Source organism: Palaemon carinicauda, chromosome 22 (assembly GCF_036898095.1).
Source record: "Palaemon carinicauda isolate YSFRI2023 chromosome 22, ASM3689809v2, whole genome shotgun sequence".
NCBI classification, from domain to species: Eukaryota; Metazoa; Arthropoda; class Malacostraca; order Decapoda; family Palaemonidae; genus Palaemon; species Palaemon carinicauda.
The window spans coordinates 79,447,252-79,577,710 of record NC_090746.1 but is presented as its reverse complement, the minus strand read 5'-3'; the positions used below and the strand labels follow the sequence as shown (position 1 = coordinate 79,577,710).

The window sequence follows — 130,459 nt, the reverse complement described above, 5'->3', positions numbered from 1 at the left end:
TTGCTAAACCTGGGGTTATTTTCTAAACCAACTGGGGGAGCTTCGGTGGCCTTGCCAACTGCCCGATAATATTTGGACTTCAGAATTGTCAGTATTCTCATGTTAATATGTGGATCTATCTCTGGCCTGATTTTAGATATAGGATTCTTGGCATTTTGTCCGATTTGCCTAACACTATGATTAGAGTTGAGATGACTGTATTATTGCAATACTCTCAGTTCCATTAAGTAGGTTTGATCATGATGGTATCATCCCTTCAGGGTGGGGTAGGGAGTAGACATTTTGGTAGTCAGCTCACACTGGTGTCATCGCTATAGTAGTTAAATTTCCTGAAAGGCTACTTCTGTTGCTACTATTACTACTACTAGACGGCTACTGGAGCATATTAACAGATGCAGAAATGTGGCCAGTGTCTTGAAGAATAGACTACAAGAAAATCATGTTGTTTCATAGCATCATAAACTCATGAAAAGAGATTGATCATAGAGACAACAATAGATCAATTGCAGAACCCCCTGTGGAAAGTGGTGGAGCAGCAACATTGAATAGATTTGTTGTAGATACAGAATGGAAATAGACAAAAAAAAAAATTGAGGAAAAGGACCCTGATAAAAGACATTAAGAAAAGAATTGTGGAAATGATAGAGGAATCACTGAAAAAAAATAAGAAAGAAATGAAAAGAATGAGATTCATAGAAGGGATGGGCCCACACGGTCATTGGATGTGAAATTCCTGAGGCAGTCTTCATCCAGTATAATGGAGTCCTGTCCCCAGGCGCCATGGTTGCACATGTTACAGCCACTTGAATGATGACCTCCAAGTCAACGTCATATGCTTCGTGGGAAAATCTCATGGTTGGGTGTCTTGAGAGAAAATCTGTTGCAATATTCCTTTTCAGAGCAAGTATTTTATGCGGAACTTGAATTGAAGTGTCTTCTTTTTCTAGGTTGAACAACCTTTGGTTGAAAATGTCCTTAAGGGCTTTATCACCCAGCAGTCTTAACAAATGGGTGGTGGTCTATATTGGGGCATTAGGGCACCCAAGTACTGTAGAAGCAACTTGGCTGTCTGTAAGCACCTGGTTATTGCAAGGACTTTTCCTCTTAAAGGGGGGGGGGGGAGTTAGATACCCTGCTGTAATGGGTGTAAGGTGTCAACTGCCGCATATGGTGAGACACCAGCTCCCCTTTCAACAATAGGGCTGTCAGTTGACTGAGAAACACAATATTGCTGGGGGATGACAAAACAATTCCCTCCTTGCTCCAGTCAATCATGATTATCATAGGGACTGTCTTAACAATATGCCAAACCGTCCCTGGATAGTTGAAGGATGACCTACTGTGCCTGATGGAGTTTGCTGAGTAATTGACGATCCTAATATACGATTTTTTTCATGGGTTTCCTGAAGAGGTCCCTTAAGGGCTCCATAATGGGTGCTGTTGCAAGAAATGGGGCTAGCTGCGATATAGAAGTTATGGGAGGATCTAGACCTTCTGCAGACTTAAATATCTCCCATCCCAGGTGATATCTGACAAAGGTAACCTCTCTTGCAAAATTTTAAGTTCTTTGGGTTGAGTCTAATCTCTGCAGAACCAAAAGTTAACAGGAATTTATATACATGCCAAAACGCCTCTTCAATGCCGTATCATATATCAATGAGCCATTGGTGCATTTATGATTTCTGGGTATGACTTTCAGGGCATCGTCAAACCATTTCTTGTAGAAATAAAAAGCTGAACAATGTTCCAAGGGTGTCCTGAGGGTAACACTTCTGCTCCCATAGGAGAATAAAGGTTGTGAGTGTGGGGTTCTCTTCGTTCAGCTCCACTAGATGGAAACTCCAACGGGCATCCTCTGTAGTCTTACTGTATATAAGTGTATAGGAATGCTCGAAACCACGTCAAAGGGTACCAGTGTAAGATGAGTCTCACGAAGACAGTGGTCATTGAGGCATTGAAAGTCCACTGCGTGGTGAGTCTAGTCTCTCTTCTTTGCTACCACGACCATACTCACACGCCACACCGTTGCATTCCTTATCGCAACTGGTTCTATCACACCCTTTTGTACGTTTTTGTCAATCTGGACCTTGACTTCCTTTTCCTAATGTTTAAGAATTGCTGCTGGCATATGACAGACATGAGGTACAGCATGTATATGGTGCTGCTTGTCCATCATTACAGGTAAAGGATCCCTGATTGTGTTGATGACCCTAGACGAAAAACGACATAACAGCCATTCTTCCAGTCTTAGAATGTTCTCCTCTACGGGTTGAATCGTTATTGTGACACTTCGTTGTCTGAATAGGGTGGTGCTGTGAGATTGCTTCACTAGTTGTGTCAGCTGATGCAATGAGGGGCTAAAGGTGAAGAAAATACTATGGTACTAATTCCAGCTTCTTACAGACATTCAGTGACATAAAAGCTATTGGTCGTTGGCTTGAAGTAAACCTCCTACTTTGTGCATCCCACTCAAAAATTACCTAAATCCATCAGACCAATTTGAGGTTGCAATTCCATAGATTTAATGTACTGGGCGAAAACATTGTGGGTCTGGCAACATAGATCTAAGCTCCCGTGGCAGCTACAAAGAATGTGAACACCGACCTCCCCCTCCCAAAGGAGGCACAAACATAGGGTAGAGAGAGAGACGTGTCTCGGTAATGATTCACCCACTGAAGGCAAAACGTGCCTTCTTCATGCTCCTGTAGCATTTCTGAGAGTACTCTACCATTTGGCATTCGTAATATGTCATATCTATTGCTGGACAGGATGTTTGACCAAGGGAATGCCGTCCCCTGAAGTTCCTGCATTTTTATGCATTCCAATTACCTTGCAGCACAGCCACATCTGGTTCTATGTCATCAGTGTCTGAGTCGTCATCATTTGAAGTTCCTAACGACACCTGGGACACTTTCAACATCTTGGTCTAGCCTCAAATGTACAATACTGAAACTAGGGCATCTAAACTCTTAAATGTGTCACACTCTTAAAATACATGCTTTTATAACACATGATCACAAAGACCTACTATTATTTAATGTCATTGCATATATTAAACTAAGCACTCCCTACATTTAGGGCACTGAAAATCAAAATTGGTGGCATTTTGAACCCATCTTGTGAAATAATCTTTTAAAATCTCCTTGTGACCTTGGGTTAGAGCAAAAAATTCTGACCATTACTACTGCATGATTTGAAGACTAATCTGATGTTTGTGATAGCCATGCCTTCCATACGGGCATTCCGTTTGGTATCCAAGTGCCAAACGTCCAGTGCATGAGGTTGTGTAGAATTTCAGTTCGGCTAAATCTAATGTGGAGGACAATATCCTGAGGTGAAAACTTTTTGTAGCAGATTCAACATGTCATCAAACATATCCATGACCTGAACGTCGCTGAGGACATGACATCATTCCATTTTTCTTGGGCAACAGAGCGTGGGACTTAGACAGCACATGGTCTGGAACTGAGAAGGCCCCCCGTAAGAGAATGGATGGCACACTGTTGGTCCAAAATTAATACTTATGTCTGCATCACAGCCCACGACAGGGTTCTTAGCATTGCAGGAAAGGCTGGACCTTGTGTGGTCTGTGGCCTAGGATGGTCAACATATCTGGGGTATGACTTGGCTCAAAAAGTCTTTGTGCCATGTTGGGTTTGCAATGAGACGAGAGAACCTACAATGTAGTTTATTGTAAGATACCAGAGGACCAAATTAACCTCAACCAAATTTCTCCACAATAATAACTATAATGCTTTATCAGCTGGCAGTATATTATCAAAACATATTGTACAAAAACTAAACTTAAATATTGATATTAGGATCTTCATAGTAAAGAGAAATCAGTGCATTAAGAACAGAAGGTAGGTCGTCCTATATTCGAGAATACGAAAACAAAAAACGCAACCTTATGAGATGTATCATGGAAGACAACGTTTGAAAAGCAGTATAAGAGATGGACAAAAGCAATTAAACAATATCTTCAAGTTTTGAGCTTGAATATGCAGGGTCTACTTAATATAAAATATCCAAATAAAGCAATGAAAGCATTGGAATAAAAATATGGGATGAAGATATGCAAAAGAAAAGCACGCTGCAACTTTACCATAGATGGGAACTACTTACATATAAACGAAGAAGAAATGAATTGTGGAAATGGAAAAGATTCAACTCTACCTTTGAGAGCAAGCGTTATCTTTAGATACTATCACTGAAAAGTTATTGAGTCATATGACTGGCCAGACAGTACTACATTGGACCCCACTCTCTGGTTACGATTCATTTTGTCTTTGCCTACGCATACAACGAATAGTCTGGCCTATTCTTTTCATATTCTCATCTGTCCTCATACACCTGACAACACTTGAGATTAACAAACAATTTTTTTCTTCGCTCAAAGGATTAACCACTGCACTGTAACTGTTCAGTGGCTACTTTCCTCTTGATAAGGGTAGAAGAGACTCTTCAGCTAGGGTAAGCAGCTCTTTTAGGAGGACACTCCAAAATCAAACCAGTGTTCTCTATTTTTGGGTAGTTCCATAGGCTCTGTACCATGGCCTTCCACTTTCTTGGATTAGAATTCTCTTGCTTGAGGGTACACTTGGGCACATTTTTCTATCCTATTTTTCTTGTTTTTTTTTTTATTTTTTTTTATAGTTTATATAGTATATTAAATATTCAATTAAATGTTGCTACTGTTCTTAAGATATATTATTTTGGTTGTCTACTAATTGATTTCCTTGTTTCCTTTCCTCACTGGACTATACTTCCCTGTTGGAGCCCTTGGGCTTATAGCATCACGCTTTTCCAACCAGGATTACAGCTTAGCTTGTAATAATAATAATAATAATAATAATAATAATAATAATAATAATAATAATAATAATAATAATAATAATAATAATAATAATAATAATAATTTTCTGGGGAGAATATATGGGAAAGTACAGGTTCAAAATGCAAATCATAGATGAGTAAGAAGAACATCTGATATAATTCTTGTTGTGAAACCAGACCCAGAAAAGACTGAAGATATAAAAAAAAAAATCTTGCCATTGTTCAAGATAGATAATGAAGAAAATATATTTGAATATAGAAATATACATTACAAATTATGCAATGCCACATAGATTATGCAAAACCAGCATTAGAAAATGTGAATCCTTAACTATGAAAAACCAGACGTGATCGCCATTACTAAGCCTATGACCCCGCACAATTCTGGGCTGGACCAACGCTCACCCAAAGAGGTAAATATATATATATATATATATATATATATATATATATATACATATATATATATATATATATATATATATATATATATACATACATACATACATATATATATATATATATATATATATATATATATATATATATATATATATATATGGAATGAAGGAGTGAAGGTAAAAGTGGAAGAGAAAAAGAGGGCTTTTGAAGAATGGCTGCAGAGTAATAGTATAGAGAAGTATGAAAAATATAGAGAGCAAAAGGTGGAAGTAAAGCGCAAGGTACGTGAGGCAAAGAGGGCAGCTGACCTGAGGTGGGGTCAGGGACTGGGTCAGTCATATGAAGAGAATAAGAAGAAGTTTTGGAAAGAAGTGAAGAGAGTAAGAAAGGCCGGCACAAGAATTGAAGAGACAGTGAAAGATGGAAATGGAAGGTTGTTAAAAGGAGAGGAGGCAAGGAAAAGGTGGGCGGAATATTTTGAAAGTTTGCTGAATGTTGAGGATGATAGGGAGGCAGATATAATTGCGGTTCCAGGTGTTGAGGTGCCAGTGATGGGAGATGAGAATGAGAGAGAGATTACAATAGAGGAAGTGAGGAGAGCACTAGATGAAACGAGAGTAGGAAAAGCATCGGGTATGGATGGTGTGAAAGCTGAGATGTTGAAGGAAGGGGGTGTGACTGTACTTGAATGGTTGGTGAGATTGTTTAATGTGTGTTTTGTGTTGTCAATGGTACCAGTAGATTGGGTCTGTGCATGTATTGTACCACTATATAAGGGTAAGGGAGATGTGCATGAGTGTTGTAATTCAAGAGGTATTAGTTTGTTTGAGTGTAGTTGGAAAAGTGTATGGTAGAATACTGATTAATAGGATTAAGGATAAAACAGAGAATGCAATCTTGGAAGTACAGGGTGGTTTTAGAAGAGGTAGGGGTTGTATGAATCAGATTTTTACAGTTAGGCAGATATGCGAGAAATATTTAGCAAAAGGTAAGGAGGTGTATGTTGCGTTTATGGATCTGGAGAAAGCATATGATAGAGTTGATAGGGAAGCAATGTGGAATGTGATGAGGTTATATGGAGTTGGTGGAAGGTTGTTGCAAGCAGTGAAAAGTTTCTACACAGGTAGTAAAGCATGTGTTAGAATAGGAAATGAGGTGAGCGATTGGTTTCCGGTGAGAGTGGGGCTGAGACAGGGATGTGTGATGTCGCCGTGGTTGTTTAACTTGTATGTTGATGGAGTGGTGAGAGAGGTGAATGCTAGAGTGCTTGGACGAGGATTAAAACTGGTAGGCGAGAATGATCATGAATGGGAGGTAAATCAGTTGTTGTTTGCGGATGATACTGTACTGGTAGCAGACACAGAAGAGAAGCTTGACCGACTAGTGATAGAATTTGGAAGGGTGTGTGAGAGAAGGAAGTTGAGAGTTAATGTGGGTAAGAGTAAGGTTATGAGATGTACGAGAAGGGAAGGTGGTGCAAGGTTGAATGTCATGTTGAATGGAGAGTTACTTGAGGAGGTGGATCAGTTTAAGTACTTGGGGTCTGTTGTTGCAGCAAATGGTGGAGTGGAAGCAGATGTACGTCAGAGAGTGAATGAAGGTTGCAAAGTGTTGGGGGCAGTTAAGGGAGTAGTAAAAAATAGAGGATTGGGCATGAATGTAAAGAGAGTTCTATATGAGAAAGTGATTGTACCAACTGTGATGTATGGATCGGAGTTGTGGGGAATGAAAGTGATGGAGAGACAGAAATTGAATGTGTTTGAGATGAAGTGTCTGAGGAGTATGGCTGGTGTATCTCGAGTAGATAGGGTTAGGAACGAAGTGGTGAGGGTGAGAACGGGTGTAAGAAATGAGTTAGCGGCTAGAGTGGATATGAATGTGTTGAGGTGGTTTGGCCATGTTGAGAGAATGGAAAATGGCTGTCTGCTAAAGAAGGTGATGAATGCAAGAGTTGATGGGAGAAGTACAAGAGGAAGGCCAAGGTTTGGGTGGATGGATGGTGTGAAGAAAGCTCTGGGTGATAGGAGGATAGATGTGAGAGAGGCAAGAGAGCGTGCTAGAAATAGGAATGAATGGCGAGCGATTGTGACGCAGTTCCGGTAGGCCCTGCTGCTTCCTCCGGTGCCTTAGATGACCGCGGAGGTAGCAGCAGTAGGGGACTCAGCAGTATGAAGCTTCATCTGTGGTGGAAATGTGGGAGGTTGGGCTGTGGCACCCTAGCAGTACCAGCTGAACTCGGCTGAGTCCCTGGTTAGGCTGGAGGAACGTAGAGAGTAGAGGTTCCCTTTTTGTTTTGTTTCTTGTTGTTGTCGGCTACCCCCCAAAATTGGGGGAAGTGCCTTTGGTATATGTATGTGATGTATATATATATATATATATATATATATATATATATATATATATATATATATATATATATATATATATATATATATATATATATATATATCATCGCAAAAAAATATGATATTGAAACTGAAGAAGTAAGAAAAAGCAAGAGCCCAAGTAAGAAATGAAAAGTATAGTGGCAAATGGAATTAAAAGAAACATAATATTAAAGTAGACATGACCAAACTGAGGCTTATAAATAGTAGGCTAATGGCAGAAGTGATTACATAGGAAAACTTAACACCAAGGAAACAGTGATGGTTATGAAAAAAGGATTTAATATGTTATTATTAAAAGAAGTTTATCGGAACATGAATAAAAAAGATAGGCTTTGAGTGTTGTGTAGTGAGGCAGATGATACAAATAAGCATATATTTAGCAGTAATGAATAAGAAAATTTAGAAGCAATGGCATAGAATTAGGGAATTTAGAAACACCCCACTCTCCCGTAGAGAGTGGGGTTCCCCTGCTGTATGGGACCGGAAAAGCAGCCATCAAAGCCATCAGCCATCAATTAAAGATGTTGCTCGATATATTAGACAGGCACTGGGAGTTAAAAGCAAAAGTATGCAAGCTGTGCTGTCTGTTTAGGAGGTAACTAATGACAATTAATTTTCTGCAGATTGCAGAGCTTTGCACCTACTACGCTTCTTCTGTACTATTTGTGTACTAAAGAGGTATCCCGGTATATTAAAAAGGCCCTTGAAGTTAGAAGTAAAAGTATGCAAGCTGTGCTGTCTGTGAAGGAGGTAACTAATGATAATGAATTTCCTGCAGATTGCAGCGCTTTGCACCTACTACGCTTCTTCTAGTAGTGTGCCCACAACCACAGTTTTGTTGAGAGAGCAACGAGGAACCTGAACCCTGACCACAATCATTATTATAATTGTTTTGCTGAGAGAGCAACGAGAAATCTGGACACTGAATATAAGAAAATGAGGAAGACGATTTGATACATTTTTTTGTTGTTGTTTTGCCAGGAATATAGAAAAGAAAGGTATGAAATAATTGAGCTACAACAACCATATGAGGAAGACCTAAAGAAAATAGTAGGATTATTTTTATTTAGTGAAATAAATATAGAAAAGAAAACAAAGAATTATTAAACCTGATGTGGAGGAAAAGACAAAACAGGATAAGAAGATAAACTTTGGAGGCCCCGTTGCAAACGCTACGATGTCCCGCACCTGAACCAGAACTTGAACCAGAAACAAGTGCATTTTACTAGTGAAACCACAGCGATAATCACAAGAAGATATAATACCAAAAAATTACATATTATGGAAAGGTAGAGAAGAAATATTATACGAACCCACTCTCTAAACAACATTGGAAGAAGTAACGCCAAGGCAAAGAAAAACCTTACCGGGTCGCCGTTACAAAGACTACGACCCAACGCACTACTCGAATAGTTTCGCCTCGATTGTTTTTTATTTCTTTATTAGGAAATAAGGATTATAATTTATAATTATAAGGATAAGATTATCAATTTCGATTTGCCATTCACCAACACAAGAGCTATCCCGTGTTGCAACTTCCACGCAAGTTCCAGCAAATCTGGAAGGAATTGAAGTATAGATACTGCACGGGTTCAAAGTTGTCTACTCTTCAAGTACTACTGACTAACAGGTAAAAGAAAAGAAAAAAATATTAAAAACAGCTTGCTTGGGAAGACCTAATAAAGAATGCCACCATAAGTTAGACCTATAACTCTGCTCAGGGTATGTAGTTGGTTAGGACTAACGAAGGTGTGAAATTTCGGTTTTATTATAGTTACGGACGGGGACAACTCTTGCTGAAAAATAGCTCTCGTTTCCTTTGCTAATTGACACTTATTTTCACCGCAAATAAATACTTCGAAATATAGGTAGGTAGATAGGTTTTATTATACTTACGGACGGGGAAAACTTTACCATTTAAAAACAACCTTTCCCTGTAAAAAAAATGGCCGTTTCCTTCGAAAATGACACATTTTCAAATAAATACTTTGCAATATATATATATATATATATATATTATATATATATATATGTATATTGGTTTATTATACTTACGGACGGAAAATTTTCCTACTGAAAAATAACTTTCCTATTATAGAAAAATGCCCGTTTCCTTCTAAGAGGACACTTATTTTCACCGCAAATAAATACTTGGTGAAATATATGCATGTTGTATCTATATCCGTCGATAATGAGGGACCCCCCCAGTGGGAGCCTGGGGTTTTGGGTGTGGAAAATATACTGGGAAAACAGTTTATAATGGTAAAACAAACATTTTCTTCTCTACACAATTTTTTCTTGGACGTATAATAAATCCATGGAAAACTGCACAAGTTATCTATATCCTATACTACTGGTATAAAAATATTTTTTATTTGTTAGTTGACAATCTATGAAGCTTTTGTATTCGCTCCTGTTTGTTCGTGGGTACATACGTGTTAATCAATTTTAGAACTTATGCGCATAAACCCCGCCCCCCTTTAATTTGACCAATAGGATTACTCATTTTGTTATAAGCCCTCACCATTTTTACCCACGAGATTTAAGTATTTGACCCTTTTAATACCGTTTGTATGTATCCGTTTATGCAATACAGTACCCTCGTGTATATTTCTCATTTTATCAAGTTTAAAGTAGTCGCACTGGTTGTTCTGTTTGGTTGAGGTTGAAATTAAGCTCAAATTCAGTCAAATCACGTTATTTACTAAAGGAAAACTTATATTTTTTGTTTGAAATGTTGCCCCGCCCATAACTATAATTTTACCGAAGCCGTATCCTAACTTACTTATCTACCTGGAGATGGGCTAACCCCTCCTTCACCTCCCCCTTATACTGCCATATCCATAGCAGTAGGGTCTAAAACAAGAGAGTTGTGGGGCATGGTCGTCGTCATACATACATCCCCTTGTCAATTGCTTTGCTTTATTGACAAAATATATCTTTATCTAAAATATGATATGCAGCTAGTTCTATGATTTAAGAAATGTGATTTAGTGTTACTTTGCTAGTAGTGAAGCCAGTTGGGAAGCAAACACAGGGGTTGAGACTTAGTCTTGGAGTAAGATAGAGATACCGTGTTGTAAGGCAGGTTCGCAGGGTTGCCATAGCCCCCACGGGTAAGTAAGGATACGGCTCCTAGGTTAGGATAGGTTGTGTTTTTTGTTTTGTTTCCCAGGGCCTTTGTGTATCAAATGGGCCAAGCCTCTTTCATGCACAGAAAATGGTAATTTCCCTCTCATTTTCTAGTTCTTAGCCGTGGCCATCCTACTGAAAAACATGTATATTGGTCAATTGAATTAACATTATTAAATCTCACTGGTTTTTGCTAGAAATTTATAATTTTTACCCCGCTCCTCTGTTATAGCAAGTGGTACAGGGATGTGGCGCGTACACCATCTGAATGGGCAATTATTTGGACGTTAATTTCTTTATCAAAATCTCTCCTTTTGATATGATATATTTTAAAAGAATCAAATATAGCTGTACTTATTATTCAAAGTCACTGAAGTTGGAACCGATTGGATGTCTCATTCGTCTTCTTATTAATGTACAACTTACTATTTCTTTTTGTGGCTGACAGGACGGAACAGGATCAGCGTTGCCAAAATGCAGTTGTTCCGTAACTGGAATACAAACCTACGCTATTTAATAGGGGTATTACTTTCGGCGAAGCTGAAAAGACGAGCCATTAAAATTTAGCGAGGGTTAACTACCCATCCGGAGGGTAAGGGCTACCCCTCCCACTCACACACCTGTGATTGAGCTCACTTTGCTTTTAGCTCGGACGGTGAACGGTCATTGCCGCTCTTCATCCTCGCAAATTTTTGGACTGCCATTAATGCTTTTTTGCCTTTTCTTTACAGTGTGTTGACTTCTGCTGGCTATGCGTACCTGCCCTGGTCCTGAGGCCCGCTTCTGTGGTACCTTCATGTCTGCGGAGGACACTGATCCTCACACCCTTTGCTCTTCCTGCAGAGGTCAATGGTGGGATGTTGATAATAATTGTATTGAATGTTGAGAGTGGTGTGCTTCCCAGTGGGAAAGGTTTGGGCGACGGCAAAAGAAGAATCTCCTTTGAAGGTCTCTTCGAAACAGAAGAAACCCAAGGCTTTTTCTTCTGCTTCCTGACCTTCTTTTGAAGCTCTTGCTCGTTCGGCCTCCTACGGGGGACCGTCGAGTAGTAGCGCAGGCCGCTTAACTCCTAGACAACCTTGGTTCTCGAGAAACGGTGCTGCTTACCCTAGCGAAGCGGTCTCGCCTCTCCCCCCCGGTGGTTTCCATGACTCTTTCTCCTATTTTACAGGTTTGGCCATCCTTGGAGTTACTGGGTCCACCCTCCAAGGAGGCCCTGCTGCAGCTTCTTCGCCATAGTGCTAGCACGCAGCGTTCATCGTTGTCGGAGTTAGACCCTCTGGCCCTTTGACAAAATCTTTGCTATTTCACTGTCACTTGCATCAAGATTCTCCTTTTTATTCTTACAGTTGGCTTTCCTTTCATTAATTGACCAAGGCTTATTAACATCGCAATCACTGTGATTAGACTCTTCCTTTTTCTTAATTCTATCTTTCTCTTTGACAAGACTTATCTATTTCCCTGTCATCAAGTCCTCAGTTACTAGAAGATACTCCAAGTCTGGTGTCTCAAAACAACAACTTGGTAATGGAAGGGAAGTTACGTAGACCATCCTCCTTCTCCTCTGTTCACTATTTCTGAAAAAGAAGGCAAAACTATGGGAACAGGCAAACCTAAAAAATAAGGAATTAAGATAGAAATTTGTAGTACCACTACAAGGAGAAGTGGCTTAGTGCTTTCTCCTCGTTGGGACTTTCTATACTCATGAGGAACTTCCAGCAGTCTTGCCCACGTCGATATCTCAGGGCCGGGATTGGGATGGGGATGAGACCAGTATTCAAGGCTCTTAAGCATTACCCATACTAGCCTTTGAGATGAGCGTCCGACAGACATCATATTTGCTATACGGTCTTTTGGCTACCCTTAGCTTCGATGAAGCAAGAAAGGTGAACTTTTGACGAAGCAAGTAGGTGAACTTTTGGCATATACAATATGTCACTAATCATTCCAAAGGATGAAAGGAAGTCTCATTAAAATTTTTCTGAGTTCATGGCCAAGACCCAACTGCTCACAATACCAGATTTGAGTCCTTCTTCATATTTTCTCAGGTGTCCAGAGGACATCAGAAGGACTGGCTTCTCTGTCCTGCAGAGGCTTCATGGTTCTATCTTATAGGGGAATTTGCAGTTTGGGCCTGAGCTCCAAATTTTTTTCCTTGCACTGTCAGGTCTTTTGGTTGCTGCTCAACAGGTTCTGTAGCCAATCTCGCTCTCTCATGATACTAGATCACATCTTGTCCAAGACAGCAGTTTTGATGTAATACTAGATTGAAAGGTAGATTGACTGGCCTTTTACCCTTCTTTCTTTCCCCTCTCTGTGGGGTACAGCAGTCATGGCTGCTATGAGCTAGACCAAATGTCAGATGCAGGTGAGCTTCATAACCGAGCAACCTTTCTGTTTAGACAAGATCTGTTAAAAATCATCTTCATCCTCCCAGACAAGGTAGAGGATAGATAGAATGTATTCAAACCAATTTCTTAGTATGTATACATTCAGAGAACATACCCTATACAATGATACAGGTTCTATGACTGATTACCATTTATTCTTGGTATGAGCCTAACCTAACACCTGTGACATTTCCATGCTCAGACTGTATTGAGATTGATAGGAATCATCACCTTCGCTCCCATACAGTACCAGGTGCTCTGCCATTTTCTGGGAAAGTTAAGCCAGGTAGGTTTTGGTATTAAAGGGCTCAAGGTTGTATAGTTAGTAGAAATACAGATTACAGTATCTAATTTTTTTTTATATATATAGTACAGCAGTGTATTTGTATAAAAGTTGGAATGTGGAGAGTTGGATGATATCGATAATGCAGTCAATCTCATGTATTTTTAAATATTAAACTTAGCCGGTGAATATATAATAGCTGACGTCTCCGACGGCTCGACAGAATTAAAAAACTCGCGAGCGATCGCCATGAAGGTAGCGGGTGTGCCCACCAGTGCCGACTATCGGCCAGATACCGCATATACATGTAAACAGCTCCAGTTCTTCTCTGTCGGTTTCATCGACAAGTCGATTCCACTCGCTATTATGACCTCGAGTTTTCTACCGAATTGGTGAAGTACTTGGTTTTGGTTTTATTGCTTTCGCCGTGTTGGATTATTCAATACTATCCTCAAAAGAAATGCTTTTGAAAGGAGAGTAAAAGTGTTTTGCCCTTGCTTTTATCTCTGGTTTTTTTCCATAGAGTAAAAATGGCCGACCCTTCCCTTAGTGTACGGAAGTATGTTTTAGGCTTTTAGCAATTATCTTATCACGTTATAAATTGTTGTTAATTATAGATTTTCCTCTATATATTTTATATCTCACCCGCCTTTATTAGGCCTCTTCGATTAGCTTTCCATTTATACTAAACATCAATATAAATTTTAATTTGTTCCGTAACCGAAATACAAACCACGCTATTTACAAAGGGTATTACTTTTTAGCGTAGCTGAAATGGCGAGCCATTAGAATTTAACGAGGGTGTATTACCCCCGCGCTAGTTAGCGGGGGGGTAGGGGAGTGGTAGCTAGCTACCCCTCCTCCCCCTCACACACAGGTGAATACTCACTTTCACTTTTGGCTCGGACTGTGACAGACGTCTCTGTCTTGGTCCTCGCTTGGCAGCCATTGTCTGTTTTGTCTTTACTTAATCGCTTACTTTTCATTTACTCAATATATATGTAACATGTTTTCATGTTTGTATATATATTTGAGTATAGAAATAAGTAAGTTTCCTTTTCAGATGTGTGTGTGTAGTGTACGATATCTACGTGGAGGCCTTGGCAGTTAGGCCACCACGGCGTATTTTTATGGGTGGCTATCGAGTTTGACTTATGTCTTTCTCTCTCTCTCTCTCTTGAGGTCATTCACCCTTTTACTACGTGTTACTACGCCCTTGTAGCCTAGCTTCCTTTCCGTGTGGGGGGTTGCTACGCCGTACGTTTGTCTCAATTAGTTATGAATCTAATTGTACTGTAGTTGTTTTTTGTTTTTCAGCTTGTAGAACGATTCCTTTCGGGGTTTTCGTTCTTTCTTTAGTGTTCATTCATTTTTAAATTACATAAATACATAGTTACATAATTATAATTGTTATAATTCTGTTTTGGTTACAGCTCTCCTTCCGCGAGTGTAAGTGGTTGTGAGGGCACGTGCCTGTTGTGTAATTCTTATTCCTTTCCCTCGGGATTCCTCTTCGGAGCCTTCCCGGGGGAATGAATGTGTACTAATATTATTTGTTTTATTTTTTTACAGTTACCGATCTAGTTCGTTTCTGTAATATAGCAACGGTGTGAGCTGTCTGGTTGAGTCCTGGGGATTCGGCTGTTGCTGCCTCCCCCCTTGTATTTTCGTCAGGGGCGTGTCTCCTTCTACTGGTAGTACTCCCGTGACGACGGACAGCTCTCCAGTTCATTTTAGAACACTCAGGAGGCTTGCCTCCTTAGGCGGATAACTTTCCTTCCGAGGGAAGTTTTTCCTGTCCAGGCTTGAGTTTTTCCCCTTTTGGGGGGTTCTTCTCTTGCCTTTTTTTCGTGCGACTATGCTCTTGGTGCTGAGCGGTCGCACCTGCAGTTTCGCTCAAGGGGCTGGGCAACTGCAGGAGCTCCTCTTCGGAGGATTGCTCCTTTTAGGTCACTGGCTGACCAGTCTCTTCCACGAAGTGTTTCTCTTTCGTCCGCGAGAGAGTACACTCATAGAGACTCCTCTTCGGAGGTTTCTTCTATTGCTGTTGCTGTTGGCCTCCCTCGCCGTAAGGCCCTCCGTCCGCCTCGTCGTAAGGCCCTCTCATCTCCCTATAAGGGTGCTTGAGGCGCCTTTTTGGATCTCCGTTTGCAGCCTACAACTTCTTTTTCTCGATCTTCCGCCTTGGTGCAAATGGACAGCAGTCTGATCTCGTCTTCCGACGGGCAACGGTCTTCCCGACGGACAACGGTCTTCCCGACGGACAGCGGTCTTCCCGACGGACAGCGGTCTTCCGACGGACATCAGTCTCCCGGCGGACAACGATCCCTTCGGGGCAAAGGGTTGCCCCCACGGGGGTTCTTCCCTTGCGTGTCAGGGTTTCCCTGCGCGCCCTTCTGCTCATCAGCGCTCTCCTGTTCGTCAGCGCTTTCAAGATGATCTTCCCTGCGGTTCCTGTTGGTTCCTGTTACGCGCCCTGTTCGCCCTCGCGATCTAGAACTTCGGTTCAGGTCAGGGTCAAGGACTCTTCTTCTTTGCGCAGGCTTCCACGCGTAGCCTTCTGCTTGTCAGCGATCATCAGCTCGTCAGCGATCTTCAGCTCGCCAGCGATCATCAGCTCGTCAGCGATTGTCAGCCCGCCAGCGATCTCCGGATCGCCCACGTGTGTTACAGCCGGCACGCCAACGTTCTCCAACACTTCTGAAGGAACATGGTTCGCCAGCTACTAGCTCACCTGCGCATGCTGATCGCCATCGCGCGACCCTCAACTGCGGATGCTGATCGCCATCGCGCAACCCTCAACTGCGGATGCTGATCGCCATCGCACAACCCTCAACTGCGGATGCTGACCGCCATCGCGCGACCCTCAACTGCGGATGCTGATCGCCATCGCGCGACCCTCAACTGCGGATGCTGACCGCCATCACGCGACCCTCAACTGCGGATGCTGACCGCCATCGCGCGACCCTCAACTGCGGATGCTGATCGCCATCGCGCGACCCTCAACTGCGGATGCTGATCGCCATCGCGCGACCCTCACCTGCGGATACTGATCGCCATCGCACGACCCTCAACTGGGGATGCTGATCGCCATCGCGCGACCACACACCTGCGGATGCTGATCACCATCGCTGAACCCTGCGCATGCTGATCACCATCGCGCGACCCTCAACTGCGTATGCTGTTCGCCATCACGCGATCGCCCACCTGCAGATGCTGTTCGCCATCGCGCGACCACCAACCTGCGCATGCTGATCGCCATCGCACGACCCTGGCATGCTGATCACCATCACGCGACCCTGGCATGCTGATCACCATCACGCGACCCTGCGCATACTGATCACCATCGCGCGACCTGGCGCATGCTGACCACTGCTCGCGATCGCTCACCTTCGCATACTGCTCGCCAACGCACGATCGCTCACCTGCGCATACTGCTCGACCATCGCGTCGGCATAACACAACGCGCCATCGCCAACCTGCACGTTAGCGCTCACCCGCTCACCACCGATCGCTTGTTGATCCATATCCCCAGCGGTCCTCCTCGCCCACGCGGCAGCGCGTTTCCTCGCCATCGCGCTAACGCTTGCGTTCGCCGCCTCGGACTCGCTCTCATCCACCTGCCCACCTTCACGACCGTTCGCCTGCGCGCCCGCGCGACCGCTCGCCTGCGCGCCCGCGCGACCGCTCGCCTGCGCGCCCGTGCGACCGCTCGCCTGCGCGACCGCTCGCCTGCGCGACCGCTCGCCTGTGCGACCGCGCGACCGCTCGCCCGTGCGACCGCTCGCCCGCGCGACCGCTCGCCCGCGCGACCGCTCGCCCGTGCAACCGCGCGACCACTCGCCTGCGCGCCCACGTGCCTGCACGTCTACGCTCAAGCTCTCCAATGTTCGCCCACGCGCGAACCAACGGTTTTTTTCCATCGCGCAGACGGATGGTGTTCCGTCGCGCGAACCTACAGTGTTTCTTCGCACAAATGTCGGCTTATTTCTTGCAGTATCCATTGCTCGTCTATGGGTTATCGCTCGCCGACCACCAGGAATTCCCGTCGCGCGAGCTCCAGGGCAATTGCAACCACGATTCCCAATGGGGTTTTCGCAGCATGACCAGCCTGGCGAGTTCTTCTGGAGCGTATTTCCAGAACACTGCCTCACCCCGTAAACACAGAGCATGGCACTTGCATGAATAGGAGAAACTTAAGGGAGATCTGAGCAACACTCCTCTATTCCTGAACCTGGGTTAGCCTTTCCCCGTCATTCCCTGGAAGGATTTTTGGCGGGGGGACTTTCCGTTCGAGATTTCTCCATCGGACAAGGGGTGACTGCTTACCTCTTCCTCTGGGAGCTTACCAGGTTCTTTCCCTCCTCGGTTACGGCCCGAGGTTTGGTTCAAGGAAGCTACAGGAAGATCAAGGGTTACTTTCCTCCTCTCGAGCTCAGGCACCTTGGCCGTTCGTCGTTAAGTATCTAACTTGCGGACAAGCTCGATGTTGTACCATCTGGACGCGCTGACTGAGGGCTTCCTTCTGGTGTCTCATCTGTGGAGGTCGACGACCTCAGACACCCTTCCATCCTTGAGAAGAGTTTGTTTGTGCCCAAGGACAGAGACTTAGACAGCTGCTGTGCGGAGTAAATCGACTTCCGGTTTCACTCCTCCAAGGCGCTTTCTTCCAGACTCTGCAGGGCTCCAGCGCCCTTTTCTTTCAACCACGTCGGCCTAAGTTACCGGCTACGACAACTGGGACAAGGTGTCCAATTGCAGTTTCCTCCTGTTAGAAACAGATGGCACGGGAGACTCCCCCGGGGGGGCATAGTCCTAAAAGGAGTTCACGAACTCTAGGATTGCAGGTTTTTCGCTGGGAGGATGCTTAAGGTTACTCATCCGAATGACAGCTTCCCGATGCCCATTCCCGCACAATCTCTGTGATTAGCCAAGGATATCGCGCCTGCCGTCTCTGTCAGCGAATTCGGTGTCTCTGAACCTCTATGCCATAGCGTCAGCAGAGTTGCCCGGTTGGGCAGAATGATCCATACCTTAGGCGAAGGTCTTCCTTAGGATCATCGACGGCTTCACCCCCAGCCCCCTCAGTCGATCCTTTCTTGTAAGGAAGGATCTGAGAGGGGATGTCCATAGTCGACCTCTCAGCCATGATCAAGTTTGTCGAACAAACTTCGGCCAGCGTAGACCAGCAGAATCGATCAGACTGGTAACGAGGCGACAGGGCTCCCTAAACCCTGGATCGGAAGGACGGGTACTTTCAGTTTCCATTCCATCCGTCTTCCAGGGTGCTCGTCGAATTCAGCCTAGACTGCAAGTATTCCTGCTTATGATGCAGTGTGGCTATCCCGCCGTGGCATAGCAGGTTTGTTTCCCCAGAGAACTCTCCCTGCCTTCCTCTTGGCCGCTCAGGTGCAGGCTTCTGCCTCCTCTGCTGTTTGGAGGGCTGGTCAACTCCGGTAGGCTCGGGTTTCGACCTTCTTCAGCGCCGGGACAAGCTTCCGGATGCTTACCATGAGTGTGGGCTCATGGTATTTTGCTTGGAGCCTTCTCTTCCTCTGCCTCAACATCTGGAGTATCTGGCCATGATATTGAGTCAACCGCCTTACCACACTGGAAACCCCGCTTCTCGTCCGTCCAGCGAGGTTAAGCAACGTCGGTACTTGGATGGGTGACTACCTGGGGACACCAGATTTTGTTACCACATCCTCCGAGCCTTCCTTTCGGTTGACTGTGGCAAGACTGAGGAGAGTCGCAGTACCTGTTCTCAGTCAAGCAGAGTTTTCAGCCCTACCTTGGAACGTTTCCTAGTTCTTCTTTCCTCATTGACCCGTCTATAGTCCGAACGGTCGCCTCAGGATAAGTTCCATGTGGGGCGATCCAAGTTCCGGTGGCTTCAGGCAATGTTTAACCGGACTCCCTGGTCCTATGGGACCAGCGGAACTATTAGACCTGCAATGGGTGTTGACCTATGGAGCCTCTTGATGGTAGTGGATATTCTCGTCCTTTCCCCACATTCTTGATGCGGTTCTCGGACTCAAAGGAAAGGGGGGGCATGTTCCGGTCCAGGCCTATGGTCAAGACCTGAAGGATACCTCTCCATCATTCAGGCAGGCTTAGGGGCCTTAGTCTGGCCCCTCTTCAGATCCTACAGCTCCTGCCGAGTCGCCCCGTTGCGCGTCGACTTCATTCTAACCAGCAGGGGACGCATTTTCACACCTTCACATCTTGCAGTAGAGATATCGGGATGATTGAGATTCTCTCAATACCACCATCGGCTCTCTCATTCCAGGCAGGGGAATGTTTCTCCCTGACTATCCGAGCAGAGCCTCATAGAGAGAGTGTACCTAGGGGTCTTTGACCTTGGGTAACCAGCAAGTCCTGGTCTGGGGGACCTGATCGCGACAGCTTGGAACCTCAAACTTCCGCTAGTCTTCCCCCCCAGTCACAGACCCCGAGACTCTGGCAAGATGCATTCCGGTGATGGTGGGACAACTCCTTTTTGTCTGCGGACAATGGGTCTCAACAAGACCAGGTTGTCTGTTAACCTTTCAATGGGAGAGCTCCACTGGGACTATGCGCAGAACGGTTTCTGGACCCTCTGCTTCCCCTGACGGAACTCCCGGGAGAGCTTCTCCCACGGCGCAGACTACTCAAGCAACCACACTGCGACATCTCTCCCGAACCGGGGCGTCGCTTCGGCTTCATGCCTGGAGACACTACGGTTCCTTCTCAAGAAGAGACAACCCGCTACAGTCGCGGTACGGAGGTCGCGTCATCTGCGATAGTCATCCACAGGGGTCTCCCAGGCAAAGTGAAGAGTCTAAGGTGGTTGGTGCCGTGGGAGATATACCTCTTCCCTTGAGGCCTCTTCTCCAGCAATAACGGTCTTATTGCCTTTCGGCGGGAGGAAACTCCTTTCCGCTCTCGGCAATGAAGCCTGTCGCTCAGCCTTTCCCTGACCTTCAGGCTTAAAGGAATAACTTTTTCCTGCCCGCTGGATCTATCCTCGCTCATGCGAAGCTTGGATCGTCCCTGCCCTAGTCGGAGGAAGACCTCCAACTTGGAGCATGGCTCGGACTTTTAGTCCTTTAAGAGATCTTCTCAAGACCCTTTTACGACAGGCCTCGGATTGTATTCCGCCTTGGGTCTTCTGCTCACTCTGGCCATGGCCAGTGTGTAAGCAATCTTCTTGGTCTCTTACTACTTCCCCCTTTCTAAGGAAGAGGGGAAGGCAACATTCAGGCTCGCTCCTGAGTTGTTGGCTAGACTCAGAATCTGAGGGTCCCGGCCCTTCGGTCCGATTCATTCAAGATTTCGAGTCTCCATTCTGTGTCTGATGTCCCAAGACCTTCTCTTTCTTGCCAGTAAGGAATCGAGAGGTTAGCGCTGGGAACAGCTGCAGTTTGTCCTCAGTTGCAGCCGATTTGGGAGCACAAGGAGGACATTGGGGGAGAGTCACCAGTATACCTCTTCAGCCCGGACTCAAGGACATTCATCTCGACCTGTCTTCAGAACCTCCCCCGTCACGTCGCCCTACAGCACGATGTTGGATACATCGCAACGTCCCTCACCTTCGAGTAATACTACTCTGTGACGCAGGTGCTACAAGCTGGAGTCTGGAAGCGTCTGATGACCTTCGCAGCCCGCTTCCTGCAGGGCGTGACCCACAGGAGTCTCGATACGTTTTCTATCGCTCTGTGGTGGCTACACAACAGCTGGTCTAACCTCAGGCTCCTTTTTGGACAGGTAGCAGAAGGTTGAGGGCATTGTTATCAGGTTTTAGTCTGCATGAACGAAAGAAGTATGTCTGGCCCTTTCTTCTTTCTTCATCATCCCCTCTACGGGGAAGCAGCATCCTGGTCTCTGCATAGCTGACCTCGAACCTCTGCAGGTAAACCATGCTTCCTTGTGTTCCGAGTATTGAGTCAATACTGTCGCGTCCCCCATACCCTGACGAGGTGGTATTGGGAACGTCCTAACCCAGAGTTCCTTCTGGAACTCCAGGTCAACTGCCTAGGACGGGTCACACTTCTTCCTTCACACACAAGCTTACGTAGGCCACATGGTTCCTTGCGGAGCAAGGAACTTGTGAGGTGCAGGGACTCCTTTTCTTGAGTGCGACTCACTCGGATTCTGAGTCCCCGGGTAAAGCCAAAGCCAGTATGGCTGGGGACTTTCCACCCTTCCTAAGGGATAAGTCACCCTTTGTAAATAGCGTGGTTTGTATTTCGGTTACGGAACAAATGACAAATTCGAAGATAATTTGTATTTTTCCTAACCATACAAACCTTAGCTATTTACACATATTTGCCCGCCAGCCCTGTCCCCCAAGACAAGTCCTACCTCTAAGTGAAAGTGAGTATTCACCTGTGTGTGAGGGGGAGGAGGGGTAGCTAGCTACCACTCCCCTACCCCCCCCGCTAACTAGCGCGGGGGTAATACACCCTCGTTAAATTCTAATGGCTCGCCATTTCAGCTACGCTAAAAAGTAATACCCTTTGTAAATAGCTAAGGTTTGTATGGTTAGGAAAAATACAAATTATCTTCGAATTTGTCATGTTTTGTTTATATGCGGCCTTACCTATTCCTCCCCTAGTCCGAGAGTAGGCGGTCCTAACTTGGAAACCGAAGTTAAACAACGTTGAGCCCATTCAACTTTTATTTTCGTTAAGTTTAAATCATTTGCTCTGTAAGAGTTATTAAATGAATATTTTTTAGTAGATATTTTATGAAAGATTTTCTTTGAATAGTCTTCGTGCTGTTTCAAAGATGAACTAACGTTTGGTTTATTTATGCTACGCAGTTTGCGCTCTATCGTTACGATAGAGAAAGAGAGAATCACGGTTTCACTTTGCAGAAAGAGTAAATCGATTTTGACGTTTTGTTCATTCTTCTTTCAAACTGAAATGTTTTAAATACCAATTTAAAGGAACTTGTTAATTTTCAATTTCTTAGTCCTTTCAGTTTTTTCCTTTGGTCAAATAACCTGTTTATTGACGAAAGGTGAGTGGGCTTTTCTCTTCTGGGTAAAATCAAGAGAGAGAGAGAGAGAGAGAGAGAGGAAGAGAGAACGTTCCGATCTTTATTCTCGTCCCAAGCGAGTAACGTTGTTCTCGAGTTACTCTCGTCCCAAGTCTCTGTACGGGGAGAAAGGATAAAACGTTTTTAGTTTTTACTCTCGTCCCAAGGCACTGTACGGTGAGAGATTGAAAACGTAGTTTTTAATGAACTAGTGTTTAGTCTCCTCCCCAGTCACTGATCCTTTTAACTTTATATATTTCCGTTTTATTCGATTTATATGTTTACTGATTTTTGCTTGTATTAGCCTAATGTGCTTACATTATACGACTTATTTCGCAATTATAACCTTTTGATGTAGAGGAGAATTGCGTGCTTCAGGTAGAAATCAGTTTTATTCATGCCTAATGTGAAATTATTGAAAAATACGATTTCAGTGAAGTAAGTGCAAAAACAGAAAATCGTAGTGATAAAGTGATAATTGCGCTAAGTGTTTTTTAGTGTTGCGACCGAGGGTTCATCTGTTCGTGCTTGTCGTTCACCTAGTCCGATACCTCTTTCAGGCTCCCATGCTACCAGGGAGAAGTAATGTCGTAGGACTTATGGGGACGAGAGGCTTTAACCAACGAACAAATGTTCCCTCTATGGTATCGGGCGTGTCTAGCAAGATCGCCCCTACCACAAGACGAGCGAGGCTGTTTTTCTCCTCGTCATCCGGAGGCTTCTCGCAAAAGAAATCTTGGAGCAAAGTTTCTAGACCCTTAAAGCGGAAGTCAGTCCATTCAGGACAGGTCCAGCGTCCTGGCTGTAGCCATGGGGACAGCTCTGACCCTTTGCAGTCTTCGGAAGACGGTTCGCATATTAAACGCAAGCGTAACACGGGGTCCGAGGGTCGCGGTAAAGGCAATGTTTTGCCAACACAGACGTTACCGTCGTCTCGGCCCGTCCCGACTCCTGTTGATCATAAATGGGTTGTCCTGCAGGACATGCAGACTAAGCTTGCCTCCCTTATGGAGAAGTATGACGTTGAGCAGGTTCACGATGAACCTTCGCTTTCGAGTCGCCGTTACACTAAACGAGACTCTGGCTGTCAGCCGCCCAAATGAGCATTTACTCGTCCGTTTGACGTTATGAAACGTGATGTCGGTAGTTTGTCACGTCAGTCACGTGACTTGGATCCTTACTTGCTGCAGTCCCGTGTTGACTTTCAGCCGCTGCCGCAGCCTCGTGTTGACGTTCAGCCGCTGCCGCAGTCTCGTGTTGACGTTCAGGACGTTCGCCAACCAGCTCAGTTGCCTTGTTTTGACGTTGAACGTCAAGCACCGCAGTCAAGAGTTGTTTTAACTGCTCTATCTAGGCAGTCAAGGCAGTCTCGACTTGACGTCGAGCGTCCTCCCGCACCTATTGTTGTTGCTGGTCAGTCCTTTAAGCAGTTACATGACGTAGCGTCCTTGACTGCTACTGATGCTCCTTTGCGTGTGGACTCTGCTTGTCAAGCATTGCCACCACGGCAGGTCTCTCCCTTGCTTGAGACTCGGCAATTGTCGGACGAGGTTCCTTCAGATGAGGAAATCGCTGATCCCCCTCCTACTGATATTCCCTTGGGGACTCTGTCAGACGGAGAGGAGCCTAAAGCTGCTCAGCCCTCTATGGACTTTAAATAAATCATGCTGATTTTTAAGGATCTTTGTCCGGACCATTTTGTAACTGCTGCTCCTCGTTCGCCTAAACGTCAGAGTTTACACTAGGCCTAGCTACTTCGAAGCCGTTGTTTTCTAAGCTAGTGCTCTCTCGCTCTTCTAAGAGAGCTTTACGTTTGCTAGGCGACTGGTTGATCACCAGGAGGAGTTTGGGGGAGACAGCCTTTGCTTTCCCCCCTTTTAAACTGGCTTATAGAGCGAGCGTCTGGTATGACACGGGAGAAGTTCTCGGCTTGGGAGTTCCTGCCTCTGCCCAGATAGACTTCTCAAGCCTCATAGACTCTCCCTGGCGCCTGGCCATGAGACGCTCCAAGATTTTATGGTCGGCTTCAGAGCTAGACCATCTCCTGTTAGGAGTTTTTCGAGCGTTTGAAGTTTTGCTGTACAATTATGTCATGCATAAACAAGGCTATCAGGGATGGCTCCAATGATCTGACAGCCACGTTCTCTGCAGGAACAAGACTATCAGGGATGGCTCCAATGATCTGGCAGCCACGTTCACTGCAGGAGTACGTAAGATGCAAGTGCGCTCTATGTGTTCATTGTCAAGACAAACTTCACGATGAAGTCTACCAAGCTGTCTTGACAGCATTAAGGGAAGGCGACTGGATGGTCTCTCTCGACCTTCAGGATGCATACTTCCACAGCCCGATTCATCCAAACTTTCAACTACATCTGAGATTTGTGGACGGGAAAGTAATGTACCACTGTCGAGCACTGTACTCCGACCTCATTCCTGCTCCTCTTGTTTTCTACAAGGCCCTTGCAAAATGTAGCAAGCTTTCTACATTTTTTGAGGATTCAGAGCCTCCCTTCATTTTGACGACTGGCTAATCAGGGCGTTCGTCATTATATCGCTGTCTGGAGAGCCTCTAATGGACATTAGACCTAACCAAGGAGCTAGGTCTCATAGTGAACGTAGAGAAGTCGTAACTTACAGTATCCCATCCCAGACTATTCTTTTTTTGGGAATGGAGATACAGTGTCTGATTTTTCGACCCTTTTCGTCTCCCGCAAGAATGGAACAAGCTCTGTTAAAAGTCCTTCACTTGCAAGAGAAAAACAGTTGCTCTGTAAGAGTTTGAACTAGCTTCGTGGGAACTCTTTCATCGCTGGAGTAGTTTATCTCTCTGGGGAGACTCAACCTATGCCCTTTCCTATTTTCACCTAAACATTGGAACAAGGAGAAGGGCTTAGTGAGTATCTCTTTCCCAATCTCCAACTCAGTCTTGACATGTCTGACTTGGTGGGACAGCAACATCAGACTTCGAGAAGGTCTTTCTCTTGCGATCAAGAACCCAAACCATGTGTTGTTTTCAGATGCAGCGGATTTGGGTTAGGAGCTCCACTGGACAGTCTGGAAGGCTCGGTTCTTTGATCCACGGATCAGAAGGAACTCCTTTTAAGGCAGTAACATCTCTCCTTTGGCGAGATTTGTGCAGAAATGAATGTCTTGGCGGACGGCCTCAGCAGAAGAGGACAAGTCTTCTCCATGGAGTGGACGTTGCATAAGACTGTGTGCGAGAAGCTATGGATGACATGGGGTCTACCCACCATAGATCTTTTTGCTACTCTCTCTGACAAAGAGGCTCTCGACTTACTGCTTTCCAGTTTCAGATCCAGAGGCAGCTCACATAGACGCTTTCCTGCTGGACTGATCTCACCTGGACGTTTATGCCTTTCCACCTTTCAAGATCCTAGACAAGGTGCTGCAGAAGTTCACCTCTCACGAAGGGACCAGGTTGACATTGGTTGCTCCACTCTGGCCCGCGAGAGAGAGAGTAACAGAGGTACTTCAATGGCTGGTAGACGTTCCAAGGAGTCTACCTTTAAGGATGGATCTCTTACAGCAGCCACGTAAGGAGTCTTCATCAAAGCCTCCCCGCGCTTCGTCTGACTGCCTTCAGACTATCGAAAGACTCTCAAGAGCTAGAGGATTTTCGAAGGGGGCAGCCAGAACGATTGCGAGAGCTAGGAGAGCATCTACCATCAAGGTCTATCAGTCGAAGTGGGAAGTCTTTAGAGACTGGTGCAAGTCATCATCCATTTCCTCTTCCAGTACCTCTGTAGCCCAAATTGCAGATTTTCTCCTACATCTGAGAAATGTTCGCTCCCTCTCAGCCCACTACTAAGGGCTACAGGAGCATGTTGGCGTCTGTGTTCAGACATAGAGGCTTAGATCTGTCCAATAATCAAGATCTCCAAGATCTCCTTAAGTCCTTCGAGACCTCTAAGGAGCGTCGTATGGCAACTCCTGGATGGAACTTAGACGTGGTCCTAAGGTTCCTAATGTCCGACAGGTTTGAGCCATTACATTCAGCCTCCCTGAAGGATCTCACCCTCAAGACGCTTTTCTTAGTGTGCTTGGCTTCGGCTAAAAGGGTCAGTGAGATCCATGCCTTCAGTAGGAACATCGGCTTTTCTACAGATAAAGCCACATGTTCACTTCAGCTTGGTTTTCTTGGCCAAAAATGAACTGCCTTCTCGTCCTTGGCCTAAGTCATTTGATATACCTTGCCTGTCAGAGATCGTAGGCAACGAGCTTGAAAGAGTGCTGTGTCCAGTTAGAGCTCTGAAGTTTTATTTAGCTCGGACTAAATCCTTACGAGGTGGATCTGAGGCTTTGTGGTGCTCAGTTAAGAAGCCTTCATTGCCTATGTCAAAGAATGCTTTGTCATATTTTATTAGATTTTTAATCCGAGAGGCTCATTCTCACTTGAGTGAAAAAGATCGTTGCTTGCTTAAGGTTAAGACGCACGAAGTAAGAACTATAACAACTTCTGTGGCCTTTAAGCAAAACAGATCTCTGCGAAGTATTATGGACGCGACCGTTTGGAGAAGCAAGTCGGTATTCGCGTCATTTTACTTAAAAGATGTCCAGACTCTTTATGAAGACTGCTACACACTGGGTCCATTCGTTGCAGCGAGTGCAGTAGTGGGTACGGGTTCTACCACTACATTCCCTTAATTCCAATATCCTTTTAATCTTCTCTTGAAATGTTTTTAATTGGGTTGTACGGAAGGCTAAGAAGCCTTTTGCATCCTTTTTGATTTGGCGGGTGGTCAAATGTCATTTCTTGAGAGCCCCCAGATTAAGGGTTTTGATGAGGTCATGTTGTATGGGTTGTCGCCCTAGATACTTCAGCTCCTGGGAGTCTTTCAGCATCCTAAGAGGATGGCTGGGCTTCGTGAGGAAAGCGGACTAACAAGGCAGAGTAATCGTTAGAGTCAGCTTCCTTACCAGGTACCTATATTTATTTGGGTTTTGTTATGATATAACTGTCAAAAACTCTAAGCATATACGCCGTAAACTGTATTAATACTGGTCTCTACCCACCACCATGGGTGTGAATCAGCTATTATATATTCACCGGCTAAGTTTAATATTTAAAAATGATATTTTGATTATAAAATAAATTTTTGAATATACTTACCCGGTGAATATATAAATTAAAGGCCCCCCCTTCCTCCCCGATAGAGACCCAGCGGGATGAGAAGAACTGGAGCTGTTTACATGTATATGCGGTATCTGGCCGATAGTCGGCGCTGGTGGGCACACCCGCTACCTTCATGGCGATCGCTCGCGAGTTTTTGAATTCTGTCGAGCCGTCGGAGACGTCAGCTATTATATATTCACCGATTAAGTATATTCAAAAATTTATTTTATAATCAAAATATCATTTTTGTTTTTATTTCAGAATGACTGAAGACACAGTTCGTTGCAGGAAATGTCGTAAAGTACTTCTTGCTGATCCTGAAGGTCTTTTAAATGCCCATGGCCAGAAACACCAAGGAGGTGGGATAATTACAAACACTGTTGTTAAAACTTTATTTGTTCTTTCATGAATACAAACCATCGTCCTTTAATAAGAGTATGACTGCAGCAAATTTGGAACAGCCTTTAGAGTTTTAATGAGTTAGTTATAGCTACTGGCATGGTTGGGTAAGGCCTGCCCACTTGTCAGTCAACTAGGCACTTTGACTTCGGCTGCAAGCTGTAAGGACGTACTCTTACTGCCTCCTCAATCTTGGCCTTCTAAATCTTTTTCTTTTTCTTTTTTCTCTTTTCAATGAAAATTCAAAATGCACTGATACTGTACACGATTGTGTCTGGGTGGCAGTTTTTTGTCATAACCTACTGTTGATCCCAATCATCTGTGTTTTTTTTGCTGAGGGCAGGAATTTTCACATTCATCACCTTGTGACGAGTGCAGGTCATGTCCTCCTCTGCAGTGGATAGAGTTTGCCATGAAGAGGAATAAGAAGGCTAAGAGTAAGAGGAATTCTTCAGTATCAGCTGGCAATACCTAAGCTGATGCTGAGGAATCTCTATAGCTTCTTTTTTCCTTCTTGCAATACTTAGCTTGGTTTGTTTCCCTCATATTCCTCTTGGCTGGGTCCTCTGTAGGAGTTTGTGGAAGGGAAGGAGAAATTGACTTGCTATTGGGGTGTTCCTCAGGGCAAGAAGAAGTATCACTTTACCTTTGTGAAGGTAGTACTGTGCAGTACTCCTTTGCCTTGAGACTTGCTTGTTGATATATGCACTGATGATGACCAGGACCTGAGGAAGATATGGCCTTTCTTGGGCATTACTGTATGTACTAGTGATCTGTTGGTAGGAGAGCTTCTGAAGAATTTAGCTGCCGCCAGGGCTTTTAAGGTTTTTCCCTGTGTCGTCCCCGTCTCTAGTCGAGACAAATTAGGTAAAAGGCCAAAATGGAGGTCCCTCAAGGGTTATATAACAAAGATCTAAAAAGTTCTCTGCTGACAGGCATGTGTTGCCCCCTTTTTATGGGTAAAATCCCCTTTTGAAAGGTACTTCTACCCAACCTATATTTACTGTTTTTTCTCCAAAACAGTGCATTCCACGACTAAGAGTTGTACAGTACTGTATGGGGCAAATAATTAGGCTATTGAATTTTACACTAGTACATTTCTATGTACTTTTGCTTTAAATATTACAAGTTTTGTGCAAATGAGGCCAAAATTAGTAAACCTATTTTCGCTGCTATAAAAAAACGCATTCATTCCGATATGAATACAAACCCTTGTCCTTTTAAATACGGGTTTGTTCCTGTACAAATACAAACCTTCGTTCTTTAAGTAGGAGAGATAATTCTACGTGAGCTGGTTTAGCCATAAAAACTTTAACGTTAGGTTTCAATGAACCTCTGCTAACACACTCACTCAGTAGCTGAGGTCACTTTTGATTTGGCTTTGTTTGAGTGCAGACGTTCACGTCTCTCTCTCCCGGTTTATTCATTTATTATCTAGCCTTGTTAACTTTGATTTCTTTTTCTTTACTGTTGTTTTTAGTCTGAGGAATGCAATCATGCACGTTTGCCCAGCCAGATTGGACCACTCTTACGGTACCTTTATGTTGGTTAAGGAGACAGATTCCCACCAACTTTGCCCTTCGTGCAGACGACACTCCTACACAGAGGCTTTTTCTTGCACTGAGTGTGTAGGGTGGCTATCCTCCCAGTGGGAGAGGTATATTAGATAGAGAATGAGGTCTGAAAGGGTTCCTTCACCTAAGGGTTCTTCCTCAAAGTCGAAGAAATTCCAACTTCTTTCTCTCGCGGCTGCTATTCTCCCAACTGCCTTTTCCTGTTCGGCTTCCTCTGGAGGTCGATCTGATAAGAGCAATGACTGTTTAACCCCTGGACAACCTTCTGGTTAGGAAGCCTCAGCCCTTAGCGAAGTAGTTGCGGCTTCCCTTCAAAGAGAGTCTAGCTCTTTTGACACCTTGCATCAGCTGTGTCCTGCCTTTGGGCTTTCAGGTTCTTCCACTAAGGAATGGCTTCTAGGTGTTGATGCTAGGGGCAAAGCTGGAGTGCACATCTGCCTCTGCTGGGTTCTTCCTCAGTCCTTCCCTGTCCCGAGCCATTGGAGAGGAGTCCCTTTCAACTGGTCTTGTGCCCCTAGCCAAGACTTCCTCTGCAGTTTCTCTTCCACCCGAGGTTCTGCGGGGTAGTTCTCTTCTGAGTTCTAGCATAGTATGCGCACCCCTGAGTTCTAGCCTAGGTGAACATGCACGCTGAGTTCACTTTGCCAGAAGTTCCTTGTGAGCTTCACCCTTACAAGCCTACCATCTCTTCGGTGCCCCTATGGCAGAAGCTCTTGCTACTGTGAAAGGTTGTCATCGCCCGAGAGGTCTACCCCTCGCGTTGCTCGTAAGTATGCGCATGATTCGTTACCGCTACGCATTAGCTCTCTGAAGTTAGGCTCTGGAACCTTTTGGTGATCATCTCTGATGACTCCCCAGAGCCAAAGGCGCTTTCCACCATGCCCCCTGGGTACGATGTGTTTCTGCGAGTTTCGTGCTCATGTAGACCTCTGGGCTTGCGCCTTAGGCGAGAACTCCTTCGGGAGTTCTGCCTGTTTAGTTAGGTGAATTGCAACACCTGCAAGTATTTTCTACCCAAGCAGCCTTGTCTTGCTGGTCACTATCCGAGAGCACTCATTCTTTCAAGTACAAGCACAAGGTACAGTGAGTGACAGAGCCATATGGTTTAAGTGAAGGAGGAACTGTTGCGTCTACACCAAAGAGTCCATATTTAACGGTGGTCCACCATTTATGTTCCTGGGTTGTACCAGAAAAGGTTTCTTTTATGGTTAAATTGTATTCCTTTTCAGTTGAAGCATAAACTCTCTGAGCAAAAGCTCTAAGCTAAGTATAGTTATTCCAAGTCAAATATGATCTGTTACCTTTCCAAAGATGATAGGCCTCCTGCTTCTCCAAATAAGCCTGTCTACAATCATCATTATACAGTACCAGGGTTTGTCTTTCACTCTTTACCTTAGCACAGGAGAAGGGATACGCCTATCAATTATGTTGACCATATTTTCATTCAAAGGAACAACAGGATCAACTATTATACAATTGTGACCAATTCAAGCCCAAAAGGTCACTCATAATGCCATTCTAGTCTGCTTGAGTTCCTATATAAATCTTACATGAGTATCATGGACAGGCTGCTCAGTCTTCACTACTAGTGAAATCAAGGCAAGATCAGATGTCCCAAGTGGAGAACCATCCTTACTTGTTATAACAACAGGGGAGTCGGTGTAAACGAAGTCCAAACAGTCATCAGACCTGTGAGTAGCTTCACTTATGATTTGCTCACAACATGATTCAGAGGTAAAGTCCAAAGCTCTTAAGCCATGGTGATCAGTAGGAGAAACAGAATTTAACCGCTCCCTATGGTGAGCAGCTTTGAAATTACCAACAAAACCAAAAGAGGTCTTTTTATCATCTTGTAAATTAGCCAAAATGGTAAGAAGACAAAGTTAGAATCATCCATGTCTGGATTCCAGTAGATTGAACACAATCTACCAGCAATCTTCTTTTTTTTATAAAGGCATAAATTAAGGGCTAATGGTCTATATGTAACACGAATTGCCATCTATTGAACATGTGTCTGAAATGTCGAATGGCACGGTTGAGTGTCAGTGGTTCGCTGTTGAGGGGAGAGTATTTCTGCTCTGCTGGAGATGGCTTCTTGCTGAAAAAGTGTGAGTGGTCATCATCTGTATCCTGCTATGTTACTTGCATCCGTGGTCAGTGTAAGGGACCTGTTGCAGAGAGGAAATACTAGTGTTGCAGCAAACTAAAGGCATTTTTTGGCTTCTTGAAATGCCATGTCTTGCTTACAGTATATGGTCAGCATAATGTTTGGAGTTCTCCTTTCATGCATTTGTGTAAGGGAGACATGATTCTAACCAGGTTGAGTATGAAATGGTAATAGTAGTTGATCATGCTAGCAAACTCTTGCAATGCTTTGATGTTTCCTGACTTTGGAAATTTGGCAACGGTTTGGACCTTTTTCAGTAGGGGTTTAACACCTTCGGGAATTTTTTGGTGGTTGAATAATTTTATCTTATTTTTGGGACATTTACACTTATCTTATTGGACAATTAACCAGTTTTCTCTGAGCTTCTTGAGGACGTGTTTTACGTCTTTGTTGTGCTGTTTATAGTCGACGCTGAAAATAACATGAGTATTTGATGGGTGATAGATGCCCACCATTCTGTAATGATTGCTTGGTCCCCTTGATTGTTAGGCATATACTGATTGAATGTTCCCGTCTTGGGCATTTAAAGAACAATTCTTCTATGAAGCTTGTGAGGTGGAGGATAGGTACAACCTCACCAGGAATCTTGGAGATGCAGTGTATGAATCCAGTGGTAGTTTCAAGTTCATATCGGAAGTTGGTCTTTTTACTAGTTTTTAAGGATATTTACAATCAAGTGTTTCATTATTAAGTTATTTATTTATTGTTTTTTTTATCAAAGTTACTAATTCATAATTAAACTTAATCCAATTAGCATCAATGACCATTGAAGTTATGATGCTAGATAATTACCAATTGTTAATTCATTCACTGCCATGCCCAGAGTCACTGATCCTCTTAGTTAATAATCTAATCTTTTTATGGATTTTCTTTCTTAACTACTGTAAATGCAAATAATGCAAAAGTGTAGAAGTATGTTGTTAAAGTTTATTTACTTTTACAAATGAACAATAAAAGGGGTCTACTGTTGGGCGGAAGAAAAGACGAACTGTTGGCAAACAACATTCCTCCAAACAATAAAACAAAATACAATTCTGTGGCTGACAAGATTTCACAAAGTCGCAGGAAATACTCTCACTGTCATTTATTGCAATTCCAGAGGAAGACATCCCCTATTAAAACATTGGATAACTTAAAATCATAAAGAAAACGCAATTTGAATTGCAGGTACTAAAACAAAAATTAACACCTGTCACTGGTAAATGTGACAAGAGGACTGAAAGACTAGGGACATATGGCACACGTACGCATAGCTAGTAACCATCAACCTCCAGATTGACACAATTATTATTACACGGAGAAGTATTTTACAAGGAAAGAAAACAGGAAATATCTATTTTGGGGTGCTCATTTACATTTAAACAGCTTTGAGAGAGACGCAATATGAACTTCAGTGGAGTGGATTTAAAATACCGGTAATTGATTAATCTAATATTTTCCCAACCTACTCTTATACTGTACTTACTTTAGACAGCATAGGGAATAAGATTAACTGCCACAGAGGCACAAACATACCTTGATGCACGTGTGGCATGGTGGAATGTTTATATCTTATCAGTGTCTGAATTGAGCTGCTGTTTGCTGTAAAGGGCAAATGTAGACTTGAGTTTGTGTTAAAAAGAATATTTTATTCAATTTCAGACAATTTTTTTTTTTCATAATGACCCTAACTATTACAGTATTCCTATTATTCTGTTGAATTATAAATATCATATCATTTTAAGATTATAATTGTGAGAGGCTTTAATTAAATCTTATTAATAGTTTTTCACCATCCAAACCATTTTTGTTAGATAAGGATTTCCTCAATGTTATCTAATTTTTTTTTCTTTTTTAGGAAGAGATTGTGCTGAGAGCACAGAGTGTACATTAATGAGTGAAAAAAGCTGTCTTTACTTATCGGAGGATTCATACCCACAGTTCATAACAGATGCTCTAGACACGGTTAGTCAACATCAGTATAATGTTTACTGTAGTATATTTCATTTTCATGAAAACAAAGTTGTTCCGTAACTGGAATACAAACCACGCTATTTATTAGGGGTTATACTTTCGGCGGAGCTGAAATGACGAGCTATTAAAATTTAGCAAGGGTTAACTACCTACACCGCTAGTTAGCGGGGGTAGGGGGGGTTAGCTTGCTACCACTCCCATTCACACACCTGTGATTTCGTCACTTTACTTTTGGCTTGGATCGAGAGCGGTTGTTTCCTCTCTCCCTCCTCGCCAATTCTGGACTGCTATTAATTTTTGTCTTTTAACTTACTTTTTCTTATACAGTGGTACCTCTACATACGAATGTCCCAACATACGAATTTTCCAACATACGAATTTTCCAACATACGAAGTAAAATTCGACCAAATTTCTGCCTCGACATCCGAAGTGTTGCTCCAACATACGAAGTAAACATTACGCCATTGAGCGTCGAGTGCTCAGTTCTCTGTTCTTGTGTGTATCGTGTGGTTGTCCTCTGTTTGGTCTGTTATTAACAATGCTTATTTTCTTCCTTTTCTCACATTTCCTTTTTGATTTTACTTATAATCATGGTGCCTAAGAAGCTAAGTTTCAATACAGGAAGAAGGCAATTCTTTCATTAGAATTGAAGCAAGAAATTATAGAAAAACATGAGAGCAGTGTGCATGTGAGTGATACTGTATGGCTAAACAATATGGCCGGAATAGGCCTATGATCTCGACGATCATCAAGCTGAAGGCAGCCATTAAAGCAGATAACCATCGAAGGGGATCACCATTATTACAAGACATCGTAGCAATACCCTGGAAGAGATAGAACACCTTTTGTTGATAGGGATAAAGGACAAAGAGATTGTTGGCAACGATCATTTGTGAGAAGGGCCAGGGTGATGAACAGAAAGAAAGAAAAAAGTGAAGCAAAGAAAACCAAGATAGCATTAACAAGCTCTTTTAAATAAGACTTCTCTCTTTTTCTGTTTCTCTCTAAACATAGCATTAACATGTTCTTTAAATAAAATCTCTCTCTCTCTCTCTCTCTCTCTCTCTCTCTCTCTCTCTCTCTCTCTCTCTCTCGTTCTTCTTCGCTGTTATAGTGTTAGATACGTCTATTATTTTTTTTTCCGAGAGAGAGATTAAACAAAAATGTGTTTAGAGTACATATGATTTTTAACAGCGTCAACGAGTTGAAAAACAATCAAATGTAACTAAGAAAGTAATAACAGCTAATCTGAATTCCTTTATTAACTAAAACAAATATTGATACAAACACACTCGTGTGCGTATGCACAAACACACACACAGGTGCAAGAATTGCTACGCAGTAAGAGCGACGGTCGGGGAGGAGGTAGAGATGGTGATTGCGATAACATACCGTAACTCGTCTCTGAAAGTGATGAAAATAAAAAATCAAAAGAAAAAAAATGTAAAAAATATGAAATATAAAAATAAAAAAAAAATAAATAAGCTAAGTTAGATTAAAATTTCCGTAGTGTAAGTTACGATATGTTATCGCAGTCACCATCTCTACCTCCTCGCCGATCGTGTCTCCTCGTGCGTGTGTGTGTGTTTGCGCATACGCACACGAGTGTGTTTGTATCAATTTTTGTTTTAGTTAATAAAGGAATTCAGATTCGCTGATATTGTTTTTTTAGTTACATTTAACTGTCTTTCAACTCGTTAACGCTGTTAAAAATCATATGTACACAACACATTTTTGTTTAATCTCTCATTTTTGTTTAATCTCTCTCTCTCTCTCTCTCTCTCTCTCTCTCTCTCTCTCTCTCTCTCTCTCTCTCTCTCTCTCTCTCTCTCAGAAAAAATTAATAGACGTCTCTAACACTAACAGTGAAGAAGAACAGAGAGAGAGAGAGAGAGAGAGAGAGAGAGAGAGAGAGAGAGAGAGAGAGAGAGAGAGAGAGAGAAAGAGAGAGAGTATTTATTTAAAGAACAAGTTAACACCATGTCTACCTTCTCGCCGATCGTCCGTCTCCTCATGGCGTAGCAAATCCTACACCTGCGTTGGCCTGTCTCTAAGGTAAAGTGGCAATAAAACATTTTTTATTTATTATTTCTTTATAATTATCTTTTTTACATGCTTCTTTCATATTATGCAGTTATGTTATTGTTATGTGTAATTATGTGTAGCCATTTATTAAGGATTTATTATGGGTTTTTAGGCTGAGGAACGAATTAAATGAATTACCATGTATTCTTATGGGAGAACTCGTTTCTACGTCCGAACATTTTCTACATCCGAAGTCGGTTGTGGAACGAATTAAATTCGTATGTAGAGGTACCACTGTACTTGTTTATATATGAAAACATTCTTAATGTTTATGTATATATATGTGTATAGAAATGTGGTAAGTTTCTTTTTCAGTGTTTGTGACGTGTGTGTGATACATATACAACGACACTTGCGTAGTAGCAAGGCCAGCACAGTTCCACTTCATGGGGAACGACCTCTCCCTCTCTGGTCCATCGGTCTTCTCGTCGGCATATATCCGTTAATTTGGCCGCCGCAGGGGAATTGTCATCGCCTGGACTCTCTTCATTCAACTATGTCTTCGCCTTTAACTTTTTCCTACCAAAAACATGGATTTTTGAGCGAAGGGAATGTGTCCCCTCAAAGTTTGACTACGGCCTATCTCTTCACGAGGTCGTTCACCTTTACAACAATGTACTATTGGGGAAACTCCTTTCCCGTGCGCGGGTTAGGTTGCTCTTCCGATTGTTTGTCTCAATTATTTTTAAGTGAAATTAATATTGTATTCTAACTCTTCAGCTTTTCTCCGTGGGGAACACTTCCCTTCAGAGGATCAGTAGTTCTCACTATTAGTGATTTTTCTTAGCTGATTTAAATAATTTTGATTCTGTTTTATTACAGTTTCTCCGCTCCCCCCCCCCTTCTCCTGTGGATGTCGACTGGGGAAGGAAGGGCGCAATATTTAATTTTTATTTGTTCTGTAACTGAAATACAAACCATGCTATTTAATATGGGTAATTACTTTCGGCGTAGCTGAAATGACGAGCCATTATAATTTTAACAAGGGTTTACTACCCCACCGCTAGTTAGCGAGGGTTAGGGAGGGGTAGTATACTACCCCCCCCTCTTACACACGCCTGTGCTGAGCTCACTTTGCTATCGGCTCGGGTGCTAGACAGACATGTCTCCTATCACCCTCGCCTACACTGACAGCCATTAATCTTTGTTTTCTTTTTCTTTTTGACAGAGTGTTAGGAAGTTGGCCTCTGCGATGCGTTAGTGTCCCGGCTTACCTGACCGCCCTTGTGGGACTTATATGTCGGCGGTCGAAACAGATCCACACACCTTATGTCCTTTTTGTAGGGGCCAACGGTGTGACAGAGATGAAGTATGTGGTGAGTGCAGGGAGTGGTCTACCTCCCAGTGGGAGAGGTTTTCCCGGCGCCGGAAGAAGAAGTCGAAACGGGATATTTCTCCTTCAAGGGGTTCCTTGAAGAGAGAAAACCCCAAGGACTCTTCTTCCGTACCCCAAACCTGCTCCGAAGCTCCCACTCGATCGGCTTCTTCCGAGAGGCCGGCGAGTGGTAGCGTAGGCTGCATTTCTGTTAACCAATCTCGGGGTTTGGGAGAGGGAGTTGCCTCCCATAGCGAGGCAGCTCCTCCTCCTCCCCCGGGGAGGATTTAATTTCTAATGTTGCTAATGATGATTTGTTACAGCTTTGGGCTTCTTTGGGGCTTCAGGGCTCGCCCTCCAAGAAGCCTTGTTTGACATAATCAGGTTAGGGGCAGCTGTCAAACAGTCGCCGACGTTAGCAGAGGTTGATCCTCTGTCTATCGTCAACGTTGTTGTGGCAGAGACTTCTGACGAGTTATCTCAAACCTCTGCTCCTGTTGCTGATGTAGCTGAAGGCTTAGCTCCCCCCTCCGAACATCCTTCGAGGGAGGAACTAAGTCCAACGGTCTCTCCTGCAGGTGATTCTCTCCCTCGGGGGAGTTCACTGACAGAGACTCCTCTTCGGAGGACGGCCGACGGTCTACCTGCTGCCCCCAGAGGGCGTATAAGGCGTAAGGCCTGCCTTCCCCTCCGCCATAGAGGCCTTCCTTCACCTCACAAGGGTGTTAGGAGGCACCTCTTCGGCTCGTCTTCGCCGCAGTCCGCCGCAGAGGAACCTCGTCGCCGTTCACCTGCCCTTCCAGCTACTGTATATCCCTGGACCTGTCCGCTGATTGTTCGTGATCTCCTACTCCTGCCAGACCTGCTGACCTGCCGTCGCCCTTCCTAGCTGCCGATGCGCTGTGGGCGCCCACACATCCTGCGATCAAGCAGGCCACGGTCCCTTCGGGGCAAAAGGGACTTGCTCACATTGCAGCAAAGTCCCTTAAGCGCCAGGTATCACCTACGTGCCAACGTTCTCCTGCGCGCAAGCGCTCTACAATTGCTGACCCGGAGACAACGCACCAGCGAGCACCTGTTCCTGAGACTTCGCACCAGCGCTCACCTGCGCGCCGTTGATCCCCTGTGCGCCAGCACTCTCCTGCTCGCCAGCGCGCGCCCGTATCCTGTTGCGTGCCATGCGCGCCCTAGATCTCTTACGCGCCAGCGCTCACCTACGCGCCAGCGCTCACCTACGCGCCAACGTTCGCCCGTGCGCCCACGATCTTCAGATCTGGGCGCAGGAGGGAAGATACCATCTTCCCCTGCTCGCCAGCGATCTCCTACGCGCCATCAGACCCCTCCGGCTCGCAAGCAATCTCCTACGCGCCAACGCGCGCAGTCACCAACGCGCGCAACGCCCGTTCGCCCATCATAGATGTGCGCCCTCGTGCGCGCCCCGCGCGCAAGGGAAGTTCCCCCTGCGCGCGCGCGCCCAACACTTTCACCCTCACGGGCTGAGAAGGATTCTACGCGTCCACGCGCTCGCGTGCAGTCTTCTCCACGCGCGCGAACGCTTGCTCAACCTGCTGCGCGCCCTCGGCTTTCTCCAGAACGCGCTATCGATCACCTACGCGTCAACGCTCTCCCGCGCCATCGCTTGCCTACGTGCCAACGCGCGCCATCGCTCGCCCGCGCGCTCATGCGCACCCTCGCCATCACTCCCGCGCACCCTCACCCTCGAACCAAATAAGAACCTATCGCGCGAGCGCCAGAGCGACCACCAGCGCGATTCACAGCGGGACTTCCAGCATGATCCCTCGCGCGAGGCTGCAGGACCGCGAGCAACCAGGTCGTCCCCCCCCCCGCGCAAGCGCAGACCAGCGCGCTCGCTGGAGGGCGGAGAACACCGGATAGGTCCAGGAACTTGCGTTCTTCCCCTTCTTCTTTTCAGGAAGACCCTGTTGTGGTTTCTACTCCTAGGGATCGAACGATCCCCTTCCCTCCAGAGAGAGTCTCTGACAGCGCCGCTGTCAGTAAGCAGCCATGGTTTGGGTCCCTTGTCAGAGCTGTCGTACAGTCCTTTAAGCCTGCCTTCTCTGAGTTGGGCCTCAAATCAGCGGCAGTACCGACCCCCCTGAAGAGGAAGAGAGGAGTAGACGGCATGGTGACTTCCCCAAGGGTTAAGCTGGCTCCTCGGAAGTCTTTGAGGAAGGGTCCCTCCCCCCCCCCAGACTTTCTCTGCTTCCCCTTCGGACGAAGATTTCCCGTCCTCGGGATTCTCGTGAGGTGAGGCGTTCTCCCATCGCACCAATGGGAGAAACCCCACCTCGCGTAGAGAAGTCTTCTCGGGTAGGGGTGGAGAAGAGCCTCCCGCCATCGCTGTTGGAGTCCTGTATCCCTCCCAGGAGGGAGTCGAAGGACTCTTAAGACTGTTCATAAGTGGTCCTCGAGGATGAGACCAGAGCCAGCCAAACCCGCGGAGAACGTCCATGAGTCCCCCCAAGAGGAGCCTTTGGGGACAGGAGACTTTGCTGCCAGCCCTACAGGAGGAGAGCTACAGGAGTTGGAACATGCGTTCTGGCAAGTTCTGACTCTGATGAGGAATCTCAACGGGTTCTCGGATCCTGAGATTCCCCCTCGAGAGGGCAAGGACACGGTCCTGGACCGAGTCTTCGGCACTCAGAATCCCCCTAAGGCCAGTGTGGCTTTGCCTTGGTCCCAAGGGGTCAAGAGTGCCAGAGATAAGGTTGAGGGCCAGCTCTCCGAGCTTGCCTCCTCCAGCCGTTCCAGCACCGGCAACAAACTCCTCCCGCCTCCTCGTGTCCATCATAGGAGGTACTTTGAGATCATGGAGGAGTCTTTTTTAGCTCTTCCATTACACCACTCTGTGGAAGAGCTTACCAAGAGAGTCCCTCTAGAGAGACTCACCAGCCGGCAAGTGTCTTTCTCGGCCTCAGAGATCCTCAGTTAGGAGAAGGTAGCGAAGTGTGCCATGCAGGCAACTTTGTGGCTGGATTTCTGGCTGGGGTCTCTCGGCATTCTGCTACGATCCGAGGACCTGTCCAAGGAGAGTACCAGGAAGGCCTTGGAGACCTTCCTTTTATCAGGCACACGTACCATCGAGTTTCTAGCCCACCAAGTCATGAACTTGTGGGCTAATTCCATCTTGAAGCGTCTTGATGCGGTGTCTTAGAGATTTCACGTGAAGGTCCCCAGCACCAAGCTCAGCAGACTTAGACATTCCTCCATCTTGGGGAGGAACTTGTTTGAGCCGAAAGACGTGGAACAGGCAGCTGAGAGGTGGAGGAAGTCCAACTAGGACTCTCTCCTACATAGGGCTCTTACATCGAAGCCCTATAAACCACCTTAGCACCCCGACAACCTCGCCCGTCCAAGACAAAAAAAATGGCAGTGGCAGCAAAGACAACGGTGTCGAAGGCCTTTCCTGTCAAGGACAGGAAAGACAAGAAGTCTTCCAGGGGAGGGAAAAATCCTAGAGGGAGTGGCCGAGGCCGCAAACGCTAGGATTGGCAGTCCCCCCGCATGTCCACCAGTGGGGGGATGCCTACAAAGTTGCGCGATCAGGTGGCAGCAACTCGGGGCCGATGCCTGGACGATTTCTGTAATCAGTCAAGGATATCACGTCCCGTTCACAACATCTCTACCTCCCCTGACAGCGGATCCAGTGTCGTTGAGCTCCCTTGCCATGGGATCGGCAAGGGGGGAAGGCCTTCGGGCAGAAGTCGAGACCATGTTGAAGAAGGGCGCTCTCCAGGAGGTCGTCGACGGCTCCCCCGTCTTCTTCAGTCCACTCTTTCTAGTAAGGAAGGCGTCTGGAGACTGGAGACCAGTCGTCGACCTCTCAGCCCTGAACAGGTTTGTCAAGCAGACCCCGTTCAGTATGGAGACGGCAGACACGGTCAGACTCGCAGTGAGATCCCAAGACTTCGTGTGTACACTGGATCTGAAGGACGCTTACTTCCAGATCCCAGTCCATCCGTCTTCAAAGAAGTACTTAAGATTCAGCCTAGACAACAAGATCTACCAGTTCAAGGTGCTGTGTTTCGGTCTCTCCACAGCACCCCAGGTTTTCACCAAAGTGTTCACTCTGATATCATCGTGGGCACACAGGATCGGCATCCGTCTCCTCCGTTATCTGGACGACTGGCTGATCCTAGCAGACTCGGAGTCGACCCTTCTTCGACACCGAGACAAACTTCTGGGACTTTGCCAAGATCTGGGGATCATGGTAAATCTCGAGAAGTATATCTAGGCATGATCTTAGACACCAATCTCCACAAAGCCTTCCCATCAGACGACAGGATAGCAAGGCTGAGGAGGGTCGCAAGTCCTTTCCTTAGACGAGACGAACTCCCAGCCCAGTCGTGGTTACGTCTTCTCGGTTACCTCTCATCCTTGGCCCGTCTAGTTCCCAATGGTCGCCTCAGAATGAGATCTCTGCAATGGCGACTCAAGTCTTGGTGAAATCAAGGACACGATTCCCTGGACGTCATGGTCCCTATGGGGTCCGCGGAACGGACGGATCTTCAGTGGTGGGTGACAGACGAGAACCTACGAAAGGGGGTGGATCTTCTCATCCTCCCCCTGGATTTGATGCTGTTCTCGGATGCCTCAAAGAAAGGACCTCAGGCCTTTGGTCAGAATCAGAAAAGTACCTCCATATAAACCTGCTAGAAATGAAGGCCGTATTCCTGGCCCTTCAACAGTTCCAACAATACCTGGCGGGTCACTCTGTGGTGGTGATGAGCGACAACACCACAGTAGTGGCTTACATCAACAAGCAGGGAGGCACCTTTTCGGAGCAGCTATCCCATCTTGCAGTAGAGATACTGAGATGGACCGAAGTCCACTCGATTCCACTATCGGCTCGCTTCATTCCAGGCAAAAGGAATGTGCTCGCCAACAGTCTGAGCAGAGCGTCTCAGATAGTGAGTACCGAGTGGTCTTTGGATCGCCTAGTAGCCAACAAAGTCCTGACTTTGTGGGGTTCCCCGACTGTGGATCTGTTCGCTACAGCGTTGAACTTCAAGCTCCCGCTGTACTGCTCCCCAGTCCCGAACCCCAAGGCACTCTGGCAAGATGCCTTCCAACAACGGTGGGACAACATCGACGTTTACGCCTTTCCCCCTTTCTGTCTGATGAGGAGGGTACTCAACAAGACCAGAACATTGGTCAATCTCTTGATGACCCTGATAGCTCTGGTATGGCATCACGCGGAATGGTTTCCAGACCTTCTGCAACTCCTGACGGAGGTCCCAAGAGAACTCCCTCCACGACGCGAGGTACTCAAACAACCACACGGCAACATCTTTCATAAAGCCGTAGCTTCGCTTCGGCTTCATGCCTGGAGACTATCCAGCATCTCCTCGCAGAGAGAGGATTTTCGCAAAAAGTTGCGGAAAGGATGTCTGGACACCTGCGAAGGTCATCCGCAGGGGTCTACCAGGCAAAGTGGAGAGTTTTCTGTGGTTGGTGTCGTGGAAAGGGTATCTCTCCACTCGATGCCACTATTCCAGCAATAGCGGAGTTCTTTGTGTATTTGCGAGAAGAAATGCGCCTGTCAGTCTCGGCAGTGAAAGGCTATCGCTCAGCCTTAAGTCTCGCCTTTAGGCTCAAAGGAGTGGACATTTCTTCTTCGCTGGAACTTTCCTTACTTATACGAAGTTATGAACTTACCTGCCCTCAGTCGGAAGTGAGACCTCCTCCATGGAACGTGGTTCGAGTTCTCAGGTCTCTGAAGAGACCTCCCTTCGAACCATTACGCCAGGCTTCAGATCGCCACCTGACTTGGAAGACGGTGTTCCTACTTGCGTTGGCTTCGGCCAAACGAGTTGGGGAACTGCATGGTCTCTCATATGATATCGCCCATTCAAGGGGATGGGGGGAGGTAACATTCAGATTCGTCCCTGAGATTGTAGCTAAGACTCAGAATCTGGGAGTGCCAGACCCTCGGTTTGACTCTTTCCTGATTTTGAGTCTTTTTTCCGTAACAGATGACCCAGACCATCTCCTACTGTGCCCAGTAAGGAGTCTGAGCAAGGCCGTCTCGAATACAGGCCTGGTCAGTGGGGGTAGAAGTAGGTCGATTGATATGGAGACGGAAAAAGTAGGAGTTAAGTTGTGACAAGACGGATCAGATTAAGTCCTCAGGCTAACGGAAACACCTGGCAAAGCCACCTGGTCATCCACAACCCTTCTTTCTCTCACACAAGCACTGACTATACATACACACTTGTTTCTTTTTTTTTTTTTTTTTTACTGTACAGATGATAACCCTCATGGAAAATTAAGGAATCTTACACACCAAGGGGAGACGGTCTTGATAATCTGGTTGAAATTTAGATGAAAAAAGTAACAACATTATCAAAATGATACTTTCCCGTGGTACTAGCCTAATTAAAAATAAAAAATAAAACACACACACTGTTAGTATGCTACAACTTTTATTATTTTATCATTGTTTTTACAAAGTTGTTTTTCAGCCACTTTGCTGCTTTGGGATATCATCTCTTTCTTAAAAAACTACAGTACACTCTCTGTGGTTTAGTTAAGGCGTAATAAATAAACAATATAATTTTAACAATCTAGTTTTTAAAGAAATACAAAAAAAATATCAAACACTTTTTGCAATTTAAAATACATTATTTTTTAACAGTCACCTGATCTTATTGTACATTTTCTTTACTTGAAGTATTTAACAGATTTTTTTTTATTTTTTGACTCGGTTAATATTTGCAATTTTCTCTTTTTATCCTTACTCAATAGCTTATTTTCAGAGAGGATGTTGTTGTTTTTGGAGCAATAGTTGTTTAAAAGGACATTCGTTACTGTCCGGTACACAGCACATAAAAGGCATTAGCCTGGATACCAAAACAGTAATATTTTCCGTAATAACAGCAGGAAATTGCGAAGAAATAGAGCGCGACCCCTTTACTCACAGCCTGCAGTAGCAGTGTGATAGCACTACTTCGAACACGTGGGACCTTTCTTACCCCCCCACTGACCTGGCCTTCTTTCGAGACGGCCTTGGTCTGAAGCTCTATCTTAAGAGAACAGCTGCAATTCATCCTCAAGTGCAAGCATTGTTTGTAAGCACTGGGAGGACAAAGAGGAGGGTCACCAAGAATACCATCTCAGCTTGGATTCGTAGGGTAATCAATCATTCCCTGAATCCCGACCCTCCCCCGTCACGTCGACCTAGAGCTTATGATGTCAGGGGCATAGCTACGTCCCTGGCCTTCAAAAAGAACTACTCAGTGACGCAGGTTCTACAAGCAGGGGTGTGGAAGCATCAGACGACCTTCACAGCCCACTACCTGCAAGACGTGACCCACAGGAGGCTCGACACGTTCTCTATCGGCCCTGTGGTGGCTGCACAACAGCTGGTTTAAACCTTAGGCTCCTTAATGGACAAGTAGCAGAGGGTTGAGGGCATTGTTACCCGGTTTTAGTCTGCATGAATAAAAAGGTATGTCTGGCCCTTATTCTTTTCTTCATCCTCCCCTCTCTTGGGGAAAGCAGCATCCTGGGTTCTCTGCAGAGCTGACCTCAAACCACTGCAGGTAAACCATGTTCCCTTGTGTTCCTAGTATTAAGCTAATGCTGTCACGTCCCCATGCCCTGACGAGGTGGTATTGGGAGAGTCCTAGCCTTAAGTTCCATCTAAAGAACTTCTGGTCAACCTCCTAGGACGAGTCACACTTCATTCCTCCACACACAGCTTATGTAGGCCGCAGCCCTTGCAGAGCAAGGTGCTAGCGAGGTGCAGGGACTCCTTATCGTTGAGTACCAACACACTCAGATACCGAGTCCCTGGGTAAAAAGCCAAAAGCCAGTAATGGCTGGGACTTACCACCCTACCTAAGGGTTGAGTCACCCATATTAAATAGCGTGGTTTGTATTTCAGTTACGGAACAAATGACAAATTCGTAGGTAATTTGTATTTTTCCTAACTATACAAACCTTAGCTATTTAATCAAACTTGCCCGCCAGCCCTGTCTCCCGTGAAGTCCTACCTCTAAGCAAAGTGAGCTCAGCACAGGTGTGTGTGAGGAGGGGGGGGGTATTACACGCACCAATAGTATTGCACGCGCCAATAGTCTTGCATGCGCGCGGGCGCCTAGGTTCTCCCACGCGCGTGTGTGCCGACTTCTTCCGCGCACGGGCGCCGATGGTCTCCTGCACGCGCGCCAACAGTCTTGCGTGCGCGTGAGCTCACTAACAGTCTACCGCGCGCGCGCCGACGGCCTTCGTGCGCACGCGCTCCAATAATCTTGAGTGCGCGCACGCCAACGGTCTTCTGCGCGTGGGCGCTGATGGCCCTCCGCACGCGCGTGCCAACAGTCTCCACGTAATACTCTTACGCATACGCCAATGCACCCACCCTTGCGCAACCAGTCACACGCTTCGGCGTATTCTAGGGAGAATGCACAAAACTACACAGCCTTACTGCGCGTCAGCGCTCATCCTTACTTTCCTGCGCCCTCCTGCGCAGTTACAGTCCCGGATCCAATACGCTAGCTCTTGCTAAAAAGTCAAGGCTCGCAAATCCAATGCACCAGCGCTTGCCTGCTCTCCAGGCAGATATTAAGCACGAGCATCATCCTGTGTACCATCGCTGCAGTACTCTCCTACACACTCGCGCAATAGTCAGTAAAAAGGAATAAAACATTTTGACAAGTCACCATTGCCCCTTTCCTCCCCGCAAACACATAAACATTGCCACCGGGAAAAGAGGAATAAGGCTTCACAGAAGGATTAAAGATCCCGAAGATTCCATCTTACAAGGGGAATTGAAACGGGGAATCCTTGGTCCCTGTCTTTTCTGAAGTTTCTTTTTCCTTGACAGACCACTGTCAGCAAACAGGAAAGCATCAACAGACTGATCTCTAGATCACTGTTTGCTGATGGCTAGTTCACAGTTTACTGATCGCTAGATCGCCAATTGCTAGCTCAATGCTGATCTTTGACCTCTAGTCCCTACAATGACTAACGATCTCCAATTGCTAGTGTTTCCAATCACCGATTGCTAGTCAATAACCAGTCATCAGCTTACTGATCACTAGATCACCGATGGGCAGCTCATCTTTCTTCAATCATTGAACTCAGCTCACTGGTCTCTGACCAGCCCATCTTCAGCTTGCTCATCTCTGACCAACCGGGGGGGACCATAATCAGCTTGCTGATCTCGAACTCACCATCGGCTCACAGACCACCGATTCATCGGTCATCGGCAATTTGCCAGCAGTTCGTGACTCGAACTTACTAGTCAACCGCTTCCTGTAGTTCCTAGATCAGAAGGTATACAGCATACTTCTTGCTACTGGCCGTTCACCATCACACTAAAGTGATCGGCAAACGTTCGACAACCCTCATCAACGGCTTGCCGACAGGGAACTACTTGCGAGCACTCTCCAACTGCACAGTAACCACGATACTCAACGGTTAACCATTGATTAACATTCGCCAGTTTGATTCTTTTCTAAGGAATAACATCAATCCCATCAGGGCGCATGGTAAGGCTAAGCGTTGCCTTCCAATTCTCTCTCAGAGAAGAATTCTTGCACTGGGTATCGCACCTGATCCTTTACGACACGAGTCAAGACTCCAGCGTCGACAATCTTCCATGCAAAAGGATCAGCAAGGAGCTGTCCCTTTGGGTTGATGTCCACACCATGTTGGATTTCGAACAAGGGCTAAGACCTCAGGTCTTCTTTTGCACATGGACCTAAAGGACACTTACTCCCAGGTCCAAACCATCCATCTAGGAAGGTTGGAAGATTCAGTCTAGACAAACAAGAAACACCAGTTCAGGGCACTGTGCTTCGGTCTTTCCACTACACCCATCCTGGTCTCACAGGATCAGCTTCTGTCTCCTCTCTCTCGGGACGACTGACTGACCTTAGCAGACTCAGTAGCAACCTTACATTAACACTGGAACTTCTGAAGTCTTTTTACCAAGATCCAGTGATCAGGGTAAACCTACGGAAGTCTTCCCTACTTCCCTCCCAGGAGACTGGTGTATCTGGGAATGATTCTAGACACCAATCTCCACAAAACCTTCTCGAAACGAGAACGACTTCCATTCCAAGAGACTTGAGTCTGGAAAAAGAAGAAAGGAGGGACCATAGTGCTGCACCACACAACCTCACCCCTCTGGACAGAGCCAGAAAGTACCTTCACTTAAATCTCTTAAGAGATGAAGTCCAACTTTCTGGTCCTTCAGCAGCCTTATCGGTTCCTAACAGACCACTCAGTGATGTGATGGACAACACACCACACACCACATAGAGACTCACATTGACAAGCTAGAAGGAACTTGCTCGTAGCCTCTTCTCATCTAATAGAATAAACACTAAGATGGGCCAAAGTCCGTTCGGTACCACTATCAGCCCGGTTCATTCCAGACTGGAAGAACGTGCTCGCAGACAATCTGTGCACAGCATCTCGGATAAGGTATACCGAATGGACTTTGGATCGCCATGTAGCCAACAAAGTCCCGACTCTACGAGGTCCTCCAACTAGGGGTCTGTTCGCAACGCTCCTGAATCTCAAGCTGCCGTTGCTCACCAGCCCTAGACCCCAAGGCTCTCTGGCAACAACGGTGGGTACAACAATGACGTTTACGTCTCGTCCCTGTTTTATCTGGAGAAGGGCACTCAAGAAGGCTAGAACATTGGTCAACCTCTCAAGGCCTCTCCTAGCTCCGCTATGGCATTATGCAGAACGGTCTCCAAACCTTTTGCAGCTCTTGATAGAGTCTCCAAGAGAACCCTCTCCACATCACAGACAACCCACTTCGACACCTACCCCAAGCTATAGCTTTACTATGATTGTATGCGTGAAGACTACCCAATACTTCTTTGCGAAAAGGTTGTCTAGATGTCTGAGGAATTCCTCAGCATCAGCCTACCAGGCAGTATAACGTCTTGTGTGGTTGGTGTCATGTGAAAGTGTCTCTCTCCACTCGATACCTCGATTCTAGCAATAGCGGAATCCTCGAGTATATACAAGAGGAAAAGACCCCCTATTCAGTTCCGACAGGTAAAGATGATCACTCAACCTTGATCCTTCACCTTCAAACTGAAAGAAAGGGACACCCTCTCATCGGTAGACTTTTCCTAACTCATACGGACTTACAACTTGCCTTTCCCCAGTCGGAATTGAGACCTTCCTCTTGGAACATGGTTCAAATCTCCGATCCCTAAAGGGACCTCCTTATGTTCCACTTTATCAGGCAACAAATTTTCTCCTGATTTAAGAACACAATGTTCCTACACACTCGGACAGCAAGCATACGAGTCAAGGAACTTCATGGTCTCTCTTTCGACATCGCCCATTATTGGGAAGGGCGAAAGACAATGTTCAGTTTCGTCCCTGAGTATGTCGCCAGACACAGTCTCCAGAGGGGACGGATCCTACACAAGTCTCAACTCTGTAACGGACAATCCAGATCATCCGTTACTGTACCCAGGGTAAGGTATGAGACTTTACCTAAAGAAAACGACAACAGCCTGCCCGGGTCCCTTCTCTTGTCAGCACTGGAAGAGACTAGAGAAGGATCACCGAAACATCATCTTGACATGACGACTCACAGTGTCAGGGGCATAGTTCTTAACAGATTACTCTGTGACGCAGGGTTTACAAGAAAGGATGTGAATGCTCCAGGTGACTTTCACAACGTTTTTCCTGCAAGACGTGACCCACAGGAACTCGATACGATCTCTATCGGTCCGGTGGTGGCTGCACAACAGCTGGTTGTATACCTCAAGCTCCTTATTGGACAAGTAGCAGAAGGTTGAGGGCACTGTTACCCGGTTTTAGTCTGCGTGAATGAAAAGATTTGACTGGCTCTTATTCTTTTCTTCATCCTACCCTCTCGTGGGGAAAGCAGTATCCTGGGTTCTCTGCATAAGCTGACCTCAAACCACTGCAGGTAAACCATGCTCCCTTGTGTACCTAGTATTAAGCTAATACTGTTGCGTCCCCATACCCTGGCTAGGTGGTATTGGGAAGTCTTGGTTACATCAGGTTTTTCCTACATAGACTCGGAATAACTTTACCTAGACAGTCACACTTCTGCACGTCTCAACACACAGCTTGCATAGGCCGCGGACCTTGCGTAGCAAGGTTTAGCGAGAGCAGGGATTCCTTATTTTTGAGTACTAGCATACTTAGATAAGGAGCCCCCGGGCAAAGCCAAAAGCCAGATTGGCAGGGACGTCCACCCTTCCTAATGGGTGAGTCACCCCTAATAAATAGCTTGGTTTGTATTCCATTTACGAAACAAATGACAAATTCGTAGATGATTTGTGTTTTTCCTAACTATACAAACCTTAGCTATTTATGCAAACTTGGCTGCCATCCCTATCCCCCTTGAAGTCCTACCTCCAAACAAAGTGACTAAATCACAGGTGTGTGAATTGAAGTGGTAGCAAGCAAGCTACCCCTCCCCCCCTACCCTCGCTAACTAGCGATGTGAGTAGTTAACCCTCGTTAAATTTTAATGGCTCGTCATTTCAGTTCCGCCGAAAGTATAACCCCTAATAAATAGCTAAGGTTTGTATAGTTAGGAAAAATACAAATTATCTACGAATTTATCATATTTGGTTCCATTATATTTTGAACAAGGCAAATTTTGAGTGATCTGTTTTAATTAAATTTAGTCCAAAGGAGTAGTGCACAACTTGAACTAATATTTTTAACATCATCTTCTTTCCCAGTAAGGAATTAGGGATTAGTGGCCTGATGTGCACTCTCCAATGCCCTCCATCAAAGGCATGCTCTTCCACCAAGTTTTTCTTTTCCATATCATCCTTCACCATATCTCACAATCTAATTCTCTGTCTCCCTCTTGAACTTCTTTCCTTAACAGGTTTCTCTCAAACCCTCCTCACTTCCTCCCCAACATTAATCCTCAACTCTTGCCCACACCATCTCAGTCGTGACACTCTTATTACCTCTGTAATCTTCACTACACCTGCCATTCTTCTTATTTCATGATTTTCCAGTCTTTCAAGTATTAATATTCCCATTATCCACCTCAGCATTCTCACTTCTGTTCTCTCAAGCTTTGCTTCCTCTTTTTGTCTTAACACCCACATTCCCAATCCATTCATTAAATGATAGGCAAACATTACCACTGTACTAGGTTCTGTTGTTGTGAAATGAAGGTTTTAAATATTTAACTTAGCCGGTGAATATATAATAGCTGCAACTCTGTTGCTCGACAGACACATACAGTAAAAAAAACTCGCCAGCGATCGCTATACAGGTTGCGGGTGTGCCCACTAGCGCCAACTGTCGGCCAGATACCACTCTCGATGTAAACAAAGACTCAATTTCTTCTCTGTCGACGTGTCGACAAGACGTACTTTTACTCGCTGTAGAACCTGGAGTTTTCTCAACATATTTGGTGAAGTACTTCATTTTGGTTTGAGCTTTCGCAGTGCAGGTGTTTTATCTTCATCTTAAATCTTGAACTCGTTTTTGGATAGATTTAATTTTTGATGACAAAGAGAGTATGGACTTTCTTTGACTTTTAAATGGTCGACCCTTCCCTTAGACGGAAGTGTGTTTAGGCTTTTAGCAATCATCTTATCACGTTATAAATTAATTTCAGATTTTCCTCTATATATTTTATATCTCACCGCCTTTATTAGGCCTCTTCGATTAACTTTCCATTTATATTAAACAAAAAAAAAAAAAAAATAAATAAATTTTAATGATTTGTTTATATGCGACCTTTCCTGAGAGTAGGCGGTCCTAACTTGGAAACCGAAGTTAAACAACGTTGAGCCCTTTCAATCGTAAATAGCTTTTAAAAAGCTAAGGATTTAAAACTTTTTAAATGAATATTTTTAATAAATATTTCATGAAAGATTTTCTTTGAATAGTCTTCGTATTGTTTTCAAAGATGAACTAACGTTTAGTTTATTTATGCTACACAGTTTGCTCTCTATCGTTACGATAGAGAGAGAGAGTATCACGGTTTCACTTTGCAGAAAGAGTAAATTGATTCTGACGTTTTGTTCATTCTTCTTTCAAAGCTTAAATGTTTTAAATTCTATTTTAAAGGAACTTTTTAATTGAAAAACCTTTCAGTTTTTTCCTTTGGTCAAATAACATGTTTTTTTGACGAAACGTAATTGGGCTCTTCTCTTAGGTGCGAAATCAAGAGAGAGAGAGAGAGAGAGATAGAGACGGAGGGAGAGAGAGGAGAGAAAACGTTCCGTTCAAGCGGGTAACGTTGTTCTCGAGTTACTCTCGTCCCTAGTCTCTGTACGGGGAGAAAGGATAAAACGTTTTTAGTTTTATTCTCGTCCCCAGGCAATGTACGGTGAGAGATTGAAAACGTAGTTTTGAATGAACTAGTGTTTAGTCTCTTCCCCTGCCACTGAATTTTTTATCTTAAAAGATGTTTACTGTTTTTTGCTGGTATTAATGTGCTTGCATTATACGACTGATTTCGCATTTACTACCTTTTGATGAGGGTAGAATTGCGTGCTTCAGGTAGAAATCAGTTAAAGTTTCGATTTCAGTGAAATAAGTGCAAAACAGAAAATCGTAGTGATAAAGTGATATTGCGCAAAGTGTTACAGTGTTGCGTAACCGAGGGTTCGTCTGTTCGTGCCTGTCGTTCACCTAGTCCGGGACCTCTTGCAAGCTCCCAAGCCCAGGGGAGAAGTAATGTCGTACGACTTATGGGTTCGAGAGGCCTTGATCAGCGAACAGACGTTCCCTCTATGGTATCGGGTGTATCTTACCAAGATCTCCCCTACCATAAGGCGAGAGAGACAATTTTCTCCTCGTCATCCGAAGGCTTTTCGCATAAGAAACCTGAAACAAGGTTTCGAGGCCCTTAAGCGAAAGTCAGTCCTTTCAGGACAGGTCCAGCGTCCTGGTTGTAGCCATTAGGACAGCTCTGACCCTATGCAGTCATCGGAAAACTGCTCGCCGCCTAACAAAAGCGTAACACAGACTCCGAGAGTCTTTTTGTTGGCAAGGTTTTGCGGTCACAGACGTTACCCTCGTCTCTTACCGCAACCATTTCCGTTGATCCTAAATGGGTTGTACGGCAAGACATGCAGAATAAGCTTGCCTCCCTTATGGAAGACTATTCTGCCGATTAGTCCGTTGAGCCTAGCCGTTTATCTCATCGAGATCCTGGCTTTCAGCCAACCTAACGTTCCTTTGTGCGTCCTGGTGACGTTGGCGTAGCTAAGTCACGTCAGTCAGGTTGTTTAGAACCACACTCGATGCGGTCTCGTGTGGATTTTCAGCCACATTTGGACGTTAGGCCACTTGCTGATGCTCCTGTTGACGTTCAGGACGTTCGCTAACAATCGGAGTTGACTTGTTTTGACGCTGTGCGTCAACCTCCGCATTCTAGAGTTGTTTTGACTGCTCAATCTAGGCGGTCAAAGCAGTCTCGAGTGGACGCTGTGCGTCCTCACGCACCTGTTGTTGTTGACAGTTCACAGACTGTCAAGCAGTTACATGACGTTGCGTCCTGGTCTCTCGCACCTGTTGTTGTTGACAGTTCACAGACTGTCAAGCAGTTACATGACGTTGCGTCCTGGTCCGCTACTAATGCACCAGTGCGTGTGGACTCTGCTTGTAAAGCATTGCCACCACGGTAGGTCTCTCCCTTGCTTAAGACTCAGCTATTATCGGACAAGGTTCCTTTAGATGAGGAAGTTGCTGTTCCCCCTCCTACTGATATTCCCTTGAGGACTCTGTCAGACGGAGAGGAGCCTAAAGCTGCTTAGCCCTCTATGGACTTTAAATAAATCATGCTGATTTTCAAGGATCTTTGTCCGGATCTTTTTGTAACTGCTGCTCCTCGTTCGCCTAAACGTCAGAGCTTACACTAGGCCTAGCTACTTCGAAGCCGTTGTTTTATAAGCTAGTGCTCTCTCGCTCTCCTAGAGAGCTTTACGTTTGCTAGGCGACTGGTTTATCACCAGGAGGAGTTTGGGAGATACAGCCTTTGCTTTCCCTTCTTTTAAACTGGCTTATAGAGCGAGAGTCTGATATGACACGAGAGAAGTTCTCGGCTTGGGAGTTCCTGCGTCTGCCCAGATAGACTTCTCAAATCTCGTAGACTCTCCCTGGCGCCTGGCCAGGAGACGCTCCAAGATTTTACAGGTCAACTTCACAGCTGTTTTCGAGCCTTTGAAGTTTTGCTGTACAATTATGTCATGCATAAACAAGGCTTTCAGGGATGGCTCCAATGATCTGACAGCCACGTTCTCTGCAGGGACAAGTCCCTCAGGGATGGCTCCATGGTTTGGCAGCCATGTTCACTGCAGGAGTACGTAAGAGGCAAGTGCGCTCAATGTGTTCATTGTCAAGACAAACTTCGCGATGAAGTCTACCAGGCTGTCTTGACAGCATTTATGGAAGGCGACTGGATGGTCTCTCTCGACCTTCTGGAGGCATACTTCCACATTCCTATACACCCGGATTCCCAACCGTTTCTGAGGTTTGTTTACAGGAATGTGGGGTACCAGTTTCGAGCTATCGGAGATCAGAGCCTCCCTGTACTTGGACGACTGGCTTCTCAGAGCCTCTTCCAGTCATCGCTGTCTGAAGGATCTCAATTGGACTCTAGATCTGGCCAAGGAATTGGGACTCCTAGTCAATTTGGAAAAGTCACAGCTGGTCCCATCCCAAACTATTCTGTATTTAGGGATGGAGATTCACAGTCAAGTTTTTCGGGCTTTTCCGTCGGCCCCCAGAATAGATCAAGCCCTGCTCTCCATCCAGAAGATGCTGAAGAAAGAACGCTGCTCAGTCAGGCTGTGGATGAGTCTGGTAGGGACGCTGTCATCCCTGGAGCAATTTGTCTCGCTAGGAAGGCTACACCTCCGTCCTCTTCAATTCCATCTGGCTTTTCACTGGAAAAAGGACAAGACGCTAGAGGCGGTCTCGATCCCGATTTCCGAAAAGATAAAGTCTTGTCTGACTTGGTGAAGGACAATATCAGCCTACGAGAGGGTCTTCCCCTGGCAGTTCAGATACCCAACCACGTTCTCTTCTCGGAAGCATCGGACTTGGGCTGGGGCGCGACGCTGGACGGTCGGGAATGCTCAGGTCTGTGGAACTCGAGTCAGAGGAGCATGCATATCAACAGGAAGGAGCTTTTGGCGGTTCATCTGGCCTTGATAAGCTTCGAGAATCTCCTTCGAGGCAAGGTGGTGGAGGTAAACTCGGACAACACCACGGCCTTGGCGTACATTTCCAAACAGGGAGGTACCCACTCACTGACTTTGTACGAGATCGCAAGGGACCTGCTCATCTGATCAAAAGATCGAGGCATCTCCCTAGTAACGAGGTTCATCCAGGGCGACTTGAACGTCCTAGCAGATTGTCTCAGTCGGAAAGGTCAAGTAATTCCAATCGGATGGACCCTCCACAAGGATGTGTGCAAGAGACTTTGGGCGACTTGGGGTCAACCCACCATAGATCTCTTTGCAACCTCGCTGACCAAGAGGCTTCCAATCTATTGCTCTCCAGTCCCGGACCCAGCAGCAATACATATAGATGCCTTCCTCCTAGATTGGTCACATCTAGATCTTTACGCATTCCCACCATTCAAGATTGTCAACAAGGTACTGCAGAAATTCGCCTCTCACGAAGGGACAAGGTTGACTTTAGTTGCTCCCCTCTGGCCCGCGAGAGAATGGTTCACCGAGGTACTTCGATGGCTAGTAGACGTTCCCAGAAGTCTTCCTCTAAGAGTAGACCTTCTACGTCAACCACACGTAAAGAAGGTACACCAAAGCCTCCACGCTCTTCGTCTGACTGCCTTCAGACTATCGAAAGACTCTCGAGAGCTAGAGGCTTTTCGAAGGAGGCAGCCAGTGCGATTGCTAGAGCAAGGAGAGCGTCTACCATTAGAGTCTACCAATCGAAGTGGGAAGTCTTCTGAGACTGGTGCAAGTCAGTTTCCGTATCCTCGACCAGTACCTCTGTAGCCCAAATAGCTGATTTTCTCTTATACCTGAGAAAAGTACGATCCCTTTCAGCTCCTACTATCAAGGGCTACAGAAGCATGTTGGCTACTCCTGGGTGGAATTTAGACGTGGTCCTAAGATTCCTCATGTCAGACAGGTTTGAGCCTTTGCAGTCAGCCTCTCTGAAAGATCTCACTCTTAAGACACTTTTCCTGGTATGCTTAGCCTCGGCTAAAAGAGTCAGTGAGCTTCATGCCTTCAGCAAGAACATCGGGTTTTTGTCAGAAAAAGCTACTTGTTCTCTGCAACTTGGTTTCCTAGCCAAAAATGAGCTACCTTCTCGTCCTTGGCCTAAATCTTTCGATATTCCTAGATTATCGGAGATCATAGGCAATGAACTAGAAAGAGTCTTATGTCCTGTTAGAGCTCTTAAGTTCCACTTAGCTCGTACTAAACCTTTACGAGGCCAATCTGAAGCGTTATGGTGTTCGGTTAAGAAACCATCCTTGCCTATGTCAAAGAATGCTTTGTCATGTTTTATCAGATTGTTAATACGAGAAGCTCATTCACACTTGAGTGAGGAAGACCGATCTTTGCTTAAGGTTAAGACGCACGAGGTTAGAGCTGTAGCAACTTCCGTGGCCTTTAAGCAAAATAGATCTCTGCAAAGTATCATGGACGCAACCTATTGGAGAAGCAAGTCAGTGTACGCGTCATTTTACTTGAAAGATGTCCAGTCTCTTTACGAGAACTGCTACACACTGGGACCATTCGTAGCAGCGAGTGCAGTAGTGGGTGAGGGCTCAACCACTACAATTCCCTAATTCCATATCCTTTTAATCTTTCTCTTGAAATGTTTTTTAATGTTGTTTTTATGGGTTGTCCGGAAGGCTAAGAAGCCTTTCGCATCCTGGTTGATTTGGCGGGTGGTCAAAGTCATTTCTTGAGAGCGCCCAGATTAGGGGTTTGATGAGGTCCTGTTGTATGGGTTGCAGCCCTTGATACTTCAGCTCCTGGGGGTCTGTCAGCATCCTAAGAGGATCGCTGGGCTCCGTAAGGAAGACGTACTTACAAGGCAGAGTAATTGTCTAAGTCGACTTCCTTACCAGGTACCTATTTATTTTGGTTTTGTTATATTGATAACTGCCAAAATGAAATAAAAAACTCTTAGCTTATACGATGTAAACATATTTAACTCTGGTCTCTACCCACCTCCTTGGGTGTGAATCAGCTACAGTGAACCCTCGTTTATCGCGGTAGATAGGTTCCAGTCGCGGCCGCGATAGGTGAAAATCCGCGAAGTAGTGACACCACATTTACCTATTTATTCAACATGTATATTCAGACTTTTAAAACCTTCCCTTGTACGTAGTTCTGTTAACAAACTACCCTTTAATGTACAGAACACTTAATGCATGTACTACAGTACCCTAAACTAAAACAGGCACAAAGATTAAAGGTGATTTTATATCATGCATTTCCTAAACACGCTAAAAAGCACGATAAAAAATGGCAACCAATGTTTTGTTTACATTTATCTCTGATCATAATGAAGAAACAAACTGGAGGTAGAGCTTTGCTTATTACCCAGACATATTTCCCATACTTTTCCCTTAGAACTACATCACATCTTCCTACTTTAGATATATATATATATATATATATATATATATATATATATATATATATATAAATATATAAATATATAATATATATATATATATATATATATATATATATATATATATATATGTGTGTGTGTGTGTGTATATATATATATATATATATATTTATATGTATACACATATACATACCTACATATATACATAAATACATGCATACATACATACATATATATATATATATATATATATATATATATATATATATATTACTGTATATATACTGTATGGGTTATGGAAAAAATCCGCGAAGTGGTGAATCCGCGATGGTCGAACCGCGAAGTAGCGAGGGTTCACTGTATTATATATTCACCGGCTAAGTTAAATATTTAAAAATGATATTTTAATTATAAAATAAATTTTTGAATATACTTACCCGGTGAATATATAAATTAAACGACCCTCCCTTCCTCCCCAATAGAGACGCAGTGGGATGAGAAGAAATTGAGTATTTGTTTACATCGAGAGTGGTATCTGGCCGACAGTTGGCGCTGGTGGGCACACCCGCAACCTGTATAGCGATCGCTGGCGAGTTTTTTTTACTGTATGTGTCTGTCGAGCAACAGAGTTGCAGCTATTATATATTCACCGGGTAAGTATATTCAAAAATTTATTTTATAATTAAAATATCATATTTATGAAATACCTCTAAATTTTAGTTTACATATTACATTATTTTGATGCATCTATGTCTAGTTCAGTGTTAACAGTATATCAATGAAGTGTAGGCAGCTCCATATGTATCAAAAGAAAAACTTGTACTTACCCTCTCCCCTTTTACTGAAAAAAATTAATTAAAAGTCACTCAACTTCTGCATGGAACTTCATTATTACTATGAATCTCCCCTGATGTTCATGTTGCTTCTTCTCTAGAAGCTCGACTTAATCAACATGTACTGGTAAAATTTATAAAATTGAAGTTAATTTTACCATTTACTTTCTTTTCAATTAACCAATGCCCACATTAAAGAAATAAAATATTCTATCGATAAGTGTAAAGAATCCCAGAACTGATATGCCAGATTGTCTTTGTCCCTTCAGTTTCTCTATCGTCGTGGATCAGACATTCTCCAGATTATTTACCTATTACTTCGTTAAGTGTTCAAGGGAATTGTTTCTGTGAGATTATGATCCTCATTCTCTCCTAGGGTTCCTTCCAGATGAAGTTCTCCCCTTGGATTCTCTAAGGAAACCCAGGACTTTTCGAAGGTTGCTGAGCTCCCTTCATGGGTTAGTGCTTTCTTAACTACCCTGCAGAAGTCTCAAGGGCAATGCTGTGAATGAAATAACTGGTGTGAATAGTGCTCTTGCCTTACATTCTCTCTCAAAGGAAGTATCTTTCAATGGTTGGCGATCAAGTTCAAAGTTCAAAGCACCAAATGGAATTGGTTTTTAGCAGGGGGAAAATCCACGGAAAACTAGGCTAGTTGATTATAATGGGGATGTTGACAATAATGACATACCTCCACCTTTAGATAATTCACATAACCAGCCAATTTTAATAGTGATGAGGTTCAAAATCTCTAGACATTGTTAGCTTCCTTTTTAAAATAAAAATTCCAGCAAATATTTTCTTAAAAGCAGTAATTCTGATCATACCAAACCTAACCTAACATCGTAAGTTAAGTCTAGTATTAATATAACAAATTTGGAAATAATTTGTATTTTTCCTAACATACAAACCTGGAGCTATTTATAGGGTATTACTTTCGGCGACGCTGAAAACCAGCCAAGACAATTTTTGTGAGGGATAATTACCCCATCCGCTAGTTAGCGGGATGGGGTTGGGGTAGACTGGCTACCCCGCTCACTCACACCTGTTGGTTGAGTAACCACTTTTGCTTTCTGGCAGGACTTCTAGGGGGACAGTGTGGCGGGCCAATTTGTATAACTAGCTCCAGGTTTGTGTGTTAGGAAAAATACAAATTATTTCCAAATTTGTTATCTGTTCCGACACAGATACAAACCTTTGCTATCTATAGGGTGACTTACTCTTAGGAGGGAGGAAGTTCTACCAACTGGCTTTGGTCATGACCCGGGGTTCCCTCTAATTGATCTTTGATCTAACTAGTAGGAACCCTACCCTCGCTAAAATCAAAGTAGTTACAAGGTAACTCAATGATAGCGGCCTGCAGAAGTTTTTGTGAGAGAGACTCGTGGCTTGTCTTTACGTAGGAACTCGAGGATAAGCATGAATTCTAAGACATATCCAATACCCTCCCTCACGAGTTATTGTTGACGTAACAAAGTATTTATTCATACTCAGAATGCACAAGGGAAATGAATCTTACCAGCACAGGGGTGAGGTCAGCTATGCTTCGGTCTTGCGGAGCTGTTTCCCCAGGGAGGGAGAAGGAGAAAGAAAGAAGGGAGCCAGACATTCTTTTTATTCACGCCAGACTAACCTGGGTAACCTCAGCCCTCAACCCTCTGCTACTTGTCCATCAAGGTGCCTGAGGCATTAGATCACTTGTTGTGCGGTCACCACAGGATCAATGGAGAAGGTTTCCATGCTCCTGTGGGTTATTTCTTTCAGGTAGTGGGCTGTGAAGGTCGTGTGACGCTTCCACATGCCCGCTTGCAATACCCGTGCCACAGAAAAATTCTTCTTGAACGCCAGAGACGTTGCAAAGCCTCTGACGTCATGAGCTCTGGGTCGGTTGGACAGAGGAGGATCTGGGTATAGAGTGTATTTGATTACTTTCCTTATCCAGGAGGAAATAATATTCCTCTTGACCTTCCCCGTGCTGACAAAAAGTGCTTGTACACGGTGGCAAGCTTTTGCTGTTCTTCTTAAGTAACACCTCAGACTCCTTACTGGACATAGTAACAGTTGGTCTGGATCTTCGGTTACAGAATGAAGACTCTCTATCCGAAATGGGCTGAACCTGGAGTCCGGCACACCCGGATTTTGAGTCTTAGCCACAAACTCAAGGACGTAGTTGAGGATCACATCAGCAGATAGACCATGAAGTTCGCTGACTCTCTTGGCCGAAGCCAGAGCGAGCAGGAGCACCGTCTTCCACGTGAGGTGGCGATCGGAGGCCTGGTGTAGTGGTTCATAGGGGAAGCCCTTCAGAGACCTGAGGACCCGAACCACGTTCCAAGGGGGAGGTCTTAGCTCTGCCTGGGGACAAGTAAGCTCGTAACTACGTATGAGCAAAGAAAGTTCCAACGAGGAGGAAATATCAACTCCTTTCAGTCTAAAGGCGAGACTCGAGGCTGAGCGGTAGTCTTTGACTGCCGAGACCGAGAGAAGCATTTCTTCCCGAAGGTATACAAGAAACTCCGCTATAGTTGGAACAGAGGCATCGAGGGGGGAGATACCCTTCCAGGACATCAACCACAGGAAACTGACCACTTCACCTGGTAGACTGTCTCTGTGGATCTCCTGAGGTGTCCAGCCATTCTTTTCGCAACCGGTTGCAAAAAGCCTCTCTGTGTGAGGAGGTGCTGGATAGTCTCCAGGCATGAAGTCGAAGCGAAGCTATGGCTTTTTGGAAGATGTTGGCATGTGGTTGTTTGAGGAGGTTGTGCTGTGGAGGGAGCTCCCTCGGGATCTCCGTGAGGAGATGCAGAAGATCCGGGAACCATTCTGCGTGATGCCATAGCGGAGCTATTATTATTGTTATTATTACTTACTAAGCTACAACTTTAGTTGGAAAAGCAGGATGCTATAAGCCCAAGGGCTCCAACAGGGAAAATAGCTCAGTGAGGAAAGGAAAATAGGAAAATAAGATATTTTAAGAGTAACAACAATAAATATCTCCTATATAAACTATAAAAACTTTAACAAAACAAGAGGAAGAGAAATAAGATAGATGAGTGTGCTCGAGTGTACCCTCAAGCAAGAGAACTCTAACCCAAGACAGTGGAAGGCCATGGTACAGAGCAGTGATTCTTAAACTGGGGGGCGCGCCCCCCTAGGAGGGTGCCAGGAGCTTCCAAGGGGGGTGCAAGTAGTTAAAATAGTGACAATAAAAATAAAAATTAGTAATTATGATGTGTTTGTATTACAATACTACATAAATATGGATAAATTAATCACTAAGGAGAATGTGTAATATTCTTTTATGTGGTCATGATCCATGAATGATTGTATTAAGAATAAAAATTATGTTCATTTTTGCAGTAATTAGTATTTTTTCTAGTATTTTCTATCAATGTAATGACTGCAATCTGTATAATGCTAAAACAGTTTGAAAAAAAGATTATGATAAAATTTTGTTTTATAATATATTTATTTTACCCTTTTTCTATGAACAATGTTTATTTTATTGAAATATAGTGCAGTGAATTCCTTTAAAAAATCAACAGCAATGAAATAAAAATTTATCATTCATCCATATACTCACATAACCAGTGAAGTATATTAGCATACAAAAAGCAACATATTGTTTATAAAAACAATACATACATACATACGGTACTTTCTAGTTTGGCAAAAATTTCAAGGGTGGGGAGGGTGGGGCCATGGGATCTATGCTTAATGCAGAAGGGGGGCGCAAGGCAAAAAAGTTTAAGAACCACTGGTACAGAGGCTATGGCACTACCCAAGACTAGAGAACAGTGGTTTGATTATGGAGTGTCCTTCTCCTAGAAGAGCTGCTTACCATAGCTAAAGAGTCTCTTCTACCCTTACAAAGAGGAAAGTGGCCAGTGAACAATTACAGTGCAGTAACCCCTTGGGTGATGAAGAATTGTTTGGTAATCTGTGTTGTCAGGTGTATGAGGACAAAGGAGAATATGTAAAGAATAGGCCAGACTATTCAGTGTGTATGTAGGCAAAGGGAAAATGAACCGTAACCAGAGAGAAGGATCCAATGTAGTACTGTCTGGCCAGTCAAAAGACCCCATAACTCTCTAGCGGTAGTATCTCAATGGGTGGCTGGTTCCCTGGCCAACCTACTACCTATGAGGGTCATTTGCAAGTTGTTGCTTGCTCATACCTGGTTGAGGACTTTTCTCATCAGACAGAATGGGGGAAACGCGTAAGCGTCCAGGTTTATCCACCGTTGTTGGAAAGCATCTTGCCAAAGAGCTTGGGGATCCGGGACTGGGGAGCAGTACAACGGGAGCCTGAAATTCAGGGCCGTTGCGAACAGATCCACAGTTGGGGAACCCCACAAAGTCAGGACTTTGTTGGCTATCAGAGGATTCAAAGACCACTCGGTGCCAACTATCTGAGTCGCTCTGCTCAGCTTGTCTGCTGGCACATTCCGCTTGCCCAGAATGAAGCGAGCTGATAGAGTCACCGAGATGTCCTCTGCCCATCTGAGTATCTCTACTGCAAGATGGCACAGCTGCTGCGAAAAGGTACTGCTCTGTTTGCTTAGATAAGCTACTACCGTGGTGTTGTCCCTCATCAACACCATGGAGTGCCCCGCCAGGACCTGGTGGAACTTTTTGAGGGCCAGAAAGGCTGCCCTCATCTCCAAGAGATTTATGTGCTGGTACCTTTCTGATTTGGACCATTGGCCGGAGATGTAATGGTGCAGCACGTGAGCCCCCCACCTTCTTTTGATGCATCCGAAAAAAGCATTAATTCCGGAGGAGAGACGAGAAGATCGACCCCTTTGCAGAGGTTTGGCTCTGCCATTCACCACTCGAGGTCCGACTGTTCCTCTAGCCCTATGCGGACTAGGTGATCCCAGGAATCGGAGTGTTGGTTCTACTGGGATTTTAGTCGCCACTGGAGGAATCTCATCCTGAGGCAACTGTTGGTGACCAGTCGGGTCAGGGAAGAGAGTTGACCGAGAAGACGAAGCCAATACTGCGCCAGGAGCTCTTCCCGACTGAGGAAGACCTGTGCTATCTCCCTCAGTCTCTGGATCCTTTCGTCTGATGGAAACGCTTTGTGCCTTAGGGTGTCTAATCGTATGCCTAGGTATAACAGTTCTTGAGAGGGGAGCAGTTGAGACTTCTCGAGGTTTACCACGATCCCCAGATCCTGGCAAAACCTTAGAAGCTCGTCTCGGTGGCAGAGAAGGGCCGCCTCCGAGTTTGCCAGAATCAGCCAGTCGTCCAAGTATCTTAGGAGACGGATGCTGACTCTGTGTGCCCAAGATGATACTAGGGCGAATATTCTTGTGAATACCCGGGGTGCTGTGGAAAGACCGAAACACAGTACCCTGAACTGGTAATGCTTCCGATTGGACATTAATCTCAGATACTTCCTGGAAGACGGTTGAATTGGGATCTGGAAGTATGCGTCCTTTAGATCTTGTCTGACTGTGTCAGCCGTCTCCATCCTGAAAGGTGTCTGTTCGACAAACCTGTTCAGGGCCGAGAGGTCGATGACTGGTCTCCAGTCTCCAGACGCCTTTTTCACAAGAAAGACTCGACTGTAGAAGCCTGGGGACCCATCGAGGACCTCCTGGAGAGCGTCCTTCTCCAACATGGACTGGACTTCTGCCCTGAGGGCAAACTCCTGTGCGGATCCCTTCGCACAGGAGTTTGATGGAATCAGCACTCGAGTCAGCGGAGGGAGAAAGAGAGTGAATGGGATTCGATACCCTGAACGAATCACCTCGACCGTCCAGGGTTTGGCCCCGTAGCTTTACAGGCAACCCCCCATAGGTGGGAAAATGGGAGGATTGCCTGTCTTATTGGGACCAGCCTCGGCCGGATCCCTTCTTACCCTTTCCTCCATGAAAGGACTTCTTTGCTGCGAAAGGCCTGCTTTGCACCCTTTTTACCCTGCTGTTTTGGGTCTCTAGCCCTTTTCGGTTGCGGGTTTTGCTGTGCTTTACGCTGTGGCTTAGAGGGGTAAGGTCTAGCTGTTAAGACCTTTTGTATGAGGTAGTCCTGATTGGACTTCCTCCACCTCTCTGCCACCCACTTGACATCCTTGGGATGGAACAAAGAATTGCCCTCGAAAGGGGCATTTCTCAGTCTCGCTACTTCGGCCTGAGAGAGATGTCTATGGAACTTGCCTATGACGGCGTCTCTCCTCTTCAGGATAGTGTGGGCCCAAACGTTCACTACCTGATGGGAGAGGAACTCGATGGCCCGAGTGCCAGACAATAGGAAAGTCTCCAAAGACTTCCTGGAGGACTCCCGAGACAGGTCCTTAGACTGCATCAGTTGTCCTAAGGATCCTAACCAGAAATCCAGCCACGAAGTATCCTGCATGGCGTACTTTGCCACCTTCTAGTTCAGGATTTCAGAGGCCGAAAAGGAGACTCGAAGTCCCGTCAGTTTCTCGAAGGGTGTGGCCTTCGAGAGTGCCTCTATAGAGTGGTCGAGAGGCAGCGTTGGAAGAGATTCCCCAAGGATCTTGTAGTACCTCCTCTGAAACACATACGGAGGGGGTAGGAGCTTGGAGGACGAGCTGGAGCGTTGAGAGGAGGTGGACCCAGTTGCCTGGGACACTGCCTTCTGTTTGGCACTCTTTGACCCCTTTGACCAGGGCAAAGCTGCACTGGTCCTTCGAGGTTTCTGAGTGCCGTAGAACTGATCAAGGACCGTTTCTTGTCCATCTAGAGGGGCTGCCGATGGATCTGGAAGTCCATTAATGTAACAGATGTAAGCTAGGACCTGCCAGAAGGCGTGTTCCGACTCCTTCCGCTCATCCTCCGTAAGCTTAGGGCTAGCGGCTGCTGGCAGAGCGTTGTCCTCGAGATTGCTCTTCCCTTCCATGTCCAAGCTCTCATCCATAGGAGCCCGGAGTGGGTCGAAGTCGTCAACTGGATAGACTGGGGATAGGGAGACTGCCGAGGAGGTGCTCGCTTCCGGCTGCGTGGGAGGCAGTGAGGAAGTAAGCCTAGCGGAGAATTTGGTGATGGTGGACAAATCCTTCGGTTCCCTCCCACGAGGCTGGAGGTCCTTTGTTCCCAAGGGCCTAGAGGACTCCGTCGGCTTACAGGTGGAATGTAAGTCCGTTGCCGTACGGGGTGAGTCCCGTCCAGTCGCAGGTCGTGCCTCCTTAGACACTATCTCGACTGGTAAGGGACGGAAGGAATCTCCATAGAAAGTAACACTATTCTTCTTTGGGGGGGGACCAAGGACGAATCCTTTTCCTTTTCCCCTTTGGTCTGGCCTGTGGCGTCTTGAACTGCAGGGGGCTACCCTGAGGATCATGCCTTATCTCCTCCAGAGGTCTTTTGCGAGGGGATGACCGTCTCCCCTTACCAGAAGGACCGACCTTTGCGGAATCTTCCGAACTCCTCCTAGGATCGGAGGGAGGAGAGGACCCTGGGAAGAGAGGAGGCGATAAAGGGATCCTAGGTGTGTCGCCTAAGGACTGGGAGCGGGGAACAACTCCTTTCATGGTTTGGCGCATTACATTGAATAAGGCGCAAAGCCACGGGCAGTCACAGGCTCCCGAGGAACTAAGGGGGAGGTCCTTAGGAAGTCACTGCTCCCTGGGTTTAGGAACCTGGACAGGTTTCCTAACCCTCTTGTCTGAGGGAGGCTTCCTTACAGGCAAGATCAGCACAGGCCTACCCTTAGGGATAGGATCTGGGCTCGGTCGCGCAGGTGACTGTTGTCTCTGTTGAGGCCTAAGGGGCTTGAGAGACTGATTGTGAGCGCCAAGATGGTAGTGCGCTCGTGCGCCGAACTGTTGGTAGGCGGAAGGGAGCTCGTGCATGCGCCCTTCCCGATTGTGCGCACCTTTCTTTGCGCTCGTTGTGCGCATAAGGTTGTTCGCACGCATGGCGCGCAGTATGTTGTTCGCGCGCATGGCGCGCAGTATGTTGTTCGCGCGCATGGCGAGCAGTATATTGTTCACGCGCATGGCGCGCAGTGTGTTATTTGCTCGCATGGCGCGCAGTGTGTTGTTTGCGCGCATGGCGCGCAGTATGTTGTTCGCGTGCATAGCCCGCAGTATGTTGTTCGCACCCATGGCGCGCAGTAGGTTGTTCGCGCACATGGCGCACAGTAGGTTGTTCGTGTGCATGGCGCGCAACAGGTTGTTCGAGTGCATGGCGAGCAGCAGGATGTTTCTGCAAATGGCGCGCCATAGGATGAACCTGCGTGCCATGTTCGCCATTTTTTTTGCGTGCGACAAGTTGGTCGTGCGCGCCAAGTCGGTCGTGCACGCTGATCCGGTCGTGCACGCGAGGACTCTCAGGTTGGTGAGAGAACTCACTGCTATGCTCACCCGAAGGTTCACGATAGCTTGTGTTGTGTGAGCGTGAATGATCAACACAATGAGAGCTTGAAAACTCTCTGTCATAAAAAGAATGACTATGGTGACGAGAACCCGAAAGTTCGGCTTGAACTGTGTTGGGCGAACCCGAAAGTTCGGCGTGAACTGTGTTGGGCGAACCCGAAAGTTCGGCGTGAACTCTGTTGGCCGAACCCGAAAGTTCGGCGTGAACTGTGTTGGGCGAACCCGAAAGTTCGGCGTGAACTGTGTTGGGCGAACCCGAAGGATCATTGCAACGAGAAACCGCAGTTTCTCTGTCACGAAACACCGAAGTGTTAGCGTGACTAAAGTTACAAGAGCCCAAGGGTTCAGCGTAACTCAGGTTACGAGACCCCGACGGGTCACTGTAACGAGGAACCGAGGTTCCTCGGCACAAGACCCCGAAGGATCACTGTGGCTGACGGTACAAGAACCCGGAGGTTCAACGTTACCATCGTAACGAGAGCCCGTAGGTTCAGCCCGACGGAGACCCGAAGGACTTCTGCTGTCATGAGAACCCGCAGGATCAACATGACGAGAGCCCGAAGGCTCACGATCACGCCAGCCCAAAGGGTGATCGTCAAGAGACCCTGAAGGTGAATGTCCGGGGTGGAGAGGGGTTACCCACCCCTCCACTCTACGAACCTCCAGAGAGGAACGTTCAACAGACTCTGCCCGAGGGGGAGACTGATTAAGGTCTACAGATAATTCCTCCGCAGGGGAGGAGAGTTCACCGAAGGAGAACTATGCTTATAACAAGGTTCTCTTTCCCCCCTTGGAGGAAAACCTAAAGCGTAAGGAGATTGCCGATGTACAGAGGCAATCTTCTCTCGTTGGAAGCTTGCCTTGGAGAGAGCCCTGCGACCGCCCCTGGCGAGTTAGCTAACTCCTCGGCGTCGGAACCAGACTTTCGGCCTGACCGACGGGCAACAGCGCCTGCGCCCAGAAGAGGAGGATCAACCTCCGCAGAGGAAGGAGATGACCGCCTTCTCTCTGCTCCCCTTCGGAGGGGTTCGAGGAGAACTTCCTTCGTATTGGGACCATCGATGCCCAGCGATGGCCACAAGACACAAGGTCTGGAAAGGAACAGGCGCTCCCTGGGGAAAGGGAAGTAGACAACTCACTAGGGGAGCTGTCACCCTTGCCTATCCCACAGGGTTGACCTGGAGTTACAAGCCCTGAGCTACTGCCCGACCGTGCCCTGGAAGGGCCTGGTCGAGGATTAGCTTCGGGCAGAGATTTGGGCGTAGAGGAAGCAGAAGCCCGCGATTTCTTCGATTTTGAGGAAGACCCCGAAAGCGAAGATTCGCGTTTAGACTTCTTCTTCTTACGCGCAAACCTCTCCCACTGGGAGGCAGGCCACTGCCTACACTCGCAACAGGTATTATCCCGTGAACACTTGAGTTCCCTGGCAAGCCGGACATAAAAGGTGTGGATCCGTCTCCACGGACGACATGAAGGTACCGCAGCGGCAGCCTTCAATACCTGGACATGTCTGTATAGCGGGACAATAACCAAACACCGATACTGTACACACTAAAGATAAAGGAATAGTAATAAAGTCAAGGCAGTTTGTTTAACGGGAGAGAGACGGCACGTCCGCACTCTACCGAGCCAAAAGCAAAAGTGGTTACTCAACCGACAGGTGTGAGTGAGCAGGGTAGCCAGTCTACCCCAACCCCCTCCCGCTAACTAGTGGATGGGGTAATTTTCCCTCACTAAAATTGTCTTGGCTGGTTTTCAGCATTGCCGAAAGTAATACCCTATAAATAGTGAAAGTTTGTATCTGTGTCGGAACAAAGTGTTTTTGGCAGTAAGTATTCTGAAAGCTTGCTTGGCAGTACAGATTTGATAGTCTCTCACAGAGCCTTGACCTTGAATTCTTCAATTATGTTAGACCCTTCTGTCGCTAAACCCTTCCATTGCCGTAATCTTAGTTGCTTTATTAGACTAAATTGTAATGACAAATTTTGAGATATTTTGTATTTTTCTTAACTATGCAAACCTCAATCCTTTACACATCCTTTCCCTCTATATCACCTATTCCCTAGAAATTCCCGGGTGCAATCAGAATGAGTGTTCGGTGAGCATGTAGGGTGGTAACTATTTGCCACCTGTTTATATCTTGTTATAAAAATTTAATAGCCATGTACTCCAGCTTCGCTGATAATCTATCCTATTTAAAGGACTGGCTTGTATAGTTAGGAAAAACACAAACTTTCTCCAAATTTATAATTTTATATTATTTCTAGAATAATGGAAAGTGCACAAAGTATTTGTTATCTTTTGTTCTTTTAATTTATTTTCAGTCATCTTGGACAAAGGGTAAACTCAACTGCCCTGCTTGTCAAGCTCGAATTGGCTCATTTAACTACGTATCAGGAAGTCACTGTACTTGTGGTAGTCATATTGTTCCTCAAGTTCACTTACTTGTATCCAAGGTAAGTTTGTTCATTATTGCTCAAATACTTTGCAGATCATTATAGTCCTCTTGAATTTTATTTTACTAAAGATATTTGGTTATTAATATTATGTATTTTATTTTTATGAACCTCTCCTGATGTTCATGTTGCTTTTGTCTCTGGGATCTTGGTAATGTTAACATTACCCTTAAATATTGAAAAATTACCCTTTTTTTCCCTCACAATATATTGTACTAATGCTTCTAGTAAACAATGAGATTAACAGTATTTACTGTCAGTAACATGCTGCATAAAGATGCCTTCTCTGGGATTTGTTAGCAATGTAGTTATGGAAAGGAATTCTTTTTGGATGATCATGACCTGCATTCTCTTTGTGTCTTGTGCGGGGTCAGTTTTTTAAATTGTTTGTTCATTTTGAGGATTGTGAAAGCTCCAGTGTTCCTGGTTGGAAAGTACTGTATAGTTCACATTAAAGTGTGAATAAAAGCTTCCCTTTAGTTCAAAGGAAAATCTGGAGAATACTAAGCTTGTTGATTTCAAAGTCGATGATTATGATAATGCCTCTCCAGTCTTTGACTTTACTGCAGTCCTAATGAGTTCAGTTTGGTAGTCATGAGCTTATAAAGCTTCTAAGGCCTTTGGCTGGCTTCTTTTGTGGAGGTTCAGAAGACCAACAAGTCATTGATTAAAGGGGTGTGGATCAGCCCCATTGAAACTATGTTATTTTCAGGTTACTTTAAACTCCTACAGTATTTCTTTTTTTATTTCTTGACAGATTTCTTTCTCTTAAAAAGTATGGGAAAGAGATTATTATGTTTAAAAGTCTAACATGGGAAAGTTTCACGTCCCTTTTTTTTAAATGTATTATTTTATCAATATAGAGTCATCACTTTCAAATGAAGGCGATTTTCCTTATGGAAATTTTCCATTTTTTCATAAAGTGAATGAACAGTTGTTCCCATATTTACAATCCTTACATTAATTATGTGGATTATCTTTCGGCGAAGCTGGAAGGTAGCCATTAGACTAAACGTGCGAGATAGCAACCCTACCTAACCACTTGAGTGGGTAGGCAGGGAATGGCTTAGGTATGTACCCAGCTGCCTATATATACTCTCACAGCTGTGAGGTACGTCACTTTTTTCTTTTGGCTTGTAGAGAGCGGAGGTATCCTCTCTCTCCTCCAAATGCTGTCATTAGAATTTTAATTTTTTGCTTCCTCTTTTCAGGTGTGCTGATGCTTCTTCTGATCGCTTTCATGCGAACATGTCCTGAGTCGCGTGCGGTATCTATATGTCATCAGTAGATATCGACCGGCACTCTCTGTGTCCTTTGTGTAGAGAGCATCAACTCCTTCAGCATGGTGCCAGGAAGGATGCTACTCCAGAGCCCACAGTATCCCTTGCTTTGGAGATCTGTGAAGTCCACTAGTTGCCCTCTCCTGAACCTTCTACGCTCGGATGAGGTGATCTCTCGCGTTCGCCCCTCCAAAGGAGCACATCTTGCCACTGAGGCTCTCTCCTACACCGACTAAGGCTCCTAGGGTTCCTTCTAGATGAAGTTCTCCTCTTGGATTCTCTAGGGAAACCCAGGTCATCTCGAAGATTGCTGAGCTCCCTTTATGGGTTAGTGCTTTCTTAACTACTCTGCAGAAGTCTTTGGGGTGTGGCACCTCCACCGCTACAGCCCCTGACTGGTCCAGTCAGAGCTACTCCTCAGATTCCCATAGAGTCCGAATCGAGTTCGTTGCATTAGAGTTCTAACCCTAGAAGGAGACCTTTGTCAGACAAGGCACGAAGATCCTCCCCATCTCGATCAAGTGACAAGGGGCCTCCAGCTACTGATTTTTCTCTTGATAACCTTCCCTTTACTCCAGTGAAGGCGAGGCAGACCTGGACGAAGGGACAGAATAGGAGGGTGAGCGGCCTAACTCCACCGCACGCCGATCTCATCCATCCTAGGACAAGTAGGGACATTGGCTCGCCCAGGAAGATTTCTGTCCACCCCTTAAATTCTGGGCTACATTGTGCGCTCCCACGATCTTTCGAAGGAGTCCATAAGGAAGTCTTTGGAATCTTTCCTATTGTTGGGTACCCAAACTCTGAGTTTTTATCGCACCACGTCATCAGCTTGTGGGTGAATGCATACTCAAGATGAGGTATACCGTATACCGTCATAGGTAAATTCCCCAAGCAGATGCCGAAGGTGAAAGTCTCACGCTTGAGGAATTCCATCCTTGAAGGTTCATCTCTCTTTATTCTTTAGAAGATTGAGATGGCTACTAAAAGATGGGTTTAAATCGTCGAACGATTCTCTCCTCCATAGGGCCAGGACTTATGGAAGCCCATCCCAGTCTTCACGTGGTCAGCAACCCCTCAACTTACAGGTCCTCTGGACCTTTTAAGTTGTCGAAGTGTCCCTTTCAGTCCAAAGACCAGAGAGGGAGCAAGTCCTTCAGGGGGAAGAAGAGAGCTAAAGGGAGAGGCCTAAGTGGTCAGTCCCGCTAAAAACGGCAATCTTCATCACCGACCACCTGTCGGAGGATGCCTGCAGTCCCTCTGGCAGAAGTGGCAGTATCACTGGGCAGATCCCTGACGATCGAGGTGATTGCCATAGGGCATCGCATCCCGTTCACTCAATCTTTCCCTCCTCTGACTCGGGATATAGTTCTGTTAAGCTTCTATGCAAAGGAGCTGGCCCTCTGGGGTGAAATCCAGACCATCTGCAGAAGAGGGCTCTCCAAGAGGTCATGGACGGGTCTCCAGGCTTTTACAGTCAAGTTTTTTGGTGAAAAAGGTGACTGGAGATTGGAGATCAGTCATCAATCTCTCTCCCCTGAACAAGTTTGTTTAACAGACTCCGTTCAGGATGGAGACGACAGACATGGTCATCCAGGCAGTTCAACCAAGGAACTTCATATGCACACTGGATCTAAAGATGCATACTTCCAGATCCCAATCCATCCATCTTCTAGGAAGTATCTCAGATTCATACACGAGGACAGGATATACCAGTTCAAGGTTCTCTGCTTCGGTCTTGCAACAACACCTTAGGTCTTTACTAGGCTGTTTGCCCTAGTGACATCTTGGGCTCACAAGAAAGGCATTCGTCTCCTCAGGTATCTTGATGACTGGCTGGTTCTGGCAGACTCGAAGACAATCCTTCTTCATCACCGAGACATGCTTCTCGAGTTTTGTCAGGATCTGGGGGTCTTGATAAATCTTGAGAAGTCATCTCTGCTTCCTACGGAGAGACTGGTATACCTCTGTATGATAATAGACACCGTCTAACAAAAATTCTTCCCTTCAGACGAAAGAGTACACAGGCTGAGAGAAGTGGCATTGCCCTTCCTCAGACGGGAAGATCTACTGGCCCATCAATGGTTGAGTCTGTTAGGTCACCAAACCTCTCTCCTCCGTATATTTCCAAACGGCTGCCTCAGGATAAGATCCCCAAGTCTCAGTGAAACCAACGCTCAGATCCGCCGGACACGAGTTCCAATTACTCGGAAATAAGTGACGGACCTGCTTTGGTGGGTGGCAGACGAAAACCTTTCTCGTCCCTCCTCCGGACTTGATGCTCTATACAGATGCATCAAAAGAAGGATGGGGGGTCCCACTTGCTACATCACTCGATCTCCGCCCTTTGGTCAGAGTGCGAAAGGTATCAGCACATAAACCTTCTAGAGATAAGAGCAGCATACCTAGCTCTTCATCAATTCCAACAGTTGCTGGCAGGTCACATCAGTGGTGTTAATGAGAGACATCACCACAGTAGTGGCTTACATAAGCAACCAAGGCGGTACCTTTTCGCAGCCTCTACGCCATTTTGCAGTAAAGATTCTCAAATGGTCAGAAGAACATTCGGTGTCCCTATCGGCTTGCGTCATGCCAGGGAAGAAGAATGTGATTGCAGAAAATCTGAGCAGAGTGACTCAGATAGTAGGCTCCGAATGGTCTTTGAATCCTCTGATAGGCAACAAAGTTCTGACTTTCTGGGGTTCCCGACAGTAGACCTGTTTGCAACATCACTGAACAGCAAGCTTCCCCTGTACTGTTCTCCAGTCCCCGACCCTCAGACTCTATGTTAGGATCCATTTCAACAAAGGTGGAACAACATCGTGTACGCTTTTCTCCCATTCTGTTTGATGAGAAGATTGCTCAACAAGACCAGAGCATCCAAAAATCTAACGATGACCCTTGTAGCTTCGCTATGGCATCACACAGAGTGGTTCCCGGACCTCCTGCATATACTAGTAAATCTACCGAAAGAACCCCTTTCATGACAAGATCCACTCAAACAATCACACGCAAACATTTTCCACAGAACCGTGCAGTCACTTCGACTTCACACCTGGAGACTATCCAGCGTCTCCTCTTTCAGAGAGGCCTTTCACAACAAGTTGCTGAGGGAGTGTCCAGATACTTGCGTAAGTCCTCAGCCTCAGTGTATCAGGTAAAATGGACGATCTTTGGTGGTTGGTGTCGTGGAAGGAATACAGGTATCTCTCCTCTCAATGCCCCTATCCTCGTAATAGCAGAGTTCCTTGTATACATTCGGGAGGAAAAGCTCCTTTCAGTTTCAGCGGTGAAAGGCTATCGCTCAGCCTTAAGCCTCGCCTTTAAGCTGAAAGGAGTTGATATTTTCTCATCATTGGAGCTTTCTTTACTCATGTGGGGTTGTGAGATCACTTTTCCTCAGTCAGAGATTAGGCATTCTCTTTGGAACGTGGTTCGTGTTTTGAGATCCCTAAAAGGACATCCTTACGAACCATTATGCTGTGCAACTGACCGAAATCTCATTTTGAAGACGATGTTCTTGCTCTCTTTAGTCTCGGCAGAGAGAGTCGGTGAACTACATGGCCGCTCGTATGACATCGCCCATTCAAGAAGATGGGAGGAAGTGACACTCAGCTTTGTCTTGGAGTTTATTGCAAAGACTCAAAATCCGGGGGTACTGGACCCTTAATCCGGGCCCTTTCAGATTATGAGTCTACGTTCTGTAAACAATGATTCAGATCAATTGTTACTGTGCCCAGTAAGGAGTTTGAGCTATTATCTGGAACGCACTGCAGCAACACGGTCTTGACTAAAATCGCTTTTTGTTAGCTCTATAAGGGTTAAGAGGAGGATTAAAAAGAATACCATTTCATCTTGGATACGGAAAGTGATTGAAAGAGCTCTAAATCCTGATCCTCCTATGGCTCGAAGACCTAGAGCTCATGATGTCAGGGGTATCAGTTTGTCCCTGGCATTCAAACGCAACTTTTCCGCGTTGCAGGTATTACAAGCGGGCTTGTGGAAACATCAGAATATGTTCACAGTCCACTATCTAAAAGACGTGATCCACAGATCCTGTGGTGGCTGCTCAATTGGTTTAAGAATACCTCGGGCTCCTTGTTGGACAAGTAGCAGAAGGTTGAGTGCATTGGTTACCTGGGTTAAGAATGGGATGAATGAGAGTATGTCTGGCATTTTCCTTTCTTAATCTTCCCCTCCCTTGGGGTACAGTGCTATGGGTCCCTCTGCTAGTTGGCCTTAACTTCTGCAGGTAATTATTACTTCCCTTGTGTAGCCTAGTACAGTCATAAATTTAATGTACTGTCCACGTCCCTGTTGCTTCCCGCGAGATAGGAAATGGGAAATGTCTGTTGATTTCCTATTTATAAACTTTGGAATGTACTTCTATAAAATGTACATATGATATCTCTCATGACAACTGGATTGCTCAGGCCGTTATCATACTCGCTTTGTATTTTTAGCGAGATGTCAAGGTTTTCCTTACGCCACATTCATATACTCTACTAGGTAAACCCAGGTCATTGTCCATGCAAAAATTAAGACTTCCGCTCTCCTAAGAGTGAGTCATCCAAATAAATAATGTAAGGTTTGTTAGTAGGGAAACAAATGACAAATTTGGAGACACTGTAATTTGTATTTTTCCCTAACTAATACAAACCTGGAGTTATTTATGTAAATTGGCCTACCATCACCTGTCCCCTAGTAAGTCCTGCCTGCAATCAAAAAGTGACATAGATCACAGCTGTATGAGTATATATAGGCTGGTGGGTACCCCCCAGCCATCCCCTGCCTACCCACTTACGTGGTGAGGCAGGGTTGCCACCTCGCACTTTTAGTTTGATGGCTACTTTCCAGCTTCGCCGAAAGATAATCCACATAAATAACTATAGGTTTGTATTAGTTAAGGAAAAATACAAATTATCTTGGAATTTTTCATATTGTAAGTTACATAATTTCTAATCTTTTCATGTTAGAATGACATTCAATACTGAATAAAGTGCAATTTTCTTGGAAAATTTAAAGTTTTTAGAAAAATGGCTAAAATGTTTTTTTTAGATTTTGGTTGAATATACCTTAGTATGCATAAGTATGGGCTTATAGGAGTAATTTTTCTCAACAGTGGTGATTACAAGGAGGTAATCATCATATTTCAGGGTTATTTACCTAGCAAGGATGAGCCCCTTCCCTCAAATCCAGAAATATGTTATATGTATAAAATACCCACGCATGAGTAAGAATTTGCTAGTACAATATACTGTATTATATCATTTATTCAATAAACAATTCCTTCAGAGAACCCTCGTACACTGGAAATAAAAAATACAAATCACTTCTGGGAATTAACGACTTAAAATGTGTAAAACACTATGACGTAAATAACAATCTACATTTCCAAAATGTTGCCACATGGCGTTGGTTAATTAAATAATAAAACATGGTAGGAGGTGGTGAATTAGACTATTTTTGCATCGTAAGAGGATTTATTGTATTAAGTTAATTTTTTCAATATTTAACTTAGCCGGTGATTATATAGCTGCAACTCTGTTGCCCGACAGACAACTCTAAGGTAAAAACTTGCCAGCGATCGCTACACAGGTTGCGGGTGTGCCCAACAGCGCCATCTGTCGTCCAGATACCCAGTACTCAATGTAAACAAAGACTCAATTTTCTCTCTGTCGTGCTATCGACAAGACGTACTTACTCGCTGTTGCTAAACTGGAGTTTTTCCACAACTAATTGGTGAAGTACTTTATTCTGGTTTTGAGCTTTCGCTGTGCAGGTTTTCTCTTCATAAATCCTTGAACTCTTTTTGATAACGGATTCTTTGTTGATGACTTTTTGATAGTTTTTTGAATTTCCCTTTGACCAATTCAAAATGGCTGACCCTTCACAAGTCCCAAAATTTAGGAAGTGCAATGCTAGGGACTGTTCAAGGCGTCTTCCGAAGGCTTCTATCGACCCTCACACGGTTTGTTCCAATTGTCGGGATAAAAACTGTCAATTGGAAGATCGGTGTGAGGAGTGCGTTGGGCTTTCGGAATTCGATTTTATCGAATTCCAAAAGTATACACGTAGGCTAGAGAGAGATAGAGTTAGGAGAAGTTCTTCTCGTTCTATTGATTTTTCCTCTCCTCATGCCCCACAACCTATTTCTTCCCCTGTAGTGGTTGCTCCTAATCCCCCTCCTAGCACTCAGGAACCTTCGATGGCTGATATGATGCGTGCCATTCAGGCTCTGGGTGAGAGAGTTGAGTCACTTGCTAGTGACCGTAATCAGCTCATGGCGGATGTGAAGGAGCTCAAGTGCAAAAGTGCAGTGGGAAGTGCTAAAGTGGACGCTGTGCGTCAACCGAGTGATAGTGTTGTGGATAGTGTTGCGCTTGAGGGTTCGTCTGTTCGTGCCTGTCGTCCTCCTAGTCCGGGACCTCTTGCAAGCTCCCAAGTCCAGGGGAGAAGCAATGTCGTACGACAAATGGGTTCGAGAGGCTTTAATCAGCGAACAGACGTTCCCTCCGTGGTATCGGGCGTATCTACCCAAGATCGCCCCTACCCAACTCAGACGAGAGAGCCCATTAATACCTCGTCTGCGGAAGGTGTTTCTCGCAAGAAACCCTGGACCAAGGTCTCACGACCACCTAAACGCAAGTCGGTCCCTTCAGCGCAAGTCCAACGGCCCGGTTGTAGCCACTGGGTCAGTTCGGACTCGCTGCCGTCATCCGATGACTGCACCCCTCCTAAGAGAGGCAAAGCGGTACCGCGTCAGACAGTAACACCGTCTGTCGCTGCACCTGCTCCTGTAGACCCTAAGTGGTCTCTACTGCAAGACATGCAGTCTAAACTGACGTCTTTAATGCAGGACTTTCGTGCGGAGAAGGTTGCTGCCGCACCAGTTAGTGCAGTTCCTAACCTACAACCTTCCCCACCTACGGTTGTGCGTCCTGTGGACGCTGAGGTTACCTTCTCACGCACTCCAGTTGAGAAAGTTCCGCCACCCATGCGTTCCAGTGTGATCTGCCAGCCGCATGTTGACGTTAAGCGACGCACGGAGGTCTCCGTTGACGTTCGGGAGGTACAACAACCGTCAGAGTTGCTGTGTTTTGACGCGGTGCGTCAACCTCCGCTACCCAGTGTGGTTTCCACTGCGCACCCACATCAGTCCAGACAGTCTGGAGTAGACGCTGTGCGTCCCCGCGCTGCCATGGTTGTTGCCAGCTCACAGGCTGGGCAGCAGTTCCATGACGTTGCGTCCGGCTCAGTCACGCATGCACCCGTGCGACCGGACTCAGCGCTCCAGCCGTTACCCACTCCGCTGCCGTTTCCTCATCAGTTATCGGATGAGGGACTTTCTGATGATGATGTTGCTGCACACCTAGATGAACCACAGTCAGAATTGGACGAGCCTAAGTCTTCTCAACCCTCTTTGGACTTTAGGAAAGTTTTAGCCTTCTTCAAAGAGTTTTTTCTGGACCAGTTTGTTTCTGTGGCTCCTCGCTCTCCTCCATCAGAGTTTGTGTTAGGCATGCCGTCTACCACTCCTGCCTTTACTCGACTCGTCCTCGCACGCTCTTCCAAGAGAGCTTTGCGGGTTATAGGAGAATGGCTGCAGTCCAAGAAGAGTTTGGGGAAGACAGCCTTTACGTTTCCCCCTGCTAGACTCTCTTCTAGATCGAGCGTCTGGTATGCCACGGGAGAAGTTCTCGGCTTGGGAGTTCCTGCCTCTGCCCAGGGCGACTTCTCAAGCCTCGTAGACTCTCCCCGCCGCCTTGCCATGAGACGCTCAAAGATATGTTGGTCATCTTCGGACCTGGACCACCTTTTGAAAGGTATCTTTAGGGCCTTCAAAGTTTTTAACTTCTTAGACTGGTGTCTAGGAGCCCTAAGCAGAAAGATCTCTCCGACAGAGAAAGAGTCTTCCTTGCTCATTATGTCCTGCATGGACAAGGCCATACGTGATGGGTCTAATGAGCTTGCTGTATCATTTGTGTCCGGAGTCCTGAAAAAGCGTGAAAACCTATGCTCATTCCTTTCTGCTAGAGTTACGCCGTGCCAGAGATCCGAGCTTCTTTTTGCTCCTCTGTCCAAGTGCCTTTTTCCAGAAGACTTGATTAAGGAAATAGCCGCTTCTTTGATACAGAAGGACACTCACGATCTTGTTGCGTCCTCCGCTCGCAAAGCTACCCCTTTGCCTACCTTGTCAGCTAGACCAAGGATGGACACTCCAGCGTCCCGTTTTATTCCGCCCTTTCGTGGCAGAGCCTCCAGCAGAGGAGGTGCTCGTGCCGAAGGGAAACGAGGAAGGAAGAAAGGAACCAAGTCCTTTAAAGGCAGAGTCTGACTGCCAACTTCTTCAGACAGCAGTGGGAGCCAGACTCAAGAACTTCTGGCAGACCTGGGAAAAGAGAGGCGCAGATGCACAATCTGTGAAGTTGCTCAGAGAGGGGTACAAGATCCCGTTTGTACGGAAACCCCCTCTAGCAACGTCTCCCATCGATCTCTCTCCCAGGTACAGAGAGGAAGACAAGAGACGAGCCTTGAAACAGGAGGTGTCTCTTTTACTAGAGAAGGGAGCGGTAGTCAAAGTCTCGGACCTTCAATCTCCGGGATTCTACAACCGACTCTTCTTGGTGTCAAAGAAGACAGGAGGGTGGAGGCCGGTGCTAGACGTCAGTGCTCTGAATGTCTTTGTCACAAAGCAGACGTTCTCCATGGAGACCACGAAGTCGGTCTTAGCAGCGGTCAGAAAGGAAGACTGGATGGTCTCTTTAGATCTAAGGGACGCCTACTTCCACGTCCCCATCCACCCGGACTCCCAACCTTTTCTGAGATTCGTTTTCGAAAAGGTTGTCTACCAATTTCAAGCCCTGTGCTTTGGCCTAAGCACAGCTCCTCTTGTGTTTACGAGGCTGATGAGGAATGTAGCCAAATTCCCTCTATTTGGACGACTGGCTTCTCAGAGCTTCTTCCAGTCGTCGCTGTCTGAAGGATCTAAAGTGGACTCTAGATCTGACCAAGGAAATGAGTCTCCTTGTCAATATGGAAAAGTCTCAACTGGTCCCATCCCAAACTATTGTGTATTTAGGGATGGAGATTCACAGTCTAGCTTTTCGGGCTTTTCCGTCGGCCCCCAGAACAAGCCAAGCCCAGTTATGCATCCAGAACATGCTGAAGAAGGAACGATGTTCAGTCAGGAAGTGGATGAGTCTGATAGGGACGCTATCATCCCTGGAACAGTTTGTGTCATTAGGAAGACTACACCTCCGTCCTCTTCAATACCACCTAGCATTTCACTGGAAAAAGGACAAGACGCTAGAAGATGAAGTCTTGCCTGACTTGGTGGAAGGACAGTATCAGCCTAAGAGAGGGTCTTCCCCTGGCTGTTCAGACTCCCAACCACGTTCTCTTCTCGGACGCATCGGACGTAGGCTGGGGCGCGACATTAGACGGTCGGGAATGTTCGGGACTATGGAACTCGAGTCAGAAGACAATGCATATCAACTGCAAGGAGCTACTGGCAGTACATCTGGCCTTGAAAAGCTTCAGGTCTCTCCTTCAAGGCAAAGTGGTGGAAGTGAACTCGGACAACACCACTGCCTTGGCGTACATCTCCAAGCAAGGAGGGACCCACTCACTGACGTTGTACGAGATCGCAAGGTACCTGCTCATCTGGTCAAAAGGTCAAAACATATCCCTAGTAACGAGGTTCATCCAAGGCAACTTGAATGTCATGGCAGATTGCCTCAGTCGGAAGGGGCAGGTAATTCCAACAGAATGGACCCTCCACAAGGATGTATGCAAGAGTCTTTGGGCCACTTGGGGCCAACCAACCATAGACCTCTTTGCTACCTCGATGACCAAGAGGCTCCCAATATATTGCTCACCCATTCCAGACCCAGCAGCAATTCACATAGATGCATTTCTCCTAGATTGGTCGCATCTAGATCTGTATGCATTCCCACCGTTCAAGATTGTCAACAAGGTACTGCAGAAGTTCGCCTCTCACGAAGGGACAAGGTTGACGCTAGTTGCTCCCCTCTGGCCCGCGAGAGAATGGTTCACCGAGGTACTTCGATGGCTAGTAGACGTTCCCAGAAGTCTTCCTCTAAGGGTGGACCTTCTACGTCAGCCACACGTAAAGAAGGTACACCAAAACCTCCACGCTCTTCGTCTGACTGCCTTCAGACTATCGAAAGACTCTCGAGAGCTAGAGGCTTTTCGAAGGAGGCAGCCAGGGCGATTGCTAGAGCAAGGAGAACATCCACCCTTAGAGTCTACCAGTCAAAGTGGGAAGTCTACCGAAACTGGTGCAAGTCAGTATCTGTATCCTCGACCAGTACCTCTGTAGCTCAAATAGCTGACTTTCTCTTATACCTGAGAAAAGATCGATCACTTTCAGCTCCCACCATCAAGGGCTACAGAAGCATGTTGGCATCGGTCTTCCGGCATAGAGGCTTAGATCTTTCCAACAATAAAGATCTACAGGACCTCCTTAAGTCTTTTGAGACCACGAAGGAGAGTCGTTTGGTTACACCTGGTTGAAATTTAGACGTGGTACTAAGATTCCTCATGTCAGACAGGTTCGAGCCGCTACATTCAGCCTCCCTGAAAGATCTCACCTTAAAGACTCTTTTCCTGGTATGCTTAGCCACAGTTAAAAGAGTCAGTGAGATTCATGCCTTCAGCAAGAACATCGGATTTTCGTCAGAAAAAGCTACATGTTCCCTACAACTTGGTTTTCTAGCCAAAAATGAGCTACCTTCTCGACCTTGGCCAAAATCGTTCGATATTCCCAGCTTATCGAATATGGTAGGCAATGAACTAGAAAGAGTCTTATGCCCTGTGAGAGCTCTTAAGTTCTATTTAAAACGAACTAAACCTTTACGAGGCCAATCTGAAGCTTTATGGTGTTCAGTTAAGAAACCATCTTTGCCTATGTCAAAGAATGCTTTATCCTATTTTATCAGGCTGTTAATACGAGAAGCTCATTCCCATCTGAGTGGGGAAGACCAAGCATTGCTGAAGGTAAGGACACACGAAGTTAGAGCTGTCGCAACTTCCGTGGCCTTTAAGCAAAATAGATCTCTGCGAAGTATAATGGACGCAACCTATTGGAGAAGCAAGTCAGTGTTTGCGTCTTTTTATCTAAAGGATGTCCAGTCTCTTTACGAGGACTGCTACACACTGGGACCATTCGTAGCAGCGAGTGCAGTAGTGGGTGAGGGCTCAACCACTACAATTCCCTAATTCCATACCCTTTTAATCTTTCTCTTGAAATGTTTTTTATTGTTGTTTTTTGGGTTGTCCGGAAGGCTAAGAAGCCTTTCGCATCCTGGTTGATTTGGCGGGTGGTCAAAGTCATTTCTTGAGAGCGCCTAGATTAGGGGTTTTGATGAGGTCCTGTTGTATGGGTTGCAACCCTTGATACTTCAGATCCTAGGGGTCGTTCAGCATCCTAAGAGGATCGCGAGGCTCCGTAAGGAAGATGTACTTAAAAGGCAGAGTAATTGTTCAAGACGACTTCCTTACCAGGTACCTATTTATTTTGTTTTTGTTATTTTGATAACTTCTAAAATGAAATAAAAACTCTTAGCTCATTAAAGTTTAAACATATATTGCTGGTCTCTACCCACCCCCCTGGGTGTGAATCAGCTATATAATCACCGGCTAAGTTAAATATTGAAAAATGTTATTTTGATAATAAAATAAATTTTTGAATATACTTACCCGGTGATTATAATTAAAGGACCCTCCCTTCCTCCCCAATAGAGACGCAGTGGGACGAGGAGAAAATTGAGTCTTTGTTTACATTGAGTACTGGGTATCTGGACGACAGATGGCGCTGTTGGGCACACCCGCAACCTGTGTAGCGATCGCTGGCGAGTTTTTACCTTAGAGTTGTCTGTCGGGCAACAGAGTTGCAGCTATATAATCACCGGGTAAGTATATTCAAAAATTTATTTTATCATCAAAATAACATTTCACAACAAAAATGAGCATAAGTCTTCAAAGCGAGTGAAATAGAACTTTAAATCTTGAGATTACATAACAGAACAATTATAAGTTTCTCGCTAGCTTTTAAATGATTTCATTAGTCACATACAATGGAATTAACTTTTAACTAATAAAATAATTACACACGGGGAGAGCGGACTCTCAGGGAGACATTTATATGACTATTACAAAAAGAAATTGTTGGACGTCTCATTGCGTATCGACGTCCGCCATGGTTGAGGTAGGCTTACCATGGCAGGTGGGCCTAGTGAGGGTTGCCTACTCACGCGTAGGACTCTAATGTAACTGGTCTTCGACTCAATCTGGGTATTCTTATTTCCCCTACATTGCTTGGGGGTCTGAGGGCTTGTCTCGCCTAAGGGTAGCAGTGGCAGGTAATGTAACCGCACCATGCTGGTTCTCACTCTGTGCCCCCTCTCCCTGGTGTACCTGTTGACATGGAAACAGATTCAGTACACGTGTGCTTTGGTCAGCATATACCAAGCATTGAGGAAAGCAGCTCGAACTGCTTCCCACACTACCCATGGATCGGAGACGAAGTCAAAGGTCGGCAACATCCGCCCTACTTCCTGCGCATTTACTTTCTGTTTTTGGCCTTGTTTAAAATTATCTATTTGTAGATGACAATGTTGAACCCTTCTTGAGACTTCACATGAGAGAAGTTAACATGCCGAGTAAACTAGGTGAACTGAGTGGGAACGGGAAAGAAAGGATGGCAATGATTATTACAAAACCCCACAACACAAAAATATCAAAAAATACAAAATATCTAGCAATTATTAGTACAGGAATCAGAAATATCAAAGAATACAAAATAGATACAAAATATCTATTAATTATAATTACATAAATCAGAAATATCAAAGAATACAAAACAGATACAAAATATCTATTAATTATTATTATACATATGGTACCTGTAGTATTATCCATTTTATTTGAGCACTTTTACATTATGAGGTGTTATATTTCCTACACACTATTGTACCGTATGTAGTGTATTATTTTGAGTTTATTATAACTTTGTTCTAATAACTACTTAATTTATAGGTATTAATAGTTAGTTTAGATATATTGAATGGTTTAAATGTATTTGGCTGTACAGTATTGCATTGTGGTTATGCTGTAGCTTAGTTATAAAATTTAATGTGGTGGTTTTGTAGGGTTTGGAACGAATTAGGCAATTTATATGTTAAATGTGACTCATAACGTGAAATTTTCACGAGAGAGAGAGAGAGAGAGAGAGATATGTTAAATGTGACTCGTAACGTGAAATTTTCACGAGAGAGAGAGAGAGAGAGAGAGAGAGAGAGAGAGAGAGAGAGAGAGAGAGAGTGTGTGTGTGTGTGTGTGTGTGTGTGTGTGTGTGTGTCTATGTTTTATTTGATAATCATATTGCCTTGAAAATACCTACAACATACTTTTCCCCCATTCATAAACTATTGCATCAAGTTGTGACTTGATAATGTAGTTCATAGAGAGAGAGAGAGAGAGAGAGAGAGAGAGAGACTAACCTAACTTAACCTAATATTGTCTTGAAAATACCTTCAACATAATTTTTCCCTATGCATAAAGTATTGCATCAAGTTGAGACATGATAATGTAGTTCATAGCGTCACACTATAACGGAATGACGGAGTTATTGTACATCATTCATCAGTCATTAGTATCCTTTGAAATTTTAATTACCACATGCTTTTAGGGATTTGTTAATTAATGATGAACCCATTCCTGATGTTGATAATGATGATGTTCATCAGAAGAGCCCTAATAATATTGTTCATCAATAAAAAGAAATATCTTTTATAGATTTATGAAACCCCCTAGACTTGGTTGAGGAGTTAAGTGTTAGGTTACCGTATAATAAGATGTCGATGGGCCTGTTGGTTGTACAGAGAGACGTATTGCCACTTCTTGTAAATAGAAAATTAAAGAATAAAAAACTCATGAATTTTAGGTAAGTATTGAAGTAATTTGTGAGTTTAGGAAGGTTTTTAATTTATATATATTTTTAGTTACAAAATACAGTTTACATAAAAGGTAAAAGAATATGATTTTTAAAGAAAGGTTAAGTATCTTTTCTTGTAATTTTTTTCTCTCTTTTTAGGTGGATGTTAGACATGCTACGGAAGTGTTGCCCAACCCCATATCCTATCCTAATTGTCCAGTAGCTCTCACTGAAGCAGACATTAAAACTTTACCAATAATAGAAACATCAGATTGCAATTCCGTCGCCGCCTTGCCATCTCCAGTTCTTCAGCAACTATGTGATGGTATTGAATAAACATGTTTTGTTTTTCTTTCTTATGTATTTTGATTTCTCATGTCCTAACCTGTAGGTTTTAGAAAAGTAAAATTTCTTTTTGTCCTAATTCATGGTTGATGCACTGTGAGATTGTGGATATCATTTGGTGAGGCCAATGTCCAGTTTGCAGGTTGGTAAGACTATTGAGAATCTGTTTTTTAGTTATTTTGTTAAATTTCCAAAATGTATATCTAACTTACATAGCAAAGTATTTTTGAGATATACTTCTAGTATGTATAGGAATAAAAAAAATCATATTTTCTTACCTGAAGTGCCCTTATAGTGGCATTATTGTTTAGAATAATTCATCAAGTACTGTTGGTCTTCATCCTGTACTGTAAACCCTTTTATTTGGTTAACATCATAAAGATAACTTAGGTCAGAGATTTTTTATTGACTTAAAAAGTACAGTATGTAATGCAGTTGATGAATACTGAATCTAGTCCGGGAGTGGGGCAAAGTTTAATTAACAGAAGTTACAAAAGATTTGAGGTGTTTGGGTGTAGTACTAACCACCTGTTAAACAGAGCAGCCTTTCTTACTGTCAGGAAGTGGTGTGTGTGATATGGGGTGCCACCCGAAAACCCTCCAAAATTGGATTCAATTAACATGAAAGGTACAAGTTTCATTTATATGCCAAATGATTATGGATATCACACAATCCAAATATGCAAGGTAAGAATGGTATTTCTGGTGGAGAGATCACTTAAGATCAGTGTTAATTAGCACTAATTAAGGTTTTAATTAACATGAAAGGTATAGGTACAAAATAATGGTATTTGTAGAAATTGAGAAGGGTAGGACACTTGAGAATACATCAAAGGTCTATCACACTCAATGACCCCTAATTAACATGGAAGCAGGTGTACATTTCAAACAACATGGATATTGTTGAGAATGGTGTTATGATTCAGAATCACCAACTTTAGAATGGAAATTGTGGTGGTAATGTTACACAACATCTAGTATTACACCTAATTAACATAGAACATGCACATTTAAGATGATGTAATCATTATTACAATTGGTTTCTCAGTTAGGAATAACCATTCTTAATACTGTAGCTAGCAACTTTTTAGAAGTTTATATATATAAAAAAAGAGTAATGATTGCGCTCAATAAAATTTATTCAACTCATAGAATGCCAGGTTTTTAGTAGAAATTCCAGTGACCAGTTTATTTTTGCAAACAAATTTAACAACTGTGAAAGTATCAAAATGAAGTAAAAATATACTCTGTTTACTAGCTCTGTAGATAGCATGGGTTAATTAGTTATCATCCGACTCCTCATCCTCATCTGACAATGACGATCCTCCTCTTCATCTGAAAAGGACGGCTGGAAGTCATCATGAGATTCCTCTTCGGTAGCTTCCTTGTCTGATACCAATGCATCTGGCAGTTGGGGACCACTGAACAAAGAAATATTGTACGATTTGTCTTGGAGTTCTCAACCATTATCTTCAGGAGGATGTTGCTAGATGTCGTAACGTCTACATTTGCCCAAATTCTTGCAGCAAAAGATATGCAGTATTGGGAAACTTTGGCTTGCAGGGTGGAATCATTATTGTATTGATGCCCCTTAATTTCGTTTAGGGGTCTATACTAGTTGACTCTGGCTTAAAGTGTTTCTCAAACATTTGGTGTCATTGTGCATCCAAGGATAAGGCTGCCCCCTTTGTCTTTGTGCCGTACATCCATGCTGTAATGGATATTACAGCTTGTGTGCATTCTTGCTCAGGTTTCCTTTGACCATTTCTGCAAATACTATTTGCACGTCAAGTGTCCTATTCCAGCTGCTTAAATGGACGTACCTTGCCCTTTTTGAGAAACAAAGTATAATCCAATTACCTGTGAAAAGCAGGTAGGGCATTGGAAAACTTTTTTCCAATTATCTCCCCTATGTCAGTAGGTGTAGGAGGAGGAGATGATGTCAGTTATGCTGATATGCCTTCTGACGTTTCGTACTCTTGTACCAATATTCATCCATACGTTCTCTCGAATGTTGCAGGAATGATGGACTAGTATGACAATATCTGTGTTGGATGTTCTCACAACCACATCCTGAACAGTTCCATCATCCATAGATTTAATGTGAGCACATATTAGTGTGTCTGCTTTGTTTTTTGTCTTAAAGTCTTCAATGACTTCTGTAACTACTATGTTTCCTTGGATATAGAAGTTAAAGTAGGCCTCAAGGTAAGAGAGGTACACATGCTTGCAGTTGATCAATCTTGCATAGTGCTGTGCCGTCCCTTGTTCCACTAAGAATTTCAGTAGTTCCTCCTTGAATGATGTGTAGTGTAGGCAGTTACTAGTGTTCTTAGGACACCCTATATAATATACTTCTGCTTCTTCTCACTATGACCTCTTCCAGCCTGTTCACTCCCCTTGATAGGCGGAATAGGGTGCTCGTTAAAAACTATGTCGAGTTGACTCTGTTTCCTGACATAGAAGTCGCTTGCTGTAGAATACCAGCCGTTAAGCCACCATATGTTCCTGGAAGATATGTGAGGGTCCTCAGGAGGATATTGCCATCCATGGGTGAATCTGATCGTTCGACTCTATCTTTCAGGAGACGTATAAGTACTCTTGTCTGTTTTCACCATCAAGACATCAGAACTGCACATTAAGTGTAGAACTGTCGTTAAGGGGTAGGAGAGCATGTTTCAAGCTCAGATCTTTCTTACAGGTTAGTACAAGCAGTAGTCCCAACAGATCATGTAAACACACCAGAGAGGCTGTTTGTCTTTGCTCTGTTTACTGGACTTGCAGTTCGTGAACGTCAGTAGTCTTTCCTTCTTGATTGATCGTTTGAAGTTGTTTGGGTCTTCGAAGCATGGCCTAATGAAGTCTTCATGGTGCTCTTTCCCCTTTTGTCTTAATCCAAGTAGACATTCCTTGATAGGTCTACTGGTCACTTTCAAATTACTTCAAAAAGGGATTGCAGCATCCTTTTATCTGCATAATGATCTTCTGTAAGTTGTTGGTATCCTTTTGTGTCATGATCTGTGCCATTCCGCAGTTGTATTTTCACAGTTCAACATCCCAGCCAACTCCTGGACAATGGCTGTGATGGCAGCTTGAGCAAACTTGATTATTATTCATCGAAGGCATGTACTGTAAATTTTGGTGGCAGATAACAGACCTGTGTATCTAAAAGCTGTATCTGTGTTCACCGTCTGCTCCAATGTTAGGTCCACTGGACACTTGTTAAAGTACTTGCCTGTTCTATTGATGGTTAAGGCACTATTCTGTAGAAGACCAGGGTGTGCTTTGTTAATATTTACTGAAGTCCAACTGGAACTTCGGTCGAACAATTTCTCATAAACCAAGTCATTACCAAGCAAAAAATGAATTCAATTTATAGGTAACTTACTATTCAAAACTTCATAGAACATATTCATCAATAAGTTTTAACTTTGATCTACCAGCATTGTTGATAGATTTGAATGGAATATCTTAGAAGACCTTCAAAGCATTGACCATTTCCCTATTTTGATAACCACGCTAGGACATACACCAACTCCTATTCAATCAACTGTTTGATACATATGAAGCTGACTGGGAGAACTTCAAGTTGTATACAGGTCAAGTGCCTCCCTTTGATCATTCACAGGATCATGATGAAACAAGTGATTTCTTTGTATATTACATCACTTGACCCACTGATGTATCTATGACTCTGTCTAATACCTGATCAATGAAGCACTATGTCCCTTGGTCGACAGACACACTAACCAAATTGATAAAAGAAAGCATGCAATTAGAACAAAATTATAAACCACATATAAAAGATTTAAAAATATGTGTAACAGGCTCCTATTATCAGGAAGTACAATAAACACTCATTGATATAGCTATAGAAATTAGTGTATTGAAGCTACAGTTTTATAAGATTTCCGTTCTATTTAGAAAAGAAGGTATAGAAAGCAAGGTAATTTGTTGCTGAAATATGTATCTATCATATCAGAAAGTACCCCAATGGAGGTATGGCAGAAATTTAGAAAAAAGTAATCGTTCATATAGCAGACCTGCAAAACAAGTATTGGTGCATAATGGCTCACTATTTCACAATAAGCAGAAATTTTCAAATATTATTGGTTGCATTATTGAAAAAAATAAGCAGGATTAATAATGTAATGCTGCCCACTTTCAATCCACCAAAGGAGAAGAAGTATTTACATTGAGATACTTCTGGTAGAGAGATATGGGGTCCTTTGACTGGCCAGACAGTACTGCATTGGATCCTTCTCTCTTGTTACGGTTCATTTTTCCTTTGCTTACACATACACTGAGTAGTCTGGCCTATGCTTTACATATTCTCCTCTGTCCTCATACACCTGACAACACTGAGATTGCCAAACAATTCATCTTCACCCATGGTGTTAACTACTGCACTGTAATTGGTCAGTGGCCACTTTCATCTTATTAAGGGTAGAAGAGACTCTTTGGCTATGGTAAGCAGCTCTTCCAGGAGAAGGACACTCCAAAATTAAACCATTGTTCTCTAGTCTTGTGTAGTGCCATAGCCTCTGTACGGTGGTCTTCCACTGTCTTTGGTTAGAGTTTTCTTGCTTGAGGGTAAACCCGGGCACACTATTCTATCTTATTTCTCTTCTTCTTGTTGTTGGGTTTGTTCCTGGCAATCCATGCAACTTTTTCTCTGGTATTTTTAGCAGTATTTATACCTTAAAAATGGTGCTATAAGGAGCATTTCACTGGGCGACACAGGTCCCTCGAGAGAAATAGATTTTTCCTTCGTCAAAATCCCTTTATTTTTCCTTGTTTCCTATCCTCACTGGGCTATTTTCCTTGTTGGAGCCCCTGGGCTTATAGCATCTTAATTTTCCAACTAGGGTTGTAGCTTAGCAATTAATAATGATAATGATAATAATCACTGAATTTTGATGTTGTGGAAGATATCTCCTACAATAAAAGATTTACCGAGGATAAGCAGAAATTTGCATTATCGCATTGTAGTTCAACGGTAGCTTTTATGTAGACAAATTTGCAATATCCTATTCTTCAAATAATCTTTGTCACTTGCAAAGAATTTTTGAAAATACCACTTGAAAAATACAAGCTTGGACTGTGTCTCAGGTTCACACTTTTTACAGGAAAAATCTCAAGCAATAATATTTTACTAAATTAGCATATGGAAGTAAAACGAAGACATAAATCTTACTTGAGGATATGATCAAATCCAATTCCAAGAAAAGGTAAAATTTTTGTAGCATTAATACCCACCTCAATTGAGTAGAAAATATATCACTTCAAATCATCGAAATGTAATAATGTTCTCTTATCAACGTAATGATGAAAATATTTCATACAATATTGGGTGCAATGACATCAAATGATGATCAATAAAGCATTAGTAATATTCAGGTTATGAATCATGATCTGAAGCTACTTTAAAGTCGTTATATCCAGTACACACTTGAGGCATGGCATTGTAGCGATACATTGAAATCTCCCCAAAATTGCAGTTTTCTCCGAAAGGGGGGGAGCCACTCTTGTCCTTGCATCAAAATTTTTAAAAAATACGAAGAGATTTGAAGATCTTATCCACCAATTCTGCAACAAAGAAACTTTTTAGCCAAAGTGATGTATTTATAAACAATCATGAACCTCCATTCCCAATTAGAACAAATAGCTGTTAGAATCTAGAAACATCAGGGTGAACTTTATTCCACCATCTTTTTTTTTATCCACCTTTTATCATGAATAAAACAAGAATATGCTTCCATTTTTTTTTATTCCTCAAAGAAATACATCCATACTACAAGTCACCATAAACAACATGCCTTGGAACATATTAAAAAGAAAGCACCTCACTGTGCTATGTGTACTGATGGCTGTATTATCCTCAGACAAAACAAGTGTCCTCATTATCTACTGAAGCATCATTATTTACATCAGAGCTCTCTGCCATTTTGAGAGCAATTAATATTCTTAAAATGATTGAAGATCGTGTGAATCTCAAATTTGTTATACATTCTTATTTGAGAAGTGCCAAAGAAGGCCCCAAAAGTTACACAAAAACAAAAAACAAGCTGGTATCACAAATTAAAAAACTCCATAAATTCTATTCTCAAGGGTTATATTGAAATATGCTGGATTCCTGTCCATGTTGTTGTTGGTAATGAAAATGCAGATGCTGCTGCTAAATCAGCAATCAGTTTAGCACAATCTGGCATTTAACTCCCTATTAAGGATTAAGTGAACACAATAAAGCATTTTATAGTAACAAAATGGAAGTTGACGTTCCTCTCTTCATCCGAGTCACTAAATCAGAGAATAAACCATAGGCCTGTATTACATTGTGTGTAAATTGCTATTAATAGGTGAACTGTGAATATTCTATGATTCTTGTAAAATATTGCAAATAATTAACATTAGTCTTTGATATAGTTATTATAATGTTTGCTGGCTATTATTTTCTTTTGCTGTTACTGTTTTGCAATTTTCATGCTAAATCAACTATAAAGGGAATAGGACATTGAAGTAGATTTAACAGGCCTATGAATTAACTCGCAAAGCTTATAGAATTCACTATCGTCGTCGTCGTCGGCGCCCACTCGTGTCCAAGTATTGGGTTCTGTCGTTAGCCATCAGCCTCCTATCTGCGGGGTGGGTGCTTATGTCTGATGTGGCTGTTAAGTCCTAGTCTGTGGTGGAAGAGTCGCGGACAGTGTTCACAAGGGAGGGTAGGTGGTGGGCGGGGCTGTTCTAATCGCTCTCTCCTTCTTCTCCTCCTAGCCTCCTCATTTTGTCTCCTCCTCTCCTCGAAGTCCACGGTGCCATGGTGTACTGTACTCCTCCAGGTTTTCCTGTCCCTGGCTGTTTCTTCCCATGAGGAAGGATCGATGTCAGTTAGAGCCAGGGTGCGCTTTAGTTGATCTTTATAGCGCATTTTCGGGGCTCCTCGTGGTCTGGTGCCCTGGGTCAGTTCTCCGTAGAATATTTTCTTTGGGAGCCTAGATGGATCCATCCTATGCACGTGTCCTATCCAGCGGAGGCGGTGGTGGATGATGGTGGCCTCCACGCTGGTCAGCGAGGCACGTTCTAAGACTTCAATGTTGGTGGTGTGGCTCTCCCAGGGGATTTTCAAGATCTGCCTCAGTTTCATTTGTTGGAAGCGTTCTAGGTTTTTAATATCGTTTCTATATAGCGTCCATGTTTCACATCCATACAGGAGCGTGGAGAGGACTACTGCCCTGAACACCATTATTTTGGTGGTCATTGTCAGCGCGTGGTTGTTAAATACGCGGCAGTTGAGTCGGCCAAAGGCGGAGTGGGCTGCCCTGATCCTGTTCTCCACGTCCTTTTTGCTTGTGGGAGCTGATGTTAGGATGCTCCCTAGGTAGGAGAACCGGTCCACCTGTTCTAACGGTTGGTCATTCACTGTGGTATTGAAGTTGGGGAGCATCAGTCCTGGTGGATGTTGGACGAGGGTCTTGGTTTTGTCTGTGTTGACTTGCATCCCAAAACGTTCGTAGGCAGAGTTGTGTGCATCAGCTAACGACTGCAGGTCCTCTGCCGTCTGACCTGGGGTGGCATTGTCGTCAGCATACTGCAGTTCTCGCACTGCACACAAGGTGGTCTTGGGCAAAACAAGATAAACAGGCATATGTAGAATTTAGTTGGGAACAATCGGATTGGTTTAATAAATGGTGTAAGGCAGCAGAGGGTAAGGATGACTTTGAGAGATTAAGGGGAATTATTTTGATTGAACTGTTTAAAAATTGTGTGAGTGAGAATATTAAGGATTATTTAAATGAGGAAAAGTTATCCGTTCGTGAAACATCTCTATGTGCATATAATTATGTACTGGCTCACAAGGAGCCAAGGTTTTATGACAAAAAGTTTAATAGCTCAAAATAATATAGGGATACTGATAAGCACTCTAGTATAGATGTTGTACATCAAAGTTCATGTTCTGATTCTCATATCAACCTTAGAGCAACAGATTCAATAGCATGTCAACTAGTAGCAGTTCTATAATGTGTAATTATTGTAAGAAACCTGGTCACCCGGTGTCTGAATATTTTAAACTGAAGAGGAAGGAAAAAGTTGATACTATGGGGTGGGTCTTGCTCTATAAGAGTCTTGCTGTAGAGGGTAACAGTGTATATAACCACGTTTTTTTGAGGGGAAAGCTTGTTAATTTCAGTGTTTATTTCAGATCTGTTGATGTGGTTCTCCATCCATATTCTGCTAAGGGTTTTTTTAGTGTTGATAGTGGTTCACCGCATCCTTTTTTGTATCATGAGTGATACTGGTTGTGCTCAATCACTTATTTTGAAGGGAGTTGTCCCTGTGACTGAGAATTTGTTTACTGGGGAGTATGCTACTGTTCGTGTGGTGGGTGGTGGCCTTTTTAGTGTTCTTGTATAATGCAGATCTTCATTGTAACTGGTTATCAGGTCCTGCTGTTGTTGGTATGGTTTCCGAGTTGCCTATAAGTGCCGTTTAATTTTTGGTTGGTAATGACTTGGTAGATGAGAAAGTTGATGTCCAACCTAAGATGGTTAAAGAGCCAGATCTTGATGAGGAGTTGGAGGTTCTTAGTCCTGATTTGTCTACGTTTTTTTTCGAGGGATGTGACTCATCAAAACTCGTCAGAAGACTTGGAGTTCTACTTGAACGTCTGACAGTGATTGGTTGGTAAAGACAGGGTAAAGGAGGCTCTGTTGCTGTACTACTTCCAGAGGGACTTCATCCTCCTCTGGATACATGAGGCAAGAGGTAGGGAAGATGTTTACAGAGGACAGGCCATATGAATCCTTGAGAGCTTGACCTAGTTCAGTGTTCTACGAGGCCTATCCTGGTCTTGAGGTACCTTTTTGGGATCAGAAAATGTGATTAATTTGTCTGTAGAAGTAGAGGTCTTGTAGGGTGTCTATATAAAATACAGCTCCATGGAAATATACTTCAGTGTAAAATGTAAGTGTCTGGTATATACATACAATAATTAATTTAATGAAAGAAAAATCGGCAAAGACAGTGCATGGAGGAATATAAATTTCTTAGGCAAACAAACTTGAAAGTTATACAGAGAGATGTAAATAAAATACGCATGAATTCTAACGTACAGTATAATTTACAACCTAGATCAGAAAAATAATTTATCTTAGAACATGCTGCTCAAGGGAATATTAACCATTCCATGCAGAAAGCTAGTTACTACTGAAGAAGCCTGCCTGTCGTTATGTCATGAACAGAGATCTCAATAAATCGGATAGAAAACAAAGAGGGTAGCTAAATAAATCAAAACAAGAAAAGAAAATGGAAAAGAGCAACTAAGGTAAATCATGGATGAGTTAAATGAAAGATAAAAAGTGAAGATAATTTTACACACCCTTAAGAAAAAGGGAAGAAGAGAAAGGGGAGAGAGTTAACTTAAGCAAAACATGATAAGAATTGATTGCTATCATCTACAAGACAAATTACATATAGATGCATAAAAATAGGGAGTGAAGGTAATTCTTCACAGAAGGGGTAGTATAAATTAAATATGATTAGAGTTAACAATCATGCTCATGAGGAAATAAAAATAAAGCATGTGGATAATTCTTCACAGGAGTTCATGTTACTTTAAATAAGACATGGTTACATTTATTGAAAGTCAAGGAACATAATAGAGTGATAGCCAATTATGAATTTGTGAAGAATTTTTCATTCGAGACTTATGAAAGGAGCTTATTAGGGAAACTTGATGTTTATAAGAATTTGATGTTGAAAGTTGTAGCCCTATATTTATGGTTGGGGATATTTTTAACTAACTTTATTATTCTAACGAAATTAAATAGAATATGATTTTATAATATATTACAAATCTAATGTGAACTTCATTAAGTTTTCATCTTAGGTTATGATCCAAATAATGTCATTTTCTTTGATCAGATTAGTATCGTTCCTGTTCTCTACCATAGTTCAATATAACATATATTAAGAGTTTTTTTATCAGAGGTAAAGAACTGAATGATAAAGTATTTGTGGATTTGGTATATGTTAAAAGATAGTAGTCAAGTTAAACGAGAACTTTCACTATAATCTGTACTGTATTTTGAAAAGTAATCATGTTTATTTTTATTGTATCACCTTCCTTGTGTCTTGAAAAATTTGATATTCATCATTACTGTAATGGATGTGTTTTTTTTTTTCAGTGTTTTAGAATAAATACTGGGTTATCTATTTTATGATTTGTTTAGTTTTATTGGTGCTATTGTTATTATTATTAAAAACTATTCTATTTCAGTATTCCTATTATTAGCAGTTTGGAATCAGCCTTATCTTACGGCATAGTAACTACTTTATAACTTCTACCTTGCTTTTAACATTGTTAACATTCTTATAGGTACTACTGATTTATCTTAATATTTTTCCTCTGTGATTATTCAAATACAGCATTATAATGGAATCAATGTTTTTATCTTCATACTTTGGAACTTATGTTCAATTAATTGCTTGTTATATAAGTATTAATATTTTTAATACCCTCTTGTTTTAAAAGAATTAGAATATTTTTAACAATCTTTTCTTATGTAAGAATTATAATGTTTTATAACAACCTCTGGTTTTATAAGAATTAAAATGGTTTTAGCAGTCTCAGATTATATAAGAATTAAAATGTACAGTATGTTAACTGGATTATGTAGCATAATTTTACAAAAGCATTATAAATTGTTATCTACAGAAGAGAATCCTTCAACATCTTCCAGCTCTAAAGATATGCAGCTACAAGATAGCATTGGAAATGTACCCTTGACATCATCGGTGGCCCATCAAAATGAGTCACCAAGAAAAAGAATTCGTGGACAGGCTAGGCTTAGGCAAAGGCAGAAACATGTGACAAGTACAGAAAGTGACTTTCAGTCAATGCAGTCGGATGGAAAAGCTTCCAGTTTTTGTGCATCGCTATCATCTGACAAGGTACAGTATGATGTAAATAGCTTATGTCTTGGATAATTTTTTAAACTGGGCTTTTACAGTAAATGACGTTTCATACTAGACTGCATATGATTTATATAATATTTTGGTAAATTGTTAGTTTCTTAGTTTTATTATTTATATTAAATTATTTAAATCATATTCACTGCATGCTTCAATAAATAGTAACCTAGTAATTACTTAAATTAGAGCTAAAAATTCAATGAGATAGCTTTTGAGCAACACTTGCAACAAATATCTAATGCAACACTGTACTTTTGCAAATTGAAGAATAAGACCCTATGCTTTTGGCAGTTTGATGTATGTGTTCATGATAAATGTGCTAAAGGGTAACGGTGAAAGTTCTTTGTAGTGTCTGAGAGCTCAAGATAATACTGATTCTCTTTCTTCTTTTGTAGTTCAATTAACATTTGCCTAAAAGATTTTTACATTTTAAAAATTTTCTATTTCTTTCCCTTCAATAAACACATGCCTTAGTAAAGGAATGAATATTCTAGCAGTAAATGATAACTGTTGTGCCACTCTCTCTTTGCCCCTCCAGTTTCCCCGTTGACTGGGATTATTGGAGACACAATGCAGATTGTTTACTTATTACTGCACATTATGATATCTTACCCTAGTTCATTAGTACATAATTACTACTTGGAGTGTTCAAGGGAATTGTTTCTGTGAGGTCAAGATCCCGGTTCTTTATGTGTATCGTGCATTGCGACAGTCCTAGTCACTCTATTGGGGAGAAGACTTGAGTCTGTAATTTTTATCATAATATCTCTCTACTTACCAAAGTAAGCTCTTCTAAACTACAGTATATCATATTATATCATATTTTGTAGGTTGATGGTGTAGCATATCATATGATTCTCTTAAATCTTGATGGGGTGAAGGAAATTTCAACTAAACTTGACTTGCATCATGTTTCATTTGGCAGATTGTTCCATTTGCTTGCAAGCTCAGCCTCTAGTTCATCACAGGTTAACTGATATAAAATAAATATAGGCACTAGTACATCTACTGACAAAATGAGTTGTAAAATCAAGAAACTATGAAATGCATCTGCTTTCCTGATCTGTACTTCCATTCCAGTTTCCAAATGTATTTGATTGATCTGTGTTGGAATTCGGTCTTATTTCATTAACATTTAACACTCGATAACTTGTCAGTGTTAGCCCATCCCCAGCTAAAGGCCTTTTGAAACCTGTTTGCCTGGTACAGAACATGCCTTATTATTGATCAAGGCTTAGCATGATTGATCTTTGGCACTTAGGCCAAGTGCAAAAGAAGGGATGTGGTGATTTTGAGTTATGGACTGTTCTATCTCAGAATCTGATTGTTTAATGCACAAATCAGGATTGTAGAAAGGTGAAGGCTTGGCGATAGAGAGAACTGGACCAAGTTGAAAGATAGAAACATTTAAGGAATCATTCAACTCGAGTGTGCCAAGCACCATCATTCTGACTCAAATTTCAAAAAAGTTAAATAATTATCGCAAAGCCCCAACCATTATTGATGATATAAGGCCACATTATCTCAACATATTCAATGAGAAAAATAATAATATTGTCATGCCATAAAAATGTCTCATTAATATTTGTGTAAGGGAGGTACTTAGTAAACAAAGCCCAAACTAAGGATGGTGCTAGCCCTAATATGTCACTAAACCTACTGTACTTCCCTAAGTTTCTTAATCTCTGCCATTCTTTAGCCCCTGCCTGATCATTTAGCAACTAGAGTAAAATTTAACCTAGGCAGATCTAGTGAATCTCTAATTGTGAGAAAATTAACAATTAAGTTAAAATTACCTGCAAACTTCTTCTCTTTAATGAAAAATAGGTAATACTGTATTGTTACCAGAGAAGCAGCTACAGATAAAATTTCCAATGAAATGTTCCTTACATAAAATTTCTTTGGTTATCCAAGTCCTATATCCTCTATTTGATAAAAACTATTAGATTTACTCTTGGTTCTTGTACATAAGAATGGTTAAGATAGGCTAATGTCCTGTCTTATAAAAAGATAGCCTCTGTTGATTGTATCGGAATAGATTATCCCAAAATTTTGGCCATTAGCTCATTGAGTTTAAATCTTGAAAAGTATACAAAAACTGAGGCTTATTAACCATTTAAGGTGACTCAAATGACTGAATGGGTAGTAGGTTGGCCAAGGCACCAGCCACCTGTTGAGATACTACCGCCAAAGAAATTTTGAGTCCTTTGACTGGCTAGACAGTACTACTTTGGATCCCTTTCTCTTGTTATGGCTCATTTCATCTTTGCCGATGCATACACAGAATAGTCTGGCCTATTCATTACACATTCTCCTCTTTCCTCATACACTTGACAACACTGAAATTACCAAACAATTCTTCTTTTCTCAAGAGGTTAACTACTGCACTGAAATTGTTCATTGGCTGCTTTTCCTCTTAGCTAGGGTAGAAGAAACTCTTTACCTATGGTAAGCAGCTCTTCTAGGAGAGGGACACTCCAAAGTCAAACCATTGTTCTCTAGCCTATGTACCATGGTCTTTCACTGTCTTAGGTTAGAGATCTCTTGCTTGAGGGTACACTCAGGCATACTTTTCAATCTTGTTTCTCTTCCTCTTGTTTTTTTATAGTTTTTATCCTCTTGTTATTTTCAAGTTTTTATAGTTTATAAATGAAAGATTTATTTTAATGTTATTATTGGTCTAAAACTTCTGTTCTAGTTTTTCCTTAATTCCTTTCCTCACTGGGCTATTTTCCCTGTTGGAGCCCTTGGGCTTATAGCATCCTGCTTTTCCAACTAGGGTTGGAGCTTAGCTAGTAATAATGATAATAATTATAGACTCGGATGCTTTATTGTACTTATACTGCACATATATATACAATAGATATACTGTACTAGATTTATTTATTTATTGATTAATTAATTAAGATATCAACAGTCAGGAGACTTGAATGATAGCACTCAAGGCTATATTAGCTGTAACATGAACCAACCCAGGCACTTCAAAATACCCTGTATAGTCCTTTACTCGCCAAATCCAAAAACTACTTTGAAACTGAATCTACTTGAATGGCTGGAAATTAAGTTGTGCTATGGTGTGATACAGTATTGCAAATAAATGTTTATCTCTTACACTTGGCTCAGAAATGGAAGGAGTGGATATGTGATGTGAGTTCCTGCAGTTGCCTATCATAATACAGCATTTGGTGAGATGTTATGATATAAATGGGAGTGATGTCCATATACAGTGTAGTATCAATTATCACTGAAGAAGATGATTAATGATTTTATTTTGTATACTATTTTCTTTATTTGTTAATTATTGACTAGTATTGCTATATAGCCTATATGTTAATTGGTATATTAAGGGTTGAAACTGGGAGATTATGACAAACCCATTAACTACCCAAGTGCCTTTAATGAATATCATGTACACAGTACAGTACTACATTAATTAGTATCTCATTGCTTTCATTTTTTTTTTCTCTCTCTCCCTATTAGGAGTCTTCAGATGAAGATGAAAACAACAGATGGTTTGAAGACATTCCCCCACATCTCACGTGCTCAGTGTGCTTAGACCTGCTTTACAGTCCATTTGTTGCTCAACCATGCTGTCATGTATTTTGTGAACCTTGCTTAAGGAGACTTGCACGTCCCAACCCAACCAAGACGTGCTGTCCTCTTTGTAGGCAAATCATAGGGCAGTGTATGCCATCTAGAGGTAAGATGTTCATTTGCACAGCTTATTATAAAACTTCAAATATCAGTTTTCTCTCAAAGATTCAGCTAATATTACCTGTTTTACATAAACCACAATCTGTCATTACTTTACTGTTGTTAGCAAGTAGTCCAACTTATATTTACTCCGAAATTAGTATTAAATCATTCGACTACAAGCAAAACTAATAAGCTCTCTTAGAGAGGTGACCTGTTATGTAGTTTTTCTCTTGATTTGAATGTTGGGACTTGCTCTCTGTATGAGTCATCTGGTAATCAATGAGTTTTTACTGCTTCATTTGCCATGGTTGTAAATATGAATTGAGACACAGTAATTTCAGATTTTCTGTTCATGTTAATTTCCTATGAAAAATAATGAATGTATTATATTTTTTTTTTGGCATTTTTTCCAATTATTCTTATACAGATAAGAACCATCATATGATATTAAGAGTGTGATTTTAGCTCAGCTGTAATGGCCATTAAAGTTTTTATGAGGTAGCAGTAGTTACTACCGGTAGTAGGGTAAACCTTGCCCAACCGACAGTCAGCTATGTACTCATTTTGATTTAAGCCGCAACCTATACTAACGTACCTCTTTCTCCTTCTGCTGCCTATTAAACGTCTTTTTTTATGTTTATTTGCAATTTGTGATGGTTACTCCACATGCAAATGTGTCCTGGTAAGCTTGGCATGAAGTATGGCAGGTTTATGAATAACCCTACTGTGGATCCTTTTCATCTTTGTGCATTTTTCATGGGACATGCCTGTTCATATTCATCCCCTTGCAATAAGTGCAGGTTGTGGCCTCCTCTGCAGTAGGTGGATTCAAAAGAAAACTAAGACGGATTCTTTGGTTTTAGATCTGGCAATACCCAAGCTGATGCTGAAGAAGCGTTTTAGCTCCTCTTTCTCTCCTTCATCTTCTCGACCTCTTGAGACTCCTTTAGAAACCTCTAAGGATGGGCCATCTGGTTGAATTGGTGAGGGGGGGAGGGGAACCCAGCTTTTACTCTGGGCATGCTTCAGTGAAAACAGAAGTATTGCCTTCCCCTAGTGAAGGGAATACTCCTCTACCTTTGCCCCAAAATGTGTCTTTTGTTGTGCCTACCAACGACATTATTGAGAACCTTGAAGTGCAGAAGTTCTGGCCTTCGTTGGGCATCACTGGTGTTCTATCTGCAGAAAAGTTCCTAAAGGTGCTGGCTAACACCAGGTCCTTAAAACCTTCCCTGTCACCTCCTCCACCTGTGGAGGCGCTAGAGGATGTGATACCCAATGATGTGTGCTCACCTATTGTTAGGGAGGATGATTTGACCTCTCGTGCTGTAGTATGGTTGTTGCTGGCGCCCCAAAATCCTCGACTCTGAAGTATGGTAAGTGGAGGAAGAGGTCAACTAGCACTTCCTTCCCCCCCCCCCACACCCCTCCTGCATTTTCAACATCATCCTTGGCTGATGACACCTCTGATGTCACTCCTTCTCCCCTAAAGAGGAAGTCTCCTACATCGAGGATGACAGTTTTGCCAGAGTCTTGTGAGACTTAAACCCACCTTTCCTTAGGTACGCACGAGAGAGGCAGTGTAGTACCAAGAACCAACCCAGCCAAAAAAGGTGTATCGTTAAGCGGTGTGTGTGATGCCGGTATCAGGATACCGCCCTTTTCCCGCTCTTTCTCCTTGACAATCAAGGCAAACCTCAGGATCTTTCTCTAAGAAGATTTCAGCCTCGAAAGAGAGAGAAGCTCACTCATGGTGGAAGAGGAACCTATGATTAGTCATCTCAAGATGAGATGTTCCCTCATGCAAGCGTGAGCGTGAATATGATGTATGGTCTCCGTGTAATTGTTCTTCTGTCTCCACACACTCAGTCACCAGGTATTTGGCCACCTCTCAATCATACCTCGCATAATTGTGGCTCATACCTCGCGTGATTGTGACTTTTGAGTAGCCAAGAATGTTCTCAACCACTTGTGAGAATGGGAGCCACATCACACACAACTTGTTCTATGTCAGTGCTACCAGTCCACTCTGAGATCTACCAATGCACTGAGAGCCTTACATGCACTAAGGTCTTCTTGCACGCAACAAAGATCTTCCCGCTGGCTGAGATCTTCCCACGAGCAAAGATAGTCCCCTGTTATAAGACCTCAAAATGCATTTGGATGATAGGTATAGGTAGTCATCGGCTTATGACCGAGGTAGGGACCGAGAGTCGATCTGGATGTATGTCGAACTTAAAAAGTGAAGTTTCCATAGATTTATTATGCTGTTTCATGATTCAATAATTATCTAAGTCATTTTTCAATATTAAACTTAGCCGGTGATTATATAAGCTGCAGCTCTGCTGCCCGACAGAAAAACTCTACGTTCAAAATCCGCCAGCGATCGCTATGCAGGTAGGGGGTGTACATCAACAGCGCCATCTGTCGAGCAGGTACTCAGTACTCAATGTAAGCACAGAACTCAATTTTCTCTCTGTCGTGCCACCGGCAAGACCTACTAAATTCGCTGTTGCTTACTGGATTGGTTTTCACATATTTTGGTGAAGTACACATTTCTAGTTTTGAGCTTTCGCTTTGCAGACGTTATCTTCAATACATCCTTGCATTCTTTTATTGATTTTGGATTATTTGTTGACGACTTTGGATAGATTTTGAATTCCCCTTTGACTAATTCAAGATGGCTGACCCTTCTCAAGTCCCTAAATTCAGGAAATGTAATGCTAGGGACTGTTCAAGGCGTCTTCCGAAGGCCTCTATCGATCCTCACACCGTTTGTTCCAATTGTCGGGATAAGACCTGTCAATTGGAAGATCGATGTGAGGAATGCGTTGGGCTTTCGGAATTCGATTTCATCGAATTCCAGAAATACACACGTAGGCTAGAGAGAGATAGAGTCAGGAGAAGTTCATCTCGCTCCGTTGATTTTTCCTCTCCTCATGCCCCACAACCTATTCCTTCCCCTGTAGTGGTTGCTCCTGATCCCCCTTCTAGCACTCAACAACCTTCGATGGCAGATATGATGCGTGCCATCCAGGCTCTGGGTGAGAGAGTCGAGTCATTGGCGAGTGACCGTAACCAACTCATGGCAGACGTCAAGGAGTTGAAGTGTAAGAGTGCAGTGGGTAGTGACAAAGTGAGTGGTAGTGTTGTGGAAAGTGTTGTAGATAGTGTTACGCTTGAGGGTTCGTCTGTTCGTGCCTGTCGTCCTCCCAGTCCGGGACCTCTTGCAAGCTCCCAAGCCCAGGGGAGAAGCAATGTCGTACGACCAAAGGGTTCGAGAGGCTTTAATCAGCGAACAGATGTTCCCTCCGTGGTTTCGGACGTATCTAACCAAGATCGCCCCACCCACACGAAGACGAGAGAGCCCATTTATTCCTCGTCTGCGGAAGAGGTTTCTCGAAAGAAACCATGGACCAAGGTCTCGCGGCCTCTTAAGCGCAAGTCAGTCCCTTCCGCGCAAGTCCAACGGCCCAGTTGTAGCCACTGGGTCAGTTCGGACTCGCTGCAGTCTTCCGATGACTGCACACCTCCTAAGAGAGGCAAAGCGGTACCGCATCAGGCAGTAACACCGTCTGTTGCCGCACCTGCTACTGTAGACCCTAAGTGGTCTTTGCTGCAGACCATGCAGACACAGTTAACGTCATTGATGCAGGACTTTCGTGCGGAGAAGGTTGACGCTGCACCAACCGCTAGCCTACAACCACCCACGGTTGTGCGTCCAGTGGACGCTGAGGCTACCTTCTCCCGCACTCCAGCTGTGAGAGTCCCGCCACCCATGCGTTCCAGTGTACCCTGCCAGCCGCATGTTGACGTTCAGCGACGCACGGAACCTTCCGTTGACGTTCGCGAGTTACAACAACAACCTAAGTTGTTTTGTTTTGACGCGGTGCGTCAACCTCCGCAACCCAGTGTGGTTACCACTACTCGCCCACAGCAGACTAGACAGTCTGGAGTAGACGCTTTGCGCCCCCGCGCTGCTATGGTTGTTGCCAGTTCACAGACTGGGCAAAAGTTCCATGACGTTGCGTCCGGTTCAGTCACGCATGCACCCGTGCTGCCGGACTCAGCTGACCAGCCGATTCCTACTCCTTTGCCGCTTCCTCCTCAGTTTTCAGATGATGGACTCTCTGATGATGACGACGCTGCACACATTGACGACCCGCATACGGACATCGATGAACCCAAGACCACGCAACCCTCCTTGGACTTTAGGAAAGTTCTTGCACTGTTCAGGGAGATGTATCCTGATCAGTTTGTTTCTGCGGCCCCACGCTCTCCTCCATCTGAGTTCGCTTTAGGCACGCAGTCATCCGCGCCTGCCTTTACGAAGCTCGTCCTCGCCCGCTCGTCTAAGAGAGCTTTACGAGTGTTGGGAGAATGGATGCAGTCCAAAAAGAACCTTGGGAAGACAGCATTCACGTTTCCCCCTGCGAGACTCTCTTCCAGATCGAGCGTCTGGTATGCCACGGGAGAAGTTCTCGGCTTGGGAGTTCCTGCCTCTGCCCAGGGCGACTTCTCAAGTCTAGTAGACTCTCCCCGCAGGCTAGCCATGAGACGCTCTAAGATTTGTTGGTCTCCTTCAGACTTAGACCATCTGTTGAAAGGAGTGTTCAGAGCCTTCGAGGTTTTTAACTTTTTGGATTGGTGTTTGGGAGCGTTGAGCAGGAAGATCTCCCCCTTTGACAAGGAAACTTCCATGCTCATTATGTCCTGCATGGACAAGGCCATACGGGACGGTTCCAGTGAGCTTGCGGCTTCGTTCGTTTCCGGGGTCCTCAAGAAACGGGAAAACCTTTGCTCCTTCTTGTCAGCTGGAGTAACACCGTGTCAGAGATCGGAACTTATGTTTGCTCCTCTCTCAAAGTGCCTTTTCCCAGAGGAGTTGATAAAGGAGATTGCTGCCTCCTTGATTAAAAAAAAACACTCATGACCTGGTTGCGTCCTCTGCCCGCAAAGCCACCCCTTTGCCTACCTTGTCTAGACCCAGGATGGACACTCCAGCGTCCAGATTCATTCCGCCCTTTCGTGGCAGAGCCTCCAGCAGAGGAGGTGCTCGTGCCGAAGGGAGACGTGGGAAGAAGAAAGGTACCAAGTCCTTTAAGGGCAGAGTCTGACTGCCACCTTCTTCAGACAGCAGTGGGAGCCAGACTCAAGAACTTCTGGCAGACCTGGGAGAAAAGGGGCGCAGATGCACAATCTGTGAAGTTGCTCAGAGAAGGGTACAAGATCCCGTTTGTTCGCAAACCCCCTCTAGCAACGTCTCCCATCGATCTCTCTCCCAGGTACAGAGAGGAGGACAAGAGACTAGCTTTGAAGCAAGAGGTGTCTCTCTTACTAGAAAAGGGAGCGGTAGTCAAAGTCCGGGACCATCAATCCCCGGGCTTCTACAACCGTCTCTTCTTAGTGGTAAAGAAGACAGGAGGGTGGAGACCGGTGCTAGACGTCAGTGCGCTGAATGTCTTTGTCACAAAGCAGACGTTCGCCATGGAGACCACAAAGTCTGTTCTAGCAGCGGTCAGGAAGGAAGACTGGATGGTCTCTTTAGACCTAAGGGACGCTTACTTTCACGTCCCCATCCACCCAGAATCCCAACCTTTTCTGAGGTTCGTTTACGAAAAGGTTGTCTACCAATTTCAAGCCCTGTGCTTTGGCCTAAGCACGGCTCCTCTTGTCTTTACGAAACTGATGAGGAATATTGCCAAATTCCTGCATTTAGCGGATATCAGAGCCTCCCTCTATTTGGACGACTGGCTTCTAAGAGCTTCTTCCAGTCGTCGCTGTCTGGAGAATCTAAAGTGGACTCTAGATCTGACCAAGGAATTGGGTCTCCTGGTCAATATGGAAAAGTCCCAACTGGTCCCATCCCAAACTATAGTGTACTTAGGGATGGAGATTCACAGTCAAGCTTTTCGGGCTTTTCCGTCGGCCCCCAGAACAAGTCAAGCCCAAGGATGCATCCAGAACATGCTAAAGAAGGACCGATGTTCAGTCAGACAGTGGATGAGTCTGATAGGGACGCTTTCATCCCTAGAACAGTTCATTTCGTTAGGGAGACTGCACCTCCGTCCCCTTCAATTTCACCAAGCTGTTCACTGGAAAAAGGACAAGACGCTAGAAGCGGTCTCGATCCCCATTTCCGAGAAGATGAAGTCATCACTGACTTGGTGGAAGGACAACATCAACCTCAGAGAGGGTCTGCCCCTGGCTGTTCAGACCCCCAACCACGTTCTCTTCTCGGACGCATCGGACACGGGCTGGGGTGCGACATTAGACGGTCGGGAATGCTCGGGAACTTGGAACTCGAATCAAAGAACGTTACATATCAACTGCAAGGAGCTACTGGCAGTTCATCTGGCCTTGAAAAGCTTCAAGTCCCTCCTTCTAGGCAAGGTGGTGGAGGTGAACTCAGACAACACCACGGCCTTGGCGTACATCTCCAAGCAAGGAGGGACCCATTCTATGACGTTGTACGAGATCGCAAGGGACCTCCTCACCTGGTCAAGAGATCTAAACCTTTCTCTAGTAACGAGGTTCATTCAAGGCAACATGAATGTCATGGCGGATTGCCTCAGTCGGAAGGGTCAAATCATTCCAACAGAATGGACCCTACACAAGGATGTGTGCAAGAGACTATGGGCCACATGGGGCCAACCTACCATAGATCTCTTTGCAACCTCGATGACCAAGAGGCTCCCAATTTATTGCTCGCCAATCCCGGACCCAGCAGCAGTTCATATAGATGCCTTTCTACTGGATTGGTCCCATCTAGACCTTTATGCATTCCCCCCGTTCAAGATTGTCAACAAGGTACTGCAGAAGTTCGCCTCTCACGAAGGGACAAGGTTGACGTTAGTTGCTCCCCTCTGGCCCGCGAGAGAATGGTTCACCGAGGTACTTCAATGGCTGGTGGACGTTCCCAGAACTCTTCCTCTAAGAGTGGACCTTCTACGTCAGCCACACGTAAAGAAGGTACACCCAGGCCTCCACGCTCTTCGTCTGACTGCCTTCAGACTATCGAAAGACTCTCGAGAGCAAGAGGCTTTTCGAAGGAGGCAGCCAGGGCGATTGCTAGAGCAAGGAGGACATCCACTCTTAGAGTCTACCAGTCGAAGTGGGAAGTCTTCCGTAACTGGTGCAAGTCGGTATCCGTATCCTCAACCAGTACAGTACCTCTGTAACCCAAATAGCTGACTTCCTATTATACCTGAGGAAGGAAAGATCTCTTTCAGCTCCCACGATCAAAGGTTACAGAAGCATGTTGGCAGCAGTCTTCCGTCACAGAGGCTTAGATCTTTCTAACAACAAAGATCTACAGGACCTCCTTAAGTCTTTTGAGACCTCGAAGGAGCGTCGTTTGGCTACACCGGGTTGGAATTTAGACGTGGTACTAAGATTCCTTATGTCAGAAAGGTTCGAGCCACTACAATCAGCCTCCTTTAAAGATCTCACTTTAAAGACTCTTTTCCTCGTTTGCTTAGCAACAGCTAAAAGAGTCAGTGAGATACACGCCTTCAGCAGGAACATCGGATTTTCATCTGAAACGGCTACATGTTCTTTACAGCTTGGTTTTCTAGCCAAAAACGAGCTACCTTCTCGTCCTTGGCCGAAATTGTTCGATATTCCAAGCCTTTCAAATTTGGTTGGAAATGAACTAGAAAGAGTCTTATGCCCTGTTAGAGCTCTTAAGTTCTATTTAAGACAAACTAAACCTTTACGAGGACAGTCAGAAGCTTTATGGTGTGCTATTAAGAAACCTTCTTTACCTATGTCAAAGAATGCAGTTTCCTATTATATCAGACTGTTGATACGAGAAGCTCATTCCCATCTGAATGAGGAAGACCATGCTTTGCTGAAGGTAAGGACACATGAAGTTAGAGCTGTCGCAACTTCAGTGGCCTTTAAACAAAATAGATCTCTGCAGAGTATAATGGACGCAACCTATTGGAGAAGCAAGTCAGTGTTCGCGTCTTTTTATCTTAAAGATGTCCAGTCTCTTTACGAGAACTGCTACACCCTGGGACCATTCGTAGCAGCGAGTGCAGTAGTGGGTGAGGGCTCAACCACTACATTCCCCTAATTCCATAACCTTTTTTAATATTTCTCTTGAAATGTTTTTTATTGTTGTTTTTTGGGTTGTCCGGAAGGCTAAGAAGCCTTTCGCATCCTGGTTGATTTGGCGGGTGGTCAAATTCTTTTCTTGAGAAGCGCCTAGATTAGAGGTTTTGATGAGGTCCTTTAGTATGGGTTGCAACCCTTGATACTTCAGCTCCTAGGAGTCGCTCAGCATCCTAAGAGGATCGCGAGGCTCAGTAAGGAAGACGTACTTAAAAAAGGCAGAGTAATTGTTCAAGTCGACTTCCTTACCAGGTACTTATTTATTTTATGTTTGCTATTTTGAATAACTGCTAAAATGAAATACAAAATCCTTAGCTCATAATAATGTAAACAATTAATGCTGGTCTCTACCCACCCCCCTGGGTGTGAATCAGCTTATATAATCACCGGCTAAGTTTAATATTGAAAAATGTTATTTTTATTAATAAAATAAATTTTTGAATATACTTACCCGGTGATTATATATTAAAGGACCCTCCCTTCCTCCCCAATAGAGACCCAGTGGACCGAGGAGAAAATTGAGTTCTGTGCTTACATTGAGTACTGAGTACCTGCTCGACAGATGGCGCTGTTGATGTACACCCCCTACCTGCATAGCGATCGCTGGCGGATTTTGAACGTAGAGTTTTTCTGTCGGGCAGCAGAGCTGCAGCTTATATAATCACCGGGTAAGTATATTCAAAAATTTATTTTATTAATAAAAATAACATATTTCATTAATATTTTCTTACTGTACATCATTATTTCATTTTCATGTGTCATAGGATATCATATGCTCTATTAAAGCATTTAAGGGGTATCGTTTATATAAATCATAACTTATTCAAAATATCTTCATGATTAATGTTACGTCAGCACTTTTATGTTATAGGATATTATAGTTTGTGTACAGTTCATTTATAGCCATTATTATTAATCATACCAATACTGTATGTTCCCTCTCTTTCTGTGTATGTGTACAGGTAGTTCTTTTTTAAAGCTTCATACAGTATTTAAATTTTAGTTCATTATTACGCCTTCATATTTCATTAAACCTTGTGTTGAATTGTAATTTGTTAAATTTTCAGTTTTGGGAGCATTCCAATAATAAACAATTACTTTTGTTTTACTTTTGATAGGCATCAGCTGATCTCAAGGTCCCGCTACCTTATGATTATGTACACATACAAATAACAAGTATTGTTTATATAATTTCTCTTTAACTTGCTCAAAATATCTCGGTAATGAATATTACATCAGCTCCAATATGTTATAGGATATCACAATTTCTATACAGTTTGTTTATAACCCTTATGATTAGTTATCAAATGAATATGTCTCTCTCTCTCTCTCTCTCTCTCTCTCTCTCTCTCTCTCTCTCTCTCTCTCTCTCTCTCTCTCCTAGACTTTCAAAAGGTTTTTGACAAAATTTCTCCTAAAAAAATTAAAGGTCAAAAGAGCACTAGGCATCATTGATTAGCCAGTGGAATGGATCGAAGATTGGCTAACAAACAGAAAACAGAGCTATAGTCAATGGAGAAGATTCAGAGTGGGTAGCTGGTACAAGTGGAGTACCTCAAAGATCTGTCCTTGGTCCATTGCTATCTCTGATCTACATTAATGACAGATTTAGGTTTAACTAGTAGAATAGCCAAATTTTCCGACGATACTAATCTAGGCATAGGTGCTGCAAACTCAGAAGATGTAGAAGCCTTAAGAGAGGATCTAATGAAGCTAGGAGAATAGTCCAGAAAATGGAAAATGCCTTTCAATGTATAAATGGAAAGTCATGCACATAGGTTATAGTAACCCACAATCAGATTATTCATAGCTGGGTAATAAGATAAAGAATGAGGACCAGGAGGAAGATCTTGGTATTATTATCAACGAAGATTTGAAGTTAACCAAACAGAGCATAAAAGCTGAAAAGAAAGCACAAAAATTAATAGTTTACAAAAAGAGACAATTCAAATACAGAAACAAAGACACTGTACTACCAACAGTAAACATCACTAGTAAGACCACATCTAGAATACAGAGTTTAATTCGGGGTTCAAAATATTCAGAAGGATATAGATAGACTGGGAGCAGTACAAGCTAGGGCCACCAAACTAGCTCCAACACTAAAGTAATTTGGATATAAACAGATTTATTGGACAGATTTATAATGTTTCCTCAATCACTACTTGAGATTATTTTTGTTGCATTATAAGACAAGAGAAGTTGAGAGTTAATGTGGGTAAGAGTAAGATTATGAGATGTACGAGAAGGGAAGGTGGTGCAAGGTTGAATGTCATGTTGAATGGAGAGTTACTTGAGGAGGTGGATCAGTTTAAGTACTTGGGGTCTGTTGTTGCAGCAAACGGTGGAGTGGAAGCAAATGTACGTCAGAGAATGAATGAAGGTTGCAAAGTGTTGGGGCCAGTTAAGGGAGTAGTAAAAAAATAGAGGGTTGGGCATGAATGTAAAGAGAGTTCTATATGAGAAAGTGATTGTACCAACTGTGATGTATGGATCAGAGTTGTGGGGAATGAAAGTGATGGAGAGACAGAAATTGAATGTGTTTGAGATGAAGTGTCTAAGGAGTATGGCTGGTGTATCTCGAGTAGATAGGGTTAGGAACGAAGTGGTGAGGGTGAGAACGGGTGTAAGAAATGAGTTAGCAGCTAGAGTGGATATGAATGTGTTGAGGTGGTTTGGCCATGTTGAGAGAAAGGAAAATGGCTGTCTGCTAAAGAAGGTGATGAATGCAAGAGTTGATGGGAGAAGTACAAGAGGAAGGCCAAGGTTTGGGTGGATGGATGGAGTGAAGAAAGCTCTGGGTGATAGGAGGATAGATGTGAGAGAGGCAAGAGAGCGTGCTAGAAATAGGAATGAATGGCGAACGATTGTGACGCAGTTCCGGTAGGCCCTGCTGCTTCCTCCGGTGCCTTAGATGACTGCGGAGGTAGCAGCAGTAGGGGATTCAGCATTATGAAGCTTCATCTGTGGTGGATAACAGTGGAGGGTGGGCTGTGGCACCCTAGCAGTACCAGCTGAACTCGGTTGAGTCCCTTGTCAGGCTGGGAGGAACGTAGAGAGTAGAGGTCCCCTTTTTGTTTTGTTTCATTTGTTGATGTCGGCTACCCCCAAAATTGGGGGAAGTGCCTTGGTATATGTATGTATGTATAAGACAAGATAAGAGAACACATTATTTTTTTGTTTGTTCCTTTGCGTATTTTTTTTCATTTTGTAGCTATTCTACCATACAGTATTGTATTGTGTATGTCATCTTACTTCTCTACTATTTTCTTTTAGATTTGGCAGCCGAAGTCCGTGAAAAATATCCTGATGAGTATGAAGAAAGGCACAAATTTGAACAGAAACATAACATGCAACATAGTCCCTTACCATGGCTTCGGAACTTCAGGTAAGATGTGGATTCTTTTTTTCTATCCTTAAATAACTATACAAATTGTATTATCATGGAATATAGATGTTCTTCTACCTTTTATTTAAGGATACAGTATTAAGATTTTTATATTCTCTGGCATTTTCAGGATTGTTTTAGTTATAGTCCATTTTGATAGATCTCAGTTAAGTAATAAGAGAAGGTATGTAAGGGTAACTGCACCTGAAAGGAAATAGTACCATTACTTCCACACATTAAGAAATTTTTTTCCTCCTTGTTAATGTTAACACGGTGCAGTCTGTACTTTGTATCATCATCATCATCATCATCATCTTCTTCATTATAATTAGCCAAGCTATAACACTAGTTGTAAAAGCTGGATGCTACAAGCCCGAGGGTTCATAATAGGGAAAATAACCCAGTGAGGAAATGAAATAATGCAATAATAACTAAACTATGTACTGTATAAGTAATAAATGAAAGATATAATATTTCTAGATCAGTAATAGTTAAAATACATCTGTCATATATAAACTATGAAGAGAGACATATCAACCTGTTCAACAATCAAGGGATTTCTGTACAGTCTAAGAAGTTATAGGAAGGGTATCACATGGTTCAAGGCTTATGTGAAAGCCAAACTTCAAACTAGCGAATGAAGTATTACCTTTAGCATACATCTTTAGATGTTTTGGCAATAAATGCTTAAAAACTTTAGAAGATAGAGGAGTAGTAGAAATTGTGTGATAATCAGCAGGGCTAGAGGTACCACAAACACATTGACGTAATGGAGTAACTTTACCAGTTCTCAACCAAGTGCAGAAAGAAGCTCTTCTTGCTAACTTCCAAGAAAAACAGACAACTAAAGAGCTAGGAAATCAGCTGTGTTTATAAGAAAAGAGGGAAGATACCATAAATAAGTTTGCTGAAGGTAATCATCTGCTCCTTAGATTGCAATTTAGCTTTTGTAAAGGCCTTGGAGCATATGATACCCTTCTTACAATCTCCAATGCTGTAGAGAAATCCCTTGATTGTGATCAGGAAGTTTGTAAGATTGGCCTTGATTTTAGTGCTGCTTTTGACTGTATTACTCATGAGCCCTTGTTTTCAAACTCAAACGGTTGGGAGTGGATGGGTCTTTTCTCGGCATCATTATTGAATTTTTAAGAGTAGTTGTTGATGGGCACCATAATGAGTATACGAATGGGATAACTGGTGTTCCTCAGGGTAGTGTTCTTGGCCAATTGATTTTCATACTATATACACATGACATATGGATTGGCTTAGAGAAAAAGCTTGTTGCATATGCAGATGATGCTACTGTTTTTATCAATTCCATCTGAATGTAGATCTTGGGTTGGTGAATCCCGTAATAGCGATCTAGCTAAAATTAGTGCATGGTTTAAATTATGGGGCATGAAGTTGAATCCTAACAAAACTCAAAAGTATGGTTGTAAATAGGTCAAGGACAGTGGAAAACGTTATGCATGTTGCACAAGATTTCTCATAATTTTGATCATCCTTTGCATTCAGATCTTCCTGGACAGTTCCATCCTGCTAGTAATACTAGGCATGCAGGCTCCATCATGAGGCTCAATACTACACAGTATTCTAGAAGTATTATTCCAGCTGTGACCAAGTTGTGGAATGATCTTCCTAATTGTGTAGTTGAATCGGTAAAACTTCCATAGTTAAAACTTGCATCAAATGTTTTTATGTGGAACAGGCTGACATAAGTCTTGTTATAGTTTATATATGAAGTATCTGAATTATATGAAGTATTTTATTTTAATTGTTCACTATTTCTTATATTGTTTATTTATTTCCATATTTCCTTTCCTTACTGGGCTAATTTTCCATGTTGTAGTCCTTGTACTTATAGCATTTTGCTTTTCCAACTAGAGTTGTAGCTCAGCTAGTAATAATATCAATAATAATAATAGTCTTGGGTGGTGCCATAGCCTCTGTACCATGGTCTTCCTCTCTATTAGGTTAAAGTTCCCTTGCTTGAGGGTACACTCAGGTGCACTATTTTATATGTTTTTATCTTGCCTTTCCTCACTGGGCTATATTTCCTGGTGGAGCCCTTGGGCTTATAGTATCCCATTTTTCCAACAATGGTTGTAGCTTAGCTAAGAAGAAGAAGAAGAAGAAGAAGAATAAGAAGAATTTATATAAGGTCAAATTAAAACTTTTCATATGATGAAAAAAAAATAATAATGGTAATCTAATATAACCATTCTCATACTCGATGGGAACCAAAAGTTAATGGCAGCCATAAGTAACTTGAAATCATTATAGAGACAAAGTAAGCAACCTAAACAGCAGAGCATGTATCAACGCCATCAACTTTAGCTAGGATTATATAAATAATGAAAGCAATTCAAAACCTATTTAACTGTATTTGACTGAGAACTGGAGGTAGAAATATGGAAACTGTGTTTAATGTAGGAGTTTGAAACATGTTTGTATACTGAGATGATGATTTCTAAGGTTGTTGCCAGGCATAGATAAGCACTCTGGTAGACATCATCTTAGGCCTTTGCAATAGGAGTCAGTGGGTTATTCGTTGTCAATTAGAAGACATTCAGTATTGGAGGTGCTGTGACCGATTCAAAAGAGCATGAACCTGTGAGTCTCCCCTATGCACTCATAGTCCGGGCTTTGCATGTTCATACTGACCCTGGAGCTGAAAAGACATTATTTCTTTTATGTGTTGTGATGTATGGAATTCCCTGTTCTAGGCTTTACAGGATTGTCCATGGGGACCACACAACATCCAACCCCAAAAAGTGATTAAAACTAAGAATTAGAAATTCATTGTTCATTATTATAAATTCAGTATAATGAATTGTATATGTACAGTAGTTTCTATATACATTATGCATAAAATATCTAGAGTAATATTTTTTTTTCATAATTCTAAAGCTGAGAATTTTACCGTTAGTACTGGCACCCAATGGCATATACATTATATTCAGTCTCGTTGTTGGTAAATGTCATGAAATATGTTCATTAAAAAAGCTGCTAGCAAATAGACTTACGTGTTTTATATTAGTTCTCGTATGAACTGTATAGTTTGTATATACATTAAATTCAGATTAAATGGGTGGCTACCTAAACAAATTTGATAAAAGTTAGTACCAAACTGCATGCCTTCCCATGAACTAGTTTTACAAAAGCATAGCAAGTTATACAAATTTAAGGCTAAACATCCTAACCAGGGGCACATATTTAAGCCTAAACATTTGATGAGATTTGACTACTAAAATGTATGTTTACTAATAAAATTATGTATTGAGGTAAGAAGAAAAGTTATGATTTAATATTTTTGTTTTTTTTCCAGAATGGATCAGACAGACGTTTATAGAGGTGGCTTGGTACAGATGGCTGGCGGATGGAGACCAGTTTTAATGTTGCTGGCTCTGAATGCCTTAGGTTTAGGAAGTATGATTTTCTTGAAATGGTACTTGCACACCGAAAATCTTGGTGGAGGCCCAGAAAATCAAGAAATTGAAGGAGAGGAGTTTGTTTTATGACTATTTAGTGATATTCATGCTATCTTGTTACTATTTGGTATAATATGATATAGAGAATTATGAGTTTTACACAAAAGAATATCATTGCAAAATACTTTTGTAAAATATGTGAGCCGTAATTCAGTAATTAGATTATGTATATTGGTACTCGATTATATTCATAATAAGGATTTACATAAATATTATCCATACAAGTATTTGTGTGCTTTATGATAAACAAAGTGTTATGTTACCCTTCTAGATCTCATTATCAAGGAAATTCTCTTGATTTCCCAAGTGAGTATCAAGATAATATTATCGTTAATAGTTTATATATGACGAATCTGTTTTGACGTTGTTACTGTTTTTAGAATGATTTATTGTTAATTTGTTCTCATCATTTATTTATTTCCTTATTTCCATTCCTCACTAGGCTATTTTTCCCTATTGGAGCCCTTGGGCTTATAGAATCTTGCTTTTCCAACTAGGGTTGTAGTTTGGCTAGTAATAATAATAATAATAATAATAATAATAATGATAATAATAATAATAATAAGAAGAAGAAGAAGAATAATGTTGTTTATGTTTCTGTTCATTCAGAATAGTTATTTTCTTGATGATTCCTTCTTTTATACGAGGAAAGGCACACAATTTTCCAAAAGTAATTTCCTCCATGGCAGGGTGTGAATATGCTCAGGGAAATATTCCTTTTACTGATACTGTATAAATTCATACTAGCATGAATTGGTTTACTAGCATACAAATTCAAATCGGTTTACGGGTATTGTATCAGTCTGCTAGCAAAATTTTTAGTCAGTATGCATATTTTTGGTGAACAAGTACTAACGAGACTAGCATACAATGCTCAGATAACCACCTCCCATTTGCTCAGTCCTTAACTCTTCTACTCTCCAAGCAACCCTCATAGTAGCATCATCTATTTTGTGCGAGCATCTATTGAACTGTTCTTTATAGAGTTGTAACCTGGTGTTCTTTATCAAATTGTGATTGCTATTCTTCATCATCAAGTTAACAGTAAGGTATGCATGAGGCAGACTTTGCAGAAGTTTACAATCATGCAAGACAATTTACACAATTCTATAGAAAAAAGAGGAAATCAAACCACTTGATGATGTGAAAGGGTTCCTAACATTGCTGTTCATCTGGGTTAATGAGAAGTTAGCAGAAATATGATTAACAAGAACATTACAGTATTTGTAAAAGGTAAAGGTTTTGTACGATGACCTTTTATATAAAAGAGCCACATACTTCAGCAAACAAAGAAAAAGAAATATTCAAGACGAGCCATGGCTGCTTTGAAAATTTCAAGAGAAGTACTGGCATCCATAGTGTTTTGCGACATGATGAGGCTGCATGCTCTGTGTCGAGGACATAGAGCTCTTCACTGTAAAATTTAAAAGGATCATTGATTCTGAGTCTTAAGATGCCCAGGAGGACCTCCATTACTGTAGAAGAAGAAAATGCAGTTTACATTGATGAGCCCATTAAAGACCATCTAATTTGGATTTTCTCTGCTAATTCCAAGTGAGATTGTAAAATCAAACCTATTTTTGTCTATCTCTAAGAGAATTCATGAGCTCCTAAAAAGTACAATGTGCAAAAGAAGCATTTGAACCTTGGATTTTGTTTGTGAAATGGGCCAATGAGATTTTTGGTCCTAATGTCAAAAAGTACCTCATGGAAAAGAACCTCCCATTCCAAGCCTTGTTGCTTATTGACAATGTTCCTGCCCATCCTCCTCCAGCTACTAAAGATGACCTAATGAAGGAGTTTGAATTCATTGGAATCAAGTTTCTGCTGTCCAATTCCACTCCTAATACTCCATCCAATGGATCAGCTGGTGATCTCTTGTTTAAGAAAGTTGTGCACAAAGGCAATGTTCCAGTAATGCTTTGAGGTCACTGATGGGACCAACTTCACCCTCCGAGAATTATTGGAAAGACATTTTCACATCACCAACGGCCTCAAAATAATTGATAAAGCCTGGGAAGGGTTCACCAATAAAATTCTCAATTCTATATGAAGATAACTGTGGTCTGAATTCGTTTTTTAATGTGATTTCGAGGGATTTGAACCTATCCAGGAGGCAGTTGGCAAGTAAATTGTGTCCTTGGGTAAAACTTTGTTGGAGGTGGACAAGGATGACATCAGCAACCTTCTAGATGAGCATAATTAGCAGCTGACAACAGATGAGCCAGTGGAGTTACATAAGGAACAGCAACAAGAGGTTGTGGAGATTTTATCTGAGAAGGATGCAGGACAGTGACAAACCTATCTCTTTTGAGTGAAATAAGGAAGATGCTAAAAATGAGGGAAACCTTGGAAAATTTGGTAAAAATACATCACCCAGATATGGCTTTGGCAGGGCGAGCGGCGAATTTATTTAACGACAGTGCAATGTGCCATTTTCATACGATTTATTTAAAAAAACATTTGTTTCTATGTAGGTTCCATGTTAAAATTGAACTTAAGAGTGTAAAAGTAAAAATTTAGTGATTTAGTTAGTGATGGTGAACTCCGTTCAAAAGAGAGCTCCCAATATTTCACCAAGAATTCTCATGGAGGGAGAGTCTCTCCAAGCAGTAACCCCCTCCTCCTACTCTTCCTCCTTTCTCATCTTTTTTATGCTAGCCACGACTCTCCTCAAACATAAAGGGCAAGTTCATATGTCAACATTTCTGTTTTTTATTGGGAAATTAATTTGTATTCATTTCTGATGATAGCAGTTATAATTTTTTCAATAAATTCTCTTACAAAACCTATGAAAATTAGTGTACTGTATATGTTTCCAGTATTTCTTATTGGAAAAATAGTTTTAGTTTATGAGCATTCTAGTTTCCAAGCTCCCTCCCCGAACAAATTAAGCTCGTAAATTAAGGTGCTACTGTACTGTTTTTATGTATATATGAAAGCCATTGTTTTTCATTAGAATTTCTAAAGTGTTAGACAGGACATAATCTAAAGTAAAGTATGAGGTATTTTGAATTCAATTATTAATTCTGGTTGTATTTAAGAAGTCTTTTCCCAGGATGGGTTCGTAATTAGTGTTGTCATTATTGGGAAATTTCCTAGCTATTGCAAGTGATTTTCTTAATATTCAGGGGAAGAACGAATGCCCTATGGGAAATTTCTGTAGAGCCTTACCTTCAAACCTTACAACTTTGACTAAACTATAATTCTTTCGTCAAAATTATGCTGCATCAATTTACATTTTAGCTTTAGCTGCCAATGCATACAATATGTATAAGTAACTGTTTATATTTTTATTATTGAAATAAAAAATTCTACTGTATCCATACTTTCTATTGGTCAATTGTATGATTTTCTCTATAGATTAAGGAATTATCCAGAAAATAAACTTTGAATCACAGTCCTCTAATATAGCCTGTAATTTTTATGAAAAATATATTAGAGGATCTCTATCCTAAATATTAATGTTATCACTTTTTATAATGATTGTAAAAAATCATCGTTATTATTATTGTTATTTATAGGGTTAGCTGCTGTGTGGTCCCCTTAGGACTTTATTGTGAAGACTAAAACATGAAATCCAATATGACATAATATACCAAAGATATTGTCTTCCCTGCCTTAGGGTCAGTGTAACAAAGTATAAGGCATAGACTCGTTATATTCATTGGTTAACTGATGATATGTCACAAAATGTGAAACATTCCAAAGGCTTTTAACAATGCTTACCTTAGTTTTTGTTTTACTTATGGTAAGTTGTCGTCAACCATCTTTTCAAATAGTCGTAAGGCAGAACAACATAATATTTTGCACTCACATGTTAATGAATTTTTCATATTTGTGCATCAACTTCTAAAAAAAGTGCAGTAGAATTGGTTCTGAATTAGTTGTTTACCTAGTTTTTTGCGTGAAGTGATAGTGTTAAATGCATGCTTCACTGTTACAGTCGCTATGTTTTGATAGTGGACTTTCATTGACAAATTCTGTCACGTATGATAGCCATTGCAATCCCGTCAGTCGGTTAGCATGGGAATGCATGATGATGCATAATTATCATTATTCAATAGCAACATATGAGTTAGTTGTACTGCATGCGAATCAGATAACGTAGCGTAATCATGGGGCTTTTTGGTGGTGATTTGGATTTAACATGGCATAGATCTGTTTGTGTCATTTCAGATGTAAACATATGAAGACTTCTAAACGAGAGTATGTGTTGACGAAATCACTCTGTTTCAACGTGCATTTTTTCTGTAATGATTGGTAAAAGGGCCCTCGAACTGGGAAGGAATTTCTCTCAAATATTTTTCATTTCTTATTATTACTTCAACCTCTTTTATATTTTATCAGCTGTCTCCCATCTTCCTGTCCATAATCTCTTCCTCTTTTCACCATCAGTTTTTAGGAAGGAATATCATTGCTGGAATTGAGTTATTTTTTATACTAATGGTGGGAGCTGAGGTGGTGTTGCCAATTACACGATGATGTTAAGATTAAATGCCCATTTTAATATGCAGGACAGTTTCTTCAAAAGAACTGGCTCTCAGATTCAAGGAGGGGGTTGATTTTTTTAAATTGAACTCTCAGCATTCTGTCTGATTTGCTTGCCACAATTATTAGATTATGGATGGTTGTATAGTCCCATCAAGCGGGTTTGGTTAACACTTGTGCCAATATAATCCTGGTGGTACCATCCCTTCTTAGTATGGTAAGGAGTGGACATTTGGGAATCAGCTTTCACAGGTGTCATTGGTGTAGTGATTAATTTCAATTATGGTCTCTTTTGTGATGTCAGACAGTCGAAAAGTTTACTTTACCTAAAACATTTTTTTTCCATTTTTTTTTTGTTCATATTCCTCTGATGCCTTAGATCACCAGTAGGGGATTCAGCATTAGGAAGCTTCATCTGTGGTGGATAACAGGGTAGGGTGGGCTGTGGCACCCTAGCAGTACCAGCTGAACTTCTAAGGGGATGGTGCCCAGCTTGTCATTAATAAAGATTTTGCCAGTTGTAACTGGCATATGCTCGGCGTACCTTCAGGGGTTAGACTCCGAGCAGGGGGGAAGATCCTTAACCGAGATCTTTTTCGGTTGCTTCCAACCCATGATATGACGTTTGAGCTCCTCTTGGTTCTTACGGAGCCTTTCGTCCATCAGTGCCACCAGGGCCTGGATGGCATCTTCAGTGGCTGGTAGCACGGGCAGCGAGGTGGCAGAGATAGAGGGGACTGGCTCCTCGACCACGACAGGAGCTACCGAAGGTGGTTGGGCGACCTCACCCTCTGGATCAGGGAATTCCACCTGATCCTCATCTTCCTCCAGATCCATACCCATGAGGGTCCTCTCGGTGTTGTCGGACACTTCCGACATCTTCTCGACCTCGTCCAAGTGACATTTTCGGAGTGCAGCCAAAACGTCGGTTTCAATCACAAGTTGAATGCAGGGGATCTCATCCCGGGGGATCACAGAATCTGACGAAGCTTTTGGGAAAAGCAGGGCCCTCATCTTCTCATTGGGGAGATAAGGCCTGGTGCCGTTCTTTTGGAAACCGCGCACCCACTTGCGCAGTTTCTCTCGAGCATTGTCTCTGGCCTCCGCGGACGGAAGGTCATCGAACGCCTCATCAAGAAGGCCTTTGCAGATGGAACAGGTCTGCGGATCCCAATACTTGAGATTCCCTTGCTTTGCTACACAGGGGTCGTGGGTCTGGCATGCCAGATGCCCGTAGAAGTCCGGGCGGCAAACTCCGCAGAAGGAGCTCTCACACTTCACGTACTCCTCCTGTAAAAGAAAGAGACAATGAGCACATGGAAGGCATAAGCTATGACTTACATTAATCTTAAAGAAAGATTTAAGTAGATACTTATAAACTATAAGATTCATTTCATTACGAGCTCAGGATAGGTGAGCTAGAAAGGAAGTAGGAAGATACATACTTGTGAGTCCCGTCCAGCCAATTGCTGGGACCTTTCCTGTAGTCAATTCCTAAGGACCTGTTGGGTTCTAAAGGAGGGAAGATCATCCAGTGCTGGCGTTGGATTTGGGATATGTTTTCCAAAATTTTAATCAAAGTGCTTGATTACCTAACCAAACATCAATATTGACAGCTTAATGCTATGCTATTTTAATGGAAGTCAATGATAAAATTCATTGGCCCAATAAAAATTAGAGATTCTTGAAGGGCTGTATTTACTTTGAAATAGAAGTAAGGATATTAAATTTTGTTGGGTTCCTGCTCATGTTGATATAAAGAGAAATGAGAAAGCGGTCTCTGGGAAAGGAAACAGTTCATAATTATTGTATAAGAATTAACTTTATAGTACCTGCAAAATATATGATATGTACCCCGTAATTCAGTCTGTATAAACTGGGTGAAACTTGAAACGTTTATTGGGAGTTGGAAAATTAGAAAAGGAGTGAAATTGTTAAGTTGCCTCACCCCTGGACACATTCTGATATGCCAAGGTCAAAAGAAGTGGTGTTATGCCGAATGAAAATTGGTTGCACCAGATTGACACACAACTTTTTGATGAATGGAGAACATTAACCATTCTGTAAAGACTGTTTGGTACCATTAACTGTGAAGCTTATATAAACCTAGTGTCCAAATTATTTGACAGAGATATTGTACCAGTTTTATAATTGCAAGGAGAGCAATGTCATCTACATTCGATAAAGATTTTTGGGGACCTGAATGCAATGGGTATTACCTTTTCAAGTTTCTTGTGTTGACTAGTTTATTTAATAAGATATAATTGTTGTTTGAAATAAGATTTAAATAATAATCGTTAACTTGTGTGTGTGTGTGTGTGTGTGTGTGTGTATGTGTGTGTGTGTGTGTGTGTATAAATGACAATTGCTGTTTCCACCACTTTTGCCCTGATCAAATTACCCAATGACTTATATATCTAAAAATATAGATATATTCCCATACAAAATTGACAAGGCAGAATAGATACGAAGGCATGAGTGTCTTATTTAGGCTATACAAGCTAAATAGAGATAAAAATAACTTCTTTAAAATTAGAGATAATGGATTAAATGAATTGTGTTGTGTTGTCATTATGTTATATATAATTCACAACCCATTACGGAGGAGATTCTGGCTTGAAAACAAAGAATGCTTTACCAGAAATATGTGTGAAACAGGGTTTAAATGTTATCCTTCGAAACAAATGACAGAATTTATATTCATAGTGTCATGAAATTTAGGACAGACTCGAAGAAATCAAGGATTCATTTGATGTTGATAACAATGCATTACTTTACTTTAGTCAGCGCTTTACAAGGCCAGTTACATTTTCTTTATACTCATCCTTTTTCTTTATTCAGTACTTCATCTAAGGGTAACTTATTTATTATGTCCACTAATCCGATAACCCTCGTCTTCAGTTTTGAAATAGATCTATCATAGGTCCAGCTGCAGTATCGTATTAATACATATTAAGCAAATATATAAAAAAAATTCACAGCTAAATTATTTACAATGAACATTTCAAATTGTAACAAGTGAAAATTTTCTGTGCTAATGTAGCTCGTATTCTCCACATAGGCCTACCTCTTGGGTATTATTGTTTAAGGACGGGAAAAGCTTTCCAAAACTATAGTTTTACCACTTCTTGTTCCTACCAAGTGTAGCTTGTAACCTATAAAAGCTTCTTTATCCTACATATATAAAAAATAGTATAGCTAAATTCTGAAGTTTTGATGATTGTTCAGTTGTTGAATTGTTCAGGTGAATGGCCATATATACACTGAGAATATCGACGCTCACTCATATATACTGTACAGTTTATGCTCAATAAAAAAAAGTCCTCAGTATTCAAAAACACGTAACAGATTTTGAAGCGAAGATTAGGCCTACTGCAAAATAACACCATTTACGAGCCATTCTTAAGCTGTTCAATTTTTAGACGTTAAATACATTAGGTTACAGAGATGAAAAGGAAACCCTCTCATCTTGCCCACATCACCATGTGTGTGCGTGTTTTTTTTTTTTTCTTTTTTTTTTTTTTTTGAGAGAGAGAGAGAGAGAGAGAGAGAGAGAGAGAGAGAGAGAGAGAGAGAGAGAGAGAGAGAGAGAGAGAATATATATATATATATATATATATATATATATATATATATATATATATATATATATATATATATATATATATATATATATATATATATATATATATATATATTCCATATAAAGATATTAGATTTATACCCATTTTTGGGACGTTAAAAATGTTGCTTAGTTTTTTTGTGTTGTAGGCTACTCTTTTTTTTTCAAGAGTTGTAGAAATTTAGTGTTAAGAGTGAAAAGTGTGAATTTGTGTATGAAACACGAATATGGTTAGTCGTAAAGTCACCAAATCTAGACTATGATTGTTTCCATTTTAAAATAGCTAGTTGTCTCTCACAAAACTATTCTTATCAGAATGTCAACGTAAGAGTATAAACATTATACAATAACGATTTGAAAAAAAAAAATGCTTATTTTGAAGGTGAGTTTTAGGTAAACGCAGTTGTATCCATGTACGGTAATTAACGAATAACAACACATTTCCACCCGCAGTTAATTCTAAACGTTCTACCACACCTTGGTTCCTAAAATGCTCGAAACAATGCTACCAAGGTGATTGCAAAACACACTTCTGGAACGTTCCAAACAAGTATTGAAATAATTGAAATGATACTTTTATCCCATACATTTTGAAGCAAAATGGCAACATGTATCAGATAGGAGAGTATATGTTGCCCAGTGATTCAGTTGTACATTTTATTTTCCATTCTCTTTATTTTCACCTGTGCAATTCGTGTTATCCTGCTATTCACAAAATATTTAAAATTTGATAATCTTTTGTCCTATGTAAGGAGCAGAAAATGTTTTTTTAATAATTTCATTGGAGGTGAACTTTTATTATAATTTTGATAAAACTGTTCCTCAGTATCAGTAAAACGGCTTCATTGGACAATTCTGTGAAAAAATAGGATTTGCATATACAATAGTGGTCATGAAGACCAACTACAGATGGAGCCACCTGTCTACCAAGGACGACGAAACAAGGATTTCGGCTTCCTTGATTTTCAAAGTTCTACATTTTGAACTTTCTGACTGTTCAGAGCCATTTATGTCATGTGGTTGAGGGCGGGAGCAGCATTCGTGGACTTTTTATGTAAGTATTCTTTTTAAAGATTTATTGTTATGGCTTAACATTCTTGGTATTTTGTTCCCATATTCCAAGTAGTAAACTCCATGAAATTGGAGTAATGGTGTTGCGAATATGTTCTGTATGCTGACATCGTCGTGTTAAACTATTAGTGTCAAACTTTTTACACAGTTCCTCAAACTTTCGTTTGGGAGTCCTCCGTACTTGAAAAGGTGTTTCATGTACTTTAATAATATACAAATAAATGTTCTCATGTATTTTTGAAGTATTCTTTGTTTTAACAGGGCTTTGCCTTGAGATTTCGGATTGAGTACCTACATGTGCAAAACAACAAAATTCAAGTTTATAATTTTTTTAGTACATCTCGTGAAACTGGATTCGGTGAAATTCGTTTTAGTGCAAACTGGGGAAATTTTTTCTTCATAACACTAATTATTAGTTGCCATCGTAAGGTTTTTTTTTAAGTGAAATATATTGGACGTATTTTAAAACCAATGTTTTCTTTTGCAATAGGCAAATTTAGTTTTTGAATTTTTGCTTAAATTGTTCGATATTTTGGTGATTTTTTGGGCTATTGTGAATTTATAGCATATGTCTATTTGATTAAAAAACATAGATTGAGGTCTTTCTCGTGGAACCGTTTTTTTTTTCAAGCTATTTTAATCTTTAATTTTGATAGGTTTTCTATCATAGCTGATGTTGTGATTGAGGTAGTCTTATTTGGGTTAAAATGAATCTAGGGATGTTGATCTAACATTGAATGTGTTGTTACACTTGTTCCGAGGTTTGGGTCTACATAGGGACTAGAATCCATCCTTTGCCGACTTTATACGTTATAAAACCGTGTAACCTAAGCAGTTATATACTACTTAATGCACTTTGAAGAGCATAGACTTCGATACCAAGTTCATACAACTACAGCTGCTACGCTTTTTAGTGTTGATTACGAAAAATAAAGTTCAAATCCACGATGTCCATTAATAATCTTCAGTTTAGACGAACTTGCATTAAACATTCCTCAATTTGAAAATTACTTTACACACACACTCTCTCTCTCTCTCTCTCTCTCTCTCTCTCTCTCTCTCTCTCTCTCTCTCTCTCTCTCTCTCTCTCTCTCTCTCTCTTTTTCTAGCATGGCTACTTTAGTCAAGTTGAAATCTTCAAGTTCTAAGAGGAAAATAACTATACAAATATATCATAATACAATATATTAACAAGGCAATTGGATAATGAGCTAAACGCGCGCACTTGTGAAGTTTGCGACTTAGTATGCACACTTATGAAGGTTGTCTGGTTACATAATTGTAAATATTTAGTGACTTTGGTTAAACAAAAGTGAAGGTTTAGTGACTTTGGTTAAACAAAAGTGAAGGTTTAGTGACTTTGGTTAAACAAAAGTGAAGGTTTAGTGACTTTGGTTAAACAAAAGTGAAGGTTTAGTGACTTTGGTTATACAAAAGTGAAGGTTTAGTGACTTTGGTTATACAAAAGTGAAGGTTTAGTGACTTTGGTTATACAAAAGTGAAGGTTTAGTGACTCTGGTTATACAAAAGTGAAGGTTTAGTGACTCTGGTTATACAAAAGTGAAGGTTTAGTGACTCTGGTTAAACAAAAGTGAAGGTTTAGTGACTTTGGTTAAACAAAAGTGAAGGTTTAGTGACTTTGGTTAAACAAAAGTGAAGGTTTAGTGACTTTGGTTAAACAAAAGTGAAGGTTTAGTGACTTTGGTTAAACAAAAGTGAAGGTTTAGTGACTTTGGTTAAACAAAAGTGAAGGTTTAGTGACTTTGGTTAAACAAAAGTGAAGGTTTAGTGACTTTGGTTAAACAAAAGTGAAGGTTTAGTGACTTTGGTTAAACAAAAGTGAAGGTTTAGTGACTTTGGTTAAACAAAAGTGAAGGTTTAGTGACTTTGGTTAAACAAAAGTGAAGGTTTAGTGACTTTGGTTAAACAAAAGTGAAGGTTTAGTGACTTTGGTTAAACAAAAGTGAAGGTTTAGTGACTTTGGTTATACAAAAGTGAAGGTTTAGTGACTTTGGTTAATCATAGGTGAAGGTTTAGTGACTCTGGTTATACAAAAGTGAAGGTTTAGTGACTTTGGTTAAACATAGGTGAAGGTTTGGTGACTTGGTTAAACAAAAGTGAAGGTTTGGTGACTTGGTTAAACAAAAGTGAAGGTTTAGTGACTTTGGTTAATCATAGGTGAAGGTTTAGTGACTTTGGTTAAACATAGGTGAAGGTTTAGTGACTCTGGTTATACAAAAGTGAAGGTTTAGTGACTTTGGTTAAACATAGGTGAAGGTTTGGTGACTTGGTTAAACAAAAGTGAAGGTTTGGTGACTTGGTTAAACAAAAGTGAAGGTTTGGTGACTTGGTTAAACAAAAGTGAAGATTTAGTGACTTGGTTAAACAAAAGTGAAGATTTAGTGACTTTGGTTACACTTGTCAAGGTTTAGTGGGTTTGGTTACTTGTGAAGGATTAGTGAATTTTGTTACAATTGTAAAAGTTTAAGGTCTTGGGTAACCCAAATGTAAATGTTTAATGTCTTTGGTTACATATTTGTAAATATTTAGTGACTTTAGTTACACAAATGTAAATGTTTAGTGACTTTAGTTACACAAATGTAAATGTTTAGGGACTTTGGTGACACAAATGTAAATGTTTAGGGACTTTGGTTACACAAATGTAAATGTTTAGGGAATTTGGTTACACATTTGTAAAGGTTTAGGAAATTTGGTTAACCATTTTTTTAAGGTTCAGTTTACACACATGTAAATGTTTTGTCTTTGGTTACACACATGTAAATGTTTTGTCTTTGGTTACACACGTGTAAATGTTTTGTCTTTGGTTACACACTTGTAAATGTTTTGTCTTTGGTTACACACGTGTAAATGTTTTATCTTTGGTTACGCACGTGTAAATGTTTTATCTTTGGTTACACACTTGTAAATGTTTTATCTTTGGTTACACACGTGTAAATGTTTTATCTTTGGTTACACAAATGTAAATGTTGTCTTTGGTTACACAAGTAAATTTTTTTCGTTACACTAATGTAAACTATTAGTGACTTTGGTTACGCAAATGTAAACTGTGACTTCTGTTACACAAATGTAAATGTTTAGTTGCTTTGGTTATACACTTGTGATGTTTTAGTGAATTTGGTTACATATTTGTGAAAGTTTAATGAATTTGATTGTACACTTGTAAAGGTTTTGTGACTTTGGTTACACATTAGTGAAGGTTTTGTGACTTTGGTTACACATTAGTGAAGGTTTTGTGACTTTGGTTACACATTAGTGAAGGTTTTGTGCCTTTGGTTACTCACAAGTGAGGGTTTTGTGACTTAGGTTACACACTAGTGAAGGTTGTGTCTTTAGTTACACATTTGTGAAGGTTTAGTAACTTTGGTTACATATTTGTGAAGGTTTAGTGACTTTGGTTACACTTAAGTTCAGTACATTTGGTTACACACTTGTGAAGGTTTGATTTTAGCTTCACACTGTGAAGGTTTAGTGAATTTTGTCACTTGTGAAGGTTTAGTGAATTTTGTCACACTTGTGAAGGTTTAGTGAATTTTGTCACACTTGTGAAGGTTTAGTGAATTTTGTCACACTTGTGAAGGTTTAGTGAATTTTGTCACACATGTGAATGTTTAGTGAATTTTGCCACTTGTGAAGGTTTAGTGAATTTTGTCACACTTATAAAGGTTTAGTAAATTTGGTTACACACTTATAAAGGTTTAGTAAATTTGGTTACACACTTATAAAGGTTTAGTAAATTTGGTTACACACTTATAAAGGTTTAGTAAATTTGGTTACACTTATAAAGGTTGAGTAAATTTGGTTACACACTTATAAAGGTTTAGTAAATTTGGTTACACACTTGTGAAAGTTTAGTTTACTTGGTTACACTTGTGAAAGCTTATTGTGACTGGTTACACACTTAAGGTGTGGTGATTTTGGTTACACACTTTTGAAGGTTTAGTGAGTTTGCTTACATTTGTGAAGGTTTGGTGATTTTGGTTACATTAGTTTAGATTTGGTGGCTTTGGTTACACACTTGTGAAGGTTTAGCAAATTTGAGTTTCACACTTGTGAAGGTTTAGCAAATTGAGTTAAACACTTGTGAAGATTTAGCAAATTTAGTTTCAGCCTTTTGAAGGTTTAGCGATTTTATTTTCAATATTAAACTTACCCGATAATCATGTAGCTGTCAACTCCGTTGCCCGACAGAATTCTATGGAGGGATACGCCAGCTATCACAATACTAGAAGGGGGTGTACTTACCAGCGCCACCTGTGGCCAGGTACTATAGTACTTCTTGTTGACACCTCCTCAATTTTTCCTCTGTCGTGCTTCCGGCAAGACGTTCTGGGATACGCTTATGATCTTCGAGTATTTTCACGGCTTTTGGTGAAGTATTCTCTCAGATTTCGGCTGTCGCTTTACTGGAAAACTTCTATATTAGCTTAGATAGCTATTATTTAGTCCTGAGTTAACGGTCAACGATCTTTTGCTTGATTTTGAAACCCCACTTGGCTAACTCTTTTGATTCAAGATGTCTGACATTTCACAAGCCCCCACCCATAGACGATGTAGGTCTTGTAATAGGCGTATTCCGAAGGCCTTGGTAGATCCTCACACCGCTTGTTCGGACTGTAGGGAAAGGCCCTGTCAGTTAGAAGATCGATGTGAGGAATGCGCCGGACTTTCGGAACTTGATTTTGTCCGTCTTAAGTACTCAACCAAGTTAGAGAGAGAGAGAGTTAGGAGGAGTTCTTCTCACTCTTCACTTTTTTCCTCACCTCATGATCCCCTACCTTTTCCTACCCCTGTAGTGGCTACCCCCGAACCTACTATTTGCCCTCAGCCTGATATGTCTGTTGTTTTGCGTGCCATTCAGGCCTTAGGCGATAAAGTAGTCAGTGGTAAGTGATCATAAGTCTCTTATGGCCGAAGTCAAGGAACTTAAGGTCAAGAGTGCAGTGGGTGGAATTAGTGCCAGTGCTGTGACGAGTGCTAGTGTCAGTGCAGTGCCAAGTGCTAGTGTCAGTGTCAGTGTGGTGCGTGAGGATACTTCTGTGCGTGCCAGTCGTCCTCCCAGTCCGGGACCTCTTGCAAGCTCCCAAGCCCAGGGGAGAAGCAATGTCGAAGGGCAAAAGGGTTCGGCAGGCCTTGATCGGCGCACAGAAGTATCCTCGGTGGTTGCGGGCGTGTCTTCCAGAGACCGTCACTCCCACCTGTAGACGATTGAGCCCGTCTTTTACTCGTCTGCTGAGCAATTGTCAGGGAAGAAACGCTGGACTCAGGTCTCGAGACCACTCAAACGCAGAGTCCAGACCTCAAGAACTCAACCGGGCTGCAGTCATTGGATCAGTTCTGACTCGCCGCAGTCATCAGTTGAATGCACTCCGCCTAAGAGGAGTAAGGTTCTGCCACAACAGATCTCTGCTGTTAAGGCTTTACCTCAGCAGACCTTAGTGTCTGCCGACCCCAAGTTGACTCTACTGCAGTCCATGCAGTCACAACTTGCGGTCTTGATGCGTGAGTGTCAGGCTGAGCAGGTTACACCTCCTCCTGCGATCGCTCCGCCTGACCGCAGTACTGCCTGCCAGGCGTACGATGTTGAGGCTCCTCAGAATACCTTAGCACGTTCTGAGTTTACTGTTTCCAGTGGTGTGCAGCTCCCTCCGCCTTCCTTAAGGCAACCTCAGCAATGGGAACAGGAAGATTATTCCTTACTTCCTCCGCTTCCACTTGCAGTTCCACCAGTGAGGCAACACTCTCTTGAGGTACAACAACCTCTCCCATCCATGAGTCAGTCTCCTCAGCTCTCGCTGCAGCGAGCTCAACCCTCCTCAAGGCAACCACAACACCTTAGCCTTGCGCCTCAGGAGCCTCAACTCGCGAGACAATTACTGTGTTCTGCGCAGCCACTATCTCATCGCTCACAGCTCACACCTCAGGAACCTCAACTCGTTCCTCAGGAACTTGCTACTGCGCATCCGCCATCCGCTCAGCAAGCGCAACCCTTGAGTTCAGTCACTCATGCTAGGAGTCAGCCTCCTCCACCCATGCGCCTACCTTCTGCTACTTCTTTTGATCAGCCTTTGCAGTCTGAGCCTCAGGTGTTCCCTCAACAGAGTCTTGAAGAGGAAACCACTAATATTGTTGTTCCAGCTCGTGCTGACTCTGCTGTTCAGCATACCTTACCGATCTCTTCGCTACACTCTGGTGATGAGGCGTCTGATGATGAGGCGGCACACCTGGATCCCTCATCAGACGTGGATGAATCCAAGTCTTCTCCACCTTCTATTGACTTTCGTAAGGTCTTGGCTCTGCTTAGGGAGGTATACCCAGACCACTTTGTCTCTGCTATTCCCCGCTCTCCGCCATCTGAGTTTTCGCTGGGCATGCAGCCAGCTAAGTCTTCTTATACTAAGCTAGTCCTAGCAAGGTCCTCTAAGAGAGCGTTAAGGATCTTAGGGGAGTGGTTGCAGACTAAGCAACACCTTGGAAAGACTTCGTTCATGTTTCCTCCGACTAAGCTCACTTCTAAAGCGGGCGTTTGGTATGCCACAGGAGAGGAACCAGGCTTGGGAGTACCTGCCTCTGCCCAGGCTGACTTCTCAAGTCTGGTAGACTCGCCTCGTAGAACAGCAATGAGGCGCTCTAAGGTTTGCTGGACCTTCTCAGACCTTGATCACTTCCTGAAGGGTGTTTTTAGAGCATTTGAGATGTTCAACTTCCTAGACTGGTGCCTGGGGGCCCTCAGCAAGAAGACCTCCCCTGCGGACAAGGATTCTGCCATGCTATTAATGTCCTGCATGGATAAGGCCATTAGAGATGGATCTGGCGAGCTTGCGTCGATGTTTGTGTCAGGGGTTCTTAAGAAAAGGGAACAGCTATGTACCTTCCTTTCCTCCAGCATTACACCTTGTCAAAGGTCTCAACTCCTTTTCGCTCCGCTCTCGAAGTTCCTCTTCCCCGAAGAGCTGGTTAAGGACTTGTCTGCTGCCCTGATACAAAAGGACACACATGATCTTGTAGCCTCATCGGCTCGTAAGACTAAGGTTGCTACCTCAGTCCCCAGGACTTATCGCACCCCAGTGGCTGATACTCCTGCTTCGAGGTTCATACCGCCCTTTCGTGGTAGAGCCCCCAGCCGAGGAAGCTCTCGTCCAGACTCTTCCAGGAGCAAGTCTAGGAAAGGTTCCAAGGCTTCTAAAGGAAAAAACTGACTCTCCGCATCTCCAGACAGCAGTAGGAGCCAGACTCAAGTTCTTCTGGCAAGCCTGGGAAAAGAGAGGTGCAGACGCCCAGTCTGTCAGTTGGCTGAGGGAGGGTTACAGGATTCCATTCTGCCGCAAACCCCCTCTGACCACATCTCCCATCAACCTCTCTCCCAACTACAAAGAAGAGGACAAGAGGCTAGCGTTGCACCAGGAGGTGTCGCTACTTGTGCAGAAGAAGGCAGTGGTTATAGTCCGGGACCATCAATCCCCGGGCTTCTACAACCGTCTCTTTCTGGTGGCCAAGAAGACAGGAGGTTGGAGACCGGTGCTGGACGTCAGCGCGCTCAATGCGTATGTCACCAAGCAGACGTTCACGATGGAGACGACGAAGTCGGTCCTAGCAGCGGTCAGGCAGGAGGACTGGATGGTCTCGTTGGACCTGAAAGATGCCTACTTTCACGTTCCTATTCATCCAGACTCCCAACCTTTCCTGAGATTCGTTTTTGGAAAGGTTGTC

At 43.0% G+C, this 130,459-nt stretch overlaps 1 protein-coding gene and 1 long non-coding RNA gene across 3 annotated transcripts in view; both read left to right on the top strand.

The window, feature by feature from the left end:
- The first annotated feature begins 8,810 nt into the window (after positions 1-8,810).
- On the top strand, positions 8,811-113,771 carry LOC137616561 (E3 ubiquitin-protein ligase RNF180-like). The gene is made up of 9 exons (XM_068346432.1): positions 8,811-9,255; positions 27,847-27,944; positions 33,563-33,669; positions 68,167-68,298; positions 83,698-83,863; positions 94,598-94,833; positions 98,335-98,554; positions 109,945-110,056; positions 113,385-113,771. Exons 2-9 carry the CDS (start codon positions 27,848-27,850, stop codon positions 113,575-113,577), a joined length of 1,263 nt encoding a protein of 420 aa, XP_068202533.1. The 5' UTR covers positions 8,811-9,255; position 27,847; the 3' UTR covers positions 113,578-113,771.
- An 8,819-nt stretch (positions 113,772-122,590) lies between these two features.
- The window catches only part of LOC137616147 (uncharacterized), an 18,390-nt gene continuing 10,521 nt past the window's right edge, over positions 122,591-130,459 (top strand). The window contains exon 1 of one of the 2 annotated variants that reach the window (XR_011039293.1): positions 122,591-122,714. This is a non-coding gene — a long non-coding RNA (uncharacterized lncRNA). The remainder of the gene's footprint in view (positions 122,715-130,459) is intronic. The other variant, XR_011039294.1, reaches the window with a different exon arrangement.

Coding starts and splice junctions, on each gene's coding strand:
- LOC137616561 (XM_068346432.1), top strand. CDS start 27,848: ATGACTGAAGACACAGTTCGTTGCAGGAAATGTCGTAAAGTACTTCTT. Junction 68,299..83,697: donor TTCACTTACTTGTATCCAAG/GTAAGTTTGTTC, acceptor CTCTCTTTTTAG/GTGGATGTTAGACATGCTAC. Junction 83,864..94,597: donor TCTTCAGCAACTATGTGATG/GTATTGAATAAA, acceptor TGTTATCTACAG/AAGAGAATCCTTCAACATCT.